At 41.7% G+C, this 144,179-nt stretch overlaps 1 protein-coding gene across 1 annotated transcript; it reads right to left on the minus strand.

The window, feature by feature from the left end:
* Window positions 1–23,526: 23,526 nt before the first annotated feature.
* Window positions 23,527–76,990, minus strand: NPSR1 (neuropeptide S receptor 1). The gene is made up of 9 exons (XM_065666892.1): window positions 76,844–76,990; window positions 66,538–66,670; window positions 39,080–39,183; window positions 38,688–38,781; window positions 34,156–34,357; window positions 26,411–26,487; window positions 25,888–25,977; window positions 23,817–23,997; window positions 23,527–23,716 (listed from the first exon to the last, which is right to left on the minus strand). Exons 1-9 carry the CDS (start codon window positions 76,988–76,990, stop codon window positions 23,623–23,625), a joined length of 1,122 nt encoding a protein of 373 aa, XP_065522964.1. The 3' UTR covers window positions 23,527–23,622.
* Between the last annotated feature and the right edge of the window lie 67,189 nt (window positions 76,991–144,179).

Below are 144,179 nucleotides of genomic sequence, written 5' to 3' on the forward strand. Positions count from 1 at the left end.
GGACTACTGAAGCCTAAACCCCACAATTTGTACAAGGCATATCATCTCCTAGAACTATTCTCTGACTGAAAAATATTGAAAGAATGAGAGAAATCACAGCAAGCACATTTGCTTTGAGGAAAACATTAATCACAGAATCACAGAATCACAGAATCCCAAGGGTTGGAAGGGACCTAAAAAGATCATCTAGTCCAACCCCCCTGCAAGAGCAGGGTAACCTACAGTACATCACACAGGAACTTGTCCAGGCGGGCCTTGAATATCTCCAGTGTAGGAGACTCCACAACCCCCCTGGGCAGCCTGTTCCAGTGCTCTGTCACTCTTACAGTAAAGAAGTTCTTCCTGATGTTAACGTGGAACTTCCTATGCTCCAGTTTACACCCATTGCCCCTTGTCCTATCACTGGATATCACTGAAAAAAGCCTAGCTCCATCATCCTGACACCTACCCTTCACATATTTGTAAACATTGATGAGGTCACCCCTCAGTCTCCTCTTTTGCAAGCTAAAGAGACCCAGCTCCCTCAGCCTCTCCTCATAAGGGAGATGTTCCACTCCCTTAATCATCTTTGTGGCTCTGTGCTGGACTCCTTCAAGCAATTCCCTGTCCTTCTTGAACAGAGGGGCCCAGAACTGGACGCAATATTCCAGATGCGGCCTCACCAAGGCTGAGTAGAGGGGGAGGAGAACCTCTCTTGACCTACTAACCACTCCCTTTCTAATGCACCCTAAGATGCCATTTGCCTTCTTGGCCACAAGAGCACATTGCTGGCTCATGGTCATCCTCCTATCCACCAGGACCCCCAGGTCCCTTTCCCCTTCACTACTTTCCAGCAGGTCACCCCCCAACCTGTACTGGTACATGGGGTTGTTCTTCCCCAGATGCAAGACTCTACACTTGCCCTTGTTAAATTTCATCCAGTTTCTCCCCGCCCAACTCTCCAGCCTGTCCAGGTCTCGCTGAATGGCAGCACAGTCCTCTGGTGTGTCAGCCACTCCTCCCAGTTTTGTGTCATCAGCAAACTTGCTGAGGGTGCACTCAGTTCCCTCATCCAGGTCATTGATGAAAATATTAAACAGCACCGGTCCCAGCACCGACCCCTGAGGAACTCCACTAGTCACAGACCTCCAGCTAGCAGGGGTTTGGGTTTTTCAGTCACGGGTTGCTGTATGGGACACCTGGTTTGCTGGTGACAGGCGGGATACACCAGTCCCAGAGAAAAAAAAGGGTTTTGGGGCAGGAGTTAGCAGGGCTTATTGACAGGGCTTTAAACTAGTTAGGAAGGGGGGAGGGGATTTAACTGGGCCTGTTGGGGACAAGCCCAAGAGGAACATGCTAGGGATTGAAGGATGGCGGGCTAAGGAGGACTATCAATCTCTTGTTTCACTTGTGGGAAAGGATAGCTCTTTAGACCCTGTCCCGCAGGGGAAAAAGAGTACTAGGACTGGCTCCCTGAAATGCCTGTACACCAATGCACGCAGCATGGGGAATAAACAGGAGGAGTTAGAAGTCTGTGTGCGGGCTAAAGGTTATGATCTAGTGGCAATTACAGAGACATGGTGGGACAGTTCACATGACTGGAATGTGGTCATGGATGGCTATGTCCTTTTTAGGAAAGATAGGTCAGCAAAGCGAGGTGGTGGAGTTGCTCTTTACGTGAGAGAGCAACTAGAATGTATTGAGTTCTGTCCGGGGTCGGATGAGGAGCAAGTGGAATGTCTGTGGGTACGAATCAAGGGGCTGACTGGCACGGGTGATACAGTTGTGGGGGTCTATTACAGACCTCCTGATCAGCACGAAGGAGTTGATGAGGCTTTCTACAGGCAACTGGAAGTAGCCTCGCGACTACATGCCTTAGTCGTCGTGGGGGACTTTAATTACCCCGATATTTGCTGGAAGACTCACACAGCCAGTCATTCACAGTCTAGGAGGTTCCTCGAGTGCATTGATGATAATTTCTTAATGCAAATGGTGGACGTACCAACTAGGGGAGCAGCGCTGCTAGATTTAGTACTCGCCAACAAGGAGGGTTTGGTCGAAGTGGTGACGGTCAATGGCAGCCTTGGCTGCAGTGACCATGAGATGGTGGAGTTTAGGATCCTGTGTGGGAGGAATAGAATACCTAGCAAAGCCACAGTTCTGGATTTCCGAAGGGCCAACTTTGGCCTCTTCAGTCAACTGCTAAGGGAAGTCTCATGGGAAAGTGTACTAGGCGGTAAAGGGGCTCAAGATAGTTGGTTAGCATTCAAGGACCGCTTCTTCCAAGCTCAGGATCGGAGCGTCCCAATGAGTAGGAAGTCAAGTAAGGGATCTAGGAGACCGGCGTGGTTAAACAAGGAGCTGCTGGGCAAACTCAAGTGGAAAAGGAGAATCTATGGATTATGGAAGGAGGGGCTGGCCGCTTGGGAGGAATATAGGACAGTTGTTAGAGGATGTAGGGAGGCAATTAGGACAGCTAAGGCCTCCTTGGAACTCAATCTTGCTAGTCGGGTTAAAGACAATAGAAAGGGCTTCTTCAAATACATAGCAAATAAAACTAAAACAAGAGGCAATATAGGCCCACTGCTGAACGAAGTGGGTACCCTGGAGACAGAGGATATAAAGAAGGCAGAGGTGCTGAATGCCTTCTTTGCCTCTGTCTTTACTCCTGCAGACTCTCCCCGAGGGCCCCGGATTTCTATAGCCCCAGAAGGAGTCAGGACAAAGGAGGAGTTTGCTTTGGTAGATGAGGATTGGGTTAGGGATCAGCTATGCAAACTGGACATCTGTAAATCGATGGGTCCGGATGGAATGCACCCACGGGTGCTGAGGGAGCTGGCGGAGGTCATTGCTAGGCCACTTTCCATCATCTTTGGTAAGTCGTGGGAAATGGGCGAGGTGCCTGAGGATTGGCGGATGGCAAAGGTCACACCAATCTATAAGAAGGGCAAGAAGGAGGACCCGGGTAATTATAGACCGGTCAGCCTTACCTCCATCCCTGGAAAGATGATGGAACAACTTATTCTTGACTCCATCACTAGGCATATCAAGGATGAGGGGGTCATTAAGAACAGCCAACATGGTTTTATGAGGGGGAAGTCATGTATGACCAACCTTATAGCCTTCTATGAGGAAGTGACTAGGTGGAGGGATGATGGTAGAGCGGTAGATGTAGTTTTTCTTGATTTCAGTAAGGCATTTGATACTGTCTCCCACAGCATCCTCATAGATAAGCTGAGGAAGTGTGGGCTTGACGATCAAGTAGTGAGGTGGATCGAGAACTGGTTGAAAGGAAGAAGGCAGAGAGTTGTGGTCAATAAATCATTATTTTTCATTGTGTGTATAATAAAAAACCAAATTAAAAATCAAATGAATGGCAAATATTTGAAAAGAAAAAAAGGCTATTTAACTCAGACAGAATGCAAAGTACAGGTATGGGAATGTTAAATACAATCTTCTTCTAAAGGCTTTCCCAGCTCAATGATTTTAAAATGGTGGAAGGATTTATTCCAGAGCTCTAATTCCACGTACGTGGCAGACCAGCATAATCTAAAGTGCCTCTGAACGAGTCATTCTCCCCCAGCCAGCTCATATGCTAGCATAACCTTCCATGCAGTCAGTGCGGTCCACCATTGGAATTGGTCCAGGTGAAACTCACGTAGCAAAATAAGTTGTTTTTTACATCAGCTGGGTACATAATCTCATTCATCAGACAACTACAGGAGCAACCAAGGAGAAAAGGAATCATGGAGGAAGATACAGGCAGTCAGCACCAGCTTTTCTCAGTGGCTGAGTCACCTTGGACTGCTTAAAAGTGTCCTTGATGCTGGACCTCCAGCACGGCCCCTCTCTGTCAGCCCCTACCAAAAAACTTGGGAGCTCCTGACTAAGTTCAGTTGAATTTGATGGGGATTCTGCCCCTCTGCTGAGCTCTGGGGAGGCCCCCCTGCAGTCCTGATCCAGCTCTGAGGCAACAACACAAGAAGGACGTGGAGCTGCTGGAGCAAGTCCAGGGGAGGCCATAGAGATGCTGCGAGGGCTGGAGCAGCTCTGCTCTGGAGCCAGGCTGAGAGAGCTGGGCTGGGTCAGCCTGGAGAAGGGAAGGCTCCTTAAGGGGGGACCTTAGAGCAGCTCCAGGGCATAAAGGGGCTACAGGGAACCTGGCGAGGGGCTTTGGACAAGGGCCTGTAGGGACAGGACAAGGGGAATGGCTTTAACCTGCCAGAGGGGAGATTGAGATGAGCTCTTCGGCAGAAGTTCTTCCCTGTGAGGGTGCTGAGGCGCTGGCACAGGGTGCCCAGAGAAGCTGTGGCTGCCCCATCCCTGGCAGTGCTCAAGGCCAGGTTGGAACACAGGGGCTTGGAGCAAGCTGCTCTAGTGGAAGGTGTCCCTGCCCATGGCAGGGGGTTGGAACTGGATGAGCTTTAAGGTCCCTTCAATCCAAACCATTCTGTTATTCTGTGATGTAGATCTCTCAAGGACAGTTATTTAGAGGCTTTGGTAAAACTGGTAGGCAGGAGGAGGAAAGCAGGAGAGATCAGCATTAACCCCCCCCCCCCCCATCCCCTCCCAAGTGCAAAACCAGCAGAACCCAGATGCTTGAGTACCTCTGCCCCAACTGTAAGGCTAACGTCTCTTGCCTGGGCAGATGTAGTGAGCATATAGGGAAAAGGGGGCTATTGTGGTAAACAGGAGGGGAAGCAATGGAGAAGAGGCTTCACTGTTCATAAGGCTACCAGTATTTTCCTTTGGCAAGTGCTTGGATTTCAGAGCTTTTTCCCCCAGCTCTGCACATAAGAGGAAGAAAGAGACCTTTCAGAAGGTATCATGATGCCTACAGTATATCCATAAGACACAATCATTGCGCCAGCCTAAGTCTGACATATGATCCCTGTCTGCCTCCTACAGAAGAAAATCCCTTCTCCTACCTTACATCCACAGGCTATGCTCAAGGAGAGGAAGCATCTCCCTGCTCCTTTCATGGCACCCACCATACCTCAGGGGCTCAGAGATGATTGCTGCAGCCTTTGCAAAGCACATCCATCCCCTGCTGAGCAGTGCTGAGTCAGCAAACGTGGGATGAGCATCAGCTGCAGGGGATGAATGTTTGAACAGTACTGATGCAAGTCATCATCTGGCCTGCAGCGACTGCAGTCACTGCCATTCTCCCTACAAGGAAATAGCAAATAGCCCAAGGGGCTGCAGGTAAGTCATGCAGTTTGTGGCTCTCCTCTGAGCTGGCTGAAGGTGATGGGCAAGAGGCATCAGGAGGGGACAGTGGGGTTTGCAGCCATGTGCCAAGCCACAGACACTAGTGCAGGACTGAAGACAAGTCATGGAGCTGAGGGATTTCTGTAGGTTTGGAGCTGTGCACAAGTCCAAGGAGATTGGGTTTGGGACAGCAAAGACATGAAGCATGGAGCTGTGTCTGCATTTGTGGCTCAGTTTGACATGGTGAGGACCACAGTCTGGGGGAGACACTGGTATGTGCTTCTATAAGGTAGCAGGTTATTTGATAAGGTGTGTTTGAGCTATTTACCCCCTCTATTTGCTGATAGTTTAGCTAAAGCAGCCAAACTAAGGGGTGAACAAGGCTCCTTCAGCCCTGATCCTCTTTGCTGACCCAAGTGGAATTCGCTGTAAAGGGTGTTGAGTACTTGCAGGTGCCCATGAAGCCATTAGGGGGTTTGACTTAAAAATATAGATCTAGACCAAATGGTGTGAAACTTGTTCTTTGTGCATCTAGGGCTGGAGGGATGGGCTTCCTCACAAGAGTGCCAGGGAGATAAATTCATTGATGCAAATGCGTGGTGCAATGATGTGTATGCAATAAAAATCAAAGGCAGCACATCTGAAAAGTGTGGAGTAAAGAAGGTGTATGGCCATACACTCAGCACTTAGGATAAGGTAAACTAAGGAAGAAGAATCAGTCAGGGTAGTCTGCTCTGTGTAGTGTATAAAACAAATATGCTCTGTGGTAGTAATTCTGTTCTATACCATGTTATGTCCATATGCAGGGAGAAAGAGTAAATTAACTGTCACACACAACCTTAATTTTGTGCCAAAATTAAACTAGTGTTTAATTGTGCCAAAATTTGTCTAGTTTCAGAGGGCTTGACTTTGACACATCTGTAGGTTTTCTAGTGTCTGGACATGCACACAACTGTGTCCATGTGCTGTATGGTCAGGGGGCATGTGTGTATCCAAAGAGTTGGTCACTGCTAGATGGCTCTTCCCCTCCACTGCTTTCTCCTCTGGTTAGCTGTGGTGTTTGTGCAGCCACACGGGGAGCTGGATATAGGAACTGGTCAAGATAATGCTTAGTGTGTTGCTGAAACTGAAGCCAACAACGTGCTTGTGTAACCTAAGCACAGGAGTGGATGTGAGCAGCCAGTGACTGAGAGCTGAAGGTGAGGGAAACGTACATGGTGGAAACCCCGAGCAAAGGGTAAGCAAAAGCCCTGCAATAAACTTGCTGCATGTTACAAAGCCACACTCTAAAGCCTGAAGTGTTGGACTTTGCTGTGACAAGTGAGGTCTGGTTTTGATGTTGGAGGTGAGCATCTCTGAGGCTAAGCAGTGTGAGGTTCTGAATGTGTCCTGGGTAGAGAACCAACCATGGCTGAATACCTTCCCCCTAGCAGCACTTGGGAGCTCTCGTGCTGCAGAAAGACAAATTACACATTAAAGCTATGAGTTTCTTTTCCCATCACATGAGAGATTATGAACATTTAATGACAACTGTTCAAGCTTCTATTCAGATCGTTTTGATTAAGAGGGGAAGAGGAAGAGCATGACAAACATGATAAATAAGGTACGTGATAAGTATAGGTTATCACCTGCGTAGTCACCAGCTTTGCATACGCATGCACAGGGGGAGGAAGTGTATGACAGGAGCTTGTATTGTAGGGTGAAGCTATAGCTGTGTCTGAGATACTCTGTCTAAGGTAAAGGTTTGGTTACTTTTACTCAGCCTCCCCACCACGCTCTCAGATATGAAGGGAAGAATACAATTGTGTGAGAAGAAAACCTTGGGCTGCAAAAATAGCTCAAAAGGGAGAGAACAACATTACTGCATCTCGTGTGTTGTCAACAGTTAGCACTGATAGGTCTAAAAAATCCAGGAAGAAAAGCAAAGGGGCCTGAAGAAGTTGCTGTAGTATTGCTCATCCAGGACACTTGGCATCTAGAAGTCATAGAATCCCAGACTGGTTTGGGTTCTAAGGGACCTTAAAGATCATCCAGTTCCAACCCCCTGCCATGGGCAAATCCTGAATTACAGTAGCCTGGCTGAGAGAGAGTGTAGATGCTAGCTGGGATCTGTTCACTGCCTGGCAGCACAGCCTAGTATCTGCTAAATGATCAGGAAAGAAGCTCAGTGCAACAAGGACTTTGGAAATACTGAATTGACCAAATGCACATCATCAGCTTCAATCAATGGGTAGTCAGGCATGGTCCAAAATGCTGGGGTTTGTCTTCAATGTTTGATATGCTGTTATCTCTATAAAGCATGCATGCTGGAGCTCTAGAAAATCATGCTTAACTTTTCTTGGCTTTTTATGTTCTCTGTAGTTAGTTTTCTCTGGTAACTACAGAAACTTAGCTTATTGCAACCTAAAGGTCCCTATGTCAAAATACTGCCCTCTGTGTGTTTTAGAACTAGATGAGATGTTAGTATACAACACAGAAAGGGCTTGACACTTTAAATGGAAATGAATAAATAATGGAATTTTACCATTCTGGATATAATCTTCTGTATTTTATTTTGGATTTAGGCTGATATTAAACCCCCTCTTTCCCAAGCCCTGGTGTACAGCTAGGGGCATGTGCTTGTTTCGGGGGCGAGCCTGTAACCTGCAGCAGTATGGATGATCCTTGGTGTGATGTTGCTGCCTGTGTACAAATGAGGATGGGGTGATTAAAGGATTGAGAGCATATTGAGCAGTCAGGGATTTAAAGATTGTAGCTGGCATAAAAGCAGAGGCACAAAGCTTATATCTCAATAGCTCAGATGACAAAAGTGAAGGAGCTGCAGCAGTGCTGGTCCTGAATGTTTAGGTGGATACACCTCTGAGCTGGGGTGGTTTTGGGATCCTGCCTGATCAGATGAAAAGCCACCTCACATGCATCTGCACAGCTGTATCTGCATCTGGAATATTGCACCAGCTGTGCTCCAAAGAGCAGGCAGGCACTCAGGCATGGCTGAGCTGTGCCATGGCATCCTGCGGTGTCCCCAGCCGTTTTCCATGGGGCTCTTGCTTGGGTTGCGAGGTGGCTGGGAAGCACAGCCCTAACTCCTATGTCTGGACAAGTATATTTCAAGCAAGGTAAAGAAACAGTCTCGGAGAACCAGAGCAAGCTCAATGTAGTATGAAGTCTTGAAGCGATGCAATTAAAGAGGGATTCAAAGTGTAGTCAAAGGTTATGCACTTTGATTTCAGTGCTACAGTAAAATAGAATTAAAAAGAGGCATATATATATAAAAAATATGTGTCTGGATGAATATAATGGCATTTTGAAAGGAACAAAGGATTTCTCTGAATAATATTTAAAATTTAGTGTTGCAAATTGCTTGAATGGATAAAAATGACATTTTTAGAAGGTCAGGAATTGCTTCAGAAAGGTATCTAATCTTTAAAGTTGAGTAAAAACATCTGCTTCTACAGCCACGATTCTGCTTATGTTGCCTGGGACTCACTTCCAGCTGAGGTCAGAGTGGTGAGTCTGGCCCTCTGGCTCTGTGGGTTAAGTGCATCAACCTGGATGAGGGCTCTTTCTGCAAGTGATTGTGTGAGCTATTCAGTGAGCTCTTTGAGCCTCTAGGAAAATCCATCACTGCCGCAAGGGAAGGTGAGGGGGAAAATCTGAGTATCCCATGTAGATCACAGTCTGTGGCAAAGCAAAACAACCCGCTGTGGCTGGCAGAGGTGGTTGGCACCCTTTTCCTTCATTGCTTACTGTATTGAGCTTCTTGGCAACATGCTTGGGGTGCCCCTGCTCTTGCTGTTAGGCTCATGGTCTCAGATTAGGGTTTCCCTTGCTTTCTGGAGGCTGTTCTGCCTGCGCATAGAATGTGCTGTAGCTGGCGGCTGGTGGGGCACAGGAACTGATGGGCTGGACTGGCATCACAAACACGCACCGTAATATGGTTTTGGTATCAGTGCTGTTACAGACAGCTCAGTTAACCGTGTGCCACCATGTTAAGCTAACTTCCCTGCATAGAGTCACAGAATGATTTGGGTTGGAAGGGAACTTAAGATCATCCCTCCTATGTCACGGGTAGGGACACCTTCCACTAGACCAGGTTGCTCAAGGCAAGGCCCAGTCCAACCTGGACTTGAAGAGCAGGCCTGCTCTTAAACCTTATCCTCCTGAAGCAGACGTCTCAGGGAATGCAGGAAGATGAAGTCTGAGAGGTGGTAGCAAAACCATTTGTAGAAAGGGTAACTGGTGGGATAAAGTTGTATTTTGAAGTACCCTCTGGATTAGAGTTCTACTGGTGGATCATCAGGTCAGCATCTGCAGGATATTGACCTGATGCACGGATGGGCAATGTTTGGCTCACTCTGAGAAATGCAGCCATCAAGAAACAATGCTGTCCTCTTAAAAATGTGCTCATGCTCCTTCTTTCTCTCCCTCCTTGCCTTGGCAGCTGAGAAGAGCAGGCGAGCAGGGGATAAACCACATCTCCATCGTTTGTACTGGGTTAAACAAGGGCCACGTGAGTTGTGAGTTGTCAAACTCAGAGTTTCCTACATGATGGGAAAAGGATGAGTGGTTGTGGCACAGACATCATTGTCTGGGGTCCAACCTTCCCATGGCAATTTCTCTGTCTTTATTAGCTGATCTTATTAGAGCATGGTAGTGGACCATATGTCACGTGGAGGCTGCATAGGTTGCAATGACACTTTACTGGGGTGTTTCTATTAGTTTTGAGGAATTCCAAGGCATGGTTACAGTGAGGTCTCAGCAATTGCAATGCTGCTTTAAATGCCTATAAAATAATTACAGTCACAGAGACAATATCAGCCTCCTTGTCTCCAAAGCTGTATCCTAGTAAAGCTGATTTATCACTATTGCGTTTTTGTTAATACCTTTGGTCTTAGGTTAGTTTTAAAAGGATTCTTCTGCCCTGTCACCAAAGGGGCTTCAATGTACACTTGTCCTTGGGTGGAGAGTCTCCGGGCATCACGGGTGGATGGCACAAGACATGGCAATATGAGTGGTTGGCACTAGACTGAGGAAATGAGTGAACAGGAAAGCTTTGCCTGAGCTCATCAGCAAATTAAATAGCCTTTGCAGGCTGATTGAAGCAGTGGTTGTCGCAGTGCCAGCAAACCCTTGCTCCTGAGCTGATTGGAAAATTGCAGTTTTCCTTCTGGTAACTTTGAATGCCTTCCCTCCCCTCCTCCTGCCTCCTCTATTGTTTCCCTCCAGTAGTTCAGAGCTCACTCCCGTGGCTGGTGTTTCCCAGTAAAACAAAATCACATTCAGAAAGAGAAGAAATTAAATGTGGATGGATGCTGATGTGTTGGGAAGTTGACTCCATTTCACTCTTCCTGTTCTGTATGGACTAAAGAAGAAGTTAGCTCAAGGTCACGGTATACCCTGGTAAGGCTGACTTTTCTTGTAACAGTGGTGACCTGCTGTTGTATGACTACTGAAAGGTATATAACAGCAAGCAGCTAATAGCTGGATTGTGATTTCACAAACCTCTGGACCGAGCTTCTCCATCCTCAGTGGGGGTTTGTCAGCAGTGAATTTGTTCTTCAGGATTCATGGTGGGAAGTTCTGGCTAAGTCAACACAGTACACCATCAGCTCTTCTAATGTCTAGTGCACAAGTGCAGTGACAAATGTATACAATGCAGAATGAGATGTCTCACTTTGGGGAAGTGTGTGGTGGCACGGGTGCCTGTCTGTCTCTTGCAGGTTAGCCAGAGACGGGAATTACCTGAAGCACCCATGTCTTGGTTAATTTTGTGTGTCTATAGTGTTCAGACCTCGGCAGGATACTCACTGTGTATGAGGGAGGCAGGAATTTGGGTACTCTGAAAAGTCTGCTCCTGGTACCTCCAGTTTTGTGTCAGGTGGAGGTGTCTCACTAGGCTTGCCAGGGTGAAGGCGATTTTTGCACTTGGATGTAGGCACCTTTGCAGTGATCCTGGTGCAGATTTGATCCATCAGGGCTGATGTGGTTGGCTTCCCACTGTCCTTTGCATCGGCTTCAGTAGCTGTGAAAAAATCCCCTGGCTTCAAACCCCACAGAGAGTTGCTACCCAAAGGACCTAACAAGCTGTTGGCCTAAAAAGCTATGTTACAGGATGCCCACCCCTTCTTTCTCAGCATCTTGGCCCTGTAAGTGCATGGAGATGTAGGTGGAATTGGCTGCCCTGTTGCTATCTTCTGTAGAAATAATGAAGCTGAAGAAACCAAAGAAACCTGAGGAAGTGGGGTTTATTCTAATGTAACCAGGAGTTCAGCTCATGCTTTCAGATGCCTTTGGTTTGTAGCGACTCTGGCCTGAAGAATTGAGTACATTGCAAACAGTTTGTTGTGATGGAGGATGAAAAAGAAACGAGATAAACTTTATCATTCAGCGTTTGGGTGACATTTGAGAAATGCTAAATTAACCTTCAAAATGTCTACAAATGTCTTGTTTAGGGAAAGAAAAAAAGAAGTCCAAGACATTCAGTCTGGTTAATGCAGACAACGAATGAGTGCATGTAAACAAATTCCCTTAAGAATTCATTGCCTCAGCTGCCAGTATTTCATCAGATAATGACTAATTTCCACATCTATCTTATTAAACAAAAAATATCATCTTCTGAGCCTTAAGGTGAAGAGAGAGCAATATCTTTAAACTAAACCTGGGTGCAGTTGAAGGAGAGGCTGTTAACCCCCCTGAACACTCATGGTATTACCTTCCTGTTCTAATTAGAAGAAATTAAAACAGTCTTAATTCTCTACTTGTGTTGATAGCACAACTTTGCCATCACTTTGTGGGATTCCAGTTTCAGGCCTTAAATTCTGGAATGAAAAATTAGCATAGGTTAACTGTTGTGAAGACCCTTTCCAGCCTGCCTTACCCTTGTAGCTCTTGTGTTTGCACTCCCATGTATGAGATGCTGATGCACGTCTTTGTCTTTTCGAAAGGAGGCTGTTTCTTGGGGATGGCTCGAGCACAGTTGGAGCCATGGGTGGAACAGCTCTTTCTTGCTGCCCTGGATGCTGGGATACAGCTTGCTGAGGTTCTCCCAAGGGGCAGCCTGCTCCACTGCTGCCAGTGGATGTGCTGGCACTTAGTCAAGGGTAGTTGTCAAGTTCTTCTGAAGCAGAACATCTCAATAGTCACAGCGGACCATGCTCCCCATGGGAATCTGCTGAATATACTGGCTTCAGGAAGGATTAATGCCCACTAATCCTCCATTCAGGAGAAAAAGATTCAAGAGCTTGCCAAGCACCAATAAGCCAGTTTAGTCCTTTCCTTCCTTCCCTCACCCCCTGCTGCTGCTGCTGCTTCTTTTTTTTTTTTTTTTTTCTAGATACATATTTTTTATTTTACTTTTTTTTTTTTAATAAATCCTTCTCAAAATTACAAAAGCAGATCCAAGCAATCACGGTGACTCAGCTGTAGAGCTATAAGCAGTCCACATTGTAGATTAAATTTGCAATTGGTAATATCATTGTGCTGTGCTGTGAAAATGAAAAATGACTCTCTTCCTACTTGCTACTTGCAAAGTACCAAGATTTGCATCAAACCAGAATGGCTGCTAGAATAGGGAAGGGGCGAACTGACACCCTCAGAAGGGTTAGAGACCACCTCCCCTGATGTCCTGTTTTACCAGTACAGTAATCTTGGCTGAGTTTATCAGCAGAGGAAAAAGGAGACAGACGCCAAAACAATACATGACGGGGCATTTATTCACAGCTGTATGTTGCAGGGAATGGAGTTTCTTTCTGATCCCACCTGTGATATTTTTCTACCTGCAAATAGTGCAATTGTGCTATTTCTAATCTGAAACCCATCCAGAACTAAATTAACAGCAGATGCTGGTCATTTCAGTCACGCATTGAAGAGTTCATAAAGATTTTAACTGATTGTTAGAGTGGAGAAATGAATTCCAAATATTGACATGCTAATTATAATATTGCATTTACAGTGATTGCTTACAAGTTGACTGCCCTTCTGGTTGAATCCAATGCTTTCTCTTCTTTGGTTATGGGACAAAATAGGAGTGTCCAGTCCATTCTATACCTCTGCTTTTTAATATCTTATTCTTGTCCTCTGGGCAACTGTTGCAGCAGTGCATAAATGATACCACAACATTATCCAGATGCTGGCCTTTTCCCAAGAAAACTAAGCAGTGTTTGTGTGTTCATTTTGAACACAAAGGAAGAATTTCCATTGAGAGCTGTAGGACCAGGAGATTCCCTTCATAGCCCTGCAAGTTTCTTCCTGCTACCCAGCAGTGGTCTTGTTCACCCCTTCTTTTAGCATGTTCTTTTTCCTCTGTGTCCTGCAGGGGTGAGGTTAGGAGCCTGCTTTACCCAGAGTGTATATCCCATTTGCTTGTTTCCCTGTGCCACTTCAGTGTGTCCTAGAAGATAACTAGGTGTTTTACTCTTTTTCTTGATTAGGTATCAAATCAGTGTTTTGAGTTTGTTTCTACCCAAAACCAAGCATGCAAAAACCAGGTTGGAAGTTGGGCAACCATTTTACCTTTGGTTTTTACATTACCCATGCTGCTGGAAGAGATAATGCGAAACCATACAGAATAACTTTGTTTTTCAAGGGTTTTAAACTGAAGGACTGTTGAATCGTGTTATAAACCAGGAACTCCTCAACCTTGATTAGAAGACATCAGAGATGAAGATCCTGTATTTTTCATGGCAATTCACTCCACCAGTTAAAAATCTTCACTGTTAAAACGTGATCCTAATGCCTGACTTGATTCGTAGGCTTTAGTTCTGTACCACTGATGTGTAATGCCTTGCTCCATTAAACTTAATTTTTTGGCCCTGTGCTTTTTCTCCCTATGAAAGTTCTTAGATGCTGTTACTGGTAATCTTGTTCTAAGCAAAAGAGATTTATCTTGACGTTTCTTACTACAGGAGGTTTCCTTCCATCTTTAGATTCGTTTAAGGCTCTTTTCTGGCAACCTATCCAAATTTTGTAAAAGCTTTTTGAACAAGAAGTGATTTCCACACTTGCCCTTCCCATTGTATGTGGAACAGCCCCTTGTTTCTTTTCCCTGAACACCTTTCATCCCCTGCACACACTGGGTGCTAGTGCTGTGTTGTCCATTCATTATTGTTCTCTCTAGTTCCTCTTTATTCTCAGGCTTCCTAGCCACAGCACCACTTTCTCTAGGAGAATGGCCATTTGTTTTCTCCTTGATGTATTGCTTGGTGTTTGACTGTACTAATGCACCTTTTCTTTAGGACTAATGTACTGAATGTCTTTGTCCTGCTTTTGTGAACACTCAACCCTCATCCCTGTTTATCTGCATAGTTTAGCAGAAGTTATTTCCTTTATATTTCCATATCAAGGGTAAGTGTACTGAGACAAATCAATATGATATTTCTCCACTCTCTTTTTGGTGTGCCTGCAGGCCTCATACTGCATAACCCTTGGCAGCAAAGTGACTGCAAAAGCCCTGGTGAAGGGGCCTTCAGTGGAAGGTGATTCCTCAAAGCCCTTTTTGTCTCCTGTCCTGGCAGGGGACAAATGCCTGTCCCCCACAGGCAGTTGTGGGGACTTACCCCACATTTCCTCACATCCATTGTCTACATAGGAAGTGGAGCTGGAGAATTAGATAGAGGATCCTTGCTATCAGTAGGATATTGTGTTCTATAAGGGATTTATGGTGCTACAATAGGGTGATGGGAGAAAACCTTAAATGTGGGGGTTTGGTACACTACGATGTCGTGCTGCTGTTCTGATGGTAGCTGTGTGCTGCAGTAAACAACCTTTCCTGAGAGTCACTCTCTACTAAAAATGCCTCATTATTCCACACACACACACACACACACACCATCCTTTTCAGCAATCCTTTAAAAGACTTAAAAGTGCCACTTCTGTCTCTGCTTGCAGGTATGCCACCTGAAATAGAGTGAACCATAAATCGCTTTAATAGATAGCAGCAGAAGCTTCACAAATCCTTACAATTCAAACTTCAGAGAAAGCTAATGTAGTAGTTCAGAAGAGGAGGACTGGGAAACTGCAGTCATGCATTTTGTGCTGGTGGCTGGAAAGATCATGAACTGAATTCAACTAATCACATAAAGATTGTCAGTCAATAGAAGCAATGGTTATATGTTTAAAGGCTTCATGACTCTACTGGTGAATGTCCTGTAGCTTGATAATCATTCGTCCTTGAGTTAATTATCTGAGTCATATCAGCTTTGCGAAGTAAGAGATGGAGTGGTGGGTGGTTTTAAACACCATAGAAATATTAAAATCAGATTGCTGTATCGTGAATCTTAAGAAAGAATGTCTTGGCAGAGGAAACACTTTTACTCTGAAGCTCACCTTTTGCTTGTGCCTCTTTCTTTGACAAACAGTGAAGCAACCAGGCATGCTGAGTCTTTTACCCAAAAGCCATTACTTTATTAAAAAGGCACACACCAAATTTGGTGTGACTGTGACCTAGACCTAAGGGTGGCACATATGCAGAAGTGGTGTCTAAAGATGTGTTATCATTTACCCCATAGTAACCAAGGTTTCCCCAGGGTGTAAAGAGAAGATGACAGTGACCCCCCCAAACTCTTCATGAAGACCCTGTACTTGTGAAATACTTCAGACCTGCTTGTTGTCCGTGGTAAACCCAGGACCACGACAAAGTCTATGACTTTGGGTCACACTCTGAGGGCAGGATAAAGGAATTTATTGAGTTTAAGACTTTTTGTCTATCAGGAATTTTGAAACACGTCTTATGGAACTTAATGGGTTATCCTTTGTCTGCTCACAGAGCCTTATTCATTGCTAAATTGAATAGAGCTTTGAGCAACCTGGTCTAGTGGAAGGAGTCCCTGCCCGTGGCAGGGGGTTGGAACTGGATGAGCCTTGAGGTCCCTTCCAAAACAAACCTTTCTGTGACTCTATGATTCTATGTTTCTGTGCTGCTTACTCCTGTTTGGTGTGGGAAGCAGAGAAATTCAGCAGAGTTCTGATCCCGAGTAGGGAGAGGCTTATGTTATCCCCCAGGCTGGCTTTAGTTCATATATGTGTGACTCTAAGCCTACTCAGTGATCCAAGAATTATATTACTGCTGAGCCCATCTCAATTTCAAGAACGTTTTTAAGGTTCATGCAATATTCTTGGAGAATTTTGTGCTCCATAGTGTCATCAGATACACACTTTCAAGACTGCTGATATTCTATGATTTTCTTGTCTGTATTGTAATTTGAATCAATTAAACTTCAGCTGGGTATCACTGCAGTCTTTCAAGGAATAGGAATGACGTGCTTCTAGGAAATGTGCATTATTTTTCTTTCCCCTCTGTCACCATCTACATGATTTCTCCCATCCTGTTTCTTAGGGTTTTCTTAGATAACTCTGTCAATGTGCACTATTTTCTCTTAGCATTTTGCTTGGCCAACCTGAAGAAGTCCCTGCAACCTGTTTTTCAAATGTCAGTTTGATTTGAGGTGGCAGTTAAATCAATTCAGTCCTGCCTGAAATAGTAAATGTAAACACGTTAAACAGGTCTTGTGTTCTCCTTGAACAGAGCCTGATCAACTCCTACTGAAGCCAGCAAGAAGAGTCTTCCCCTTTTGTAGGGCTGGGTTGATCTACTGGTAATATTTATTCATCATGCAACAGGCCTCCTCTGATGATGTGAACTGAAGTTCATGCTGCTTTATCTAAGAAAAGAAATTAAGTTAATTAGATGCTTCCAATATATAGCAGCTTAATTTCCTTTAGGCTCTTGCAAAGTCTCCAGATGGGTAGACTACTAATCCTTTGCAATTATTCTCATAATTATAAAATTATAATTATGCCTGTTTTCTGATGATTGATCATGGCTCAGAATGGCTCACACGTGTATTCCTTGATACATGGACGTAGGCCTGATCTAATAAAAACTTCTGTATCTTCAATGGAAGCTGCTAAAGACCTGCTGAGATACACGAATGGAGAATCTAGCTTAGAATACTAAACAGGTTTAAATGTGTAATGCTGGGTTCCCAACAGGCCCCTTCAAATGTCTTACTGAGTCCCTCTGTGGACCATATCAACGGCATGCCTCCATATGTTGTTAATTATGTATCTCAACCGTGTCTTTGGGGATTGAAAGGAGCATTTACCATAATCATACTGCGTGATATGTCACAAAGATTCTTGCTTACCAAGGAATCCTCTTCAGGAAAACTGAGTCAGAGCCACGTTACTCCTTTTGACTCAGGTTAAACTCATCTGCATGAAATGTCTTTCTTTTTCTTTTTTCTTCCTTTACTTTTCCTTTTTTGCTGTTGGGGGTGTTCTGATCTGAACAAGTGAATATCAGTTTAGTACCTGGATGTATAGCCCTGGCATTTTTGGATCTGGGAAGCTGTATAAAAAGACATAGCTTAAGTGCATTCCCACGCAATGGCTGTGCTGAGGTGCCCCCCTCTTTTGTTTGATCCAGAAGAAGTTCTTTGTGTGCAGATTCTTCAAAATCAAAACTTTCCCAAAACTAACAGTTTGTTGCAGGAGTTTGTTTGACAATAAATATTTCCAGATGACACTACACCCTGTCCCATGGAAATAAATATGTTAGCAGCCCAATTTTTAGTGGATGTTCAGGGAATTGCCATGTATTCCTGAAAAAGTGGTGGCGTTTGACATTTCTCTATGAATTATCCTACATCTGTGGCATTTATAAACACCACAGTTCTGAGTCTCCTTTAAATTATTATCTAAACCTTCCACCTACCCTACATCTAGACAAATTAATAATCCGTCTGTCTAGGTGTTTAAAACCTCTCTTGGAGTAATTCTTCTCTCCCAAATGAGGCCATTAAACCATGGGCTCCAAATGGGACTTGGTGATATTTTCCTACTTCATCACTTTAAACTCTTTTCTTACTCTATGGTAGCTTCATAAAGTAGCTTTTAGTATGATCAGGGGAGTCTGACTTCTCTTTAGCTTTCTGTGTAATGCATCTAAGGAACCCAAATCCTTTAAGTCAAGGACACTTTATTAATTTATAGCTACAGGAATTTTCCCCTTTGGCATTAATCTGTAGTGCCCGGGAGGTGCAGCTTTCCAGTCACGCAAAGCATAAATGTGTGTCTGATGACAGGCTCTCTGTCACCTCTGTAAAACCACGAGCCCATGTGAAGGTAGTCGTGTGGCTACTCATGAGTGGACCCATGTTGTCTGCAAGCTGCCAGCATGGCTGTAGGCTGCTACTCCAACATTAGGTTGTTGTGTGAGACCAGACAGCGTGAGCCACAGTGCCTTAGTCAGAGAGGAGAGAGGATTATACTTCAAACACTAATCCTTGTATAATTCCGCTATCATCAGTATTGCGCTCAACCTGAAAGCCTGAGCACAAGCAAAAGGGGCAGCTGCTGCCTTGTACTCTTCTGAAACCTGTGATGTGAGTTGGTAGGCATGCTCATGCCTCTAAGTTCATTCACTTTTCCAGCTCCATCAGCTTGATGTAAGAAGATACTATCTCTCCAAATAAATGTTCCCCTTCTCATTGCACCATTGCCAAAGTCATGGCCATCAGCATGATTCAAAATGAAAGGAGCCAGTTCTTGGTTCCCTTGAAAAACTTGCACAGAAAGTCTTGCCTTGCCTCACATTTAGGTCTCAATAAGCAGCCACAGCACAAGCTGAGAGGACTCTTGTAACCAGAAAGTTTGTTCCTGAACAATGCAGTAAGGTCTGGGCAGGCTGATTGTTGTGTCTGCTGCATTTATTCATGGTGAGAATATTCCAGGGAATAGGGTTTGTTGCAGATTTATTGTGTGTTTCAAGTAGTTCTGTCCCTCCTTTTCCTATTGACATCCTTGTATTAACAGGCAGCAGAAATGCCCTTTTTCAGCTTTCCATTTTACCAGCCCCAACAAGCCAAAATCTCAGGCTGCTTTTTACCATGACCTTCCTATCTTTTGCTTTGCGCAGAGTGGTCTCAACAGAGGGCAACAGCGACACTAGAGCAGCCTTAGCTCTTCTGACCAATGCATCACCATGTCCATGTTGGGATCATATCAGCCCCCTGACCCTCCTGTCCTCACTGTCGTCAGCAGGAAGGCATCATCTGGCCAATGAACATACTCAAGGCTTTCTTCTGTTCAGATATTTCCAGCCGATGAGCTCCCAGTGTATAGCAGGATTTCTCATACTTGCTGCAATTAATTATAAGCACCCAGCATGGTGCATTTCACCTCATTTCTGCTGTCTGGGTTCTCAAGATCATGCAATTCTTTCTATGTGATGCCTCAGACTCTTTTCATTTTTGCTGCATTTATTAAAGCTGCTTAATTTTAGCACATTTTCTTTTGGCTTGCTCGAGTGTAAATTAACAGGTAAGCTTCTAATTAGGTACCACTATAACCAACCCAGCCAGAAGAATTGGCGAAATCTATTTGTAAAGTCATGCCTGCACTTGTATGCCTAACCCTCTATGCCCATATTTTACACGTACTTAGAATAAGATGCCATCAAACATGACAAGAGATTATCCAATGAGCCATTCAGCTATAATGCTTACCTAAATTGAATGCGGTGTAAAACAAATTACAGTTTACTAAAGAGTATGAAACATACTTTACCTTACACTAAAAATTGCATTTACTCCCCAAATCAATCATGTTTCCCAAGGCTGATGAATTAAATCTCTGCTCCTGTAAGCACCAGGCTTTGGGTTGGAAGGCAAAGACAGAAAGCTTCTGCAGTGGTTTATTTTTATCTGTGGAATCATTCCTCTCTTGAAAGAAGGCACTTGTGCCCATAGCATATATGTACATTTTGATGTGCTTTCTGCAGTTTCTTCCTCTTGTATGTATTCTGTTTCCATCAAGTGTTTCTGAAGAGTACATGCAGCCATTGCGGGGGGGTAAGGTGAAGTGACAGGTAGAGTGATGCCTTCTGGGTTCTTGTCTGAAACAAATCAGCACAAGCATGAGGTAGAACTTTTTGTAGGGACACAGAACTAGAGGCAACTTGCTGGCAAGTGTATTCCTTGTAAAGAGAGTGCCAAGAGACTATTCCTAGTTATTGCAGGTCAGAGTTACCCCAAAGCATTCATATCTTGAGAAATTCTCTGCCAAAGTCACTTTGAAAATGTTCTTTTCAGTTGAGTCATCTGTTCCTGTGTTTCACATAGAGATCTGTGGTTTGAGAGAGGATTCTTTCCCATTTCCTGAATCTTGCAGTGTCAAGAAAATATGAAATTTGAATAGACATAAATCTTTCTGGTATTCAAATGCCAGGGCTTGATCTAGAAAAGCACTGGACTTACTTTTGTTTCTTCTGCTTACGTGTCCTTCTTAGAGACTGCTATCAGTAGGGGTCTGATACTTGCAATAGCCAGTACTCTTAAAACCTATTGTGTTAAGTCCACTTTTGTAATGACATTTATGTGCCTGATTCCAATTAAAACTATTCATATTTAAATGTCTAGGTAGCTTGTAGACTATGGGCCTTCATGAATGAAGTCTTAGAGGTGTGTGAAGTCGAATCATCTTGCATCATATCTAAAGGTCTATTTATTTTCCCATGAAAGATATCTTCCAAAAAACCTCCTCCAAACCTACAATCAACCAGGAAGTGTCTTCCTTTTGTTTTGACTGATATTAATATAAAAGAATGATAACTATTATATTAGTATGTTATTATTATTAAATTTATTATTGATATTATTAGATGATTTAGATGTCTACACCTCTAAATGCTTGGTCAGCAGCGTGCAGGAGGATGCAAAATGCTTTTGTTTTGCTATTCTTTCATGGTTGCAATGTGGATTAATTCCACTGCATTATTGGAGTATACCTGCCCAGAGATTTGAATGCTTAATTTTTGCTGTCTTGCATTAGTTTTTTCAAAACAAAAATAAAAAAGGAGGCAGAAATTTCAAAGGCAAAACCAAGATGAAAGAGAAAACAGTGCTAGCAACAGATGGAAATCTGGACTAGGAGAACTGAACTTCAAATTACATCAAAAAATGTCCAAGAGCAAGTTAAACAGCTTTCTCATTCAGGCTTCATTTGAAACTGTCACAGAAAGCACACATTTTCTATTCCCTTGAATTAGTGTGTAATTTTGAAAAGTATCCTAGTCCTATGCTGTTTGATGTGACTTCTCTGAAGGATGAGATTCTGATTCATGCTTCCTGGGATTCTATAAACAGACAAGACTTTATTATCGTAGAGGATTTTATGTCCCAATAGTCATGTATACAAATATTTCTGGCTGCTTTGGGAATGTCAGAAGTATCTCATGGATGCATCTCAAAGTGTTAAAGCTGATGAAAAACACAGTTCTTCATGGGCTGTCATGAAAGAAAAAGCTGGGTACCCTCTTCATGTTGCATTCGGAATATCTTTGTAGGTGTGGGCTTTTTTTGTACCAACTCTGTCACCTTTAAGCAACAGCCAACAGATGTAGAGCAAATTGCAGGTGCAGAAAAGGAATGAGAAACCTACTGGAGTTAGATGAAATCCCCTAAATCTCTCACATGGGAGATGGAAAAACTCAGCTTTTCTCTGTTTCTTTACAAGAAAAGTATTAGGGAGTATGAAAAGATAGTAAAATGCCATCTCCTGCACAGGAAGAAAGCAGGATAGAAGATGAGAAATCCTTTCTGTGTTTAAGTGTTTGGAAGGGATACAGGTGAAAGTGGTGTGAGGCCATTTATACTGAAAAATCCTCATATGAGGAAGGCCATCACAGTCACGTCCAGAGGAAAAAGGATATGAGCGACATGTAAATGGCACATAATAAGATAATGAATGACATGAGAAGACTGTTTCTTTGCAAATAAATGGATAATGACTTAATTTAAGGCTGGAGTCTTACACTTACTCATGCGTATGTTTAATTTAGATGACATAATTCATGTCATGACCCCAGTGAAGAATATGTAAATTTTAGTGGGATTGAGTCATGTTAAATTTGCAAATCAAAGTACTGCTCAGAAATGTTATCTCATTTCCAAGTAGTAGCGCTACAAATTTCATTAATTGTTCAAAACTGGTTTTCCATTGCATATGTGTCAGATGAAAAAGTTAACAACCAAAATCTATGTCACGATGAGACTTAAACTGAGCAGCCTGCTTTCGGGAAAGTTAAAACATACCCACACAGAGGTGTTGTCTAGGTCTTACATACAGTGTATCCAAGGTGGCTGCTGTAAAAGCTGGTGCAGATTCATGGTTTTAATTAAGTAGCCACCAAAATTTAGGCATAACAGAACTTCAGGTAATAAAAAGAGATACCTTATTTGTTTTCCGGAGAACATAAAGCACCATGGTTTTATGTATCTCCTACTCAGGAAAAGATATCTTTGTAATCTAGGTAATTATAAGTAATTTTTATTCACTTCTTGTTTTGCAGAGAAAAAACTCACTGCAAAGAATCATCATAATAAAAAACCCCATTTAATCTGACTCCACTTAAGTAATAAACGATATTTTTGGAAGCAAACATACTTGCCATACAGCTGGTTACAGTGTATTATCGTACAAGAGCTTTAAGCTGCCTTGCAGTATAATGAGCACTGAGGTCAATATCACCCACCCATCCACTGAAGCTGGGTGAGCACATTCCTCCTTACACTTGAGAACAGTGGGATGGGAGAATACCTCAAGGGCTGGGGGAAAGGGATGCCTAACTGCTTTGGTGCCATGCAGGGGAGCTCTGCCTGACTGCCCGACCACTACAATGAGTTCTCAAGACTGGGCCATAAACAGATAACTTTTCTTAAATGAAATTTGAGTTTTATGGTTTCACTCAGGTCTTTTTCTACCTCTGAGGTTGTATAAAGATGTGTGTAGTTCCCTCCGTAATTTAAGCAACATGGATGATTTCCACATGGCAAGAGTCAGGGAAGTGCTGTTGTGTGGATGGGAAGATTGACCTGTGCTGACAAAGTGCCCTATGTAGGAGCTCCCCTGTAAGGTCCCCTAAAGACCACTCTACATAGAATGATGGTGGTGTCTTCTTGTTGTTAAGTGCCAACGTTTCCATTTTAAGCAGGGTCCCTGCTCTGTAATTAGTTGTGAGTACTCTTTATATGAGCCAGATGGTAGTGTAGATGGTTTTTAGTGACTCCTGAAAAATAGAGAAGACTCTGAGTAGACACCATTTACGTAGGTTTTTTTTTTGGGTTTTTTTTTTTTTTTTTTTTGCAATTTGGAGTGTATATATATATATATGTATATATATTACAGCTTGCTTAAAAACAGAGGGCAAAGATGAACCCTCGCAACATTAGCATGCAAACCTCTCGCACTGAGTTTGGCACTGGCAGCATGCAATTGATGAAGCTGCATTGATGATCCCAAATATGTGTGCTGCTCAACAGCATCACAGTGCAAGCTCTTGTCACTCAATGTCCATCTCCGATGCAAAGGGCTCAAGGGGGAATTCTGCTTTCCTCGATATAGCTCCCAATGTGGCTTTGCGGAGCATCGTCTGTGCTAGATGTATTCTGGTTTGGACAGGACCTGCATCTCCTGCCCTCCATCGCTTCTTTCCCGGGAAGCTCCCCCCAGCCTTTGAGTTCTTCTTTCCCTAAAGAAAAGAAGGAATAGTTGGAATTGAACCAGGCAAAAATAGCTGTGTATGGACTGTGTTTATGGGGAAAGACAGAGTGACATTAAAGGAGCATTACTCAAAAGGGGGGCAGAGGCGGTTGCTGAAGAGGCAGTAGATGAGGGGGTTGATGGCACTGTTCAAGGCTGGCAGGTTCTGGATGATCACGGATGCGTAGAAGCGCTCTTTGGTCTCAGGGAGTATCTTGAAGTTGTCCAGGATATCAAAAAGAAAGTAAGGGCTCCAACAGAGAACAAATGCTGCAAGACAGACAGAGAGAGGAACAGCTTAATATTAGATAGTTCAGCTATTTAGAGGGGTAATCACACACTCATAGAGAGACTGCCATAACACACAAATATTTGTTCATGCAAAAAAAAAAAAAAACCAAAAAACATTTCTCCTTATTCAGGGTCTTATTTAAGAGAACAGTTATTAGATTGCACCTTTATTTGTCTTTATTTTTATTTTAATGCCCATAAAATATATTATGTGTGCTCCTCTAAGTGTTTAGAGTGCTCCCTCTAGACATATCAAGACACTTTTGAACACTACACAACACATAAAGGGTAAATAGGTAGCCAGTTAAAACATCATCAGTTATAGTGAAGTGCTCTTTTAATGGTCCCCTGAGTGAGCAGCCAATCTAAATGTACACACCACCAAAGTGCCTCTCTGTGACAGCACTGCTGTCACAGCCACCTATTAAAACAGAGCTTCTTAGACTTCCATGAGCAAGGAATGACACCCTTTCACACCACATTATGGCAAACCAACGTGTCATTTGGCAGTGGTAGAAAGAAAAAGGCCACAGATCTATCTTTATTTGCAGGCATAGGGAATCTGTCCCTCACAGAAAGTGCAGTCAACTAAGCTCGAAGTGCCTGGTTTGCAGATGTGCAGGTATCTGTGAAGTCAGACATGTCCAAATGGGACAGCAGAGATCCTGTGCTGGTTTTCTTGTCACATTGATCAGTATTTTTGCCTTGGCAGTTAGCTGAGCACTTAATGAATGTGCAAGGAAGAGGTAAGCCCTTCTCCCGCTCTCTAGAGTAAGCAAACTGGCAGAGTCCATGCACAGATATCAGCAGCGTTGCAATGCACAGTGTCAGTGCATGGATCATAGCACTGACTATGCAGAACTTGGAGTGGCTTTAAAGAAATCCATGAGTGTTAGGTGCCTAGATCTCTTTGCACATCAAGAGGTGGTGGGTGCCTAATATCACCAAAGTCCTTTGAAATACTGAGCATCCAGGTCAGCTCTTAACATCCAATGGCATTGCAGTTGTATTTGTTTCTGTCCAAAGCTTTCTCTTATTGCCATGCAGAAAAACCCAGACACAGAGAAGTTGTTCTTGGGCTTCTGAACAGCATGAGTCAGACCGGCCTCTCCCCTGTCTCACTGAACAGTGAGCTAAGCACCTTAGCAGTAACTATTACCACAATATCATCCAATCTGAATTTCGTGTGTCCTCAGAAAGAGGAGCGATCTCTTTTTCAGTGGTAGGGGATGGCTGTCAGCCCTCAGGAATAAATAGCTTCAGTTGCCTTCCTGCCTGTTTCTGGCAGCTAATCACAAGCCCTGTGTGACGCTGCCTTTATTTATCCAGATAGAATGTCAGCCTCCTAATTCCATCAGAATAATGTCATCTCCCTGGGAGACGGAGGACTCCTGCGCTGAGTCATCTGCTGCCCAGTCAGGAGAGGAGAGCTCATCCTTTCCACCTCAGCAGGCAATGCACCCCTCGCCTCTCCTTCCTGTCCCTTGCACCACCCCAGCACCTAACCATCCTACACAGTCTCTAAGCCTAAAAGACAATTCAGTTACCAAGTATTTTGGCAGCCTGAATGGGAATGACATGACCCCTTCCTTCTTTCTTTTTAGGCAATATCCCTCCTTTACTTTCTTTATACATGTGAAATATTATGCTTGTAACCTCATTAGAAGCTTATGTCAGATGCCTGAAACAGGATCTTATCAGCCAGAGGAGAGGGGAAAGGCAAGGTCAGAAGGCAAGAGGGGGCCAAGATAAAGGTCCTCTAAGCCATCTACTGCACATTATGTGCTGATGATGGAAGGAGATGAGGAAAACCAGCTTCCAAATGTCAACATCCTCCCTAGCTACCAGCTGTGGGGGCTTTTCACTTACCAAGGATAATTACGATGCTGTATTTGATTGCTTTCACCTTTGCCTTGGATATGAACCCACGACTGGTGCAGCCAGCAGAGGTTTTGCCACCTGTGAAAAGAGCAGCTCAGCTAGTAAAAGAGCTTTCTGTACCCAGGAATTTCTGATCTTGCCCAAAATCCAGACTTGCAAGGGCATGTGAAAACTCAGCAAAAGTGTAGGTGTAAGTGTATTCTAGGAAAAAATTACTGTGGAAATGGCCAAAGTTCTAGGAATAGGGATTCTAGTTCTAGAATAAGGATTTTTTACTTTTTAATTATTTTCTCACAGATGTTTTCTTTTGTTTCTCTAAAGGGGATTTAGTGTCAGAGGAAAGAAGGTAAATAATGCAGAAAAGAGTTATGGAGGAGCAATTGTAGAAACCCCATTTCCACTGCAGTGATGGGGACCCAATGCAATACTCCATGTACAGGCATTCCCAGATGTGGGGAGATTTGCCATATTTGAATCACAAGGCTGGAGACACGTGTGTGCTGAGACTCACCAGGGCAGGTCGATATAATGACAGCCTGAGCTTTGCTCTTCATCCAGATGGTTCGAATCACGATTGAGTATATGACACTACAGAAGAGAAACAGTCATTGGTATTATGAGCCACAGTAAATTTAACTGACTCCAGTCAGTCATGCTCTATGAATACAGTTATCTATGTGTAAGAATCTCATAGAGGTAATGGGACTGCATAGCAGATCCGAAGAGTTTTCAAGATGGAAATTGTTATTATTTTCCTGGCATTGTAGATATCAAATTTGAGGCTCAGAAGAATGCAGTGATTTGAGCAAGATCTCACAGGCAAGAAGTCACTGGGGATTTTGATCTAGCTGAAGCCAAATCTGCCTGGGTACCAGCCTTAGGACACTAGCTCTGGAAAAGGGAAAGCAAGAGGAAAGACCAGATTTTGGTGTGTGTACACTTCTCTTTTGCTGTTACTTTGTGAGTAGGAAGCTGACAAATAAAATGGATCTTGCCCTTGTCAAATTCCCCAGGGTACCATGAGAAATGCAGTTGAGTACCTTGGTGCTTACTTTTGGGCTCCAAGGTCCTGGGATGGAAATCAAGGACAGAAGTATCAGGTAGCTGGGAAGAGTTAGAGGATTCCAAACCAGGTCCTTCTCAATTTCCATATTTAGAAGGGAATATACACATACTCTTAATATGAAAGGTGAAAAGTTCCCTAGTCCACAATGACCTTGGATACTTAAGACCTTTCCCTAGGTGATAGCAAACATAGAATGTAATTTATTTAATATAGAAATGGTAAAAATAATTATTTCAAGCTGAGGAGCTGTTTGAACCTATGTCCTGGATGAGGAGGTTAGGATGAGGAGGTTACCTTTTCAGCATTTTACATCAAAAAAATAGGAGGCCTTTTCTTCTTCCAGCATATATAATGTGCAGCTAAAATCACTAAGCAACAGCATCCTTTTGACTGGTGTTTTCCTTTTTAGTTTGCTAAGGAAGACAAAAATAATTTCAGGATATTTCAATTAATGCACTCAAGTTGCCGTGCTTTCCTGATGTGAAAACCAAGCATCACAACAGAAATCGTCCTCGTGCGCTGTTTGCAATACACTGCAGCGTTTTGGGGGGCCTGGGGCAGCCTGACTATTAACTGCCATAAACCTTAGTGATGACTCTGTGAAAAAGTTGCAGCTGGAGAGATTACTTCATAGTGTTTTATTAGAGACAAAAATGTGTCTTACTGTCATGTGGTTTATTTTTGTTATCAGAAGAGACATTCTTATTAGAGCTTTCACACGGATATAGGAGTCTTTCTTACAGCACCCTCAACTAATAGACACACTTGCAAAGACAGTATTTGTATGCCTTGGAGGTTTCCCTTCTGCGTAAGTTTGAGCCATCTGGTTTCCAGTCTCAGTAGGTGAGAGCTGGAAATACAGCGTGCAGTGTGGGCTGTGCAGCAGATCAGTACTGTTCTTGCCCTGTGAGGGTTTTGTATGCATCTGCTGCGGCCTCCAGCTTGCCCTCCTTAATCCCTTCAAAGGTCCAGCATGGCTCCCGGCTGACTTGAACACTCTCCTTTTATCTCCTGTCTTTTCAAGAACCTGTTTATTTATCAGCTAGTGCACTTGAGAGTCCCTTTGCTCTTTGTACCGACAGTGGTGGAAAAGTCACATATTGTTTCTCTTTTGACTGCTCCAATGAAGTAGAATGCATTATAACAATAATTGTTGTCATCTCCAGAAATATCCAGCCAGTTTCTTAAAGTCCTGCTTCTATTTTCTCCCTTGCCTGCTGCCTCTAGCCTGACCTTTCCGTTTGCAGGCCTGCATGTGCCCAGTAGGACACAGAGTTGCCTAAGCATCAGGACAAAGGAGCTTAACTCGTAGTCAAAACAGTCAGACTCCCTTCTTCCAGCCAAGTGCCACGAGGACTGAGTTGTGAAGTCAGGCTCCTCACTTTCTTTCCCTGCAGCTCCAAGAATCCTCTCTTCTTGGCTGCAAAGTCTGATAGGAGCATCCCTTTCACCAGATGCAGTTATAGTGGCTGTCTTCTTCAGCTGGCATTTCACATATGAGCTTACATGCCATTTCATTTAAATCCTTCATTTTTAAAAGTCTGGGGAAAGTTTAATTCCTGATTTAATCCCGTAGCTTCTAAAGTGCTGCCAACATAGCAGATTTCTGGTGGTGTTTTTGCCTCTGTTCATCTTTCTATTCTCTATAGCTGGATCCCTCCTCCCTTATCAGGAGGGGACCAGAGGTGGCATAAAGCTGCTCGGGGTGGGTGTCAGGAAAGACGAGCCACTTGTCATCCTAGGAACACTTGCCAGGGACTGTTTTGCCAGCTGCAATTATGCCTTTATGCTTTGATCTCTCTGACTCCAGATCTTATTAGTGCCTAATCTTCTTTTTTCTTTAACCTAGCTATGCTGGCATGGAGCTAAGAAACTGGAGTTTCCATAAATACACCACCCAAAGCTTAAGATCATTCATAAAAGGCATCTGTGTGTGTCTTTCAAAGCCACAACAATAAAAAGAGAGCACTGAGCACTTATGGAACAGAAGTTGTGTTTTTCTCACAGGGGAAAAGCAGTTACGGTTTTTTACAGAATGCATTTATAGCTTCTTTCTTTCTATAAAAGGCGGCTGGAGGAGGACATGGTGGTTTGTGACATCTCAGAAGGTGGGAAGAAATTCCCACTTGATGGAAAATGAAGTGGCAGATGAGCAAGGAGTAGCGGGGACAGATGACAACTGGTATTCAGTTGGACAGGAGGGTGTTCGACAGTGGTCTGCACCATTCTGAGCATACCATTATGCTTGTTTCCTTCCTTTCAGTATCAAGCTGCTCGGCCTCCACTGCCAAGATGTAAAAGCACAGCATACACATCGCCACAAACCTCCTTTCCCAACACATGTAACATGCCTGTGTTCTGTATGCTCTTGTCTCCACTGAAAGCACAGGGAGATGTGATGTACAGTTCATTAGGTCCAGATGTTGTCAGGTTTCTTTGTGTCTGTAAGTGCATAGAGGATTTCTAGGGCTATATAAACACATGCTGTAATTACTTGAATGCATACTATGATATTGAAATACTGTATGAGTTGTTGTGGCCTCTTATCTGCAGGCAAGACATTAATGAAGGGAAAGAGCAAGCCTAAGTGTAGCAGTCAAACCTGGATGGAAAGATAATCCAAGCCCTTTTGAGAAGGAGCTGCTCAGGCTTTGAAGACCACAGGGTAGAAAGGGCATGCTGTTGATCTAAAAATGCAGGGATTTTTCTAGTCCTGATAAATGCAAATCTGGAGAGGTGGCAGAAAAACACAAGAATATGGTTCAGACTATGGATGAATCTCAGCAAATTAAATTCTTTGCATCTCTAAACAATTTAGCTTGGTAGCTTGATCCAAATTCTGAAGGACTAAGATGCATGTTCATTGTAGCATGTTATTAGTTAATGATGTTTTTTAATGTGGCTCCATTGGTAATTACAGCATTCTTTATGCATGTAAATAACTGACTTATGGTTAATAACTGACTTATGGTTAGTCATACAAATGCTAACATGAATAGTCCCACTCCATCTTCATTTGTAATTCATACATCGTTTTAGTTTTGGAAAATACAATGTCTCCTGGAAAAGCTATGTATTGATATTAACAATCACATGAGTTGCTGATCTGCCCATTCTTTAAAAATGGATTTTAATTTATTTTTAAATAAAGGATTGCATTATGATATTGTCCCACCCAGCCTTAGTATTTGCTAGTAAAATGAGCCTTTACCATGGCAAAAAGTGCATTTAAGCCCCCTGCTAATGGCTTGTATTTATCATCCAGTATTGCCAATTGTTCTTCGTACTTTATTTGTGCGAAGTGATGCGGCTGTGTTATTTTATGGTAGCTAATTTGCAGTACTATTTATTCAAAGACAAAGGCATATTTAACTTCATCTAAAGAAACCATTGTAAGTATGTGTAATGGCTAAGTGAATAGATGGGCAAATATTGGAACATATGTGCAAGATCTAAGTTTTTCTATTTAGAAATGGAAATTCCAGGCAAAAATGACCATGCTCACTTAATCAAGTTCAAAAAATTACCTTTGGCATTTTTGCTAATAGTATTTTTATTCTCTTTATTTGATTGAATTCAGACAAATACCTTCTATTAAATCTATTTTTTATTTCATTGCAATGTCCTGGGTTTAGTTCCATATTTTTCCTTTGAGCTGATTCTGGTTTTTCTCATCTAATTATTTTTCTGCTGCTCCAAAGCAAATGTTCTCTTTGGAGTTTTGATTTTAAACAGCAGATGGATATTCTGTGATTCAAGAGAACTTCTGCAATTCTTTTTTTTTTTTTATACATAAATTTGGAATTATATTAGATAAGTGCCTATGTGTTACATTTATCAGGTTAAAATATAAAAAATATGTTTGATAGTTGTGAATAACAGCTAAAAAGACTGAATTTCTGGATACTCAAGTGCCAGCATATAATTTTAGCTTGGCACACAGTAGTGATACAGAACAGAAACCCAGTAGCTCTCCTGTGTCCCTGTCACAGGACCTGAGGGGCCCAAGTGCATGTACTGGCAAGAGAGCAGTCTGTAATCATGATTTGGTCCGTATTTAACCTCTGTTCAGCAATGCTCTGGAGGTATTCAACTGTCACAGATACCATTTGAGCTTTGCTTGGCATATCTTAGCATAGGAGAAATGATTTTGGTTGTAACTGATGACACTTGTCCCAGAATAAAAGAGAAATAATTACTGCAGGTACCCAGTTAATTTTTCCGAATTTTCTGGGTTTTGATAAGTTGACAATATCAACTGCAGAAAAAGTGTTGGATTAGTCTAAATAAAAGGAAAGAACAGGACAAACTAAACATTGTGAAGAAGAACCTGATACGGGATCTGTGGCTCTCCCTGGGTGCCACTGAGTGGGGAGGAGGGGAGCTTTTACACAAAAAGGAACAAATATTCTCCCCTTTTCTCAGCTCTCAAAGATAACCACATGCTAGGGTTAAAAGTCCAATCACAGCTTTTCATTCTCTTTCCATTATTCAGGTCTTGTTTGTTTGTATTATAATCAGATAAATAACTCGCCACAAAACCACGGGCTGTTTGGTAACTGCTGATTCTCCAGTTGTGAAGGAGTGGTGGGAGCAGATATCCTGAGTATTTACATCTTTCAGGGCTGTTGCAGTTTTGTTTATTGATTTCCTTTTATATATACATTACCAGCCTTTTATATATACATTACCTGTCAAAAGTCTGATTTCTGCCGGCAAGAGCATAGGAGCATTTGTCTCAGTGTATGCTGAAACCAGCAATGTGTTTGGGCGGACAATGGGCACTGCTCTGCCCTGTGGCTCCAAGGCCAGTGTTACAAATTCTTGCCCTGCCATAAACTTCTCTGGTGAAAGTCACTTAAGATTAAAGCCATAAAAAAATTCAGGATGCTTTATTCATGTCTCAGCTGTCAGGGCAATCTCATGAGATGCTGGTTTCATGCCTTTCTCCTCATTTCTTCATTGCTTTCTTGCTTCTGGGGATTTACTATAAAGCAAGTCGCAGAGCTGATCAAGTCTGAATATCTTCCTTTGGCAGGGAGGGAGGGAAGCATAATGTCAGCAGCCCTAAAAAATGTGTTGTTATGTAGCTTGCCTTTTCTGACCAAACAAGTATATATGCCACGTAAAAAAAAGTGGCTGATCTGCAGTAGGAAGCACATGAATCTGTAAGTTTGAGTGCAAAAGAGCTGCTTCACACATATGTGGGACCTGATCTAGTTGAAGATGTCCTTGCTCATTGTAGAGGGGTTGGACTAGACAACTTTTGAAGATCCCTTCCAACCCCAAAATATTCTATGATTCTGTGATAACTGGACAGGCTATGTGTCTTTTTTCCTAAAACACTTAAAATGCTGCCTAGAATATCCTGATTGCTAGCCACTTCAGAAGACTCATGACAAAACTCCTGTCATAGAAGCAGCAAGCCTCAAAGTTTTCTGTTCTATTTCTTTTCACAGTTAAGTTACTTTTTGTCTCTTCCCTGTGTGTTCATTCTGTTTGCTGCTAGTGCTGGGCTGCAGATCCACCCACAGTTTTATTTACATGTTCCCAAGAATATTTCTTGCTTTATTTAAAACTAGGCTGGTTTTAAGAGATAGGAGATTATACAAAGAGAAGTGATCTTGTCTAGGAAGGAAGAGCAATTGGGCAACCTGGGACTAGTTTTTCCCTATTGCTATAGTGTCCTTTCTTTAAGGAGAATGTTTCATTATTTTGCTTGTTACATCTGTGCATTCTGACACACACGAAGAAATGGAAAGTTATGAAATTGATGTGTTATGAGCAAAGTATAAAGATTGTCCCTTCTCTCTAGGGAACAACACTGCTCAGTGTTGAATCTGGATCAGAAAGTCATAGAATCTCAGACTGCTTTGGGTTGGAAGAGATCTTAAAACTCATCCAGTTCCAACCCCCTGCCATGGGCATGGACTCCTTCCACTACAGCAGGTTGCTCCAAGCCCTGTCGAACCTGTCAGCTAGATGAGTTCAAGCACTACATGCTTCATTAGGAGCCGCAGAGCCTAATATCTGCGATTAAACAGTAAGAAACTTCAAAACACAACTCAACTGTATAGGAGCTAAAACTGCAACATGGCCTTTACTATTTAGCTTATGTAGCCTTGTCCTAGAAAAGATAAGCCCCCACCCACTCTTATTTGGTGTGCTAACTCAGATAAGAGACTCATGGCTCATCACCTGCTGGAAAAGCAGATGGAACAAGAAAGATATCCAAGGGATATGCAAACACAGCTCCATTCTCACAGCCTTAACAGCACGTCACCATATTATGTGGAAAAGGAGGAGTCTCAGCAAGTCTTCCCCACTAAGAAGAAATGAACACCAAGCACTCCTACTGTAACCTTGCAACTGAAAGAGAATAAAAGGGAAAGAAAGGAAAGGGCTCAGGGAACAAGTTACTGCCACTGGCAGCTGTTCAAGCCAGTTAAGAAGCCTTACTCCCCTTCCACATCTGTTTTTGACTGCTCCTTTTGTATTGGTAGCTCCTCATGGCTAGATAATTTTTGTTTAACAGCAGCTAATGGCAGTACCCCAGAAGGAGGCGATAAAATCCACTGATCACTAAGCACAGCCTGAGATATTGGCTGACCGCAGTTTAAAACTGATTCTGCTGCAGACCATCTTTGTGATTTGGGGCAAACCAGTCTCCAGTATTTGCAGCCCAGGTTTCCCATTCCAGAACAGGAAGGATTTTATTTGCCTATATTTTAGGAGCTGTTGGCAGCTTCAGACGCTTGGAGATTTCTTTCCCATCCTGGTGAAGAAACACTCTCCTAGTACTAGGAAGCTTGAGAGCACTTACAGTTAATTTTCATTTAATTAGCGTTGAGTGTGGTTTTCCTGTTCTTTTATTAAAATTACATTTTGTCATAATAACTAGACATTCATCCTGGGTTTTTAAAGATATGTTTCATGCCTGAAGCTCAGAGATAAGTGGACGCACTTTAGAGATTCAGTCCTTTCTTTCAGAGATGTTTCTGGCTAATAACACTGCATGGAGAACATGTAGAGCAAGCACAGTGACCTGTACATTATCTGATAAAAACCAAAGCGGCTATAAGGCAGGTGTGGAAATGAAATCGTAATGAATGAGTAGAAATTAAAGCATTAAGCTGATTGTACACTTGACAGCTTTCACCGCATGCTCGCTGACTGTGGTTCAGGCTTACCTGATAATGATCAGAGGAATGAAATACACCAGGAACGCCACCACTGTCATGTAGGGTATCCAGTAGGAGTCGTCGGGCCAGAGAGCCCAGCACTGCACTTCCCCATTGGAGAGCTGCCGTTTCCCAAAAATAATCAGAGTTGGTATGGAAAACAGGAAAGAGAGGCTCCAGGCCACTCCAATAAGAACTTTTGCCTGTCTTTCTGTGCAACAGAATCAAACAGATAGTGTTAATGTGGGCACGCCTGGCCCTGTGTAGCAGTACTGATAGAAAGGCAGGAAGCAGGAGGGAACTGGGTGGAGAAAGGGAATTTGGGGCTGATGCTGAAAAGACTGCAAAAGTGAATGGGGATTTCATCTCTTTCACATGATAAATAGCCATGTTGTTACAGCTTGTATTTTGCATGTATTCTTTAAAGATTCTCAGGGCCCATTGAATCTGAAAATGCTATGGGAAGACACTTGTCAGGGACAGCAAGTCAGAGACAAGAGATGTAAATGATTCCTCTGTGCCAGCAAGACATCATGAATGAATGCAAAGGACTGCGTGCCTGCCCTACTGCACACTCTTACCATGGCACAGCAAAGTGAAGGTCAGTAGGACAGAGAGATAGAAAACAAGGACCCCTTATGCTACAAATGACATAGTAAGGATTACTTATAGCATAAACTAGGTTGGAGCATACTGGATGTACTGATGGTGGAAATGTCCTCCTCAGAATGGAAATGAAACATTTTGATGCACCTTGAAGTAAGAACCTATCAGGAAAGATAAAATGCTTCAGTTCAGGATAGAAACAAAACTGTACAACCAGCTGCAACTTTACTGCCCCAAAGAAACATGGCTCTGGTGAGCGTGTGAATCTCCTGCAGTTCTCTGCATCATGGCAGGGACCAAACCCAGCTCCTGTCGATGGTCGTATGTCTAAGCCTTGTTAAGGGTGGACTGCTAACCGTGAGACAGGGCAGACGCTGGTGCTCAAGTGCTCAGTGCTGTTTCACCTGCCACAACAGACATCTACTAGGAGATCCTGCTGGTCCTCACAGTGAAGAACGGGAGATGAAGGATCCTAAAACACTTGGCAAGTTAGAGCTACTGCTTCCCCTTGATTTCTGGCCTTCTTTGATGCCACATGGGGAAAATTAATAGGAAACTAAATGATGCCTGGTGGCACCAAGGGGGTTTAGTACAAATCAGTAAGTTGGAGCTGACAGCCCCAAGGCTTTCATTTTCACAAATGTACATCTTCCAGCTCAAATCCAGATAGCTGTAGCCAAAAAATGTGGGGGAAAAGGGCTGATTTGTAGGGTACCAGTGATTTCAGCAGCAGTTATTCCTCCTGAGTCAGGTTGAGAGAGAAACAGATGGAGACAGCTTTTTTGATCTGGGAAGCTTTGGTGCTGAAATACTTTATTGTCCTACAAAATACCCGAAGTTGTGTGTGAAATAGAAAATCACTTTAAATTATGCATATCAAGGCAAGTGTCTTTCCTCCTTGAAGCTCAAAGAGCAATACGAAAGCATGTGGGCGAAACATTCAAAAAGCAATTTTATGCTTTATAAAACATCGGTTGCAAATATTCACTTATCTTGCTCATTTTTAAATGCTACCCACGTTCAACAAAATACAATCTTGCTAATCTAGGGCTTAAGGGAACTCTGATGACATCTACATAAGTGAGATGGTTAGATTAAGTCTATAAATATTGCATAGGCAGAGGAGAGCTGTAAAGTTTCCCAAAGCATAACAAAAACTTAGCAGAAGGAATATTAAGACTGTCACAAAATATTTCCTGACAGAAAGGACTTTTTGATTGTGAAGTAGCTACTTAAACTACATACATACAAGCCTCAGTGGGGCCCACTTGTGTATTTCTAAGGGGAAAAGATTATACTTGGATAATATGCTTTCTCTTTGCACTGTAGAATAATTCAGAGAGAAGTGGTCAATTTGAGTTGGGCAAGAGTGGTATCAGTGCTGAACCCAGGACAACAGGGCATCGATAGCACCTAGGTAAGCAGCTCTTTGTTTTATCAGGCTAATCTTAATTGCCTGCCTTGCAAGCAGAGGTGTTTTTTTTTTTATGTTGTTTTCTTGTAAATGCTCTAAGATGCTCGAAATGCCAGCAAATCATATAACTAGAGCTGTGTCGATTATAAATGGAATCAAATAAATGACGGCTCTGAAATACAATGTTCTATTCAACCAGTTTCAGTATTTTCCTTTAAAAACAACATTGCCCTTTAAATGGAAAGTTTTGCATCCAGAAGCTCATCGATCTGATGGGCTTCAGTGTCATCTGCAGCTCAAAGCCAGGCAAGTGACAGTTTACACCTATTTGGGTTTTGTCTTTTACTTGAGCACTTCTGTTGTTGCTTAGTTTGTGTACTGTTTGCATGTACCTTTCAACATGGTGCAATATTCATAACATCTTTTCTGCTGTAACTTCTCAGGTTTTTTCTTTTTTATCTTTATTTATTTGCTTTTCAGTGACCCCTTGGTTATTGAATTGGGTGCTTCATACAGCAGAAGCTTTAGGATTAGAATGTAGAATTCTTCCACATCTGCCCTTTCTGTGGTCATTTATGTGTTCACAAAGTAAATAGAAAATACTGAACTGTTGAAGTTTGTTTTCTTAGAAGCCAGGCAAAGTATAGCTCATTGAACCTGAAAAAACCCCAACAACCCTAATTGTATTGTTCAATGTTTTAAAAGCAAGAAGTTGTTTGGTGTGGTTCTGGTTTTGGTTTGTTTTTTCCCCAAAATGGTATTTCAAGGCTACATCAAAACAACATTTTTAAAATGGGGAAGGAGAAACAACTCTTTTGTTTCTTGGTTGAAGCATTTTGAGGGATGAGTTTTACAATTTGGAACAAAATTAGCTACAGGTTGACTCAGAACTGTTGTTAAGGTTTCTCTGTGTCGTCACCAACGACAAAGTTTTGTAGTTGTCTTTGTTCTCTGTACGCAGAACAACTAAGAGGGCATTTCAAAAGACCGTGACACCTCTGTTAGGAATAGCTGGGTGCAAAACCTATGTATGTTCCAGGAAGTTGCTATGGTAAATATACATCTCTAGATATTTCTAGATATTTCTTTTGGATTTACCAGCTGCTTCCTTTTTCCCTTTGAACATGGTCTTTGCTTGTCCCATCAGTGTGTAGCCAGCCATTGCCAGAGCCATGTGAGCTTTGTCAGTGTTATCTCTGCTCATGACCTGCTGCTCTGCTGCTCCTTGACTAGATGCAACATCTGCTCTTTCCAATCTTTCAGAAATTCTTTATGGTATAGGTATAGGAAATGGGGAAATCAAAGGAAGCATTTTTATGGGATAGGCATAGGAAATAGGAAAAAGAAAGGAAACGTCTATATAGTATAGGTATAGGGAATGAGACTGAATTACAAAAAGGTTTTTATAAAGATTTGAGGTGGTTAGTGGGGGTTTTATGTCCAACTTTGTAGGGCTTTGCACAGATTAACCACCAAATTCTTTACTAAGCCCAGGTGGTAGCTGCTTTTCCTGTACCATGCATGAAGAAGAGATGTCAGTGGGTTTGTTGCACAGCTCGCCCTCCCCAGCCGGGTGCAGCATCAGCGGGAGCTGCAGAATGCTTCATGCCCCACAAAGGCAGCTGAGAAAACCTCGATATCCATCTCCCCTTTCTGAAAAAGTCAGCCCATACCCTGGGGAATAGGAGGCTAAATTTCACAGAAGTATTGGGAGCTTTCAGGCCTTAACATCTGCCAAAGCTGCACCACTGCCTCAGCTGTGATGGATTCATAGGTTTTTAAGGCCAGAAAGGACCATTAATCTGATCCCCTGAATAGAGCAGGGTGGCAAAAGCCATTATTACGCCAAAACAAGAATGATATTTGCATCTGATTAAAGTGGTTCTTCCAGACCTCATGGTTCTCATAAGCATTGCCTTTCCTCCCCACCTGTTATTTCTGTTCATTTACTCAGTGCAACACACTTAATGTTTCACTTTGGCTTTGTGGGAAAGAAATCATGTTCTTTAAATTGTACTGCTAAGCTGCCAGCATATATTTGAGTGCTGTAAAAATAACAAATAGAAAACATTCCAAGAAACAATAGATATCCAGACTTATATGCTATAGCTTTTGAAGTTCTATCAAACTATTGCATGAATTCTCAGTACTACACTCTCAATCCAAGTTATTTTTAAATGTGAATAAACAGACAATATAGCTGTTGCAGCTCCTAGAGTGGGCCTAGTAAGAGGGATAGCCTTTGCCCACAATAACCTTCTAAAAATGCTGGGAGATAATGAAAACCTCTACACTTTTTAAAATGATATTTCGTTCTTTGCTAACACAATGCTTATAAAAACTGTGAAGGGCTTAATAAATCTTGAAACCACAGCTACTTTGCCATTTAGAAAACTGTACCTGAGTCCAAATGCTGCTATAGCAGGAATGAATAATTCATGGCAAAAAGGTTACAAATTGTGAAGCAAAAAAGCTACCCAATAATATCGATAGCAATAGCAAAGTGCAGAAATTCTCCTACCTCCTTGCAAGAACTTCATTGGGTAAACTATGGCATGATACCGGTCTATGCTTAGTGACACAAGGACATAAGTCGAGGCATATAGAAGGACCACCTGGGGCAGAAGGTATATGAGACAGCAGCTGAGACACATTTATTGCAGAAAACAATGTCACCAAGAACACTGAACCAGGGATATTTGAAAACTTTTAGTGAAAATAAAAGGAAAGATCAATAAAAAAGCCCTCAATGTATTTTCACCTTCATCTTGTCCACAAAGATTTAATATGCTTTAATTCAATTGTTCTGACTTTAAAAGAATACTTTCAGCATTTAGCACTTCTGATGCTGACAAAATGTCTACACAAAGCTGCACAAGCTTGGGCATACATGGGAGCATGAGGTTTCTATACCTGGAAGTAGCGAACAACTCTGCAAACGATATCAGGAGCCATGAAATCTCCAGTGTAGCGCCAAATGATGTCAGTCATTATGTTTATGAGTCCCGTGAATGAATCTGCAAAGAAAATGAACGGAAGGAGCATTAAAAGAAACAAACACATGACTGCAGAGGAGCCACAGAGACATGTGTGACCCTTAGGACGTACCAGCTCACCCAGTCTTGAGGGGAGTCACACCATGACTGGTTAGCCCAAGATGCTAGAGCACCTGCGAAAGCCTCAGAAAGCACTTAAGAGTTCTGTTCGTTTATTTTCTTCTCTTAATTTAACACCAGTCCATTCAGACAGGGCAAGATTCCTCTAAGCATCAGAGCCCACAGTGGGTTACACGTGAGCAGGTCATGCCAATGCTCTCTGGGCAGCGGTTCAGCTGGCCGGATGGATGTGCTGCACCCCTAAAGTGCCTTTTTCTCTCTGTTTCTTACAAAGGGATGTGAGGTGACCATCCGAGGTGGCCACATCAGCTCTAGACTGGATGCAGGTCCTGGTCTATACCCACATCTATACCAAAGACGCCTAAAATGAACAAAGATAAATTCCTCCTCAAATAACAGTTTGCTTTTTGGAAGTAGAGCTGCATAAAAAAAATCATCTACAGGTGTTAATCCCACGTACACCTAAATGTTTCAGGCTTGTCTATGAGGGATGTGGAGGGTACTGCCTGGTGGGCTTGATCCTGTTGCTTGCTAAAAGCCCCCAGGTTTTCCATGGGGTAAGAATAAAACACAGCCCTGGAGAAGCTGTAGGTTAGTGTCTAAGTGCATCAGCTTAATCCCAGCTGTGCCAAATATTGAATTATTTGATAACTTTGTATATTTGTCTTTTCTTTCACTGTAAAAAGAAATACGCCTCCTGTGAAAACCCGGGGGGGGGGGATATCCAAATGCTACTTCTTTGTTAGAATTTTATTCACAAACTTAATTACTTAACAGCTAACCCTGCCTTGTCAGCTTAAAGTTAACCTCCTTCTACATGTACTTTTGCATTCACCAAAATAAATACACCTCAGGGCATCTTTTTTTTTTTTTCTTTTCTTTTTTTTTTTTTTTTGTGGGAAAATCTAAGGAGATGTTCCAGCCTTTGTTCTGCTTCTTATGGAACAAGTGAGCACTTACAGCAATGCAAGATTCACAAAGGAATTGCAAAAGCTGCTGGTACACATGGGTGATATTTTGTCTTTAAAACCAAGATAATAAAGAAGTTCTCTCCCTGTAGGAAAGGATAAACATTTTAAGTGCTGTCCGTGGAAGAAAATGTGCATCAATCCAGTGTCCTGCCACTTCAAGTAACACAGCATGTTGCTGTTCTTGCGCAGATTACCACAAAGGGTGAGAGCAGTATGGGAAAAACATTTTGTGCCATTTGTCAGGACAAAACCAAGTCACATAGAAAAGGAGCATCAATCCATATTTAAAAACAAAGTAGAGTGCTGAGGTAAAATGTTTCACTTTGATATAAACATCTTACACATTCAGAAACTAGCCCTAAAGTTTAGTGTGATAAAGGCATTCTAACCCCCATTACCAGGAGGTTTTGGTTTGAAGTGTAAGCTTTTGGAAACATGATGTCTCAACGATTTCAAAACATATTTTTGTGAGCAGTAAATACTTTGAACCAGTATTTCCAAGCAATCAGGAGTGGGTTTGGCAAAATGAGTTTCTTCTAAGCCCTTGGAACTCCAGAAATTCCAGATATTTCTAGCTTTAAACTGAGATCTCAGCTTAATATTTCAGAAGCAGCAACCTGGTTTGATTCAGTGGAAAATGAGCATTACTTTTTCTGTATCAGTAATTTTTTATCTCCTCTTGTTCTTCAATCCTCTGTCTCCTTGTTTTCTTCAAGGCTTAGTTCAAAATGAAATCAGAGCAAAATATCACTGCTGTTGCACATAACTGCATTGCCTCCCTCTTTGTGATGGTGATCGTTCAATGAACTCTTAATTGTTCTTTCCTCTCCCGGTGTTTCCCAGCCCTGTTTTCTCTCTCTTCCCTCTCCCCCTTCCTCTAGAGGGAGGCTGGATCAGAGATGACCTCCACAAGGAAGTTTGTGGTTTAGAAACCTTATGTTAAATGTTCGTTATTTGTTAGAGGGATGGGATGATTGTTTCTCTGATGAGTATAGTGGCTTTAAGACTGTATTGAAAAGGCTATAGGTGGATAGAATTAAGATGGTCTTTGAAAAAAGCACAGAGTTTAAGTGTTTCAAAAAGTGAAATGCATCCTCCAGCAGTGGTTCAAACCCATTCCATTTCCTTACTCCTGAATTATTGATTTATATCCTCTCTCCCTTCAGTGATGAAATATTCATTGGTTCAAAGTAATACACATCAATAGAGCTTCACCTCAGGGTATCCTCCAGCTTTTGATGGTCTGAGCATCCGCCAAGCGTGTGGTAAATAGGGGTTCAGCTTCTGCAGCAGAGGAAGGTGTGGGGGCTGCTCTCCCTCCTGCCCATCTCAGTGCTTTCTGGAGGAAAAGGGGGGAGAAGGGAAGGCACATCCTCTGTCTCCTCATTTCCCTCTTTTCTCCACCATGTTGTTATCCCTTTCCAATGCATTAGTACAGTGCTTTGGAGGTGCACCCTGCAGGTGAGGTGAGAGATGGGCCAGTGTCCTGGTGGTGTCAGGAGTACTTGTTGGGTGTAAGCAATCTGGGCAGGCCCAAAAGCACATTTCCAGTGTATGCCCATGTTGCATCAGGCAACATTAATGTACATTGGGAATGTGGTTTTTAGCCTGTAAATGGCCCCCACTTCACTGACTCATGTGATGGAGAGAGAAGCCAGAGGGGAATTAGCCTTCACTTCAGCTGATGCTCAACCCAAAGGTGCTCTCCAGGGATGCCCCTCATGCACTCCACACCATAGAGCTGCCAGCCAGTGCTCAGGCTGAGGGACCATAGGGGTATTACTCAGCTAAAGCAGACACCCACCCCCTGATGCACAGTGTGGATATCAGGTCCATTTTTGTCATGCTACAGGTGTGTTCTCACTGCATGGCATTACCTACCAATATAGCTATAGCCTTAAGTACTTGAGGACATTTAAAGACAACTCAAAACTGTCTTTCCCTTGAGACTCCTTGATGCTTTTCAGGTGACTGCAGAGGCTTTTAAGCAAGGTTTAAACTTCACGGCTTCTTTGTGCTGACAGCCTCTGCTCTGCTCCCTCAGCGGTACCTTTTAAGAGCAATCTGTGCTGAGTCTCTGGATTGCTGTGAAGGACTCAGCATCCCCTCCTCCAAGCTTGTGCCCCTCAGCACCGCACACATCTGTGTGCCAAAGCCAGCTGTGTGTGCCTGCCAAATGAGCTGGATTCCTCAATACCCTTCAATTATAGAAACTTCTCCCACACAATGTCTTCATGCCCTCTGCAGGCTTCAGAAATCTCTCGTCTTTGTGATCCTACCAAGTATCAGACCAGCTTTTCTCATTCCTTTGCTCTCCTACTTGCCTGCTCCAGAGGGTGTTTCTTATCCCATCTCTTCAAAGGACCAGACTCTCTCAGTCTGACCCAACTGCACACCTTTAGAGAATTCATCATGCAGACACAGTTTACTTTACATAGGGCCACCAAATGAATAATGTGCCTCATGCAGGAGATCAGGCAGCAAAAATTAAGCAAACCTGCAAATTGTAACAATTTGTGCTCCTGCTCCCTGCCCTATACACTCTAGCCGGTTGCTTCTGTGCGTCATTTTCTGTTCACTCTCTAGTCAGCTAACTGGTTATTCCTATGCTAAGCACAGATGCAAGCTCCAGCGATTAGTTCCACAAGTACCTGGTGCAAACATTCACTAGTGATTTAGACAATGAACGTGATGCTCATTATTCTGTTCTCTTACTGCTTGGGCTTGACTTCACGTTCCTCACACCTTCACAACACTGCTTTAGCCTACAACTGCCCTTTCACACAAAGCCCCAGTGTGCCAGTGCTATAAATCTGATACATAGGTCATGAATTACCAGCAGAGCTTTAGTCACTGGTAGATGAATCTTCCTTACCCATGTATCATCTCAGACACAAATACAGCCATGATCAAGTCTTGAAATCCTTATTTGTCATGTAATTTAAATTGCTGTAATAGAGGTTAGTGTTCAGAAGTCAACCAATTTCAATGACGTGATATCAACAGTTGACATGTTCCCTGGTTGCTTTTGACAAGCTTACACCTCGATGAGTATCACTGGATTACGCCACTGATGTCCTAAGAGGTAAGTATCAGGTACAGGAAACCAGCATAGCTGATGCATTGCTCTAAACCTCAGTGTCCTCATTGCTACTGGTAACCTCACTGTTCCTTCCTAAGCTCCCAGCATGCACATTAGTGCTCTTTCAGTGATGAATGTTCCGTTGATGAATGGGCCAACTAGCACCAAGCTTGGTCCTGAAAACAGTGCTAATCAACCTTCACTCCTCACTGTGTGTCATTGCCACTGCTTTCTTAATACTCTTTCTTACCAAGAAGTGATGTGTGTGCTGTGGTTCTGTGTCAGCATTGCTAGGCAACTGTGTGGTTATAAGCTCATTTAATTCCTCACAAAAATAGGCAGGAAATCAATTAATGACATATATTCTCTTTTCATAGAAAAAAACCAGCAGCAAGTGACAGTTTGTGACTTTTAACATGAGCCAAATGCGCATTCACAAAATGATGCAGACAAAACAACTCTTTGTTGAAGAGGTGGCACTAGTGTGATGGGGATGGCAGCAGTTTGCGCTTGAGGTGGAGTTTCTAGAAACTAATTTAAAAGGAAAATTCCACGAGATTTCAATAATAATGAAAAGTAGAGAGAGGCTGGTAGACTGAAACATGCTCAATATAGTGCTACAGCATCTGTGCCTGGAAAATGTGGCAGGTACTGAATCAACCTGTGAAAATCCTGAGCCCTAAAGACCAATTTTACCCAAGACTCCATTGTGCTCAGCAAAATCCCTTTATTTTATTATGGGCATGACTGAGTGCCTGCATTGCCTCTGAGCTTCTGAACACAGGAACCGCTTGGTTCAGAAGGTGGTTACAGCAACTTGGGTGGTGGATGCTGCCTCATATGACCAAGAAAAACTGCCCTTGGAGGGGTGAAAAATCAAAACCTGTCCTTGGAGGGGTCAAATCTGAACGCAGGCTTGCTGTTACTGGGAGTGAAACAAATCTTCATGGCAAAAAAAAAAAAGCCCTCCACAGAGACAAAAGTCTATTATAGAAAATGAATGGAGGTAATTAAAGATCTGGCGTGGGAATAGAGACAGGTTACAACTGTCTCAGTTAATCTGTTCACAGGAATTTACTGTCTTGATGGCTTTGCCAAAGGGGTGTACCTTGTGCAGACTTCAGGATATTTCTTTCGTTACAACTAAGGAGGTTAAGATAAAAATCTGTGCTAGCAAGTCAGCAAGAAAGTACCTCTATTGTTTGATTATTAGTTCTGACATCGCTCTTCCCTTAGAGACACTTACCCTGAAGATGCTGGATGTCCTCCCTGTCAGAAGTGGAAAGCAGATCGCTGGTAAGCAGTGGTGGGTTAAAAAGCTCCACACGTCATCTCTGCTGCAGTTTGATCATTTATTTCCCCTGACGAGAACAGTCTTATTAAGCTGGATGAGGTGATTCATGACTTCTTGGTGAAGCTGAAATTTCATCCTTCTTTTCATGTTGCTTATAGAGTGATTCTATTTTAATGAGGGATGTTTTGTTCTGCTTTGTTGATGGCACCAAGCTGCACAAGGCACAGCAGCAACAGCAATGTGTTGTAAGACAGGGAGTGTGAGCTCCTAGTCAGGGCTGAGCATTTCATATGGTTCATTTTTGGACTTCACCATGTGCATTTCCTTCACTACCAATCCCCAAAGGGCACATCCTCAGAAGTAGCAGTTTACTAACACCTGCTGCAATGGAGTGATAGACCCTTTAAACCAAAAATGGCATCACTGCCTTATTACAGCAATAAGGTCTGTGATTTTGGAAGTGATGAGGCAACCGCTGCTGCTCTGTATCACATCAGCAAATAAGAGCCAGTGCCATGAACTTGCCTTGCAAGTTAGTAAAAACCTCCAGCTGATTTTATTACAGACCTGAGAATGCAAGCAATTAAGATTAAATTGGGGCTGCTGAAGTAGCAGGTTGGCTCAAGGACAGGCACAGGGGACAGAGAGCAGGGAAAGCTGCCTTGCCTCCCGCAGACACCCCTGCAGCTCCTTTCATTACATCCTTACTCCCATTCTTCCCTTAGTCTGCGCTTTCCACTGCAAACACCACACACGGCTTCGCAAGTATTCGCTGCACTAGAAGTAATTTTGTGACCCCGTTAGCTAGAAAATGTACCCAGCCTTCTGCTATCGTTCAGCAGCTGATAGCGACATAGGTTACGTTCCTGCTGTGAGCACCTGTAGGACAAGATAATTGCAAGATGTCTAGAAGATGCCTTTTAAAATGATTACATTCAGCCCACAGGAGCCTTGTGCAGTGCCTCTCCATGCAGTGAGAGGCAGCATGCGGGGTACTCATGCGTGCTGAGGTCCTAGGACAGGAACCACCCTCACACTTCCACCCTCTGATAGCCTACTCATCCTCTTCACAATCCCTCGAGTTGCATTTGTAGTTACTTGCAGCCCCTTGCTCCAGCATTGCAGAGCATCTGGGCACAATATTGGATATGGGGCCAATAGAGGGGATGGCTGGTACCCCCAGGGGCTGCCATGATCCTGTCCACCCTGAATTTTACTCATTTAGAAGTGCTGATGTGGAACAGATGTGATTGTGTCTGGATGATGAAAGGATCCCAGCTCTCTGTCAGAGAATCCCTGGCAAAGCAGGGGGAAGATGTGCAAGCAAAACCTGGGGGCGCACTAAGCTCCTGTGGGGCATCATGCAGTGCACCTACAAGCATCTTATTGTGCAGCAGTGGCTGTGCTGGAGCACACAGGAGATAGCGAGTTTGCCGTATGTAGTAGTGATGTGCACTGTGCTGCTACCATGTGTTTTCTTCTTCAGGCCTGGCAGCCTGGAGCAGAACACAAAATGCAATGGGTGAAACAAAACCCACCTGAAAACTGTCAAGAGGAAACCTGTTCAGCTTCTCAGCTAAAGCTGTGCTGGTTTTCTTCAGTGGCAGAAGTGATGCTTTTTTTCACTTTCTGGCTCACAGGAAGTGACAGGAGTTTTTGTTGCACCAGCTGGGCGTTTTATTTATTTATTGCCTTTCTTACATTCCTTCTCTGAGGTTCCCCCCATTCTGAGATGAGGCAGGCCCTTTTAAGCTAGACATTCTGAAAGGTGGCTGTAGTGAGGCTCCAGCCTCACTGCAGAGCTCATCCGGGTGAAAAGGTGACTGGCTAGGAACAGCATGTACTACACGGTGTTAACCTCTTAAGAAGCAGCACTTACAACAGATTCCCTAGCAGGTCCCCAGGAATTAAAATTCAACCTGCCTTGCCACTGTGAAGGGCATTAAGGTTTTGTTTAGTTTGGCTTGATTAATGACTCTCTTCCTACCATTCTTTTTCACCCTGTCCTTGCTGTGGGATACAGCTGGGAGGGCACAGGGGCCTAGACTGAACCAGCAGTGCTGCAACAGGAAGCACAGCACCCACTAAAACAGGGCATACAGCTGGAACATCAGCAGCACATGAAATGCAATGAAGGATGAGCAAGGAGGAGGACTTGGCTTGTAATACCAGGTCATCCACATCAATGGGGGTTTCAGTCCTTCAGAAAAACTGGCTCCTCCCACAAAGGTGCGGACAAAGAGTTTCAGCAACTGTTTGCACAACAGGTAAATGCAGACCTGCAAAAACCATAGCTAAGGTTCCTGTTTCATTGAGTCCTGTGGCTGAAGGTTTTGAATGAAGCTTCTCTAGGTATGTGGACTTACGACTTTCTCATGCCTGAATCTGCAAATCAAAGTTAACCATGAAGAAGGGTTCGATCACTATTATTTAACTGTTGGAAAAGTATATTTCAAATGTTACTCATTAATTTATCTCTCCTTTGGGAACAATTAGAAGGAAATAAAAATAATGTGTGTCTGGGGGAAACCTGCACGGGGAGGCTGGCCTCAGTGTAATGCAGAAGATAAGCTCCTATGGATAAGCTTGTCTTAACTATGCACTGGAAAATGAGGACATGCCTCCACAAAGGACATTAAAATCACACTCTTTGTAATCCATTGACTCTTCATTTATTTCCACTGGTGCTTGTACTTCTAGTGTTTTCCAGAAGACATACACTTTCTAAGATACCAAGTACCAAAAAAGTCCTTAATTCTGTCCTTCCCCAATATCTGGTACATAGTTTCTTTTGTTAGTTCCTCTTGATTCCCCTTATTGATTCTTTTTTGGCAACTTTTTACTTCAAGTATTTTAAGGTCTGCCTGTTCATATTCGGTCGCAACAGGAGCTGCGTGATTATTCTCATCTAAAAATATGGGGACTATCCTGGGAGTATTTTCTGTTGGTGTTGCTCAGGCAATCTGGTCATTTTAGTCACCAAATATCTGCACTTCCAACAATCTTCTCTTAGTAGGCTCAGATATTGTTGATATAGATACTTTAGTCTAAACAGGAATGGTAAGCCTTCTTTCCTCCCCTGTGGAAAATGTGAATCAAATTACCATGATGCTCTAGCAGGAATATTGCATACTGCAAGCCTAAGATTGGGCAAAAATTGAGCTGCAATTCCAGAACAGTAGAATGATGTTCTTTCCTTTTTTTGTACCTGCTTTGTCTCCTCTGGTGTTTGCTGATAGCATGGATAAAAGCATACTGGTAAGATTCGTTGGAGAATTGTGTTGTAAAATCATTATCATGCGGAAACGGTTGCACATGCAATTGTATACTGAGCTACTTTCCATTAAATATACTGAAATGTCAGAATGTGCTCAAGGTTTCATTACACATGGTCTGGATCCCAGTCCTGTAATTGGGCTGAATTTGGCCAAAATGGGCTCCTAAGCATTTGGTCTTATTAGAACAACTAAGTCTCTGTAGTGCCATACGTGATATCTTTGACCTAAATTCCATAAATCCTGCTAAACCTTTGTAAGTGTTTGGTAACCAGCTAGGGAATGGAGTTAAAGGAAGTGTCTCTCCACAGAAAACCTGTAAAACACACCAATAGGAGTCATATAGATTGACAGGTGAGGAAGCACTGCGTGAAAATGCTGGGTGTTTTGTCCTACAGCCTTTTGAAAAGATGGGAAAAAGGGTTATATTGTTGTTTGTTGGCACAAAGACAATCTAGAACAGAATAATAAATAAATATCATTGCTTTAATATGCAAGAAAGGAATAGAATAATATCTCTACCTTCTTAATGTTAGTTTTTCAGTGTTTTTTAAAGCCTGCAAAGGCTATTTCTAGTGTAATTTCCATTCAACTGCAATTAGAAATGCTGCAGTGCAGGTGATAGACTAAAAGGTGTTAATGATGTATTTGTATATTTAATGTCAAAAGTTTAAACTCATGTTTTTTAAAGGGAGTTTTAAAGGGAGTTAAAATCTTAAGTTTAAAGATCCTAAATGATGATTCCAAGTAAAGCATAGCCATTATGGCCATACTGCTGGCAGTATGGTGCTCATACAATCTTGTCTCTCAATATCACTGCCAGCATATGAAGGAGCCATGTAGAAAACTCCCCACTCCGACCTTTGTTTATCAACAGAAGCCAAACTCTCACATAGCATAATTGCAAAATAAGAATATCTTCTGCCAGACAATTCTGCTTGCAGTTCAACAGGAAATCAAACAGGAATCCATATAATTTAGAGGCAATATATTTTCTAAGCACTTCAGAAAGAAATCCAGTTCCGCCCTTAATGCCGAATTGTTGGACCCGAAGGATTATACAGCTTGGCTGCTGAGCACCTCTTATTAAAACCAAAACCAAACATAGCGCAACTGTCATTAGGATTTGAATGTCTGAAACAAGCTGAAGGTAAGAAAACCATAATCAGTCCTTCAGGACCACAGAACAATTCCGTAGCTGTCAAAACAAGAATTAAGCCTTCCTATAAACGAGCATAAATTGACACAGCAAAAGCTGACTGCTGCTGATATAAAAAAACGCGTAGTTCAGTCCTTTGGCTGCTGAGTGTATCTACAAAGCATATTCAGGGCTACAACTGGGACACAGGAAAGGTTATCAAAATATCAGCCATCCTAATGTCTGCTTTTGCTCTGGGGCCCCAAAGAAAACCCCGAGTTCACCTCTTGCCCTTCACGTTTCCCTGTGCCACAATGTGTGTGCTAGGAATATAAAATCAGCAGTTCTTGCATTCTGTCTTATCCAAAAAATGGATCACTTTGAGAAAAGTAATTTATGCAAAGATACATTAAACAGGACTAATGTTTTTCCAGCTAGACTTAAGGATGCTGCTGCTCTGTTTTCGCAAAGAACATCGTTACTAATATAAATACAAGGTGTGTTGGGTGAGCCACAGCACCGTGTCTGTGGGGCATGGCAGAGCATGCCCACGGTGCATCAGATGTTTGCTAGTGTGGCCAAGCCAGATCTCTCTGACATCACTGGATGTGCAGATTCCTTCCCCGGGGTCCCAATAAGTTCAGCCTCAGACTGACATGAGGGCATATAAAGCCTCTGAGACCTGGACAGATCTTTGCTAAAATGGAGTCAAAGTTTCCCACTAGAGTCAAGAGTCTTTGGATGATGTGTGATATTTTGGCATGATAAAATCATACAGGAAACCAGCTATTTTTCTAAGTGCCTGGCTTCTTTTTCTGACCACAAAGGTCTGGGGATCTTTAAGATGAGTATCAGAAATGTGGATTTTCCCTGCAGGTAATTCAGTGAGATTGATGAGTGTAAAGAGCAAAAACAACAACTCTCATTCGAAAGCTAAAATCGATTTATTTGTGTCTTTTCTGCACCCTCTCAGTCAGTACCCTAGCAAAGTTCCTCTGAAACTGGAACCTCTTCCAAAATAGTGAATGAATGTGAATTTTCATCTTTATTTACAATTCACACACTAATTTCACACTCTGTGAGAAAAGCCTCACTGAGATCAAAGTGTCTTTCTCTGCTTCTGGAGCAATGAATGGGCGACCAAGAAAGGATGTGAATCTATTTAGCAACCTCTTAGGAGAAACAGATAACATAAGCCACAGACTGTATAAATCCAGCAATCTGATGAATTTATAATATCACTATCTTTTCAAGAACATTTTCTGCAAAGCATAAAAAATGCATCGTGGAATCATTGTTTGCTGAAAACAATGCTAACCTGTCAAAGCACTTATTTGAAAATGTATTTGATATACTAATGAGTGGGTGTTTAAGGATTTGGAAATAGAGTTATTATTATGCATAATGCTATCTTGCAGGAGTAGCTAGCCCATTTATTTGTGACTTTTAAGGATGATCAAATCAGTCCTGAATGAGAGCAAAATCCTTTGTGATATTATCTGCACACTGAGGTCCAATGAAAGAACTCAAAAACATTCCCTTTCCAGACCCTTTTAAATTTACGTTGATATTATAAACCATGTAAGAGAAGCACAGAGTTATTTAAAAGTATACCTGTAAGGGGCATGGTTTTGGAAGCACTGCTTTGTTTTTCTGGTGAATCTTGTTGAATCAATTTTGTTTCCAGTCTATTTGTATTAGCTGCATAGAGCGTTCACAGAAATGCGATTGTGTATTGTAATTTCACTTTGATCACAGTCATTTTCTTTCCTGTGCTTCCCAAGCAGTCTTCTAGAAAGCAAAACAGTAATGGTATGCAGCAGTGGATATTGAACTGCTTGCAAACCACTCAGGCAGCTCATAAAAACATTATTAAAAGGCAAATGCCCTTTATGCTCATAACTTTTAAACTGCGCAAGCTGAAGTGCTTTAGTACTTCTAATGCATTATAATATGCTGAGATGTGCTGTTGCAGGAGTCAGTTGCAGACTGACAGCTTGTCTCTGCTGTCAGTCACTGGTTCCATTTGTCTCTGATTCTGCCTCCAGTGCAAGAAGACGAGTGTCTGAACATGGGAAGCTCGATGAGTGACAGGTAGCACATATATTCTTCCTGGAGTTGTCTCTCATCTCCTGTAGAAGGATCCTTTGCAGAGGATGCTGAAGTATCTCCCTGTACCAGTGAGTCTCTTCCCGAACCGCAGAGGCTCTGGAGATGCCCAGTCCTGCAACAGGGCTCTGGCTCACCCATCAATGTGAGTCTATTCCAAAACTTTGGGTTCTGGGAGAGCTGTGAAGGCCACAGAGGGAAAGAGAGCTTTCTGTGTTCACATGCTGTGAGTGCTTTGCTCAGTGAAACAATTATGGAACTATTTTAAAGACATCCTTGATGTTCACAGAGGAAGGGGCATATTGCTTTATTTCCTGGATCCATTGAGCTGCTGTCTTCCTCTCTCCTGAGGTCATCCCTTTCTCAGCAACATCCATACATGTAATGTTCAAACATGTGAGTTTACTCCTTTACCTAAAGCATTGGGAGTCCATCTGAGGATGTGCTTTCCCTCAAAACAAGACCCTATGCAGGGGGCCTGCAGCTTTCCCCAGGTAGAGGAGAGCAATGGTACTTGCTGTAGTGGCTAGCAGCTGAATGAGTATTGACAGCCCTCATAGCGTGCTGAGGACACTTTCCATCATGGCAGCTGCCCTGGGTTCAATGTGTTCTTTTCCTTGCTGTAGATTTTTATGGCTGCAAAGTTTGCTGTAATTCTCTTCATCTTTTGTCTTGCCTGTTTCTGCTCTAAATCACAACGTTATACTGTCTAAGGAGTACAGGTTTTGTAGCCTAAGAAGTCTTTCTGTAAACTGCAATTATAAAAGATGGACTACCTAAGACCTTCACACAGACAACAGGCACTAATCTAGTGAGCATCAAACTGTCAGCATATTATAGATTTTTTCAGCTGTCCTCAAAATGTTTACCCCAAATAACAATTTAATGGCATATGATTTTCCCCAAAAGGGAAATTATTTTTCCACTTTGCTGTATTAATGGAATATATATTGCCTTTCATAATGGTTAAATTATGTTGCCTTCTTTTCCTCCTCTCCACCTCCCCCTTCCCCATCCTCCACTCCCAGCTCTAAATGATGATATTTGATAATTTGATAGCTTTGGTCTAGATAGGAGAGCGAGTGTTCCTCCCAGAAAAAGCACTTGGAAGTTATTTTCAGTGGTGGAGTTTATGATTCTACTGTACCCAAAAGAAAACAGTACACAATGAGCTCAAGTCTAATTTTAAGCAAACTAGCTGCTCCATGCTACATGCCTTTGGAGATGTTACGTGCTTACAGTAACATAGTTTCAGAGAGCAATATGTTTTTTTAATGCCATTGCCGATAGAAAATATGAGGCAGCATACGCTCACATTCCCCCGCCCCAGACTGAAAACACTTTAAAGCTGATTTCCATCAGCTGTCCATCAGATGGCCAACATTGAACCCCTGTTTCACGCACTCTACAACCAGGTCCCTGTTATCCAAGATGCTGCATGTCCACACAACTCAAAGCTACACTTTGAACAAGTTTCTGCTGTAGAGGAGACAATAACTGCTTTTGAGAAACACCTGAGGAGTGCAAATGGTGCTGTAATGTGAACAAACGCAGTTGGTTTACTTACTGCAAGGAAGGCAAATTGAGCATTTGGGAGGTACTTGATGAAAACCGTGTTTGTGGTGTTCCAGTTAACTTGCCAAGCTGTTAAGTGCCAGCATATTCATGCAGGGAGACAGTCATTACAGCCACGTTGCAAAGGTACATGACTCACTATTGATTTGTTTGTGTAAGAAACTTCACTGTTTGAGAGAGGTAAGGTTCTGCAACATAATATTATGAGACGACCCTTCAGAGAAACTAGGTTGACGTGCAGCTGATGAGGTTGACACTTATTAATATTAGATTAGATACCTTTGCAAAGCACAGATTTCAGGTGGGTTGATTTATCACTCTGTTGTCTTTCGTGCATTAAAATTTCATGAGAGTTTCTGACTTAGAGCAATGAGATTTGCAGCTAATAACTCTTTGTCACAAAGAAACCTATTTGATGTTTCAGAGGGAGTTTGAGCATCACAATGCTGTAAAAACTCATCATGAGAAGATAGGAAATGCATGCGTTTTATGAATGGATCAGTGCCGTAGTACAGTTTTTGTGGATTCCATGCAGCCAGTACTGTGAGGCTTACTCCAAATGGGCTGTGCCATCTAACAAGCTCAGTATACAAAATGTGTCAGGCTTGTTGCGTGCCTGCAAGTGCTTCTGTCAGAGAAATCCAGGAACCCAACTTTAAATTGCTTCTGTAAATGAAAGATGGAAGAGGTGACATGGTATCCTCCTTCTAGAGAGATGAACGGAACACTGAAAAGAGTCTCATTTTTCCAGGGTTATGTACAAAGCTGGCTTCAGAAATGGTGGCACCGGGTTCCATGCTAGGGCTGACAGAAGCCACTTTTCAGTCCTTTTAAAGGGGATCTGCTCTGACTTCCATGAGCACAAGTCCATGGCTTTGCAGTCTTTTGAGTAAAGATTTTAAGAGTGAACATCTCCTTGATTTTAAGATGTTCTTGCATATTTTGATAAAACAAAGAAGGCTGAGCCACAAATGACATTTTGTGTATTTCAGTTGGCTTATCAAATATCACTGGAGAGACAATTTCCCAAGAAGCAGCATGAAATTACTAATTGAATGAATGAGTGAATGAATGAAATTACCTTAAATGTTTTTTCTGGACTTTACAGTAACATAGCAGTAACTTCAGCAACCCTATAACACATTAGGAAACTAGTGTTTATACAGTTCCTGCCTCTGAAACCCATTTTCGAAGACAGCTCTCCATCCCTCCCACAGTTCCTGTTTTTTTCCATGCCTGTATGAGCTGGGAATGAAATGGGTAGAAATCAGCTTTTCCATTCAAGACTAGAAAACATCCATTCATAGAAACAACATTGTCTTACAATGCAGAGGTGTGTTACTCACCCCCACAGGTGATGTTATACTAAACCACAGCAGATAAAAAGCCACATTCAGTGGATGGAATCTGATATTTGTTGTTAACATTATTTATTAAGTTCATAAATGATTTCATAAAAGTGCTTACACACACACACAAAAAGTAGTTTGGGGTTGGTTTTTTCTTCATCATGTTTCTTCAGGTTTCTACAGCTTCAAAACAAAGTGTTTCCTCCTGCTGAAAACCCCTTATTCCTCACTTCTAGTCTGCAGGCTTCCGTCATGTTCAGATAATATTTTGTCTATCAATTATTCTCTTTCTCTAGTTTATAATGAAAGTACAAACATCTTGCAAGAATTGCTTCTGTTCATTATAAGTAACCTCTTAGTCTAAGAAATCAGTGTCATCAACCAGCCACCACTGCTTTTCAGTGCTGTTATCCCTGTTCCTTGAGAAGAAGCAGAACGTCTGACTTGGAAGTGAAATGTCTGGAGGTTTGTCCAGATTTAATTTCCAGCCTATTTTGACTGTTCATGTTCTTGGGAAGCAAGTCTTCACCCTTCTCTCACTCTTCCTACTGTCTGCCTAACTTCACAGCAATGGAGGAATAAATGATTTATGTGCAAGTTTCTTTTGGATTTCAAAGTTTGGACTATGGAGTTTAGTTACCTCAGTTTAACATTGACAAAGCTTGACTCTGTGTACATGTATATTAAGTGTGTGCAAAACCAGAATGAGCCTCTAAAATGCATCCATATCCCCGTTGCATCCCTCATTAATTTCAGGTTGTTTTTCCTGCTAATGCAGTGGGGCATGGCAGTCATCTGCCCTGCAAAGGCTCTCCTTTGAGGTTAATCATGCAGCTGTAGTGCTACTGCTCAAGTTTGGAATCACATTTGTCCCTTCAGCTACACTTTTTTACTCCAGACCCCACATGAATAAATTGTCTTCTGGGCACAACCCAGAGAAGTCTGGACAAATTCGAGATGGGTGTTTAGAAGCAGTGTTGAGCACAAAAGAAAGAATCATGCATTTTCCATCAGCTAACATGTTGATCTGCCTTGCTGCACTTAACAAGAAACAGTAAACTGAGATCTTCTCTGTGTTTGCAGATGGGTTTGAGTCAGAGACTTCTGAGGCCTGATAGAAACAGTGGAAGATTAAGTTCTTAGTTGTCAAAAACTAATGGTTATTCTGACATTTCTGGTGACATATGAACACTGGTGGGATTTATATAGTAAAATTTGGGGATCTAAATTAGGAATTGAATCCTTCTGCACAAGAAACTTAAAAGCAGCTGAGAGTATTTTTCTCTATTGGCTATAAATGGAGCACAGGGAGATTGATTTCATATTTTACATACCTACAGTGAGGCTCCTAAAATAGATGTTATGAATAATCCGCTAAAATGAATGCCAGTGTGCAAGAATGCAATCACAAAACTTAATCCAGTTATCTCTATGACAGTTATGTCCCGATCTGCTTCCCAGGACTGATGTTGCACCATATGCTTCCTTCAGACATACTTCTGTACACATGTCAAGAAGCTAACAGAGCATTTTCCCTTCACCCTCCCTGCAAATAATGATGCTGTATAAAGCAAAAGGTGTGATGCCCTAAATAACAGTGACATCCTCAGGTGAAGAAGGTCCCTTTTGCTCAAAGACCTGCAAACGTAGGTTGTCACCAAAGCACTCAACCACTTAGCTGTAAGAAAAAAGAGTTGTCTGAATCTATTTCCCTAAGTCCCATTTCACTAGGCTAACTAGAAAAATGACTAAGATTAGAATTTCATTGTTCTTTTCACTGTTTCTTTCAAAACCCACTTGGTCACTCTAGCATACAAGCCCAGACTACCTTGCATTTTGGTCTTACAGCACACAAAAGTGCTGCAGTTGGGCAGGCAAACTTTTATAATCTCCACACAGCCCTACTGGTATCAGCAGAGCTGTGATGGAGCAGTAATTTAGCTGCACAGTGCAGGTCCCTGTGCAGGGGAAGAGAAATACTTTGAAGGTGAAAGGGGGGAAAAGAGCTATCAGCAAGAACTGGCTGAAAGCGAATGCTTTCATTTTAGTCACACAGATGTCTAGTCAGGGAAAGCATTTGTATGCAAAGATCTGAAATAATGACAGCTCCTTTTAAAATAATAGAAGAGTAAACGTGGATCTCCTATGTGGAAAGCTGTAGGTGGATAACTGGAATCACATTTAGGCTGTGTGTGTCTGATGAAATGAGAGGATGGTGCCTTTAGATACAGATAGGGCATCTATGGTCCATTCATCATAGTTTAATCCTTTCAGAAATTACTTATTACCCAGGGAAAGCAAACAGTGACTGATTCCATCTTACTTCAAAAAAGTATGATTTACGGTGAATTTTGGTAGATAGGATAGTCACAAGATGTTCTGCTAATGTTATTATTTCTCTTGTGGGTGACCAGGAGCCCAAGCCTTAGGGATGGCAATAAAGGGCACTCCTGGGTGACTTAGGAACAGAAATCTGGTGCCTGCTTGTAATTTTAAACACACATATACACTGCAAAGGAATAATCATTTTACACTATATTGAATATATAGAGGTGCACTGTAGCTAGTTTTTCTCTGCTTTAGAAGCAGGAGTTTTTGTGGTCTAAAGTCTGTTAAGTCCCTGAATGTTATATCAGGAAAGACTCAAATTCTTTGTATAGGAAACCATCCCTCTACTTGAAAACATACTATGGCTTCACAAAAAGAAAGTTAAAAAGGATTTCTCTGTCTTGAGAGTGTTATAGTGACTGAGATGCAGATGAAACGAGTGCATCTCTTCTTTGCTGATAAATTTTCAGGGTCCCAGGTGGTTCTGTGTAACATGGAAAAAACCACATTACCATATCCTACACTGAAATTGATACCGGAGCTACTGGCAAGACGGGAGAGTGTTTCTGCTGTTTTGCAATTGCAAAAGGGATACAGTTTATATCACTAGGCACTCTGAAAATCCCACTCTGAGCACCTATGAACGATGAACACACAGCGTTCTCTTCCAGAACAATCAAGTACAGTATGTAGATGCTATTCATGGAGGAAAGAAGAGGGATTTTTGTCAGGAGTTCTCCTTCCCAGTGTGGATTTCAGCTCTATACTCAGAGCTGTGCTGCAGAGTGATTTTTGCTACCTGTAAGGGGTCTGAAGAGCACTGCTCAGAGACAACAGGCTCAGAAATGCTGGTTTAAGGATGTCTGTGTAGTGGGTTGTGATTGCGTTAATTACAACCCATGAATCATAGACATCTTGTTCCTGCATTTGTAAGATTAAAGTAGGCTATATAAATAACAGTCATTACAGGGTTTTTAAGTGGATGACCATTCTTGCTTCCAGTAGCAAATTTGGAGAGCTCATTATCTTTATATTTCCACTAATGGGAGGGACATTGCATTCTACTGTTATAGATAGATACAACATTTAAGCTTATTTTGGTTTTGTGCCAGTGCTACTGTTCCCTACTGCAGTGAGCTACAATGGATAGTCACAGCAAACATTAGTATGGTGCCCAGTCCTGGACTTCCCAGTGAGCCCTTTAGAAGGAACCTAAAAATATGTGAGCATTAGTCAAAACGTAAAGTACACAAGCTTGGGTCCAAACTGGTTAAAAACACCTTGAATTTAGTTTGGAATTGGAAACTAAAGCAGAAGTAGTTGTCAGAAAACCTGTAGCTCATTTCTCTACTTTTGGTGTATTCCACCTCCACAAGAGCTCCCTGGCTGAGCAGTAACCAGCCTGCATTATGGAGTAGCATATGTTAGACTAAAACGCTCTGGCTACTTCATTAGGATGAGCTCCACTGTGTCTTAACACACTTCCTTGACTCCAGTCAATCCAACTGCCTTAGGCCACAAAATTATTGCCAGTCCTTGAAGGCCACCTTTTTTTCTTAGAGCCCCAGTGTTGTGGGACCATAACTTTACCCTTTCAAGGAGAGTTCATTTTGCATCAAAACCAGTTTCTTTTACATTAAACCTCACAAGGAAATTGTGTAACTCAACTGAATGTTTGTGCCAGTCCCAGATTCACTGTTCCTACACTACTAGACTGGATTGGAGCAATGTATTTTTAAGATGCCAAGTTATTTATGTGAGACCTTTAGCTTCATGATTTCACCTCTAAACCACGAACTGTACTTTGTTTTCCATGACCATCTTCCTTTGTCTGTGTGACCAAACACCGTGAAATAGAGGTCCTGATACCCCAGAAGAGACTACGCCTCCTTTACACAAAGCTTTTTTCTGTCACTCAGTTTTCATGCTAATGCTCACTCTTGGTTTCTTTGTCTAGATCCTGAGGTTATTTCACTATTTACCGCATCTACCTCAGGCTTGGTTTTGGAGAAAATGCATTTTAAAAGGGATGCATGTATATTTTATGAGGGGGAAGTCATGTATGACCAACCTTATAGCCTTCTATGAGGAAGTGACTAGGTGGAGGGATGATGGTAGAGCGGTAGATGTAGTTTTTCTTGATTTCAGTAAGGCATTTGATACTGTCTCCCACAGCATCCTCATAGATAAGCTGAGGAAGTGTGGGCTTGACGATCAAGTAGTGAGGTGGATCGAGAACTGGTTGAAAGGAAGAAGGCAGAGAGTTGTGGTCAATGGCGCAGAATCTAGCTGGAGGTCTGTGACTAGTGGAGTTCCTCAGGGGTCGGTGCTGGGACCGGTGCTGTTTAATATTTTCATCAATGACCTGGATGAGGGAACTGAGTGCACCCTCAGCAAGTTTGCTGATGACACAAAACTGGGAGGAGTGGCTGACACACCAGAGGACTGTGCTGCCATTCAGCGAGACCTGGACAGGCTGGAGAGTTGGGCGGGGAGAAACTTGATGAAATTTAACAAGGGCAAGTGTAGAGTCTTGCATCTGGGGAAGAACAACCCCATGTACCAGTACAGGTTGGGGGTTGACCTGCTGGAAAGTAGTGAACGAGAAAGGGACCTGGGGGTCCTGGTGGATAGGAGGATGACCATGAGCCAGCAATGTGCTCTTGTGGCCAAGAAGGCAAATGGCATCTTAGGGTGCATTAGAAAGGGAGTGGTTAGTAGGTCAAGAGAGGTTCTCCTCCCCCTCTACTCAGCCTTGGTGAGGCCGCATCTGGAATATTGCGTCCAGTTCTGGGCCCCTCTGTTCAAGAAGGACAGGGAATTGCTTGAAGGAGTCCAGCGCAGAGCCACAAAGATGATTAAGGGAGTGGAACATCTCCCTTATGAGGAGAGGCTGAGGGAGCTGGGTCTCTTTAGCTTGCAAAAGAGGAGACTGAGGGGTGAACTCATCAATGTTTACAAATATGTAAAGGGTAGGTGTCAGGATGATGGAGCTAGGCTTTTTTCAGTGATATCCAGTGATAGGACAAGGGGCAATGGGTGTAAACTGGAACATAGGAAGTTCCACGTTAACATCAGGAAGAACTTCTTTACTGTAAGAGTGACAGAGCACTGGAACAGGTTGCCCAGGGGGGTTGTGGAGTCTCCTACACTGGAGATATTCAAGGCCCGCCTGGACAAGTTCCTGTGTGATGTACTGTAGGTTACCCTGCTCTTGCAGGGGGGTTGGACTAGATGATCTTTTTAGGTCCCTTCCAACCCTTGGGATTCTGTGATTCTGTGATTGGATATTTTCTGTTTTCCTCAGGAAAGACTGAGTCTTGTGTTGACTAACCGTATATGCAGACAAGAATGATTATACAGAGACGTACAGAAATATTCCTGAAATACAGAAACCTGACCTGAGAGTATAGTAAAGCATGATTCATAATATCAGACTGGAATTGCATAGCGTCAGTGTCCAAGTTACTCATTAAGATCTAGGGTAGTATGAATCATCTTCAAATCTGAGCTAAAGTTCAAAGAAGAATTTGAGTTTCTGCTAAGGAGGTATTGAATCGCCAGACATGGCAATGGGTATCCAGTCTGGTTTGCCATGTGATACCACAGAGCATTGCAGGCAGCAATCACATATATCTCATCCTGCATCATGTCTCTGTTTTGGGGGGATACACTAATACATACCTAACTCAAAATAAGCCCCATATTGTTTTCCAGCTACTGAATTAGTCTTTTTTGGCAGGACATGTATGGAAAATGATTGTTTCTTCTTCAGGTAACTAATAAAGCCATGCAATGGATTTTCTTATTGACTCCCAGTCCAGACAACTCAACACAGTTTCATAGGATGCACTGAATAAGTAATGTTAATGTTGTCATGTTTACTCCTGGAGACTATTTTTGCTCTTGGTAAACTGATTCTCATTTGTTCTGTGAATGCAAAACGAACAGTTGTATTAAATGCTTAGGTTTCTCTAGCCTGCAGAGGAAAGGTGGAAATAATCTATTTATTTCCCTAGTTCTCAAGCTGTGTACGCACTCAGGTGGTTTGCAGAGTTGCTGGAATTCCAGCTGGTGTTTGGGAATCAGGCTTCTTCCAAAACTGGGGGTTTTAGATGCCACTGGGGACTCACACAAATGTCAGTGTCAGTGACGCCCTTCCTAATTTTGACATCCTTTTCAGTAGTGATGGGAACATGTAGTGTAGAATGAGGATGCATTAGCGGAGACTTTTCTCTTACCATACATTATTTCATTAATTACACTCTCAAGCGGTTCTATGACATAATGAATGTAGATATCCTTCTCTCAGTTTTATCAATGAACTCTGCAGTACAATTGTAACTTCCTCTAAGTCTTCCTTTCTGCAGGTGGGATACTGATGCTTCTCACCTCTCCTCAGACTTTTCCCATGCATGAGCAGAAAATAAAGGTGTGGAAATGGGAGAAAGCCACAGATTTCTGTGAATTGTTGAAATAAACTCTATCTCAATTCAGCATTCTGCATTAGGTTTCTGTGTCTTGGGTGGGCAATTATGTAAATCAGATGACAGGTTCCAGCCAAGACCCAGCTGTCAAGGCATGAGTTTTCCAGTATAAGTGGGAAATCTATGGGCTCTTTGGCTGCCAGCAGTCCACCTCCATTAAGGTGACTTGCTGAGTTAGCTGCTAATTGGCCCTATGCAATTAACTTCCAATGCTCATAATCACTGTGATGTCTAAGGTACTTGTAAAACTGATGAATTCATATGTATGATTTCTCCAATATGCAGGAATATTACAAGTTCCATTTTCCAGATGAAAAGCTGTAACAGATACGATTATCAGTTAATTTTGATAATGGTGTTATTATATTAAGCTTTTGTACATATCAGGGAGTAACTAGTCATCTTCATTCCTTCAAGTCACAGAGGCAAGGAAGAAAAACACTGAAGGACAGGCACAGTCCATTAAAACAGTCAGCGCCATAACGGTTTTGATGTAAGGGAAAAAACAAGAGGAGGAGAAGAAGGACAACTTCCAATGTGTTTGTGTTTAGCTGTTGTAGTAGTAAAGTTTGATGCACCTGTTTAGTACCATTCAATTAGTAGGTTAGTTGGCAGACTCCACCTTCAGTCATATTAACCAAAGCCATCCTGGAAGTCAATGGCTGAGCACAGCTGGTTTTAGCCCTACAACCATGTTCTCTCTGGGCAGAAGCAGCACAGAAAATAAACATTCTTTGCTTTAGCAGGGCCCAATTCCACCTATTTTCTCACACAACCCTCTTGTGGCAAGCATATTGGCTTTTTACTAAACACTAAGCAAAATGAGTGTAAAATTGCTTAAAGCCCAAAGCTTCCTATCATCCAGCTGTCTGTAGCAACTGAAGAATATGGTAGTGATATAAAAAGGCACTTTTAAAAATACCTCCTTTTCTTTTTAATGTCATTCTCAAATCATCCCTTAAGGTTTGGTATTTATATCACCATATAGTCTGTAGCTAAATACTTTTATAAGTCATCTTTTGTTTTTTTCTATTTATATGTAAGCTACCATCTTTTTTTGTTCTCTCTTCTTTACAGCCACAGCAATACCTAAGTGAACATACATTTCTAAGTCTGCCAGCCTGGCTTAAAATTCAGCAAGGAAAGGGGTAACGGGTTAAAACTTAAACAGGGGAAGTTTAAATTGGATATAAGGAGGAAATTCTTTCCTGTTAGGGTGGTGAGACACTGGAATTGGTTGCCCAGGGAGGTTGTGAGTGCTCCATCCCTGGCGGTGTTCAAGGCCAGGTCAGATGAAGCCTTGTGTGGGATGGTTTAGTGTGAGGTGTCCCTGTCCATGGCAGGGAGGTTGGAACTAGATGATCTTGAGGTCCTTTCCAACCCTAACTATTCTATGATTCTATGATTTCTATCCCTAACAATGGACAAAATCTAACAGTGTTCTTAAGGTACTGATTTCTGTGTTGAAATAGGGAAAAGTCACAGAGCTAATGGTCATGACATTTCCAGCTCCAACTTTCCAGGTGTTACTGTTGTTGAAAAAAACCTCAATAAACTGTGCATGTTTGGTCATTAAAAGGAACTTAAATACATTCCTCTGTCAGCATCAGTTGAAGTTGGATGAAGAATTATGAGAAGTAAAATACTTTTTAGCAGAGACTTTTAATGTATTTCTTGATTGGTTTTTGAATTGGTCAAATAATAACAGTTTGAATAGGCTGGTTAACCAATGAATTACATTCCTTGTCAAATGCTACTCAAATAGTATTTGAGTATAGCTCATGTCTTCTGCTTTTACTCTAGAAAAGTAGAGTTAAGAAGGCATTTGGTAGATCATCTGGGTAAAGTGATCTAAATGGATATAAATATGTGGGAAAACCATCTTTTCTGAAAACAACTGTATTTTGCTTGAAGCTTTCCAGTGTAATACTGCACCTGAGAACTCACCCATCTGTCAGACCCCACTCTTTGATCTCCAAAAGGCAAAGATCTTAAAGACACTAAGACTCTCAAGTTATGTGAAATGACATCAAGTAGGGGAAGATGTGAGAGGTTTCCTGCCAGGAGAGATAGCTACACCCCGAGCATAACTTGTGCTAAACTCAAAAGAAACCTATTTGGGAAAAAATGTTTAGAAATACCCTCCTCCCAGGGTAATCTTCAGAGCTTCCAGTTTCTGAGAAACTAAATTGCCTTGGAGATCGAAATCTGTAGGAAACTGAATTTTAGTTTCAGTCTTCACAGATGATAAGCTTGTTTTTAAGAAAAACATTTTTACAATAAAGAAATATGCCCAAAAGCAAACTGAGTGCAAGGCAAATATGGCAATATTCCTCTTCGTTAAATTAGCTGATGCTGAGTGATTAGTAATATTGTTCAACTCAGCTGTTAACTCTTAGCTGATTTCCTAGCGCTTAATTCTCAGATAATTTCAGAGATTTATGCATGAGCTGAGAGTCAGACATAAATGTGGTACTGACACAGGCATTGTATAGGCATATATTTAACATGAAATAATATTCTGAATCCAGGCTTCAGCAACATCTTTAAGCATACTGAAGTTGAAGGGGGTTACTTGCATTCCTACAGATCCCTGCAGCCTAGAGCACCAAGCTGAATTATGGTGTAGTGAGGGATCAGTACGATTCTTATCTCTGCATTTGCCGAGTGGGTTGAACCACTCCATTCTGGCAGTGTTGAAAGGAGCCTCAATCAGTTAGCTACGTCTCTACTGCATCTGGCTTGGCAACCAGTCAAGGAGAACAACAGTGCTCATTTCCTATTCATGTATTATGCACAATTTGCTTTGAATACCTTGTTTATTCTAACGTGAAGGCTGTATTTTCATTTCATTTTGATACTACATTAGTGGGAAGACATGAGAATTGGGGACACTACTCAGATATCAAGCTGCAGATCAATAGACAAAAACTTTTTTAATGGCTTTGAAATGCCTGCATTGATAAAGCTATATCCATTATTCTTCTCTATGCTACTGGGGCAGAAATAATAAATACTTTAAGAATCTCAAAATAGATAGAAGTAGTAATATTGACTAAGCAGAAACTGTTTGCCAGGAGATTAGGCTTTAGTTGGGAGGATTTAAATATGCCTGGCATGTCAAACAATGTGACAAGCCAGTGTTTTCATAATATTCTACATCTACCTCATAACTTGTTGTGAAAAGATGATGACTGTTGCCAGCTTGCTTTGTTCTTATTAATATTTTTTGAAGATAAGAAAGTGAAATGGCTCCATTTCAGGAATGAAGTCATTTCTTTGTGCCAAAATACTGACAGGAGCTCTTGGTGCAGGAAGATAAATCAAAGTTCTGACTACTGCATCGCGAAAGAAGTCAACATTGCTTGAGAGAAGCTTTGCTGTTCAAGCTGGTGTTACCTCTTTTAACATTGCAGATGTGAATGTCAAGTGAATTTTTTATGTGTATTTCAATAACATGAAATGGAAAAGACTGTTGATCTTAGGCACTTTGAAGCTCTGATTTTAAAAGTCAGGAATAATTTTAGGGACGGGAAGGTCAGAAGAATCAGTGAGTGGAACATGGACCTTGTTCAATATTGTAATGTCAGCTGCATACATAATTTGCTGTCCACTTCTAATGGGGTATTTGCCTTGTTGTCTTTGCCACTGATTATTCTAGCTTCATCAAAACTGCACTTGCAATGCCTTCCCCTCCTTTCACATAGATGGTATTTGAAACTCTAATGAATAACTCTCTATCCACTTCCATTCTAATCCAAAAAGCAGTCTTTCCTATGGGTCCAAAATGGCAAAACTCCCAACCAGGGCTTGTCCAGCACAGCAATAGGAATAGCCTCATCCCAGCACGCCTCATGTGGACCAGCCTTCTCCTAAGCTATCCTGTTATGAACACTTGAGTCTGCTCTTGTTTTATTTCCTTGACCATCCATGTCCTCATGCTGATTCTTTCTCTGCTACAGCAAATACATTTGTTTTCCTACTAGGACAAGACCCTTTGTTGTTTAGTTGAACTCTTCCTATTAGGACCTGCCTTCTATTACCGTGATGGTGTATGCATTACTCGTGTCCCTGCTCTGGCAGCAAGCCCAGCCCTTGTGTCCTCTGTGCCAGAGGGACATACGGGGTCATTTTCTACCATTCTCTCTTCCAAAGCCCTTCTTATGACAGCTGCCTGCAGTATTCTGCTTGCTGATGATGATAGGTAGAAAGTGGACAGTGTCCATCCGTGGCTCCAGTTGTTCTTCTGCTCTTTGCCTGTACCACTGCTTTTTTGTCAACCTTTTATCATCCTCTGTATCCCAGTCTGGGACTGGGAGCTCTTTGAGCAGGGACTGGCTATTTTCAAACTCCTGTGAACACTGTAATGCTTGATCTGTGATTGGTGCTTCCAAACTGTGCTGTGAGGCTGTATCAACACACCTTACATGATGGACAATACCGCTGGTACACGAAACGAGTGACATGATAGTCACAATCGAGATAAGAAGCGAATTACAAGTGACTCACAGACAAATAGGAAAACCAGCTGCCAGCACTTCGGAAGAAGAGTCTCTGCAAACCTTCACCTCCTCACCTTGCAACAATTCTTACACTGCATGTAGTTATGAGAAGGTCCCTTTGCATCACTTTGCACAACTTGTACTGTTTCAACTGACAGTGTTTCAAACAGGGCAAGCTCCTGAGCAGACATGGTTGAGACCATGAACAGGAGTTCATTTACTTGCAAGGAATGCATGTTGACAACTGGGGTGTGTAGTCCTTTGTTTTCCAGTTTAAACAGATAGATACAAAACAGACATCAAAGGAGGATGGGAATTCACATATTAAATAGTGGAAAAGTGCTGTAATTCCTACCATAGCTCACAGAAAAAAAAAAAAATCAACAGAAAGCATATGAATATATCTTTCATACACAAAATGACAACTCAGCTCTCCTGTAAGCCGGGATTAGTAGCAGGACACCATCACAGAAACAGCACATATTTTCCCTTGGGAAACTTAAATCCCCAAAGATTTAGCCCATTCAAGGCCACAGAGACACAATGTGCTGCTTATGCTCTTTTTTCCTTTCCTAGTTGCTGAGATTGAGTTCTACAAACCAGGTTTCTGTACATTTATACGTTTCATTTAAAAACTGCAAAGTTTTTTAAACCAGCATTCTTTCCTCTTTCAGAAAAAAAAGCTAAATTCATTCCTTTCCACCTTTACATTTTGTTGTATTTCCCAAACTTGGTTAAACCAGACAAGATGAAGTAATTTTCACTTGCCAATGCAAGAGCGTAATTGATGGAGCAATAAATACCCTTATGAAGTACTTTAGAAAGGGGTTTAGTAGAAAAACACAAGAGATTAGCCTTAAACTAGTTTAATTTAAACAGTTCCATGACAACAGCTGGGAAAATGTGGATGAATGTTCAGACTGGAAGATTCAGTGAAATCAATAAGTTGTAGCTGCTGCATCTGATGCAGACCCTACAACAACTAGCAACATCTTTTCAGATGGGAGGCAGACTGAGCCCTGAGGTAAGCAGCCATCCGTCTTATGGCAAACTGCAGCTGGACATTAGGTGGCAACTGAACTCTTCACCACTCAACTTACGTTTTCTTATTTGTCATTTTAATAGTGACCCCTTCCATACACTACCTGTGATTGCCAACTGTGTAACAAAGAAGGTCATGCGAGATTTCCGCTTCCTCCTCCAGGTAGAGAAGAGCACAATGGCATTCCCAGCAATAGTGACAATAAAGAGAATCCAAAGAGTCACCAGTTGCTCTGTCTGCATTGAAGAGAAGGGAAAGAAAAGTGTATTGGTAGGTGACTTGGGTTGAGCCAGTCAGTTATCCTAGGACAAATGAGATGAGAATGGAAAAGAGGAGTGAAATGTGAATTTTGCCAATAGATTTCAATTATTCAGTTTAAAAGATATCCTTGTTCTGTCAGCAAATAACATGCTTCACTGCTGGTGATATTCATTCCACTTTGATTGCAGTGGCTATATATTACTTCTATCTTCACAAACCCACTAGCAGTATCTGTGCTCGGCACATAACACTAAGTGAGAGGCAGCCCTGTTTTCTCATGGTGCTCCAGCAAGCCGTGAAATAACCAGCTTCCTCACTCTGCAAGGAATATTGATAGATGGGCTCCTTTGGAGAAATGAAGCAAATAAATACTTCTTTCCTTCTCAGCTCCAGTGAGTCCGGGTCATTCAAGAGCCCTATGAAATTCAAACATTCACTCCATGATCTGGATATGCACCAAGATTCAAAAGCAAGCGTGACCCACTGTAAGGAAAATTGTATGGAGAGCGATACGTGATGACAAAACGTCCCCTAGTGGTACTGCCTACAAAGAAAAGAAAGGCTTTAGAAAAGCTATTTGTGCTCTCAAAGCATCAGGATCCTTAGGCTGCAAGAACAAGGGTATATGTATCTGCATTTACTTGTGTTGTGAACACACGCCAAATCTTCTCCCTACTTTTGGCCTAACAAACCCCTCGCTAGATGCAGCATAATCACTTTCCAGTGGCCACTCTGCAGGTTTCCCCCTCCATGCTAGTGTGAAGTTTACATTTCCTCCATAGCAACCAGCCAGCTCTGAGCCTGGTGAGCGTAGGGTCAGCCTGGAGAAAATATTCTTCATTTCTGTAAAATTCTCACCTATAAAACCCTGTCCCTCGTAAAGCTGTATGTAGCATCATGGAATGTGATTCTACTGCTCTTTTGTGAAGACAAGTAAAGAAGAGTGTATTTTTCAGGGTAACAGGTTTGAAGGATGTAAAGCAGAAAAACTCAGGAGGAAATAAAAATCTTAATGTATCCAGCAGCAATAATATATTCATTATTACTAGAGTTGAAGAGAGAAAAAATACTTATCTGTCTCAGCAGAACTGATAGTTACTAAAGTTAAAACTCTATTTTCATAAGGGACCCTTCTCCCAGAGCCAGCTGCTCCTGATCAGACCCCTGCATGAAAGAAATACAGCAGAGCCTTCAGCCCTCCGTTCTACCTTCTTGTGACTTTCCAATGCTTCAGATGTATTGGTTGCCTGGACTCACACCCTAGAAACCAGGATGAGTTTTGGATTATGTCAATGCAGTTGTTTGGGATCTTCCATTTCCTGACACCAAACCCATAATGTGGGAGCTAGTGAAAAATAGAGAAGATGGGCAAGGGCTGCAGTTAAAGAGGGATCCCCACTGCTGGCCTTACAGAAACGATCCCAGGGCATGATTATGAGGCTGTTGGTGAAACCCATGCCTACCTGACTGGGCTGATGATGGAGCAGAAAAGGGGAGAGCACTCATCAAAAGCATTTGGCAGCCACTAGCCCATGACTTTCTCATGGCTGAGCATAAAACAGGGCCCCTTCAGCTTTCAAAGAGAAAATTGCTCAGCTGTGGGTGCAGGAAGGGAAGGTGAAATGGAGGGAAAGGAGGAGGAGCAAGGAACTTCTTGCTCTACCATGGGCTTTAGTGCCTTCTCAGCTCTTAGCAGCATCCTGACCAGCAGCCATGGTCCCTTCTCTGATGGGTTCCTTCTCTGATGTAGGAACCAGCCTCAGCTTTGTTCCGGGTAGTAGCCACACTACCCTGTGGGTTATGTGGGCATGCAGGGAAGGCAAAACCTGATGTATGAGCAATTCGAGGCTGCGCTCTGTGCCTAAACCCAGAGATTAGTTTAAGCATGCAATGAAGGCTGTGTTTAGATCGTTTCACTTTTCCCAGCATGACAACTTTTGCCAGCATAATCTGCTGTTTGGGTCATGTCACCTAACTGCAAAGCTCTAAAGAAAGAGAACTGCTCTAAGTTGTCATCCCGTAGTCTAGATAATAGCAGTGTCTCAGAGATGAGTCACCATTCGTCTCACCTACCTTAGAATGGCCTGTCTCCACTGATTATAGAACGACCTAGAATAAGACAACTTGTGTGGGCTGGATACTTGGCCTTTAGACAAAAAAAAAAAAAAACAAACCCAGAAACCTCCACCTTTTTCAAGTGTCTGCAAATCTCTTGAATTTCTTGAAAGCAATTTCCCTATCAAATATGTGCCCAAGACATGTGGAGCTATTTTTATGGGGATGTTTTGCTTTGTACAGGAGTTGGAAAGAAGTGTCTCTTAAGAAGGCAATTTAAAAACGTATGATTTCACATCACTTTTGTCCTTGAAATCAGTGGCCTTTCCTCAGGGTTCAGTTTGTCTTTTCCATTTCAGAAAAAATCTTTAACACATGAAGACAACTGAGGGGCAGAACTTGTTCTCATTGTCTCTGGTGTAAAACCAGGAGAGTATTTTCTTGAGAAACTCTGTATTTCTGTATTATACTGATATGGGTACAAACAGAACAAGGATCTGACACTCAAAACTTCTTATGATTCCCACAGAAGAAATAGCTTTGGAGCAACAGAGACTGCGTTAGAGGGGTGTTTCCCTAACACAGAAGCATAGCATATACAACCAGTTTAAATCCCCTCCTGTCAAGTTAAAAAGCAGTGCTGTACAGTTAAGCAATTTTAGGCTAAGCCTCTATGGAAATATACAATTAAATCAGATTACAAAGGTAACTGAAAAGATGCAAAAGCTGAATATAGGAGAGGTAAGTTTTAAAGGCCATAGATAAAAGAACAAAGCTAAAGTTTTTATTAATCTATTTGTGGTCGTTGCCGTTTAGAGAGAAAAGAAAAAGAGCTCATTCTTGGGGTTTAAGGAGTTGTAATAACAGGCCACTTAAATCACTGCAGCCTCTCTCAGTCTGTGTTAGCTTGCAGAATGAAAACTTCTGCAGCTATTAAAGGGATACCCACTGTGATAAAGGCCTTCACAGAGGCTACGATTAGAATTCAAAATTATCTTGATGAATTGGAAACATGCACTGAAAAAAACCCCAAGGTACTGTTCAACAAAGGACACGTGCAGGACTCTACAGAGCAGTGGGTGTAATCATATAGAGTTGGACTAGTCTTCCAAACATGCCCCCTGCATGCAGCATGTATAATGCCCCACAAGTGGAACATGATTTAATAATGTCACCCTACCATGCGAGTGACAACCACCCTCATGAGATAGATTGACAGCTATCTCGTATGCCTCTGCTCTAATCCTTCCACTGTACTCAGCCGCTCTACTACACCCACTCCTGGGCTCAGTGCTTCAAGAGACACAGAGCAATGAGTTGACAGCAGTCTAGAGGATATATCCAGGAGACTGAATTAACTGACTGAATTAAGCTGCTTAATCTAACAAAAAGCAGACTGCAGGAAAATATGAACTTGACGACACAAAAAAACTGGTGTAAAAAAAAGAATAGTCTTTTCTTCACATCCACTACAAACTGACCAAATATCAGTGAACCAAAACCGCAGCACAGAATTCTGGTTGATCATCTTGAGTTATACCATATATATATATATACATATATATACATAGATTGATTGAGTCAGTGAAAACTCCATCTGTGAAAGTCTTAAAAATAATTACTAGATTAGACAGATAGCTGACTGATCCTTGAACTTCACTTCAGCTGCATGTTCTATAGTTTTTTTTTATTCAGCATCTCAAGGTTGCTTGACATAGAGGTGTTTCATTTCATGTCTTGTTTGTCCATTAAACAAAAATCCTTTTAGTAACAATCCTCAGCAAGGTGTTTTACAAAAAACCCATTGTTGAGTAACATTGAACAGACATCTGAGGCATTTTGGATAAAAAGCAAACCAATAACATCTCCCAAACCAAAGCATAGAAGCTTTGGGCAAGGGCTACTTTTACAATGGGCATTGCTAGCTACATTACATGAGAATGCCATGAGACTAGTCTCATACACCGGTTCTTTTAGAATAGAAAAATTAAGGATGCTGGTGACTTAATTAAGGTTACAGAACAAATCAAAGTCAAAAGGATTGCTTTGGCTTGACTACAACCATGGCATGCACTGCAATTCCACAAGGCTGCTGCTTTTGGAGCATAGAAGTGCTTGAATTCTCGAGCACATACTCATGTTTTGCTAATTTGCTTTAAGGTTAAAACTAACTTTAGTCAATGAAGCAAGACTCTCTGTGGGTGAAATATAAGCCAGAAAACATGTCTGATGAATGTGTACATTTTCCTTTGCTTGTAGAAGAAAGAGGCCTGTTATTTTGTATATCAAAATTTCTGAATCCAAGCTAAGTCTAACAAGAGGCTTTATATTTGTGACAATGATCATCCCCGAGAGCAGGTTTAATCAAGACCATAGTTAAATCTTTCAGAGCCATTAGGAGGTATTCTGGGGTCACGATGCCATCCCTCCTTCCCTTTCTCCCCATACAGCTCCCTTGGTCACTCATTTCTCACATTATGTATCCCCTCTGTTGGGGGCATCAGCTGCAGCTGTGGAATGGGATTATAACAGATAGCCCACCCCATTAGAGGTGTTTTTGCTCAGGTTTTGAGCTGCAGAAGCCTTTGCCTGATATCAGAGCAGCTGCTAATAGGAATTGTGCCTGATTCAAAGTGCATAAATACTAGTTCAGCCCCAGGTTTGTCTCTGGGACTGCTGCTTTCCCATTTCAATGGCACCAGTCATGTCAGATTGATAGTTTTCATACCTCCTGCACAGAGGCTGCCTTACTGAGGTGCTTTCTCACACTGGCTGTGTTATCCTCCCAGCACGTGACTACAGGTCATTCTGGGATGCATTGCCACACGAGGCCTTCACATCATGTCAGAGGTGATGGCGACAGTCACTTCCCCATGGGTCCTTATGGTTGGAAGAAAAGCACAGCTGGAAGAGACTCCAGCTGACATTTTCTATTCTGCTGAACTTGAGAAGCAGTTTTGCATGAGCTTGTGTATATAATGCTATTGCACCTGTAGTTGTGGTGGATACATTTTTCATGGTGTACCTATCTACTTTTTACTTGAACATTTTCAACTCGAAGAGATAATACTAGGTCACTCAATGGTCCATGCATAATTATATGGATAGCCCTTTCAAAACTGCCAAATGCTGGTTTAATCACGAAAAGAGGCAAAATGGTTAAGTACAGCTAATCTGTACAATTAAAACATCTCAAAAAAATGGAGACATTTGTCCTTGCTAGGCATAATTATGTAGGAGAGGCAGACAGCCACAAACCCTGAGGCTGTGTGGACCATGTGTGGACCACGGAGTTTGAGGGCTGATAGTATAAAACCACCCAAATCAGTTAGCTCAGAGCTGTCGGGCTGTCACACAGCCAGATCACTTCTGTGTTGCATTTAAACTACCAGATGAAGCCAGCCTAGCCAACGCTGCAGCAGCAGTGTCACGCAGAGATCAGCTATTACATTCTCAGCACAGCATCTTAGGAATAGCAACAGTCATTACATTGCAGAGGCTGTGTTCAGGAGCTCCTGACACCTTATTTGTGTAGATGTAATTCTCCTCCTCTCCCCCCCACCCCTCACTGAAAGACTGCAAAGTTACTTACGAATTACTTGATATGCCTATTTTTCTAAAAGATATGATTGCATTTGCAGAGATTACTCCAGAAATTTGACAGCGTCCATTATTATTTTTCTACTGTGTATTCAATGATGGGATGCTTTGTGAGGTTTGCTTGAAAATCAGAATAAGCAATAGCATAGGTAAATGCTTTCCAGGAGGTAAAGAGGCTCCTGCATTTGGATGAACATCAGATTCTGACTTAAACAGGCTCTGAGGGCACCTGGAGCCAAATCCTTGATACCTGGCAGTCTTTTTCACAAAACAAGCCTATGCAACCCTTGTCTCCATAAGCTGGTCTCCTCAGCCCTTTGCTGGAGATGGTAAGCCCCAACCTTTGTCAAGAGCATCAGGCTCCATGGATAAGCAGCACATGCGCTTTGATTTGTGCTTACTCTGGCATAGCTATGCAGTTCTGTTTAGTATCTGAGCTATGTGGGCTAAAACACCCAGGTCTAAGCAGAGCTACCAGTGTGGTACTGGCAAACTGTCCTTCCTGAAACATGGGAATTTAGATTATACGTATAAGACCAGTTGTGGTGGATTCAATTGGTTTGCTCTTTCTGAGGAGCAGATGCTCCTTTCCTTCTAAGGAAGTGTTCCTTCAAAGAGCTCTAGCACTTCAGCATCGCTACTGTGGTGATGCTGCTTGGCACAGGGACCAGGGTTTCTGCTGCCAGAGGAAGGGGGATGTCAACATGTAGACAAGTGTCTGGGGTTCCCACCTGGCAAGGGAGAGATGGGGTTCCCAAACAACTTTGAGTGTAAACTACAAAACCTTTGCGTCCTGCTGCACAGGTGAGGGCTCAGCTCCACACATCAGAAAACACAATGAGAAAATGTCCTAGATGATGGAAGTCAGCTGTCTCTCCTGGGAGGCAGGAGATGATGGTGAGAACAGTACCACCAAGAAAGAAACAGTGGCTGTGACTTTTCTCCTTTGAGCACTCCAGCCTTTACTCTATTGCATAAAAATAGGACACCCCATTTCTCAGCACACCCCTTAAAAAAGGTATGACCTCTACTCAATCCCCTGTGAGGGGAGCACATGCTCCTACCATTGGGGAAGCTTTGGGTCTGTTGGGGGCCTGGCAAGTGGAGATGCCTCCTCCAGCCATGATGAAGCCTCCCAGCCCTGTGGAAAACCAGCACAAACCTATTCTGAGATTTTAACTTCTCTCCAGGCGGGTTTCTGGTCTGCACCTTGTCAGGTTTGTAGAGTTAAGAAGGTCCTAAAGCAGAGGAAGGCCATATGTGTTCAGATGATTTCTGTTCTTTTCAGGTTACTGTTTTTGGCAGATGGAAGTTGACACTTTTCTTAAAGCCCTTTTACACATAGATCAAATTCTTATGGAAGAGGTTGCAAAGGGATGCAATGAACTCTCCTTTGGCCTGGGAGGTTGCAGCTGTAGTTAATACCCCTTTGAACATCTGTTCTGAATTTGGTGCTGACCCAGCCAACAGGACTTCTTGTGGTTTAAGACTGTGACCTACCTGGATGACTCATGTAAAGGCACCTGGGAAGAAATACGGTCTAGGTTTCAGGGACCATTTGCCATAACACAGCTGCAAGACATGAATGTATATGACGTGTATAATGAAGATGGGGATGAGCCAGCACCTTTGCCATGCACCAGCTCCTCTTCCATACTCAGGGATGTGTGGGTGCACCCAGTCCTGCCCCAAAGGCTGCAACTCTGTATGCCAAGAGCCAACCTAGCTAGCTCACATGGCTGTGTCCCCAAAGCAGACTTACGGGTGAAGACTTGGTGAGCAGCTGGCCAAGGAGCTCTGACAATGACTATCAGAAGGGAATTGTGCAATCCTCCAAGTGGATGAAATGCTCCATTTCACAGCCAAAATTAATAAAGAGAAGAAATCGAACTGAACGGACAAAATGCGTTCTAATCTGAAGCAGTGAGAATTCAGTGGTTAAGCTATGAACAGGAATAGACAGAAACTCAAATGCTTCTGAGAGAGGCAGCAGAGAAGCACTCACAGTGTGGGAAAGATCATCCAGTTCCAACCCCCTGTCATGGGCAGGGACACCTTCCACTAGAGCAGGTTGCTCCAAACCCTGTCCAACCTGGCCTTGAACGCTGCCAGGGATGGAGGACCCACAGCTTCTCTGGGCAACCTGTGCCAGTGCCTCACCACCCTCAAAGGGAAGAGATTCTTCCCTATATGTATCCTGTCTTATTTCTTCCTTATGTGTTTTTCTGAAGCATGGGAGGAGAAGAAACAGCGCATGCTCCCATAGTTCAAGCAGTTTGAGAGACACCCTACGTAGCTGTCATTGGGCAAAATTGTTGGAGTCATTAACACAGGAACTGCTCCAGATACAGGGAGAGCATCACTCCCTTGTTGCCACTTAGCGGCTTGAATCATGTTTTCTTACGGCAGCTTTGGTAAGACAGGTTACAAGCAGAAATAGCTTGTATGTCCTGCCTGCTCCCTGACAAGCCGGCACTGGGGTCAACCTTTGCTGTGGCCACTCACCCAGCCTGCCTTTACTGTCAGCCACAGGCTACAGTGTGTTTGAAAACCCCAATAAAAGACCAAAACCCCCATTTGTAGCTACATTTTGAGACTGAGCTCTGGTTTTTAACCCATTCAGCCTATTCTGAGTTGAAACTTTTATTACTTTAGCTGGTTAACCAGATCCTTGTAAAGAAGAAGGAGACGCTGCTTGGCTCACTGGAGGTTGCAAGGATACAGACACAATGTGGGCAGCGCTGGTGGAGGATAGCCAACTGAGTCAGCAGGTATGAGCAGCACCTTCTACACGTGAAGCTTTTACAGAGCACTGAGATTGCTGGCAGGGAGCCCTGTCTTCCCTGCACCATCACCATCAGAGCAGGTGCTTTATCCCTGTTTTCCTGCAGCAGCACCAGCTGTCACTTGTCTCCAGATCCAAAATATTGCCATGCCTATTAACAGCTAGTAATTGATGTGAAATCAGTGAACCTCCTCGCAAAGTTCATGCTATGTGTGCCAGAGATAGATAGACTTCCAACAGAGGAGTCCAAGCCTAATGAGAAGCTCTCAGCTAACAGAATCAAGTTTCCTTCAGCAATGGATGAGCATGCATGATTATCCATGGTTTCCTAATTATTGTAATTTACTCAATCTCCCTTATTAAGGAGCATTTTTCTGCCTGGGGACTTTCTAATCAGAATTAATTGTCACTTTTACCATTATAAAATACTGCTCCCATGACATTGTTCAGTTTCACAGCATTAACTTTGGAAAGAACAAAGGAGATAAAGAGAAAGTTGTTAAAAATATTTTGCTCGTCACTTCTGATTTTTATCAATCAAGAGCATTTGAGGAGTCTAACATGGAGAGGAAAAAAAGAGGGGAAAAAAGGAATTTTCATCCTTGAAGCCCTGCATAAGAAAATACTGTCTTATCAAGGAAAATAATATATCAGTGATATGTTAAAAGAGGCCCTCATTAATTAATTGTAGAGCTACTGCTGAAGTTTTTCCTCAACAGGTATGGAAACCTGTTGTAATTCCACTGTTTCCACTGCATTGTGTCAGAGCATGAACAATCTCACAGAAATCAGAACTGCCTCTGAATGTGCACCCTTTTACCTAACATATTGTCAAATGAGCTAAGTGTCTGTGTCTTTCCAGTTGAAAGTGATGTCTTTGGGCCTGAGCTCCAGAACGAATGGCAGGGTACTCCTTGTCAGACTTTGTAGTAACTTGAACTTAACTTGTACAATGTGCAACAGCAATAAAGTGACACATGGCACAGCACAAATAATTTAATTAATTAATAATTTTCTAATTCATTGCTTAGTAGAATTGACAACAGGCACAGAAATCTGACGGAAAGATGAATTTCAGCACCTCTTTTCCCTACATTCCCATATTGCAGGGGGTGATTGTTTTTGGAGATGAGTGAATACACTTCCCATGTTATTCAACAGCATTCACTACTAAATGATTCATCTAGTGCATTCTTAACAGCAGCGTTACAGAGACTCTATCCCCTGCTCAAGTTAAAAACAAACAAACCAATTAATTAGAGCTTGTCCTTTGTGATTAAAAAGCCCCCAAACCAACACAAACCCCTCTCACCTGTGTAGTGGTTGTTGCAGCTGGAAAATGGAAAAGAAATCCCTTATGTCAAGATGATGGTCATAAGAAATGACATAAAGGATGTGTCAAACTAAGACAAGCTTTTGATTAAAGATGCCCGTATAATTACAACACCTCTACAGAAAAACAGCACCGTCCCCTCCTGGAAGGGGCTACAACTGACTGAGACCTGAAACTCTGAACTCTGATTCCTACAACTGTTTTGTTTTTCAGTAAATGCCTCACACATGCCGCCTGCTGTCTTTGCAGGGGGGAAAAACCACCAATATCTAGGCAAGAAAGTTCAATAACCCTAGCTGCCTCCCCATAGGGGTGCTGAAAAAGCACTAGAGCTGCAAGCATGTGAGAAAAGTAATGCACACTTTAAAAGGATACCTTAAAAGAATAGTAAAAGGATCCCCATTCCTCTTCTGCCACCACTTCAGTGAAAGTCACCGTTTCAGTGCAGGTGACAAGGGTGAGATCCAGCCAGCCGGTGCTTCCCTGGGAGCTGCTGCTGGCTTCTGTGGAGCCGACCTCCATCACTGGGTTTTGTTCGACGTGTCTAGGTGCTTGTCTCCCTAAGAGTTAATGCAGCTGGGCTTCTCTAGTAAAAGCACAGCAACGAAACCAGCTTCTCACTGCTTCACCACTGGCTGCCAGAGGTGTCGGGCTTCAGTGAGGCTGAGCGATAGGAGATTTAAAAAAACAGAAAAGCCAAGCTGGCATTGTCCCTTTGAGCTTTCCTTTGGTGCAACTCTGACGACAGCCGTCCACATGCTCCTACATGCTGCAGGAGCAGCAGCCAGTAAGAAAGTGAGCACACGTGGATCCAGCCATGTGTGTTATGGACTCTGGATTGCTTTGCATCCCAAGCTGTCAGCTCTGGAGTCAGGCACACCTGGGAGAGCATGGACATCCTCCCTGCTTTAAGTTCAGGAGCCTGGCTATTCCACTAGCAACTTTGGTTATTTACCCTGGCTCAGCCAACTTTGATGTCGATTACCTGCAGAATTATGATATATCCATATACAAGCACCTGTGTTAGCAAAACCCTATTAGGTTTTTAGACTTAAGATATCACAGTTTCTATCAGTGTCTATCTATCTGACTTATAAAGGTGTCTTTACCAACAAAAAATATCATAAATAGGCCTTCACACATACCTTTGCAAAGAGAGGAACCTGGGGAACTACAGACCAGTCAGTCTCACCTCAGTGCCTGTGAAGATCATGGAGCAGATCCTTCTGGAAACTATGCTAACACACATGGAAAATAAGAAGGTGCTTGGTGACAGCCAGTATGGTTTTGCTAAAGGCAAATAGTGCCTGACGAATTTGGTGGCCTTCTATGACAGGGTAACAGCACTGGTGGATAAGGGAAGAGTGATCGATGTCATCTACTTGGGCTTGTGCTAAGCATTTCACAGATATCCTGCATGACATCCTTGTCTCTAAGCTGGAAAGGCACGGATCTGATGGGCAAGCAAATTGTTTTAATACCTCTGAAATTAATGGCAAAATAAAAGACTTTAATGATTGAATCTAAAGAGCCTGTAAAAGGCAAGATCAAATCCTAGCAATTCCTCTAGGAAGGAAGAGAAGATCAGTCAGCAACCCTCTAGGAAGGAGTAGCTCATTGGTTCCTACAGCTGACTGTTATTTTCATCAGCCGGGATGTTACAAAGTCTCCAAGAACTTTCAGTGGTGAAGAGATTGAGACAGTTTTACAGAGAGAGAAATTGAGTCTTCTCTCTGCTTTACTATAAAATGCTTCTCAAATTATTATTCTAAGACTATTTTTTTCCTAACATGTAACATGAGAAAATGTGTAATATTTGTCATATGTAAAATGTGTAAAATATGTGTAATAAAATTTGATGATGCTTTCTTAACCGTTTGGGATGTCTTTTTTTTCAGCTCACACTTTAGCATTGCACCAGAGCACAAGCATGCTTCAGAAGTAGGAAAGATTAAGCCATTTTGAGAATACTCTTTAAGCAAAAAGAGTGGGTTATTTGGAAGAGGAATAGAGAGGACTTATTTTAGATGCCATTTCATTTGCCATTCCCTTTATGTTGGTCTCAGTACATTTTATTTTCTTAAATAAAGCCTTATCAGAAAACCTGAGACTGTAATGGCTACAGTGAAAGCTGGCATGCAACAAAACTGATATCCTCCATGTGCAGACACATGGGGGGAGACCTGCAACACATACCTTGTATCGCCCCACAGTGGCATGATTTTCTTGACTGACAAGAAGAGGAAACCATGTACAACTGTAGAAACCAGAAGACTGATAGGATGAGACAGATGAAGGCAGGTACTCCCGGGAAAAAGGAGCAATGAGTTGAAGTTTTTGAAGAGCAAGTGCAAATAGTGATTTTAACTATTTAAACATGAAATTCCTCATGCAGAGACTCTGTTCTTTCCTGCACAGCAGCTGTGAAACACAATAGATGGAGATGGGTCATTTTGAACAGGACAGAGTGGACGCTTTGTGGCAGGCAGAGGTGCAACCACAGCCGCGTTGCTCTCCAAAACCCAGCAGCAGGAGTAGGAGGGACTGTGCAGGAATACATAGCCCCTCCTATGCTGTGCACTTCCTTATTTTATCTTCCCTGATAAAAGACAACTATTTGTTGTGCGTGATGATGATGATAATTTGAAAAAAGTCAGCAAATCTAAATGCTTTGATGTGTCTAATTGTTTAAAAGATTAGGCACAAATGGACAGATGTGCTCAAGTCTGTATTACTTTTAACAGAGAATTTATAGCAGATTTCTCTTTGTTATTGGGGTAAAATTGGAAAAACAAAATGGATTTTTGCTGTTTGGAGTTTCCTGCACCCTGGAGTAGTTGGGCGTAATCATATTCAGTGAAAAGAAGAAATAATGCTATCGGACTGCAGGAAGAAAGAGAATGAGATATTCCTTACTTCTAAAAGAACAGCAAGTTAATTGTTTTTCTGTTAAAATCCATGCTTATCCGAATTTATAAATGCTGGCTTAGGAAAAGGGAAGTCTGCTCTTCCCAATGCATAGCCCTTCTCCCCAGGAGCTGAACATCTGGGGCAGAGCAGTGGAGCTCAGCTGCCGACTCTGGCAACTCAGGACCACTGGAGAGCTGTGTTCCTGCATCCCCACTGAGCAAGGATGGAGCAGAAATTACACACTAGTGACACAGTTCCTGTCGTCTCACGTAAGCTCATCTTCCTTCACTTACAAGCTGCTTAGCACACGTGTTGTTTTCCTTCAGTGCTGTGCCTCTGGAGGGGCATGGATCTGTTCAGCATGGGTAGGAAATACACAAACAGGGTGAAGTGCTGCCCTCAGAGCTGGAACCAACCAAGGCTGCAAGCAGCCCCAGAGCCTGGGCTGGAGCTGGGAAGAGGCACCTGGGTTTCTGGACTCTTAGAGACCACAGCTGTGTGCAATGCAGGGTGCTCCATACATGCCTTAGCTAGGATGTAACTATTCCCCCAACACATTTGCACTCACATGTAGACATACTTCTTCGCCCCTCCAGGAGGAGACAACATCAGATTTCTCAGTCTCCAAAGACTTGAAATAGCAATGCTCTTTTGTGAGATAAATATACAGTTACTAGATTCCCACTCTCCACCTTTCCGAATGAAGAGGTTGTACCTTAGGATTTGAAGAGTCAGGGAACACAGCAAGATTTCAGAAGCTGGTTTCAGCCTCATTCCCAAGCTCTTTACTTCAGGATCTGTATCCCAAAGCAGGATGGGGAAGTGCCACCTGGGAGCCTGGCACGGCATGCTGACACTGCCAGTCTCAGCTGGTCTTTACGAATGTGTGAATCTGCAAAGACTCTCAACTTGTGACTGTCTCAGCTGCACCACATGGGGTCATCTCATGCCACAGCCCGTTCCATTCGCTGGTTCCTCAAATTCCTGAGTTTGGCGTTAGAGGCTGGCAGCTGGAGCTCAGAAATGTGTGTTTGATTTTCACCCCGAATTGGAACAAACTCAATTTTGAAACATTGAAAGCATCACTGAATGGGATGACTGCTCTCTGCTGGGCTCCAGCCTTGATCTCTGACCCATCGGTGGCTATCCAGCTTTGAAACAGATCCCCAAACTGCCAGCAAATGACTTCTCCATCTTAATTTAAGTTTTGGATCAGATCTTTCTCAAAAATCTAGACTTCACCCATACTAAAGCATCAGAATCATAGAAAAGACAGAACATTTTTATCATAGGAATGAGAAAATACGAACACATTGTTTCTCTTCCATAGGTAAGTTAAAAAGAAGGACTTTTTTCAATCTTTGCTGCTGTTTACAGTCAATTCAAATTGGTCCATTTTAGAAAAAGGATACACAGCAATTTATCTGTTTTTTGCTAAGAAACTCTTGCAGAAGAATAAGCAATCCTTAAGGAATTCTTCTTGAAAAGAAGCAAGCAGATGAAGAAAACACGTAGAGGGATGCTATTAAATATGAACATTGTCTTAGTGGTACTGTCAGAAACCCTCAAAAATTCAAATCCCTTTGCTCTGTTCCCCTCAATAGAACCATCAAGAAAACCATATACTTCAAGGGCCTGATTCTCCATTCATTCAGTCTGTTGCAGAGCAGGATTGCTTCCTGTTCAGTGACTGGAATCGAAATTAGCTTTAGGGAAAAAAGAGCCAAGCCCCATGAAATGAAACAGATGCCTGATAAACATGCATTCCTATAAAACACTGAGGCAGTCAACATAGTCACTTGGAGTATTCCTGCTTTAAAGGACCTGAGCAGGTGGCCAACATGTATGGCATCCATCAGGTCCTGGCAAGTAGTTACGCGTAGGGATGCCTGTAGATGGGCAGAATAAATTCACAGCTCGCATCGGCACCAGAAAGATTTTCCCTTCAAAACTTTCCACTTCCAAATGCCAAGGCACCGTCTGCCCTTCTCAAAGAGCTGCAGCTGGAAAGGGAGAAGAGCTCAGAAATTAAAGCTGTGCTGCCAAATGGGAAAGGTGGCTTCAGGTGAGCCCTGTCAGGCTCCCACCACATCCATCGGGCACACAGCCAGCCCACCTGGTTGCATTGCCCAGCAGACCATATGCTCATTAACAGGGCAACCACAGAGAACAAAACACCAGCCATATGGATGTCCTGTCCTCCTCCCTCTGCTTAAGGTCTCAGTTAACTACAGTGAACACTAATGCACATTGTGGGGGACTGTGCAGACAGAGGTATTAGCTCCCATTTTGTTTACAACTTGCATCAGCAACTTGTTCATTTATATAGACTTCTGAGCTACAAACCAGAGCCTCAGCAGCACCACAGTTCTGTTTCACACAGTACAGGAAAGTCACTGGAGGAAAACTGGGTTCAATGTTTCCACAAGCCACCTTCTTGCAGTGTTTTAAACACCCAGCACTGACAGATAGAATCATAGAATCATAGAACAGTCAGGGTTGGAAAGGACCTCAAGATCATCTAGTTCCAACCCCCCTGCCATGGGCAGGGACACCTCACACTAAACTATTCTACACAAGGCTTTATCCAACCTGGCCTTGAACACTGCCATGGATGGAGCATTCACAACCTCCCTGGGCAACCCATTCCAGTGCTTCACCACCCTCACAGTAAGGAACTTAATCCTTATATCCAATCTAAACTTCCCCTGTGTAAGTTTTAACCCGTTACTCCTTGTCCTGTCACTACAGTCCCTGACGAAGAGTCCCTCCCCAGCATCCCTGTAGGCCCCCTTCAGATACTGGAAGGCTGATATGAGGTCCCCACGCAGTCTTCTCTTCTCCAGGCTGAACAGCCCCAACTTCCTCAGCCTGTCTGCATACGGGAGGTGCTCCAGTCCCCTGATCATCCTCGTGGCCCTCCTCTGGACTTGTTCCAGCAGTTCCATGTCCTTTTTATGTTGAGGACACCAGAACTGCACACAATACTCCAGGTGAGGTCTCACAAGAGCAGAGTAGAGGGGCAGGATCACCTCCTTTGACCTGCTGGTCACGCTCCTTTTGATGCAGCCCAGGATACGGTTGGCTTTCTGGGCTGCGAGCGCACACTGAAGCTGGCTCATGTTCATTTTCTCATCGACCAGCACCCCCAAGTCCTTCTCTGCAGGGCTGCTCTGAATCTCTTCTTTGCCCAACCTGTAGCTGTGCCTGGGATTGCTCCGACCCAGGTGTAGGACCTTGCACTTGCCTTTAACTTATATAAATAGGAATTCTTTTCAATGCAGTTTTCATATTGTTGCTTAAAGGCATTTTTCTTCCCTTTGCACATGTTTGATTAAACCAAAACCAATTTAACAGGCAGCTGGGATAGAGGATCATTGTAGGTCCCTTCCAAACGTAACTGTCCTGTCTTTTCCTGTCCTGTCCTAACCAACTGTTAGTCCATCTTAGACTACAGTGTGTGGATATCACATCATGTTTGCTTTGGGAGAGATATACTCTTCTCCCCCCATGCCTTACCCCACTGTCTGCTAACTCTGCTGGCTGCAGACAAACTGTCATTTGCATTATTTCCATTCAAGCCTTCAGTGATTTAGGAGTTTCTCCCCTGTTAGAGTGCAGAGGATGCCTGGAACTGATAAACTTCTCTTCCTCTGCAGGGCATGAAGAATAACTCAATGGCTAAGACACAGGCTTGGAGTTCAGGGAAGATGCTGAATTCCATGTTCCTCTGCACATTCCCTTTCTGGCCCTGGCCACATCATCTCCCTTCCCATAAGGAAGAGCTTTGTAAAGTGAAGATGTGAAACAAACTCACAGCCTTCTGGCTGCAATCCCTCATCCGCATAGACTCTGTTGTCTGTGTATTTATCCCCCACTCCAGGCACACAGAGCACTTGGAGTAAGCTAAGCATTCAACTATGATTTTTGACAAACCCTCTATAAACAGGGACCTAATCCTGTGTTGAAGGAAGGGTACGACCTTGCAGCACTATGGCCCATGAGTGACAAATCTGAACTGATGAAATCAGCAGTGAGCAAAAATTGTGCTGAGCCTCCTTTGCAAAGCAGGGGAAGGTAAACCCACACAATAATTGAGCTGTTCACAGTGAACTGCACTTCTGCTGTGAGTTGGGCAGAAAAGTCTAAAAAATACAAATCTAGGTAAAGTTTAAAATTAAAGTTAAAAACATGGCAAATTAGAATGTCTTAAGACTATATTGCCAGCACTAGTCTTCGATGAAATGGTACTACAGACATTACAGAAAGAGAAGAGGGTGATCCAGAAAAAATTAGTCAAATCCATCAACACTAAAAGCTTGGGGAAAAAACATCACAAACCAAAATGTAAGTGAAAAATAAAAGGAGGAATTCTGTGCCCACAAGGAAGCTGGAGAATGAAAGGAAGTGTGGGAAGGGAGAATTTAAAATGCCTGCATCCCAGTTCTCCTTTTCTATGGAGGAACTTGCATCTGAAGTGATGAATACACTCTGTCTTTCGGCGACGAGCAGTGGAGTGGAAGTACGGATTTACAACGGAGGTGGAAAGCTGTTAGATGAATTGCAGGACTTTTTATTGCCAATTACAATTTCATGGCAGGGTTATTATTTATTAAATATAGAAGCAGTCAGTTGAATTCTAACTGCTCTCTGGCTTAATTCCACTTATAAAAAGGCTGAAGAAATTATATAGGACTGGAGGAAAAATCCTTTGCAGTAGCAGGCATGTTTCTGACTGCCTGCACACAGACACAAATACAGAGAAATAAAGAAAGCCACTGTGCAGAAGAAGGACAAGTTACATCCAATTTCCTTTCAATAAAGTCTAAGGTAGAGTAAAATAAATGTACTCCACTGCTACCACTAACAGGCACCTGAAGAAAGTTTGAACAGTGTAACTTCCTCAATTATTTAAGTTCAGTTTTTAGGATCTCCAGGGAAAGATACACTTCACACACTGCTCTCCCCTCCAAAAGCTGTGCGCAGACACAAAGGGGGAAAAAATAACCAAACCATACCCAAAACTGTTAGCAGGCAAAATGTGTCCCAAGTCAGAACTGGTATAGGGGATCAGAAGATAATACTGGCCACGATATGCAATTGTGTCCCAGGTCGTTTCCCTAAAGGACAATGATGTATGTTGTCAGGAGGTAAGAGGGATGAGTTATTCAAATCCCAGCAGCTTTGTGCCAGCATTTACTTTGCATTCACTGGATTGAAGAGCAGGGAAAAGGGAGAGGGAGCAGAGAGAAGGGAAGAAATGCAGAAGAAACTGTCTCAGCTTCATCAGGGAGTTCGTGTGGATAGTCTTTATTCTTTTGTTTATGCTGATATATGTTGCTGCATACTGCCATGAGCAGAGTGCTTAATACCATACGTTGGCCAGAATAGCAATCCAGAGCTGGTATACTGTACACAATAACTTTTATTTTTAGTGTTAGACAGATAATACAGAAAAATAGTCTCCTGCAAACAAGCTCTTCCTAGCCTAGATTATAGATGTAAATTACTCAGCCTGGTGTAATCCTAAACTTCATTTCCAAAATGCCATCATCTTTTGCTTTCAGGCACACTTCTTTGGATGTTGTTTGGGATTCTTTAGACTACCAAAGGCAGTTCATTAATGTTCCTGATTACATTATTAACTCCGTTTTTATTAAAAATAGGGAAATGCACTGTTATAATTTCAATTTCTGCAAAAATAGAACCAATCCAGTGAAGAAAGAGGAGTGTAACAGGGCTGCTGCACATGCTGACTTGGAAACAGAAAGGACAGTTCAAAGAAATGATGCTAAGTAAAACCACAATCTTTAGCAACTGACATAAAGTTTTGGATACCCGTGATGCAAGTGTTCCCCAGTGACTGAACATGCAGCAAATTGTAACTGGGCCAATCAACTCAGACCAGTATTTTTATATCCTCAAATTTTCATAGACATTTGTGTCTCTTAGACCTTCATCATTTTAATAAGATGTGCACAATGATTTGGGTATCTATCTTATGCTAATGACTCTTTGTTCTCCACTGCAAATGTGAGTATTATGATACAAATGCTCAGAGAAATGTGAGTATTTTGCTGCTTTCAGAATGGGTACAATTACCCAGTTGCTCACATTACACCCTGGCAGCCTTTGCTATCTAGCCAAGGATGACTGCTCTATTTGCAGTAAGTTATGGACAAACAATGCCAGATCTTTGTGGAAATAAATGAGCTCAACTCTGTTCAGCTCACAGGTTGTGCCCAAGCATGTAAACTGATGATCTGGCTTGCTGATTCCATTCAGCTATTGATTTCTTCACATTACTGATGATATGCTTATATGTATAAACAGAGATGATCTACTGTCTATACAGACAAAACAGTATCTCAGTCAGTTTAGCAAGAAATTCCCAGTCCTTTTCCAAACATACCTCTGAAACAGGCTATATTGGTCTTGTAATCAAGCTATACAGGATAAAATAATAAGCACCATCTAGGAAACAGGAGTACAAAAAGTTTCCAGTGGTGCAGGCAGATTGTGTAAAATAGCTAATACAATATCGAATTTAAGTCCTTAGAAGCAAACCCAAAATCAGTGTGAGAGGTATTTGTTGCTCCTGTTGCTCAGAGCTAAATTTTCAGAACTTTTAAAAAGACCAAAATTGTTGAAGAGTTCCTTAGTTTTGCTCTTTGAAACAGAGAATTTAAAGGAAAAAATGGTTGCTATTGCATCCCCGTGTGTATCAAACCAGGGAGAGGTTAAATGAAGAAAAAGCAACACATCTCCACACTTGAAGCATTCATCGCTTTTGTAGAACAATCTGCTTTAGGAGAAAATAATGTTTTCTGTGGTTATGAGCATGCAAAATGATTCCTGACTTTATAAGAACTGCTGCTTGGGGATTAGATGAGGCTTTAATATCTTTCTCAGAGCAAGGATTAATTAAAGTCTCTCTTCTTTGGGAAGGTGACGAGCAAAACAATTTCATGTGTATGTAAAGCTTTTGATTTATTTCTCTGCAGAAATAAAATATGTATGATGATTTCTCATTTCACAGCTTTTTCTTTTAAAAGAAGAGTAATTTAAGATTGTTTTCATAGGAGTTGCTGAAGGTAATTTAACAAGCTTTTGAAATGTCAAAAGGGAGTCTCCTTTAGGAAACTTTGAAAATCTATTGTTAGGAGCTAAGAAAACACTGCTAAGACATCACTAAGAATCTGTCCTTGGCTCATTTTTTCTCATGCCTAAAAGGTTTTACTACTCTTTTCATGAGAGGCCTCGATCATTGTCAAAAAACTGAAAGGCGCACGCACACACACACAGTGATTTTGTTTAATTGGGGGTTTTTGTTTATCTGCAGACCTGGTGTTTAAAGAACTCAGATTAAAATCCAACCAATCTGGCACTGCCTCAGGGTCTGAAAGTCTGGAAATGGCTTCCTCCACTTTATGACAGGAACGACACAAACTAGAGCATCTCATGGGAAACCTGCTGGTGCCTGGCCCCCTCTATTCCCTCTCCACAAAGCAGCAATCCATGACAATTGTGAAACAACAAAAAAGTAAAGAAAAAGAATTAAAAATCACCCATTATTTGTTTCATGATGAAGATGCCAGCAGACATGTCTGAATTCCCTCCAGCATTAATATGAAAGTCTAAATGAAATAGATACTTTACTGAAAAAATAGCATTTAAAAAAACAATAAAATATCCATTTAAACCATGAAGATGAAAAAATTCCAGTCCACATTTTTCTCAAGAGTATTTGACCCCAAACTGATTAATTTTACTCATAGCAAACAAGCAGTGTTGTAAAAGTTATTTTACAAGAATGTTTTTATTATACTTGTAAATATTATTCTTTCTTATTACTCTTGTAACACCTTCCCTTTATGAGGAGTTCAACACCAGCAATCCTTACACTGTACCTTTTTTTTTTTTAATGAAATATCGAGCAAATTTTATACATAAATTTATATTATACATGCACACAGAAATGTATAAATATATGTATGGGTGTGCATATATATATATATAGAATGAGCAGATATTTAAATGGTTCAGAGCCTGCACATATTTTTGACACCCAATAAATGTATATCAAAAGGTAGACAGGCTGCCCCGGGCAGTGCTGCAGTCACCGTCCCTGGAAGTGTTCACACACCGTGCAGATGAGGCCCTCAGTGCCATGGGTTAGTGGTGGCCCTGACAGTGCTGGGGTAAAGGTTGGACTTGATGGTCCTAAAGGTCTTTTCCAACCTGGCTGATTCTATACTATGGGAATTCAGTGTTAGTTTATGAAAAAAAAATTAAAAGCCTGTGCATATCCCATACCAGAAGGGTAAGAAGTGATGAATGGCAAACTGAGGGTAAGGTCTAAATAAGCAATCAAGAACAAAGGCTCTAATGAAGAACTTTACAGACTTTCCTGCACAGCATCTCCCTGTAGAAGCCCAGAACCTCAACTGGATTTTCCTGTCTTGCATTTGGCTCATTCCTTCAATCTCCAAATGCAAAACATCTAAGGCAAAGGCTTGTCAACTTCTGCTACCCTTTTTGATGATCACCTCTGTCCCTTGCTCAGGTGGATGAGATGTCAGTCCTGCAGCACAGCACTGGTAAGAAAGAAGAAAAGCAAACAGTATACCTACTGAATTACCAGATACTCAGATAGTCAGCATGCCAGGGACTGATATGTCTTGGATGGAGTGTAGAACAATATTGGATGATCTGACAACATGGAGCTCAATACTGGATGATCTGACAACATGGAGCTCAATACTGGATGATCTGGTGTACTGATTTAAACACTGCTCTACTCTGAGGAGTATTTGCCTGAACTTTATAATGCAGTTTTGGCCCTTAATATCTTCTCCAAGGAGTTCAAGAAAAGATCAATGGCCTGCAATTTTACAGTCACTGCCATCATCCTGTAAGATAAATATGGATTAACTGTCCTGGATTAAATATTTAATGTAATAAAATGCTTTTTTTTTAAAGGTATGGGAGTGTGATTTGGTCATACATTTTAATTACACTTAAAAAAGTCATGTCAGCATCTGATTTGTTCTGTTCAAATCCCAACATGCTCTAAAGATAAATCTCTTCTGTTTGAGGAAGGTTAAGACAGTCAAGGGAGCAGATCAAGTAACTAGGAATAGGTGAATTTAAAATCACTGTTCCAGGCTGTCAAATAGATTAGAGTCCAAAGTCTGAGCAGTAAATTATGCATACCTATATGTACAATTTCTCATTCCATTTTTGTAATTGGAAAAAAAAAAAATGTATGTATTATTAATTCATCCCAGACTCTCTAGATACTCAGTCTTAGGTCATTAGTTACATCACCTTTTATACCTGTTCTCCCAAGCTACTTTTTGGAACTCCATTAAAAAATGGTGAGCAGAGGAGGTGTGAGCTCAGGACAGAGGCAGACTATTTTTCCTTCCCTCTATTCCTGTATCAGAAGAGCTGGATGAGGGGAGAGGGGAGCATCCTTCCACCTTCCTTACCTGGGCTCAGCTCCTTTACTCACAATGTAAAAAGAGCTCACCTCCAGTCCTGTCAGGGTGTTCCCTGACAGGTTTAAGTTTTCCAGATTAGGGAGCATAGTCATGTAGGGTTAGCGATGTAGTTCAAGCTGCAGGTACGTTAAGGCTTTGGACCACCTGCATCTTAAACATAGCGCCTGGGCTTTTAAATGCTTTTTTACAGCATAGACCATTAAACCATGTTGGAATGTCCTTCCTGAATGCTGTAAAGTGGATAAACAATGTGTTCAGCTATTATCTGTGGTTTATGCACCTTTACTGCTGCCTTTCAAATGGAAGAGTTAACCTGACAATTTAACACCTACAATTAAAATTAAAGTGGTGAGCAACTGCTAATTCCACAGTATGGAGCATCCTGAAGGCCACCTAAGGTAATACATGCAAGAGCAGACAAGTTGTGAAGTGACCACAGTGCCCGAGTGGCCATGTTCTGATGATGGACCTACCTCCATAATGACACTTCATTAATGACTGCTGCTGACAGGGTTTCAGCTGTAACAGGACAGACTCTCTGAGGACAGGGAACTTGCTTGTGGGTCCGAGCAAACCAAATCCGCTCCTGGAGATGAATTGCTAAGCTTGCACTGAGGTATCCCATGTATACATGCAGTGGGGAAAAGGCAGCACTGTGTGACTTGAAAATGAGCCAATGAAGCATTGCACCTCTTTCGTACCTTTTCTTCTGGAGACCAAACCCAAAGTGATTTATTCCTGAGCTCACTGTGAAAGCTCAGTTTGATCCCCAGCCTGAAGAGACAACACTAAATTCCATTTGCACACAATCATTGTCCCATAACTAGATTAAAAAATCAAGAGCACAACTGGTCTGTGGAGTGCCTTTTTCATAAGGTACATAGATGCTGCCAAAACCAGTGACTTTCTCAGAAGCATACTGCCACGGCCGGGGATAAGAAACCTTGAATACGTCAGCTTGAAAGCTTCTGATCAGATTCTAGTGTTTTGCAGTACTGTGACACTTTTTCCTGCAAATAACTTTTTAAGATCAGTTTAATGCTATGAATTGTCTGAAAATAAAGCACACAGTACAGGGCATAGACTTAAGAAGGCAAGAATCAGTTGCTGCCTATGTATGAGTCATCACGGCTGTCTCCAAACTCATGTGGAAGTTTGAGGACAAAGCCAGCATTTAAATCCCAGCTAAACTTTTGTGCATTACCTTGCAGAGCTAATAGAGGCTTGACAGAGGAGGGTCTTGAGGAAGAGCTAGTTCTTCATGACTCTTACAGCAGGAACCTGTGAAAAAGAGAACTGAAAACTAACTATGCTGATGTTTAAAAATCAGCAACAGCACTCGTCTAGCCACATGCCATCATCCCCATCAGGAGCCCCACGTGCTGCTCATTGAAACAAACAGAAAATTCCCTATGGGTGCAGGCGGCAGTAGGATGGGTTTCTCAAGGTGATTGTAGGTGTCTGTCACACCAGTCCTGTCCATGTGGTTCCAGCAAAAAGCTGGAAGAAGGCCACAAATGGCAAATTGCATAAAACTCACTGCAGTATTAGTCACACTACTGCACAGTTATCCATTATCATTGAATTTTCTGCTGTCTCATACCCTTGAGCATATTCTGGGGGTTGCAGTAGATGATCTTTGAAGGTCTTTTCCAACTCAAACTGTTCTAAGATTCTATATCTACACCTTCAAGTATTCCCAGCTGCTGCAGTGACGCATTTCATTATTCTGCCTTGTAAAGGAGAAAGTTAAAAAGCAGGAATTCTGCTTCATGGAAACTTTCTTCCTTTCACTCCCGCAATCCCTATTCTTCCACTTTCCAAACGTTTGTACAAATTGACAAACCAAAGGTCTCCTCTGAGCAGCTGTCTGCTGAGAGCCAAAAAATCGTGAGCTTTTGGTTTCCTAAACTCAGAGACACTGCAAGCTCTAGTGTAGTTCTGCAGGATTCAGAAAAAGCACACTAAGCTTGATGTGTGTGAGAGCCAGTCCTCCAAATAAGTTACTGCTTTTTGGTAAAAGAGAATCCTGCCTCCTACTTTAGCAGCAGCCGGTTTTTCAAGCAGGTTCTGCCTCTCAGTCAGTAATGATCCTTTTTACTGTCTATAACGTATCAGTGCCATAAAAGGCAGTGTCTCCTAAATCAGGGGTTTACTGGTATCATCTGTTCATCTATAGATCCTACTCAGTGCAGTGATACACCAACTTTGTCGGCACAATTATGAATCCGCAAGAGGACTTAGGCTTTGCACTGTTCTCCATCACCCTATATGCCACCCAGCTAGTACAACAGATAGCACCGATTTAGGCAGGTAGGCTCCATATGTAATGTGGCGGAAGAGTTACGTGCTTAGAGCAAAGATCTTAAAAGTTGACAAGCAGAAAGAGGAAATACTTGAGCCAGCTAAGAGGAAACACAGTGTTGCTTAAACCCAGACATATTTACAAATTCAGTATTTTCAGCTGCAAGAAACTTAACATTGACAGCCCCTCCTTTATCTGTAAATAGGCATCGCAGCATTCACACATAGCAAGATGAGTTCTTCTTCCAAAGAAGCTATTTAATAAATGGGAGAAAAGCAGGACAAGCCCATTGTTTCTTCAGTACAAGGTCCAAACTTCAAAAGTCTGAAGCATCTGCAGCAGTTTTCAAATAGCTATTGCAGGTATTCTTATTCAGTAACACCTCTTCCCTTTTTTAAAAGAGGAAAAAATCATCTAGTGAATAGAAGATACGTGATATATAATGTGAACATTATTAAGTACCCTATTTAAGCATTAATCTTTAACCTTCACAAAAGTAGTGACAACATACAGTGATATTTGCTGGAGGCAACTGTTCTTTCTTACTCGCACAACAGCTTTATTTATAGCAGCGGCGCACATCTGAACAATAAAGGAGAATGAAAGGTAGCATTGAAAGATGCACTGTAACAAGCAATAAATCAGGCAGCACTGTATTGTTGAATGCTAAAGAAGAGGAAGCCACCTGAAAATAACATCGTGATTTAGCAAAAACCTTTTAAAATGTGCTTAATACTAAGTACATATTTGTTTCTTACTGACGTAGTGAAATTGAAGCTTTTACTCAGAATTAAGTATATTCTTAACTGCTCTGCTGTGTTATGATCTAAAGGAAGATGACATTTATGATGATTTTCATCCAAGTCTACAGGAGAAACAATGTTTTCAGGGAAATTCATAAGGCTATCAAACACATAGGTGCATCTCAGTCGATAACAGCAAATATCACTGACAGAATAAACTCTATTAGCATTCATTTCAGACTGCATTAGTGGCATTCCTGTAAGCATTCATTTTTCACCATCCACTAAAGTGCTCTTGCTCATGAAAAACTGCTTTAGGAGGTTTAAATACATCTAGGAGCTGTTACAGGTAAACCTTTCTTCTTTACCCATCATTTGAATGCAGTACTACGGCAACAATTCAAGAAACTCAGGAATGAAATATGAAATTTATATCTTTAGTCTCTATCATTGCAGGCTGTCTATGATTTTCATATATGTGGGTTCCTTTAATGTGTGTATATATGTGTATGTGTGCATGCATATACATTATCTTCAGTAACAATTTAAATATTTATCTGAAGAAATCTACAGATTTAGCATATTCATAAAAAAAATGCTGTTCATAGAACCATTAGGATTTGGTCTTTCTCATATTTAGCACAATTATTGTATTAAGATAGTAACTTTTGCACTGATTTAAAACAAAAATATTTGTACTGTTGCAATACAAATGATCAAAAAGTTAGGGTATGTGGCCTATGCATAGATATGAAAGAACTGTTTAACCAGGAGAGGAAATGAGTGGAGAAAGACATTAACCAGTCTTCAAATCCATCAACATGGGATGGGACAAGACACGATGGACATAAATTGCAGCAAGGATTTTAAGGCGGACATTAGGAACAAAAAGCCCTCTCTAATAGTAAGGCAAGGGAAATCTCTGAGACAGATTGCCTGGGGATGTAATGGAAGCCCATCTCATGGGCTTTTCTAGTATGGTTAATGAAACATCCATCAGAAAGAGTTTAGGAATAAATTTGTCTTGCCACAAGGGTAGGAGACAGATCTTTTGACATGCTCATATTTTTTTCTAATTCTAGGGTAACAGCTAAAGTAATGGAGGAAAGTTACAGGGGAAAGGATAATGAGGAGAAATTGTTCTAGCTTCTCTATGTCAGTCTGAAGAGTCAGATGTTACAGAATCACAGAATCACAGAATCCCAAGGGTTGGAAGGGACCTAAAAAGATCATCTAGTCCAACCCCCCTGCAAGAGCAGGGTAACCTACAGTACATCACACAGGAACTTGTCCAGGCGGGCCTTGAATATCTCCAGTGTAGGAGACTCCACAACCCCCCTGGGCAACCTGTTCCAGTGCTCTGTCACTCTTACAGTAAAGAAGTTCTTCCTGATGTTAACGTGGAACTTCCTATGCTCCAGTTTACACCCATTGCCCCTTGTCCTATCACTGGATATCACTGAAAAAAGCCTAGCTCCATCATCCTGACACCTACCCTTTACATATTTGTAAACATTGATGAGGTCACCCCTCAGTCTCCTCTTCTCCAAGCTAAAGAGACCCAGCTCCCTCAGCCTCTCCTCATAAGGGAGATGTTCCACTCCCTTAATCATCTTTGTGGCTCTGCGCTGGACTCCTTCAAGCAATTCCCTGTCCTTCTTGAACAGAGGGGCCCAGAACTGGACACAATATTCCAGATGCGGCCTCACCAAGGCTGAGTAGAGGGGGAGGAGAACCTCTCTTGACCTACTAACCACTCCCTTTCTAATGCACCCTAAGATGCCATTTGCCTTCTTGGCCACAAGAGCACATTGCTGGCTCATGGTCATCCTCCTATCTACCAGGACCCCCAGGTCCCTTTCCCCTTCACTACTTTCCAGCAGGTCAACCCCCAACCTGTACTGGTACATGGGGTTGTTCTTCCCCAGATGCAAGACTCTACACTTGCCCTTGTTAAATTTCATCAAGTTTCTCCCCGCCCAACTCTCCAGCCTGTCCAGGTCTCGCTGAATGGCAGCACAGTCCTCTGGTGTGTCAGCCACTCCTCCCAGTTTTGTGTCATCAGCAAACTTGCTGAGGGTGCACTCAGTTCCCTCATCCAGGTCATTGATGAAAATATTAAACAGCACCGGTCCCAGCACCGACCCCTGAGGAACTCCACTAGTCACAGACCTCCAGCTAGATTCTGCGCCATTGACCACAACTCTCTGCCTTCTTCCTTTCAACCAGTTCTCGATCCACCTCACTACTTGATCGTCAAGCCCACACTTCCTTAGCTTATCTATGAGGATGCTGTGGGAGACAGTATCAAATGCCTTACTGAAATCAAGAAAAACTACATCTACCGCTCTACCATCATCCCTCCACCTAGTCACTTCCTCATAGAAGGCTATAAGGTTGGTCATACATGACTTCCCCCTCATAAAACCATGTTGGCTGTTCTTAATGACCCCCTCATCCTTGATATGCCTAGTGATGGAGTCAAGAATAAGTTGTTCCATCACCTTTCCAGGGATGGAGGTAAGGCTGACCGGTCTATAATTACCCGGGTCCTCCTTCTTGCCCTTCTTATAGATTGGTGTGACCTTTGCCATCCGCCAATCCTCAGGCACCTCGCCCGTTTCCCACGACTTACCAAAGATGATGGAAAGTGGCCTAGCAATGACCTCCGCCAGCTCCCTCAGCACCCGTGGGTGCATTCCATCCGGACCCATCGATTTACATTGTTCTTGTACTGTTCTGGCTAACTTCCTCTACAATGCACACATTGTTATCACCTCAGCAGTAGGAATCAGCTGCCTAGATGTCCTACAGTCTAAAAAACACCCCACGGGGCTGGCACAGGCTGAGATATTTCCCACAGATAACTTTAAACATCTACAGCCACTAGGTAATTTCCATTTACTAAGATAAATGCAAATGCACCTGCTCTCTCTTACTGGAAGCTTGTTTTTTTGCTCAAGAGGGACTATAGATTTCATTCCCATTCTCATCCACATATATGCTTTGGCTTAGCAAAACTACCTGCTATTATTGGTCATTGGTGCTGTAAGGTAATGTAACTCACTGTGGGAAGACGTCTTTGATACAAACTGAGACCATCCTCATTCATTAAATTAGTTTTAGTCTGAGTTTACAATAACGTGACAGTCTTAGACTCATACTCTTTAAATGCTGAGAATCCAAGCAGCTACAGAGATCAGCATCAAAATGTGAGTCATAAAATGGAGTTTCAAACTCGATCATGTAATGAATCTGAGCAGATAACCTCTTTTGCACAGAAATAAAGAAGGACTTTATGAATCAAATGAGAAATAGCCTGAAGAAGGAAACTGTTTTCTAGTCTTTGATGTAAATCGTTAGTCTTTCTCAGTGTGAAGACCCCATAAAGCTTTTCCAGTGAAGATGTGCATTGTCTTCAGTGAATTTAAGCCTCTGATGATAGCTTTGCTTTTCTTAGTACTCCCACTGATCCCTTAGAAGCTGAAAAGCGCAAGCATATGTGAATTCCCTGAATCCAGTGAAGTTTAAAAGGGAATAAAAAGGATGTTCTTCACAAGCCTGTCTGAAAACGTTTGTAATTACCTACCTGTTCTTGTTGCAATTAAGGAAAGTGCATCCTGCTTTGTGTAAATAATCAAAAATGAGCAACCTCTTCCCCTCAAAGGCATGACACCACAGGATGTAAGAACACGGGTATTTCAGAGGAGAAATAGGTTCAAGTAAGGTTTCTGTTGGCAACTTTTCAAATGTCTTTATACTAAACTAGTTTCAGGAGGTTTTTAGACTACCATTATGATATCAGTTGAAGCCATAGACAATGAATGATATGAACAAGGGATAATGACCAGCTATTGCAGTTTTAGCACGTTTTTCTCTGCACAAATAGCTGAAGACCGATAGATACTGGCCAGTTTGGCACAGCTGCTCTATGGTAGGTACTTCTCCAGCTAACTCAATCCAGCTGCAACTACAGCTGGACCAATTTGAAAATTATTGCAGCAAAGTTTGCTTCATTCAGCATGAGAATCTGTAGGATTTTGGTCACTGATGCTTACAACCTCGTCTGCAACTCTGGAAATAATCCAGTGCAACATTTGAAAGGGTTTTGCAATGAACAGAAGAGTCTACAGTTCAAGTATCAGACATTATCTCTCCACCAGTTGGTGCTTTGATCAGTCCATTACACTGATGCTACGAAAGTCATGTAAAACACAGCCAGGACCACATGGTAACTACTTTTACATGCTCTGAACAGCTGCACAAAACAACAGACTGCAAAGAGAAGGCAATGAGATTTACTGTATCCTCCTCTGGGGCTTTTAATCACCCATTTATTATTTATGCCAAGCTGTAAAAGTGGTCTGTGCTTGGCAGTCCTAACAGGACTGAAATTATCTAGGTGAAGTGACACTGCTCTCAACAGTTGACCTTCCTGCAAGAGAGACATACCTGATGAATCCTAATTTTAATTTAATAAGTAGTGGTTTGTTTTCCGGTAGCAAAATGTTATAGTAATTCTCTCCGGCTGTTCCTCAGGATATGTTTTATATGTGGTGCCATTTCATTTAAAAGTCACTACCTATGTACATATTTGACTTCTTTTCCACCCAGAAGCAGCACAGAAATGTTAGAGATCATCATGCAAATATTTCATTTTTAGAGGGAATGTTGTTGATAGCAAAAATAGAATGGGGTACTAATACTTATTGACTTTTTCTGTTTTGCACTGAAGGGAATATGTTTTCCTAGCCCCTCTTCCCTCTTTAGGGATTCACTTCAAATTTATTCAACTTAGAGCCTTTCCATTCATATATCGGGTCAGGATATAGATGGAACAAATCTCCAGGTTCATATCCAATCCATAAATTCTACTCTTAAATCCTCTATATTTCAATCTGTGTTTCATGCTGCAGCAAATCACCTTCATACCAATTTCCTAACTCTTTTTCAAAAAAAAAAAAAAACCCACTCTATTTTAATCCATGGCACCATTTATGTCTTTTCTATTTAAATAAACTTCCTCATCCTTCTGGGTCTTTCATGGGTAGGATTTGGGGACTATTTTTGGTCTTCATTACCTACATTTCATGGGAGATCAAGAATAAAACCATGAAGTATCTTCAAACAACCAAAAAATGTAAAAGGCCTCTGAAATAGATGGCAAAACTTCCACCAAATTCAGCTGGGTGACAATTTCATCCTTCAAAGAACAGCAGTTTTGAAGTGCTGGTTCATACCCACGAACATTACCAGACTTTAGACATACATTTCCTTCTTCGCGTCTCTATGTACTTAAAACAGTAACAGGAACTGGTCAGAGAAATATTCATTTCTCATGCTACAAACAAGCAAACTAAAAATTAAAATCCACCATTAAAATATTTGGAAACACAATTTAATACTAGTTACAGTAATGACTGTGCATGTCCCAGCTTCCCTGTCCTTCCTCCACTTGGTACAGTTACTGCACAGTAGTAACATAATGCCTTCTCTGGTGATACCGGGAATCCTTTCTGTCTGTATTTGAGTGGCTGTAAAAGTCCTCCTTATTGACTGACCTGTTCCCTCACATACTCTGCTCTGGAGCTCCTTAAAGACCCTTATATATTGCTGCATTGGCATCCATTATCCATAGTGTAGGCACATCCCACACCAAAGCATCTTTTCATGGACATCAGAAAATCCCAGCTTCTAAACTCTTGCCATGTCATACTGTCAACCGTATACAGTTGCCAAAGACAGTTTACAAAAGCAGTACAAGCAGGTAGGTACAGGTCTTTGACTAGGGAGAGACAACTCTGGTAGTATTTTGGTTTCCCCAGAACAAACTTAAGTTGTATAAGCTGCATAAGCTGCAGAGCTCTTCATCAAAAACTTTCATTTGCAATGAAACCCAGCACCAATGCAGTTACATCACCAGTATATTTTATAGTTGTCTGTTGGTGAGCGTTTACCTTATAATAAGAAACCACCCAATTACAAAGTATCACATACCAGCAATTCAAAAAACAAAAGAAGTTTGAGTGTTCTTATAGCATTTCTGAAAATTGTTTTTATTTTGCAATAGATTTTTGCACATTCCTGACAATTCTCCCCTGCCTGTATTTGTAGCCAGTGTATAACTTCTCACAATTACCTTTCTCAAAGAACAAGATGTACTGGCTGTTATTCAGCTTCCATTTTTGTATGTTGTTCTCCTTTCCTTTCTGAAGTTAAAGTAAGAATGAGCACAATGAAAACAGTGTCGACAGAAAAAATGCACTGTATTTTTAAAGTAGAACTGCATTTCTGCCATTAATTTAAAAACCACCTCGTCATAACTTTAAAATTTAATCTAAATCTAACATCATGAATCACCATCTTTTCAGTTGTCTTCCTGAGCAGTTCCTTTTAATGAGTTTCTTCAGAAGCTTAGAACTGTAAAACCATTTTAAGGTATAGCAATACCCTCCTGCAGCAAAGAAACAAAAAATACCCACATGGACTCTGGCTGACCACATTACAGTTTCAGTATTTTTTCAAACAAAGACTTGTTCCACCAGCTATGTTGGGTTAAGAACATATTCAAGAAGCACTTCTTACTTGCAGGTTTTTATTGTTACATTACTTCTGGAGGCATTTTATTTTCCCGTTCTTTTCTCTTTCTCACTGTATTCCTGATCCACTTAGAAGGGGGAACCCATGTTTGGTTTTTGGTTTGGCTTGTTTTTTTACTAACATTTCACAGCAATTGTCCTGTTCCTATTATTTTATCGAGTGTCATCATAGAATTAAGCACCCAGAAGTTAATTGCAAATATTTACTCTTTGTTAAATTACTTTTTGTTATAAAGTTGATTTTCTAAGTTAACTTGACATACCCAACTTGCCTTGGGGTAAACCAAGCAAAACCAAGGGTTCAGTCCCTCAGACTGAATCACTAGAGTTCTGATTTATCAAGTGCTATGCTCAGTCTTGCTTCTAATGAAAGGCAATGTTTTGTAGCGAATGAGTAATAGGAATGACATTCAGAAAACTTCAACTGAGTGGTCTTGGCATTGTGACTTTGGCTTTGGCTTGGTGTAAGTGTAGAGCTTTAGACCTTAACCGCTTAAAAGTTATCTCCTCATGAAATGTTTAAGGTGTCTGCAGAGCATTCCCAAGTTGCACTGCATTGTCATGCAAATATAGCTTAGTTCATTATAACTGAAATAATGTTTTATTAAACTGTTACACAGCTTTCTCATTTTGTAAACCAAATACAGAATAAACGTTTTGTCATTATTCTCTCCTTTTCCATTTCCTCCAAATTCACTGATATAAGCTAATCAGTTAGCAGTGGTTTATTTATATGTTAATGCAATGGCACAAGGGAGAGAAATGTTAAGACTTTGCATTCCTTGCTACGTTTCAACTGCAGTTCCCTTTCAGCTCACAACTCTACTAAATAGTTTTCAAATGTTTTCAAATGATTGTTTGAGAAGCAAGGTACCCCTTCTCTTCCTCTCACAGAAGCTATATAGGGTATTTATTTCTCCTGTCCACCCTCAGCTGCTGAAACTCTCACCACTCAAAGTTCCTGAAGTTTATCTCCTCTCTTGTTCGAGGAGACATGCTTTTAATACATCCCTAAAAGCCACACTGAACTGAAGTGTCAGATGTAACTCATTTGTCCTTTCAGGCAGCACATTCCCACCAATGGCAGAGAGACAGAAGGATGCATCGTTCCACCAGCTTTCCCAGGGCTGTTTCTAAATACTCCTCAGAGAATATTGTGACAGGACTTGCAGCGCATGGGGGACCCGCCATGCTGGAGCATTTCATTCCCAAAGGACTGGACCCTGTGGAAAGCACCCATTCTGGAGGAGTTCATGGAGAAGGACCCACACTGGAGCAGTTCATGAAGGACTGTCTCCTGTAGTAAGACCCCATCCTGGAGAAGGAAAAATGTGTGAGGAGGCAGGAGCAGCAGAAAGAAGGGCAATCAATTGACCACAACCCCCATTCCCCATCCCCAAGTGTCACCGGGGCAGTGGGGTGCGAAGTGGAAGACTCAAGAATGAAGTTGACCTTGGGAAGAATGGGATGGGGAGTTGGAGGAGGTGGCTGTGGTTTGTCTCTCCTTATCTTCATCTGTTATTAATTGGCAATAAATTAAATTGCTGTTCACCAAGTCAAGTCTGTTTTACCCATGACAGTGACTGGTAAGTGATCTCCTTGTCCTTATGTCAATCCATGAGCTTTTTCATTGTATTTTCTTCTCCTGTTCTGCTGAGGATAGGGAATAAATGAGCGTATTAGCGGATGACTGGGAGCCAGCCTAGGTCAACCCACCATAGGTAGAGACTCTCTTTATACGTATACAAGTGTCTCTAAACATGAAGAGAAACTTTTGAGTCCTCACCTGCCATGTAAAGGACAAATTCCAAGAATGCAGCAAAAGCACATCAAATACAGCTCTATCCTGGCAGAGTTTGTGTAACACAGTGCTTTGTGCCCTGCAGAGAGGCATAACGAACCAAGATGTGCTAAGCATCTGATGGCTTTGAAAGACAAGCAAGGGTACTCCCCATGTTATGACAAGTATTTTTGGAAAAGAAATATAGTTTAAATAACCTTTAATTCTGTGAGAAGCAGCAGCACTTAAATTTTACAAGGAATTTGGTAGAGGCCACAGATCTGACTTCTGCCTCACATATTGGATTGCATGATTGAAGTGATACAGGCTGGATCAGCCAGGAGGTGTGCTGCACTTTTGCTTAATGTGTGTTACCATTGCCAAGCACCATAAATTCAGGGCAATAGTCAAATACTGCCATAAGTCAACAGCAACCCTCCAGCTAGCCATCAATCTTGAAACAAGTTGCTGAGATACAAATAGAACCTTTTCGTCATTTTTGTGCAATGGAATACCGCTTCATTTCTGCTATTTTCCTCTATTTCTTTCTCCTCCCACCCTATCATGGGCAAAAGAGTGTGACAAAAATGCTTGCTGATCTGTCACTATTTCTTTAACACTAAGTGGTCTGTCATCATTTCTTTAACACTAAGTTAACAGCTACTACTCAGTCCAGTGTTCCAACATGTTGCTTCCTAATCAGCTGGAAGAACCAGGAGATAGGACTTCCAAGAGTGTCCTTTTCTCTCCTTCCACTGTCTACCAAACAAGCTGTGCTTACATGATCCAGGGCTGTGAAGTTTTGTGTCGCTTGTCTCAGGTGTTCAGAGGGAAAATGTCTCCATGCCCCTCAATGTACAATGAAGTTGGAGGGAAGAGCACAGGATGTCCTCCTGGACTGCAGAGCTCTGCAGTTTTCCAACCTAAGGGCCATTAGCAAGCCCAGATTTAAAAGACTGAAAACGGAAAACCAAACCCTGTGTGAAAGCACAACAAGGGTTTTGAATATGACCGAGCAAAGAACTTACATGCACGGAACCTCAGAAGACTTGAAGTTCCATTGACTTCAATGAAAATGCAAAGACATGTTCATGCACCCTGACAAGGCAAGGCCTTTGTGAAAGTTATGTAAGGCTTATTAAGTGCTCTGAGGGCTGTGTATGGTGGCTCTACCTAAGTGCAAACTGAAGGAGAGATCTTACTTCTACTGAACTTGGTGATGCATACAGTTTCCACAGGAAAGCGATACCTGTCAGGATGTCTTGAGGCAGGATATTCAGAGGCCGAGCTTATAAAATATGGCTTAGCCTCTCAGAAAGGAGAAAAGAGTTAAATCATAATTTATTTAGGCTCAACTCAGACTTCATTCATATTTAATGGGTTCAAGTTCAATCCCTATTCCACTCACCAAGAGAGAAAGATGGAACTTAAAATGGAAATAAAAGAAGCCTTTTGACTATGTTCAAATTTCACAAGTTAAAGACTTTTGCAACTAAAAATGTGTTTGAGAAATTCATAGATGAATAAAGTAGCCTTATGCAACACATATTTTTTATTTACTTAGTCGTTTGAGACCTCAGAAACACTGACAACACTAGATGCCAGCAACATGCTCTTACATAGCTGGACATGAAAGAAGAATTTTTGCTAGTTGATAGACCCGAGTCATGCTATTTCAGTGAAGGCCCCAGAAAGTTAGTGTGATTTCTTGTTTATTGAGTCTTGGTCAGGCTGCAATGCATTGGTCAAACACTTCTTCAAAGCATTCCTCCATCCATATCTCTGTAGATTTCATGAAATCTTAAAATTAGAGGAAAGAAATGCCAGTTCTTCATCTGTACTTTCAAGGTCAAGTATATTTAACGTTAATTCTGGATGTCGTTAGTTTTGTTCTCTGAGCAATGTATCTCTCTCTTCATTTATATGTGTGTTAGACAAAATTTTATGCTACCATTGCCCATATTTGAGAGTAAGACTACTATGTGACCACTATGCACATCTAATGAAATGCATATATTCATACAGTGTTTGCTCTTAATAATTTTTCAATAACATTTATAAAGCTTCAGGAAAAGAAACAACTGAATGGTTATAACTGACCTTTTAATAAAATACCACGAAGTTCCCCATAGCACTATTCACGTTGGAGAATCTTCGTTGTTATCTTAGCAGGATTTAGCACTATCACAATTCCTTTAGTGGTATTCCATGCTCATTTTTGCTCCAGGATACGTACCTCAGAGCATTTTATGTGGCAGCCAGGTATTTTATAAGGTGGCAGAAATCCACAGGCCCAGAGAGTCTTTTAAACATGCTTTAATTTGAAAGTCATTTGGTAGGACAAACTAAGAGGGCTTTTAGCCTTCTTTTCTTAAAAAATAACCCCAAACGCCCTATGCAACCAAATGTCTATCTTTCAAATTCCCCTCAACTTTTGAGTCCACTGGCAACTTGCATGTGTCAAAGTGCTGGCTGTGTTCGAGACATTAACATCCTCAAACTTTATGAACATCAACTGAAGAAAACACAGGCGTCACTTCAGAGGACCCACAAAGGAGGATACTTCTTTTCTCCTGGAAAGATTTTCCATCTTCCTGGGCAACAGCAGGCCACCCAATATATACATACATGCACGTAGACACAGAAGCCACCAAAATGCACCATCAAACGCACTATCATGTAAAACCATCAAAATGCATGAACAATCACAGCACATGGTTGTTTCTGCCCAGCCAAAGGTGCACAAAGACAGAAAGGAACACAGAAGACTACTGTAGCTGGTAGTGTATACACACTGTATACAACAGTGTGGTATTTCACAGTTATTTTTTTAAGGAGACACACATAACATGCCTTAAGAATGACATGAGAGATTGAACTAATTCGAACTTCGAAAAATTAAGTGAGAACAGCTCCTTATTTTAAGTGCGTCATTTTTAGTGCCAAGAGAACATTCCGTCCGGGAGCAACGCATTTATTCTTTTTGGTCGTGAGGCAAAATGCTCAATTAGTGAAATTTGCCTTCCCTTAATTTTTGTTGATGGTAATGACTGTTGTCACTATAGTTACTCATCTCAAGTCTTATTAATTTCAGCATTTAGTTAAAGTATCAAGTCCTAATAGTATAGGGTCAATTTTTTTGCAAGATACTGATTGATGAACACTCAAAGTGACCAAATCTAGGAGAGGACAGAGGAGGTCATTTGCTCCACTTTTTGGAGCAGAGACTATGAGATGCAACTAAGTGACTGTGAAATACAAAGCTTGTGCTTCAGTAGCCTTCTTGGATAAGGATTTAGCCAAGAAGTTGTTGAAAGAAGGAGTTGCTTAGGATTTGAAAGAAAGACTAATGCAGCAGATTTCTCAGGTTGATGTATTTGAGTGTCTCCCCACCAGCAGACTGCTGCTCTGGTTCCCTCACTTAACCACTGAATTGGTTTCTTTAGCACTGTCGTATCTCAAAGAACATTCCCAGGGAATGTTTTCTTTCCATTCGCTTCCTTACTGTAGCTCAACTGTTGCTGTAACACACATAGCAAGTATCATTTAATAAATTAAGTAGAGGTGGGAGAGATGTGTGCTTGCATTTGTCACAGAACTGAATTAGGGATAGGAATGTGTACTTTTTCAAGATAACAGAAAGAGCTCTGAGGTGCTGCACAGTGGTCTTGATCTGTGCATGGTCCTTCTACTTCAAATCCAGTGCTGTACACAAGATTCCTTCTTCCCTTTCATGGCCAGGGAAGTGGATTGAGTGAAAAATCAGCTCTCCAAGTGACAAAGGGTGGCCACGTGTTTTTCTGCACCACCCACCATTCCATTTATCGCTCCTAGCCTAGATTTATAAAGTACTCTCTACTAGATATTTTTAAAAAAGCAAAACCAAAACCAACAAAATCCCCACTAAAAACCACTTTCAAGTATAAAACAGTTTTGAGGGGTTTTTAAATGTGTCTGAAGGGTTCTTTCTGGTTTGGATTCAGAAGATCTGCCATGCTTTCCCACTGATTTTCTGCTTTAACCCTTTGCTGGAATATAAGCTCAGGAGCATCTGATAACAACTTCTAATGCCATGACTCAGTCAGCCCTGGATAAAGGGTTGGTCTTTAATTTCAGCAGAATTATCAAGGTTATCTCAGGTTAGCAACAGCCTCCTCCCCAGGCACATGGGAACCCTGCAGGCGGCTTGCTCAGTGCTCTCCAAACTCGCCTCTTACTAAGCCATGAGGCATCCTACCTGCTATGCTGTAACTATATATCCAGGTTTGCTGCCTAAACAGCCCTCATTTTCACCTTCCTCAAAGGACAGCCTAGACTCACTCCAACATCCTGCTCAGAGGGGTGTCTATAGCATAGCAGTTCCCCAAAGGGACCTGGAGTCCTACAAGCACACAGAATAGAAAGGAGGGAGCACTCCACGTCTGACCTGCTGAGGACTGGCTGTTCTCTCATCTGTCTGTCTTCTCCAGCATCCTTAAGGGAATACAGTCCCACAGAGGACTTCGGCCCCCTGGCTCAGGGAATAATCCCAGGCACAAGACCACTGCAGTACAATACTAATATTATCAAAGTCCAAAGTCCAACAACTGCGTTGGCCCTCCTGGGACAATGCCACCACATTCAAACTTGTACCAGTTGATGTCCTGCGCTATACTCATCTGAAACCAATACTGCACAAAAGCTTTGCATCCTTTTGTTTGCTTTTTGCAAGCCATGATGCCCATTTAAATTTCCACATGACCACTTTACTGAGCAATTTTAATCACAGGAGTGCTTTCATTAGCATGTTTACTGAGTTGGTTTGTGTTGTGCTTAAATCATTGAAATCTTACCTGTGAGCAATGTAACACACTAAACTGTATTTCCTAGAGTGTCAGAGGTAAAGTCTGTTATCCTGCCTAAAATAGTAATTTTGGAACTTTTTCCATGGTACTGTTCATGGAAAGACCTCTGCAATACAGATTAATATTGTACAACCTTCTCTGCTGACATGTGTTCTGAGTTTCTCTTCCCTGAAGATACAAAGAGTGCAACACACTGCAGAGATCTTGGAGGGGAAAGGAAAGCCATCTTTCACAGTAATCTACCCTTATTAAACTAAACGTGTGTTAAGTTCTTCTTTTTAATGTATAAGTCTTTTCTACAGCATCTCTTAATGCGCTGAAGTCCTTGGAGCCACAGAAGCTGCACAACAGGGACTATTCGACAAGTGCTTACCCACTAGCCACAATTAGTAGACTAACTGTCTCTCACTGACAAGGAATCCTACATTCTCAGTTCCCTTTAACCAAAGTCTTCCCTCAAGACCATCTTCAACTGTAAGACCTTGTCTGGACATCATCTAGCATGTTTGGTAGCTCAACAGCATCTAGGATGTTCCAGCTGTAGCTACCCAGACAGAAACCAGATCATAGCTCCTGTCTGCATATGTGTAATCAAACCTTCAAACACTGCATCCTGTACTTTCCCATCAGTTAAAATGCTCCGTTTTGTTAAGCACACAGTCAAGCCTCAGCCATTACCAGCAGCATGTGTTCAACTTAAACCATGTGCCTTTGATTGCTACACTTGGCCGTTTCCAGCCTTCATATCCCCAGCACACAATACTGCAGGCAGCTTGCATAGAACTCTTGGTTTTCTGACAGGATACAAACTCTCAGTCATTAGTCTGTTATCTGTCTGTTCACCCTTTACGCTCCCAACAGTCATACTCCATTGCCTCATCTGTGTTGCTACAATAATTAACCTTCCTGTTCACAGGCACATGTAGCGTTGCTACAGCATATACATGTCTCAAGCAAGATCCCAGGCAAATGAAAAAGGGTGCAATATACCCAAACCTAATGCACAGCCAAGAGCATAGTTATTATTTGACCTCTGTTTGGGATAATGCACTTCTATCAGTGAAGAGTAGAACACTGCCTTTGCTTTGATGGTATTTGACATTTACAATGTGATCCTAACGAAGAAGCCAAACTTACCTGCTTTTTTATAAAAAAAACCAGCTTTTGCACAAGTTGAACTTTCCCTTTGTTTTCCTAGCATGTTCCAATAGCTCTGTATCAGAACACAGAAATTGAAGGGATATCCCACATTGGATCTTGTTCCCTCCTCTTGCAGGTCCAACGTCATATTATTCCTTTCACAAATATTACCCAGCTCTTAGACATGTTTCATTTTCCCCCTACTACTGTGAGAAAGCCAGTCTGGAACCTCATGCTTCTGATGGCTGGGAACCCAATTTGCATTTAAAGTTTATTCATGGCTTTTTAATATCCATTTGTTCATGTGCCACTCTTGTCACTTCACTTGGACTTTTCCTTTTGACTGGGAAGTTGGTGCTCTTACGCATTTACAGCCATCATGTTCCAAGAAGTTTTTATTTCAGTTGGCCAACCAAACCATGCTCTTTTAATGTCCTCCACATGGACATCAGGCTGCCTGGTCCCCTCATCAGCCGTCCTGGACTGTCCCAGTCTTTGTCTTTCAGGAGGGAAGGCTTGGAAGTTTACACAATTGTCCTGATAAGGTCTTAGAGCGTCTTGTCCCATCACCCAGGCTCCTTCTCTTTATTGAAAAGCTATCTCTGAAACTAGATGTATTATCTCACTTGCTTTTTTCCTCAGCTAACTTCACCTTTTTCAAGTCACCATAGGGTTCAGAACCATCTAAATTTTCCACATGAGATCTTGGCTTTACAGATGTCATTAACAAAACCCTGCTGAACTTCCAGTAGGGAAACGATTTAATGTTCTGAATCCTGAACAGGGCTTCACCTTCCTCCAACCACCCAGACCACAACATACAAAGAGCACAACTTCTGTAATCATGCACAAAACTCCAGCAAGCTCAGCACAAAAACATTCATTCACTTCCTGCATCCCATTCACCTCCCTCAGCTCTTACACATTTGAAAGACTGTTCTTCACATCCATTCACCTTCAGCTAGCGAAAAACTCCCCACAGTATAAAACAGATGAAAGCTTCGGTCTAAAAAGGCTGGTGTTTGAGCTTGTGCTTCTGCTCCACAGGAAAACACAATTAAAGCTGATCCATTTGCTTTTGGATCACAGTTCCATAAGACCCTCTTGGCAATTGCATTGCAGAATGAGCGCCACAGAAAACATACGCCAGAGTTTTCTTCCTCTATCAAATTTCATTAAATGCAGATTCTCTTCCCCATGTGTCTTAAGAAATTCCTTCAGTTTTTACATGCCCTTAATGGTGCTTGAATAAAAACAGTAATTTGGCTTTCAAGCAACCAGTCTGTGTGGGCTGCTCGACTGCAGAATGTGTCCTTTGTAAAAACCCCAACACATACAATGAATTTTATCACTGGTTAAATCAACTACTTGAGCCATAACTGGACATTTAGCTTGGGAAAAATAATACCTTTGCCAGCACTGTGATAAGAAACACATGAGCCCTCTTTAGAGCTTTCAGATTTGTAGAGCAGCTTCCTAAACTACTTACTAGCCATCCGGAACAGACTGAGGAAGACTACAGGTGAGTGTATGTTAGCCTTTAGTTCAGATCAAGAGTACTCCTTTGAAGTGAACTTCTCAATTACCCTCACTTATCATGCTTTTGTTCATGTGGCTGAGCACTTGTGGAGAGCACAAACTGGAAGTCTTTCACATGAGACTTTCTGTAAGAAGCTTTCCATGACCACCTCTATGGCACACCAGTTGCTGACAGATGTGGTTTCCACAGGACTGGACCAGACCAATTGACCCTGAAATGTGCACATCTTGGATATGAGGTCTTCAGCGCCAGCTGTTTTGTTCTACAGATCCACTCCTACTGGTCCACTGTACTTACTGATACAAGCAGAGAGTCCAGGTCAACCTAGATGTCATGCTTCTCAGGCACCTTCTACTGCTTAATTTCATTACTGTGAACTTTCAGGAAGTCATGGCTGGAATTCAGCTATGCCTCAAGGCTTTTGGATATTCCTTCAAATGCATCTATGCCTCTTAAGGCAGCAAAATGGAACAAAAAAGAATATGGTATGTGAATGTGTGCACAATACTGGCCGGAAATATGGTGTTTCTGCTGGAGGAAACACAATGCAAACTCTTCTGCAGTTCAAGTTATTCATCTTCCATGCCTAGCTGGAAACCAGTGAAGAAAAGGAATAAACACAAAGCAATAAACCAGAAATAACTAACATCCCTCAACTAAAATGTGACTCTTTGGCTAGATTGAATCATAATACACAGTGAAGTTAGAGATGCATAAGCCTGCTCATGTTCTGGCCCAGGCTGAAAAATACATGAACTGCTAAGGATCAGACTGAAGTCTTTCAATGCTGAGAAGACTGTGTTGATTTAAATCAGTTAATTCACTTACGGACAATTCTGAGAATCCTTTTGGGTTGTGCTGTGTCACTTTTTGGACTATGAGGCTCAGTGAAATGAATGTATATTTGGTGGGTATAAAAGCACAGCAGAGACACTTCTATCAGAGATTGATGAGCAGTAGTTTCTCGGGTGAAACCGTACAGCAGCTTAGCAAAGTACAGCAATAAGCAACAGCTAGGAGCAAGCAATACAGCCTGATAATCCTTGGAAGAAAGACTCAGAAAGGCAAGGCATCATTATAAGGCACTTTTAATACCACCAATGTGCCAAATCCAAAACAGAAGTAAGGGCTTATTCATTTAAGCAATGAAATACAAGTATAACCACATATAAGCAGCTCACCACTATTATTTCATCCTGTCTTGTCACACACATACACACAGAGGCTATGGCTGCATGCATCTATCCCCTAAAATGATCTCCAAGGAGAGATTACCATGTGCTATCATCCTGAAATGCATTAATTTGATCAAGGCAAGTTATTAATAGTGGCCAATTTCTTCAGCAAATTTCAACCTCATTTGCTGCCAACATGTTATCCACAAATCCTAAACTATTGATGGGTCTTGCTAACATTAGAGATGCTGCCAGGGTCTTGAGGGTGTGAACATCCTTTTGTGCCTCTGCCCTTCAAGGCCACAAACCCCACTGCTCCTGCGGGCTGATGTCCACAGGATGATGTCCCAGCACAGCCTCAGCCATCTCCGTGGAGGTGCCTAATGCTCCAGGCTGGAGCCCCACATAATGCCCCAGTGAGCAGCTTCCCTGGCAGCACATTGGAACCACTGCTGCATCAGGTACTCGTCACTCACAGTCAGGGACTGACTCCAGATGGTTCATGTGGATGATTTCTGCTCTCCCACAGGGTCCCCCATGAATTCCACTGCTATAAATGCATTTGCTAGCACATCTTTGCAAGATGACTTGCACAGCAGGGCCACGCGTCCCCTTGTGCAGCTTGTGATAAACTTCCTTAAAATAGCTGCGCTAAAAATAAATGCATGGATTTATTTATAAAACATTGAAAATGAAAATAAAACCAGAAGTTAAACTCAAGGCACTGGATCCAAGCAAATATCATCAAGCTGAAAACAAGCAACCGAAAGACTGAAAAAATAAAGAGCTCTCTTTCACATCTATGAAATCACTGTGTAAGGACAAGCGAGAGAGGAAAGCTTTACACAAAATTTGGATGTCAGTCTGAGAAACCTATAGGAAACTGGATTCTTCTGGTTGCCCTGTTCAGCCTGAGCTACTTGGGGACAGTCTAATTCTCTAAGAAGTGCTGCCAAACACAGAGAATTAGGTCCTTTTAAAAGGTCATCTTAAATGCAACCCACGTCATTCAGAAAGCACTTGCCATTTCTGAAAATCCTGGGGTTTATCTGTGAACTTAACAGCAGTAACACACAGGAGACACAAGGAAAGTTTCCCTCTGGATGGCAGAACCATTAATTTAGTGATTTTTCTTTTAATGGAGGCCTAATCTTTTTTCAGCTCACAACATAAGAGTGGCCTACACATTGGGTCATCAAGTAACACTGCTGAAACGGTGAGTCAGTAACAGTTGTTCATTTGTATTTACTTTGAATAAAAGGAAGGATGTTTGCCAGAATGCTGCACATGAGCTTTGCCACAAAGCAAAGCTTTCTACAAAGTCTGCAGTAGGATGCACTCCAAGAAAGGATATAGCTCGGGATCAAATGATCACATCCAGTAAGTGGTGAAATAGGGAATAAAAAGACTTAGGGAATCAAAGCCCAGCTAGCCTGTATTTAATCCCCTCTCGCAATATTTAGCCAGTCCTCTTCGCAATTCTGCTGTCATCATTAGTGTATGTAGAAGTTATAGGTAGGTCTTCATGAGAAGACATTTCTAAACTGCAGAGTATCAAAGCTGTGGTGGTTGGGTGAAAGAAATAAGAGCACATTTCCCATGCCAAGTCTGCAACCACAGTTCAAATGTAGCCCAGTAGCCATGGACAGCTAGGATCTGTTGGAGAAACCACTTTCAATGTGTCACTTGGCTTTCTCCTGCACCCCCCCAACCCCCCACTCTCGCCTGCTTTTCTTTGGGAGTTTCTAGCTGTATTTACTTTGAATAAAAGGAAGGATGTTTGCCAGAATGCTGCACATGAGCTTTGCCACAAAGCAAAGCTTTCTACAAAGTCTGCAGTAGGATGCACTCCAAGAAAGGATATAGCTCGGGATCAAATGATCACATCCAGTAAGTGGTGAAATAGGGAATAAAAAGACTTAGGGAATCAAAGCCCAGCTAGCCTGTATTTAATCCCCTCTCACAATATTTAGCCAGTCCTCTTCGCAATTCTGCTGTCATCATTAGTGTATGTAGAAGTTATAGGTAGGTCTTCATGAGAAGACATTTCTAAACTGCAGAGTATCAAAGCTGTGGTGGTTGGGTGAAAGAAATAAGAGCACATTTCCCATGCCAAGTCTGCAACCACAGTTCAAATGTAGCCCAGTAGCCATGGACAGCTAGGATCTGTTGGAGAAACCACTTTCAACGTGTCACTTGGCTTTCTCCTGCACCCCCCCAACCCCCCACTCTCTCCTGCTTTTCTTTGGGAGTTTCTAGCTGTATTATCCCCAAACATTATATCCATCAGCCTGTTCTGAAGGCAAGAAAATAAGCTGTCCTTTGAACTGCCAGTATCTGGCAGGATTATAGTAGCTACAAAGGAATCTTTTATCAGAAAGACAAGAAACAATTCATGAAAGAGTTGTCTGCAGATTAATAATGTCTGCACTAAAAAATATACAAGAAAGAACTAGCTGAAACCAGAACTGTATCCTGGGAAAAGTGTGACAGTTTCTGCTTTAACAACCCCATGCAGCTCCCGTGAAGCCATTCCCAACTGGATAAGGAGCAGGCAGGGTGCCTGGAGAAACATTTATTTTCCCACAGGACAGGAGAGGGCCAGGACAGTAGGTGCTGTGCAGGTCTCTCTGCACTCCTGTGGGCTGGTTAGAGATTGGACATCAGTGCCCTGTTCCTCTTGCCTTCCCTTCAGCAGTGAGTACCGGTGCTCCAGAGCTGTCAGAGGTGAGCACCAACCAGCAATGCCTTCCTATGGGCATCCTGAAAGATCTGGGTGTCAGCAAGGCATGCAAACCAGTGCTCAGGGAGGAGTAAGCACATCAAACATGCAAGAAAAATACTGTCCCTATGGCAGTGAATGCATTCACATTCACATCAAATTTTACAAAAAGTTCAGGTTTACAGAGGGTGAAAGCACTCCCTCAAGGCAGAATAGCAGACTCCCTACCTAAGCTTTGAATCAAGTAGTGGAAAAAACCTGTTTCTCAAGAATTACCAATCAGACTCTATCTGTGTTGGATCCCTTATTCTTTAAGCCCACTTTGAGGAGAGTTCTTAGAAACATAAATCTCAGTCTTTGTCACAAGCCCCTGCAATAAACATGACAACAAAGTGAGAGTATCTCAACTTCTTATGCAAAGTGTCATTAACAATGAAATAAAATCTGCTGAGATTCAGTGTGCCAAACACAACATACTTTGTCCAAGGACAGAGCTGTATAAGAGTCTAAAAATTAACTGTGATGTTACCTTGGACAATAATTGTAAGCAAGATGCTTTGTAGAGAGCCATACAGTCATCCAGCTTATGTTCTCTGTATGCAAGGATGAATTACATTTGCAGAAGTTACATGAACAGGAATATACATGGAGGCATACAACTTCCTTGTTCGTACTCTCCATTATCATTCATTTGTCTCTCATAACCAAGTCCATAAACTTGATAAACTGGAAGAAAGAAGGACTGATTTAGCATAATATAAGATTGCAGTCAACCAACAAAGTACTGGACTTGGGATTCATTTTCGCTGGAAGTGGCAGTCATTCCACAATGAAGCTGGATTACACAAAATATAAAATGTTATTGCTTCAGGCTTGTCTTCACTGTTGTATTAACACCAGGAACAATTCCGCCATTACTGCTAAAGGAACTTCCACTCCTGCCCACAAAGTATCTTAAACGCCCATTTAGACTCTGCTGATTCACTTGCTGGGCTAGAGGCACAGGCCATGGCTTGTATTAGACTAATTAATCAGCTGCTAATACAAGTTTTCTGTCTTTCAAATATTCCTTCAAAATGTAGCCCTTCTTTCTCAAGTCAGAGCACCTCAAGTACAGTAAGTGCAGAATCAGGTCTTATGCACCACAGTCATGAGCCCTATTCTTCATCTCTCCCCATGCAGGGACTACAGCCAAAGCTCACTTTGAATGAGATGAACCACAATTGAAAAGGCTACCCATTCCTCCTCCAAGCTCTGGTAAATGTACCTGACTAGAAGGCATATAACCAGTTTGTATGCTGTTCTTCCTGTTAAAAGATAGCATTTTTAAGCTAATGAGCAAGATTTAAAGACTGATCTCCAGGCTTACAGCACCAATGAAAGAAAAATGAATATATGTAAATGCAAGGTTTAAATCTGTCATATTAACTTGAGCTTTTAAATATTAATCTACCTATCTCAGTGTAGGTTTTACTAGTACAATAGTCTTCTTTATCCCCAGATTGGTATCTATGAGTCAGTAGGTAACCAAGGGATACCATCCAAAAGAATCTGTTTCAAGGAGGTGAATGCATTGTTGGTTCATAATCTTGATTACCAGTGACGTTCTTCTGTGAGACTGCATTCATACTGGGGAAGAACAGCCAGTTTTCTCTCCTCTGGATAGTTTTGTCTGTCTAAAGGTAGGATAAACACTCTGTAGAAGACGGATACAGGTGAATGCAAAGATAGTACAAGGGCGAAAGAAAGATTCATGCAGGTACATCTACTTATACCATCCCCTTGCACAGACAGACAGGGGCAGAAGGCTAAGACTACATCTGCAGTAGCAAGTAATGTGAACCATGGGGGTGGACCCATAGAGTGAAACAGTTGGTGCTGAGGGCTTCATTTCCAGATTGCACTGTGCTTGTTTTTATTTTCAGACTACTTCTACTCCAGCCTCCTGTCTGGATGCCTATTTGTGGATGAAGTGCTGCACTCCAGCATGTATTCCACCTTCATTTCCTTTTAAAACATCACAGCTCATAAGCAAAGAGACCATTCCACGGTACAAAACCTGCACTGTGATCCAAATGAAAACATTAATCTTAGTGTACCCTCTGTATTTAATTGATGCTACTGAAATGCAGTTCTAGTCCATGATACACAGTGTGACAGGGGAGAAAGGGTAAAGGAGAGAGAGGACAGAAAAGAGGAATTAATTTGGAAGTCGGGCCAACTTGAAAATCTTCCTGCCAAGAACTGAAGAACCAATCAAACAGATCATAATGGTACTATATATCCTTCCTTCTGCTGCACTGTTCAACACTTTTTACTTGTCATTTATTCCACTGACTCTTGGTTGTGTTTTATGTAGAAAAATCACACCTGATTTCAAGCATTTGAAAACTGTTGGGGCACAACTGGGAGGGAATAAGATTACTTACAGTAATCACACTGTTGGAAAGGGACATCCAATTCTTCACCAGAAAAAAAGAGCTTTTAAAGTAAAATGACATTGGAACAAGAGCAAAAGAACTCAAAATGGCAGTGAGCAAACAGAGTCTGGAAAAACTTTCCAGATCTATGATCGCTGGGGAATTAGAAAAGTGGAACTAGTTTCTAGGAGAACCCAGGAGGCAGATTTCCACGTGAAATTAAATCATTTTCTAGAGGAAACTGCTAGGTGTTGCTGACTTCAGTGCTGGACTACCACCAGAAAGTCCCTCTCAGTTCCATAAGGACAGCATCAAACCCCAGAGTCAATAAAAGCCATGAGGGACCATTCACCCCTGTGCAAAAGGAAGCAAACTTTCTGCTCTCACAAGAGAAGGGATAAGCTTGCATCCTGTCTGGGTGAGTGCTAAGGACACTCAAAGCAGCAGCATTAGACATAAGTCTCCACATCTCAAAAGCCATTGCCTGCTCCTTTCTTTGGCCTATAGACGATCATGGGTTCAACTCCAGTTTTGGATATACATTTCTTGCTACAGTTTATTGCTCCAGCTTGCCAAGAAGCAGAGATTACCAGTACAAACTATCCTGTGAACATGCAAATGCCTTTTCTTATAAACTGTAAACTACACATACCTGTTAAATTTTAGACCAGCCTCCCAGTAATGTGAATACATAACAGATCAGTGACCTGCACTATCTCACGGTATGTTCAAGCAATACCGCCTGAAGAGTAACACATCCCCAGTGCCCTGCTTGTTTTCAAATGCCCAGGTTCTCAGGTTTTAACTATATGAAAAGCTGCTAACGACTGCATGTTGCATATATAAATAAAACAACCTTATATTAGTCATGTCCTTTGGAGATGGGAAGAGATCTTCCCTGGTGATGCACTGGACTGTTGTTATGGAAATGTTTTGCACTTCTTCTGAAGTCTAATCACATGAAAACAAAAAACAAGCTGAAAAAGTAGAAAAATTATTTTTCTGCATCGTAGTATTTCAAAAGGCTATATTGACAGTCCCTGTGAGATAACAGACAAAAAGAGCAAACCAGGAATAGGCAATTGCTAGGTTTGGTCTGTACTAAATGTCAAAAGGAATCAAAACACAAAAGGCATCAGCTAAACCATCACGAGATTCAACTCTTGCTATCTTCCTTTCAAAACTGCTCCTCTTCATTATCTTGGTTGAATTCAGTTATTGCATACACACACCCTGGCACACAGAGCCCTGATTTCTGAGCTTTGGTCAAGACAAAAATATATTACTATTACCAACAGTTTGTTTTATACAAAACCGAACTGTTTTACTTATCATGGGGGTGTCCTGCACTGGTTTTCAAGTGCACACTGGGACAGGCTTTGAAGAATGTAATTTTGAAACAGTATTGCAATGTTTTGATTTAACAAGATCCACAGTTGTTCCACTTTCAGTTTTCTTTTTGCTTATGGCTATACACCAGTCAGCTCATTCACTGACCTCTGCACAAATACTTTCAGCCACCCTGATAGTATGCTTATTGTAAAATTAAGATTCTCACCAAACTCCATACAGACATATGCAGTACTAATACGCTAGCACCACAGACCTTGCCACCTCTTTGAGAGCACATCCTGCACTTCAGGCAACCTAGCAACCAAGTAATTAGCTACAGTGACACAATATTACAGCCCCTCTCCCCTCTATTTTAGGGAAGAATGAGACTTTCCAGGTCAAAACATGGGACATGGCTTCAGAGTCACATCAGACAAAAGTAAGTGATCAAAGACATCATTGCCATCATGGTTGTGATCTCATTAATTACCATTATCAATCTGTTCTTTCTAACCCTTTGTGCTATTATTCAGCTGCATGCTGATGTTTGTCTCAGTTTCAGATTTCAGCATCTCCTTCTGCCCAACTAAACCCAAACTAATGCACATCACTTCCCATGTATGCTCACGTTTTAATCTTCAATCAGTACAGTTTGTTTTTAACTACCTTCCCTCTGCACTTCCATAACTACTTATCATTTATCATTTGAAAAAAACACTTGTGCTTTTAAGAAGCCATAGCTTTTACTGGCATCATTATCAGCACAGCTTTTTGTCTAGCATTAAACTTCATATTTACTGTCTTGGAAATGCCATATGCAAGGGAGCTCCCCAGGGAGAGACAGTGATGCGTGCATATCTCTGTGCATATGAGAGCCAAAAATGAACCATGAATGTGGATGAGCAAAGGCAAACTTGTCACAGTCCCTGGTTATGAGGACACCCAGAGTTTTCTACCCTCCTTGGTTGAAAAGGTGCCTATTCCCATTGACTGCTCTTGCTCCCAACCCATACACAGTTGGGCTCATATATTTGTGGCACAGAACTCACTGCACAAAAGTGACTCTTGGCTAGTAGCTTCTCTCAGTGGGATATCTCAAAACACCTTCCAAGGGAGGCAATGTTGGAACAGCAAAGAAGAGCAGGGTACATGACCTGTTGTAGCCCAGATGCTTGGGCAGGAGCCTGATGCCAAGCTTGGTGTCCCATGTGCTTCGCAACATTACCTTCAGGACACTGAAAGGAGACTTCAAACCTGAGGTCCACTTCTCTTCTGACAACAGCATGAAGGCACAGGCTTTCCCTGCAGCTGTCTCAGAACAAACTCTGGTGTTTCACGCTGTGATAAGCACATCCTTTCCTCCTCCCTCACACTCCTGCAGTTGCATAATTGCAGCCCATATCTATAAGGTATAATTATTCTTCTGATTGAATAGAAAATACTGTTTTTTCTGGATTGGCTACTCAGTGTTGAAGACCATAAGCCCACTAAAAGGTCAAAGCCATCAATACAATCTACAGATCATTTTAATGTTAAATCAGTCTTGTAATGCTTAAACAATGAAGTCTCATTTTCAATAGTAATATCATAGCAGTTTTGTAAAAGCCCTTCAGTACTTTACCTTCACACATGTTCCTATCAGGTGTCTTTGAAATAAGGAAACACGTAAGTCTCATTAAAAAATAATTGGAGCTGAGCATATAGCTACTTCGGAAAAATCTTCCAAGTACCTGTACCTTTAAGCACCTAAATACCTTTAAAACCTGACCTGAAGGAAACGCAAGTCATTCATATTTCCTGCCAAGCACCAGTTTTATTTTTCAGTTACATTGATGTTATATGATGTTATATGATCCCATCAGTTCTTTCATTGACCAAATGCCAGAAGCAGCAAGGTCTATATGAGTGCTCTGAAAATGGGATGGAGCAGCACCAAAACCCCCAAACTAATGAATGTGGCTAATAAATGTTTGCCCCAGCCCTGTGCCCTCAGGATATGAAGCAATCAGCAAAGATTATGCCTCATACTGCCCGCTGCAGCCCTGCAATATTCTGGGGTATCATCTGAACCCCAGCCCACTGTCCAGAGTTGTATAACCTTCGGCTGTCTGAAGTGGGGGAGACTGCCTGGATTCCACCAACAGTCTTATAGAAAATTGTGCCCATGTATCTAATTATCAGTATTGACACATACCTTCAGTTTTTTGGGTCAAATTACAGACAGATGACTTGAGAAATGTAGTTTACTTCTAATTTGCCTATGTTCAATTGCACCAGCAGATAGCCTTAACAAAAGGAAGAGGAAAATTTTTTGTTGGTGGACAGAATTGCATTTATTTCTTATGAACAACAAACACCTTGGTGCAAGAAGGTTTCAGTGGGGTTGCTTGTAACACCTAAGTGTTCGTAACTCACCTTGTCCCCAGGGTTATACTAATTTCTGGAGGCCCATCGGTCTACGTTGATCCAGAAGCATGTAAATAGTGCACAATGCCCATATAACCTCATTTAAAAAGACTCTGGTTCCAAACCTATTAAGAGAAAGAATCATCAATGGGTTGTTTGATGCTAGTAGGCTAATCACATTGTTTAGAAAGGAAAGAGAAGTTTCAGTCTTTCTTAAAAGGGACCCAATAGCTCAGCTTGTAGGTGTTCGCTGCCCATGGCAGCTACTGCTGTACGGCCTCTGCACAGCACCTCCAGCTCTGCCATAATGACCTATAGGCACTGTAATTTTTTCTAAGGAATTTTTCATGGAAAAACATTAGCTTACCTTCCTGAGCTATTGCCAAAAAGCTGTCCCCCTCCTCCCCACACCTGATATCAAGAGAACACTACCATGATTCATAAGCAACGGGTTCAGCACCAAACACTTCCATGTGGCTCAAAATCTTGGCAAAAGCAGGAGCAGCTTATACAAATGACCGCAATATTCTTACCTCACAACAGTTACTAACAATAGACTGCTGTGGTGGTTAGATGCACATATCCAGGTCAAAGCCTTCTCACTGCAGGGCTGTTGAGGATAGCCTGGCTGCTAAAGGATCAGATCATGAAGTCCTGCCTAGAAGCATTAAATGTCTCCAATATTTGCACAGCTCTACTACCTAACAAAGAGCTTTGAGGCTGGACTCTCAACAAACTCGTTCATCTCAGCCTTTACAAGCAGATTTGCTAACAAGCAGGCTCAGATTTGCTCTCTGAACTTCCCAATCATTTTGATCTTGCAGCGAGACAAATTTAAAACTAACCAGTTTTCTTACCTTTGCTGCAAATATCCTTTCCCCGTTAAGTAATGAATTTTGCAGCCTCAGCTTCCTGTAATCAGTAAAGCATATGCCACAGTGTAAGCTGTAAGGCAAAATAAAGCATGAATTCACCATATTCAGAAAAACAAATACATAAAATGAGCATGTTTCCTTTCAGAGACTTAGCAGCTCACTTGAGTACCTCTGCATTTACCTTGGCTTTTAAAAACAATTTATCTAAGACATTCCAGTGCACATAGCTCACAGCCTTTAGTGAGTCCTATTTCACACCTTATAGAGGTATGTATAAGCTATCTCCCATTTTCAAGTGTGAGACCAACATATAGACAGATGAAGTATTCTTCTGCAGCATATCAGGGAATTGAGAGTGGTAGATATGCAACTACTCATTATACTCCTGCACCTCTGCGTATACATATCTCCTGTTGATCTACGCTTAAAAACTCTTTATGTCTTCTTTTACCCCACTGGTGTCAAGACTTTCCCTTTTCCACTGCTAACACTCCTGTTTTACTGGTGCTGGGTACATCTGCAGCTCTCCTGCCATAAGTAAACCATTCCTGAAGCACCTTCACCTATAGCAGTTTAACTTGAGATTTGTGGCTTTGAGACTGAAAGAAGGGTTTGTGTGCCCAGAAGTCCTTTTTCTACTTTTTTTCCTCTTACCTGTTTGTACAAATATTCCTTAGGACCTTCATGACTTTCTTAGGACCGTCGTGACCGCAATGTAACCTCTAATCACTATAGTGACTTTACTGGGAGAAAAAATCTGAGCTGAAACCTGAAGACGAGATCCAAAAAGTGAACTGCAGAAAGAAAACTAAGTCTGGAGCTGAACTTGGCACTTGCCCCTTCATCTCTGAGGTGGCCTGGACCCAAACCTCCACCATGAAAGCACATGGAGAAAGCTGCCAGAGATGAGGGTTGACTAAGCACTCTTTCCATGTCAGTTCTGTGTTTTGAGCCCATTCTTGTTTTCCTGTCTCATAGCCCTGACTCATGATGTGGAAATACGTTGATTTGACTTAGCTACTCATTTTTACGTCCTCACAGCCAAGGCCTTGGTGTGTCAGAATGAAATTATCTCCAGAGTTCTGTAAAGCAACCTATCACATTTGCTGTTTTCATCTATTATGTATTGAAGTGAATGAGTGCCAAAACTAGTGGCAATAATTGAATACTAACACCTCCATTTAGATAAGGAGAGGGCAAGGCTAAGAGCACTGAGGTGCAGGGATTTTTGCACTGCTACTGAGTTTATACAAGCTTTTATTTTGCTGCTGATGATAGTGATGCAAGTTCAAGAGAAACGTCAACTGAAAATCAGAAACAATCCTTTGTTCTACCACTCCTTGCCGTAATGCTTTTTTTCCCACTAATGTGGTAAATGAAGCAGTCTCACTGGTTTCTCTTTGGGTTTCACCTATGACAGGTGGCCTAACAAGGCTTGAGGATTGAAGGAACTGAACATTTCCACTTCCAGGAGATGCTGGCTCCTAAGCCAAACAAACATTTATCCTGCTTAAGTCTAACTTGATAAGAAATGAAACCTTTGGACTAAGAAAATGAGTAATATAGCTCACTTTCAGTAAAGAGAGAGTTTTATAGATGAATTTTCCCTCTCTTTTAGGATGTATCGGATCACCCTTGAAATTGCCTTTCTTTGCCTAGCCAAGGGAAACAGTCTAGATGACAACTCAAACTCTCAAACTGGACATCTAGCTTTTAAATGCTAAGCTGAAGATCAGTCTGTTGCTTGGATTCACAGCAATTCATTCCTTCCAGGACGTCTAAAGAAAGGAATAGCTACGGGGCACATCCCTCAGTTGCAGTGCTGGAAAAAACAGCAGTGAAACTACCTGAGGAAGGAAGGTCACTTGACAGCTTGGTTACTTTCTTGTTTCCCATTCATTCCATGACAATATGGATAAAGGGAGAGAAAAGTACAATTGCCTGCTAAGTCAGAGAAAGGGCAGATATTTCACTGTTGTCAAAAGGAAAGTGTGAAATAAAGACAGTGCTGAAACAGAGGAATCTGATGACATACAACAGTCAAGAAGGGTTCCTAAAAATTACACATTTAAAAAATCTTAAAATTAAATCTAAACATGAAATCTGTGCACATTTCTGTTTACCCTTTCTTTTGCCCACAATGATGCCGCTGTTCCACTGCATGAGAAAACAGGCTGTAAAACTCCTCTCCCCAAAAGCAGGTTTAAAATGAGAAAAATGTGGGCTGGTGTCTAGCTGAAATCTCTGCTTAGGGGCCCACTTCTCTAGTCTGAAGTGGCCATGGAGATCTAAACCCTAAGCCCAGATACTATAGGTGCCCACAAAGGCTGTCAGCAGCCCGTAACTACTCTGACAGCACAACTCCTTCCCCTCTGTGCTCACAGCAAGAACGACTGCCACCAGGGAGGAGCTCTGCCAAAAGTACACTGCGTTGACTGGCTCACTTATCTCCTGCTGTGATTTTAATCTCACATTTTTGCAAATTTAGCAAAATCTTCTTGATTTAGGCAGGAACCAGATGAACCCCATTCAAGAAAACAGTATCTGAGTGTTAAACATCTGCCTTTCCCAAGTTATATTGATAAAATAGAATAGAGCATACAGGCTATTTATTCAAGTAAAGAGTGTTTCTTTGGTTATAGATGTTGCAGCTGCCTCGAGACTACCCAGAAATTAACTGTTCAGAATTTGGATGACATTAATTAGCCCTCCAGAAAGGAAATGTGTAATCTACCACCGTGACCATGAATGGGAGACTTCAAGAAACAGCAATTTACATAGGGCTGCAGCTGCAAACATAAAAGCATGAGCGTATGTACAACACATGCATTTTCCTACAACAAACAAACATTTGGGGTTTATATTTTAAGCCTTTGAATCTCATGAAGACACAAGAAGCAGAGGCAACAAAACACCTTTGCTCGAATTGTTGCAGCTACTTACATTGATTTCAGGAATCTGTTCTGAAGCTACTTAATAACACATTGCACACTTAAAAATCACAGCTGAAGATGGGTCACCTTCTTCTCCTGATGTACCTGGTGTCACTCCGTGGCTCCATATATAGTGAAATTATCTTTCTGCCATATAAACAAGGCAGGGTTGGGGACCATAACCATACTTGGGAGCCAGACCCGTTGTGATTTGGATGAGATAAAATCAGCAGTACTGTTAAGATCTCATTATTTTTTTTAAGACTTATCATGATTTACTTGTTTATTTTTTTGTACATAACCTTCGCAGGGTTCAGGAAAGTGGGAACATTTGGAAATGGTAAAAGCTAGGAAAGGAGTGAAGTTGTTAGTCCCTGGTTCAGGTGATGTTTTTAGGTCCTGGTCTGATTTTCAGACTTTAAATTTTGTCATACTTCAAAAAACTGTCATTTTACTCTATCTGTAATTATGATTTTCATGGAGTGACGTGAATCCAGCTGTTATAACATTAAAAACAACATCAAGAAATACTACACACAATACCGTGAGACCAGAGATAGAAAGAAAGAAACCCAAGTCACTTTGCCATAGGCTACAACCCAACCCATGGTTGAGTTCCTGGTGCAGCACTGTACACAGCACTGTTACTGTATCCAAAGATGTCTTTATCTCAATCCTGGCCAAGCGGAGAAGTTTCCTGGTAGGAATGTGTCAGATGGAATTTCTTCTTCAAAAGAGGTATTTCTGCTGAATTTTAGCAACTTTTTCATGACTGATCCCCCAGGGAAATCTATTTAAGTAAGTTTGTGTGTCAAACTCTGAATTATTATCTAGTCCAGGAAGGACATTAAGAATGCATTATAACAAACTGTCACAAAATTCTTCTTCCTTAACCCAGAAACTCTTGGCACTTAAATCTTAAATCTTGTTTTACAAAACTGTTTCAGAACTTCTATGTCTGACTTAGACCATTCAGCACACAAAACCCCACCACCAGCAATTCAAATAAATTTGATGTAAAACTTACTAAAATGTGACACCTCTATCTTATTCATATAGAAGCCAAGCCAATGAAGGTATTTAAATCAGCATGAATACAAGTCAGTTTAGGACTGATCCTTCCCATTATAGTATTACTGCACCTATGCAATCTGTTGGACTTCAGCAGAGTTGAATTACTCTATGACTGATAGCAAATTCCTTTCCAGAAACTCATAATACAGACTGGTGCCTTCCTTGCTATTCTCTACAGGTCTGGGCCATTCCTTATGAGAGATTGCTACCCTGAATTGCTTTACTGCAATGATTTAAGGTCCAACGCAATAACAATGAGCACAGGCAGATACTCAAATCACGTAAAATCCACCTGCAAGCTGAGTGCTTGGCTCCTGTTAGTTCGTTTGCTTCCTCAAATATTCAGGGCTGTATTTCCTTCTTTTCAGAGTTCAAGGCAGAAGATCACTTAGTAGTTCACATCACCTGCCTGATACAAGCTCGTGGTCCCAGACTGCTCTGACTTGCACCAGAGGCAAGCACCACTTGCCATCCCTAGCAGCAGGAAGCTTGTTGAAGGTGCTGAGTGCCACTTCTGCATCGCTGCCCATCATGTGCAACATGTGCATGCTGGTGTGTCTCCATCACACCCCCTGGGTGATCCTCCAGTGATCATTGCTCATGTAAATGCTGAAGTTTCTTGTACCATGTCCTCAGCCAAAGGTGATTCAAGAGAGGCCTGCAATGTACCTCCCTGCGGGGTAGCGAGGGCTGTTTGCATTTTTGTGCCATCTGGAAAAGGCTTCTGGAGGCTGAGCACGACCTCAGACATTACTGATGGTTTGTAAGAACTCTAAGCTGCGAAGTGCAAAAAGCAAACACACACGTGCATCCAAAACCAGTCTTCAAAAAGACGGAGAACATTTAATGATCAACAGAGGAAACTTTTAAGATTAAACTGCATTTCTTTAAAGAATTACCAAAAGAAGGAAATAACAGATAATAAGTAGTGAAATGTTTCCAACTGTCTGGTTGGTCTCCAGCATCCTCTCTTTGAATGACAATGTACAACCTGATATATGCCAGCACTTCCAAACACCTGGAGACAGAGTCTTTGGGCAAATCTGGAAATACTAACAAACACTGTTTACCTCCTGCTTTTCCCCCACCTTAGCTCGTTCTCCTCAGTTCGCCAGTTACCAAAACCTCATCTGGGATTGGATGCATTTTGCATGCACAGAAAGTTTAACTGGGGCTGGAAGCATGTTTGCTTAATTGAGTCTGCCTGACAGATGTGATGCAGTGAGATAATGAATACACAGTTGAGAGATGTCTATGTTATGTACATACATATATTAGGAACCAGAGACACAGATTTCCTGCTATGGAAACCAGAGAGAGAGCTGCTTGTTGGAGTTGAGCTCAGAGTTGTTCCAGATCTGCTTTGTTTAATGACATAGTCTGAACCTAGGGAAAATACAGGAAAAGTTCCAGACCACCTGAATTAAGGCCATTAGATACGCCTGCTGGAAAGGTCGTTTGCTACACACTTGGGCCACACAGACCTCCTGTCTGCCTTGCAGGGGCTTCGGTGTTCCCTGTATCCCTCCATGCAAGGGCTCAGCATGCAGCATAGCCAGAGCAGGGGCTCTCTGCTGCCACAAGAAAACAATGCTGCATCCCCATTCATTGAGCTCTGGCTCATCATCTCCTGTGCCTGCCCATACAGTCCCAGCCTCAGCCCTGCCACTCCTCAGGCCCTTCCAGGAGCAAATCCAGCTCTTTACAATGGTATGGCACATGGAATAGACCAGTCTGGCTGCAAATAGAAGCGATCATTTTATCACTCTTCTGTGTCAGTGAGCACTGAAGGGGTGTTCTGCAGCTAACACTAGACACAACAGAATAGTCCAAAGAGTGACTGACAGGGGCTAGTCTTTCCCATATGCTTTATGAAGTGGATCTGACTTGATGCCACCCATGCCTCAGTACTCCTGAGTGCTCACAGCATCCATCAGCCTCACAAAGATCTGAAGGTGCTCAGCACCTTGCGGAGCTGCACAGCCCATGTTTGAGGAGACGCTGGAGAAATGGGTAGCATGTTTCCTTTCATCCCACATTGGATGTTTGCCATGTGCCTTGCAGAAGCCACATAGAAAGCACAGGAGATTCTGGGGCCATGGGGCTGGAAGTTCCCCAGCAGTGAAGGTTGTGAGGTGTATGTAACACAGCCATGGAACAGCAAAACTGAGACTTCAGAGGCTCCTTGTGAGTTTCACAACCAGCTCTATCACATGCAGGGAGGTAGCTGTGTGTTCCACAGCTAACAAAAACCAGGCACATAATTCTGTAAGGATACATAAAGCCCCCTAAACCAAGCAAATAAAGAGCAAAAGTAAGAACACAATATCATTTTTCTTTTCTTTTTTTTTTTTTTTTGAGGGGGGAAACTGCAACAGAAAGGTGTTAGACCTGTACCAGGCCTTCTTGTGTTGAAAACTAAATCCATATCACAGCCTTCTGCACAATGCAGTCCTTCCTTGCACCTCTCTGTTTTGGAAGCTGTGAATCCCGAGGAAAACCAACACCAACCAAAGGTGCGAGCTGTCAGTGGGTGAGCAAGAGGTACAGCAGGAGTCCATGGATTTTACTGCTTTCCCCATGTGGACTGCAAGTGGCAGTTGCTATTATACGGTCCCGTAAGAAGTAGGTGAGAAAAGCAGCCTGTTCTTGATATCCTTTCTTCCACCCGGTGTCTATGCCTTTTTGTCCTTTTGCTGCTGTGAGTAAGAGGGAGACATTGCTTTGTGGGTTTATGGTCTCAGAAGATCCCTCCCTCTGGAACATTCCTGTAGGATATCATGTTGTCTGAAGGACCCACAGTAACTAAGAACGGAGAAGCATACACTTACTTCATGGTACCATTGTAGGAACGCAAGAGTTAACATCAGGACAAGGTACTGAGATACCTGTTATCTGTATCCACACTTACACAAATAGGCATATTTCTTTTACAGAATTGGTTTAAACTCTAATGCTTGTAAATTAAATCTGAATCTCAGTCATAATCTGAATCATGGATTATCAGTTATTCGATTGTTAATACCATCAGCTGCCAACTTTTTTCGATGGTGTTCTAGCTGAAACCAATACAAAAAGCTGACACAAAAGGTTGACCAAAGTTTGATCATGATTAATCAAAAATGTTCTGTGTCAAGTTCAAGTTTGTCAAAGGTATGCAAGGCACAGATCTGATGCATGTTTCTGTCCAGAATGTTGTACTGCGCCATTAAGAAAATGTAAATGATATACCTACATTAAATGAAATAGAAGCCCTGGCAAACTGGCACACTCAGTACGAATCTAATAAATGCTGAATTACACAAGCCCAGACCTACTTACGGAATGCCTGCATAGCATCGCTTTGTGTGGTTTAATGATAGCATCACAGAGCAATTTCATGAAGGTCAATTCATTTCCCCATTCATCCCCAAAAATCTCCATTTGGCATGTCAGGCACTTTAACGCTGTAAATACAACTAAGGCAATAACAACAGCAAAATGCACAGACCCTGACTGCAACAGTTAATCAACATTTGCATGCATAAATGTCATCTAAAATGTTTTTGGATGAGTTCTGAGATTTCTAGAATGGAAAGATATAAACTTGCACTTCATATAATTGTTTTTAGAGCTTGGTAGCTTCAGGAACTAACATTCTGGAAAACTGCATGTTATTAACAGTTTCACAAGTTAAAATTTGATGATAAAACAATTCTATGTGTTAAAATGTAGATACCATAATAAAACATGCATGGGCCTTCCCTGTTGCATTTCTGGAAGTAACTTCAAATCGTGTTGCCATATTTGAAATAGCTAATAAGTTTTGTTTATAATTGGCCAAGGATCACCAAAATTCTTTCTATGAGCAAAGGATTTGCACTGAAACAGTTCTAATTAAATGTTTGGCACATGTGTGGACTGTTAGAATGCTGAGTAATATATATATATATATAATCTCTGCATAATGAAAACATTATAATTATGCATTTGCAGGTGATAAGCAGACCTGCTTTGGTGTGAAGCATAGATAGATGACACTTTCTCTAGCAGAACCTTCCCATTCTGACAAGAACATGAGTCTAAAAAGGGGTTAGCCTAACTCATCTCCCCTTGCATTTGACAGGCAACAGGCAACCAAGACACCACCACAGAGAAGAAGAAAATGAACTTTGCAGTAGCCAGACTTGCAAGCAGTGAGATGCCATCCAAAAACTGCCTGTCATAGCTAGCAGCAAATAATGAGTGGGCTTGGAGACACTCATTTCCAAAAGTGCACATCCCCATCTGGTTTTGCATATGCAGCACTGTAACAACAGGTACTTTCCAGCTGCATTTCTTGGCAACTATTCAACTTGTCAACTGGAGGCTGTGTACAGGGTGCTAGAAGATAAATTGAAAATGTCATTATGCTGTCAAGGGTCAAATTTTGGTTGTCAGTTGTGAAAAATCCACCCAACATAATTGGGTTTTCTATTTAAAAATCTATATATCGGGGGAAAAAAGCCCAAACTCAAACCCCCCAAATAAACCAAAAGAAAACAAAAGAAACCCCACTGCGGTAGCTGTGAATGGAAGAGAAGGAAGCATACTTCAACAGCCACAGCATCCTTCCTCCTCTCCCACTGCCTGCCTCTCCAACAAGCACAGACTTTCTACAGCTTAGGGTTTCTTATATTTTAGATGAAATATCCAATTACAGAAATCACAGATCTATGAAAGCAATAATTATCTTTACAGTTTTGCTACTCAGAGTATATGTTTATATGTGCTGATCACCCACTTCACAGATAATAAGATAAAACACTCAAGTATCTGATTGAAGGATACTACTTCTATATGAGCCAGATGCTGCTGGGCTTGCTGCTCCCACAGCCCGGGAGATGCTTTGAGGCAGCTGCTTATTTCATCTACGCTGAATGGCCTCATGTATCTGTGGGGACACAGTGAAATGAACTTGGTAATCATCTTTGGCATGGTACCCTTTCAGTACCCTGTGTTAGACCTTCGGCATGTAACACCACAGGTATGATGGAAATCTCATTTCTATATCCCAGAACCAACAAAGTAAAGAACATACTCAATTTTGTTGATACCATGAGAGCTCAGCTGAGATTAGGGTTGAGGAAAAGTCAGAAAAAGGGATCTTATACAAAGTTATCAGAATAAGGAGAACAGCAGGTAAAAATAATCTTGTTGTAAAAATGCTGCAGCTCTGATAAGCAATGTTTTCTCACTTAAAAATATGCATTCAATGCATAGGTCCTTTTTGCGTGGATAATGTTATTGGTTTTTTTCTCTCTTTCAGATAACTTTTAGGTTGCACAAAACCGAAAAGACAAGGAAACTATGTGGACACACTTTCACATCACACATCGCTCCAAAGAACATCATATTAGTCTACTCAAGCCGACTAGAAGTTATCACCACCTTAACTTCCAATTAATAATCATCCACATATTTTCAATGTAAAGGCACCCAACAGTCCTCACAAATGCCAGAAAAGATAAAACACACAAAATAAAATTTCCTTAAAGAGTAAGGAAATTGCAGGAAGAATAAAGAAGTTACTCAAAAGTCAGAAGAAAATCCACATAGCATTTCTTCTAAGTACCCTGTGTTAAGCTGATTTCTAGATGTGAAAAGGTGTTACATTACAGACAGTTGGGGTACTGATAGTTTAACAAAACACACAATCTTTTAAAACAGATAGAGAACAGAGAAGTGCTTAAACTGACCAGTATTTCAGAACATTTAGGTTTTCAACAAATCTCTTTTAACTGGTGAATAAAAAACAGAAAGAAACAAACAAACAAGAAAAACCCCCAAATAACACCCCCTTTCTCTCCCCAAATCCCTCAAAAACACTACAGTGATCCACAAGGGTAGAAGAAGGACACCTGATTTACCTTTCTTGTCTGCGGAAGCACTGAATGAAACCTGGCATGGAATTCAAGAAGAAAAATAGTGAAAAAGGCTAAGGGCAAAAGTAGCCAAAGTCTTCACTTTTCTTCAGAATTCATGAAATCACAGCGCAATCTCCATTAACAAAAAACCACAAATATTCAACATCTGTTCATGCAGAGAAATGTTAATGCTTAACCCTGTGAAACCAGCTGTCTGAATAGGACACCATATCCTTGCAACTCACTGGTAGCAAAACTGTTCCCCGATAAGGTATATTTTTTTACCCAAGTACTGCAATATTTTGGAAGCCACATTTCCACAAACTGCTTGAGGGGAGGAAGCAATTCCCTCCAGATTGCAGTGCAGGTGTAATGCTACAGCAAAGAAATGAGCAAATGAACATGGACTGGTTCGTGGTTAGAAACAGCATTTCTTGAAGTATTTCTTGTCAGTAAAAAACAAAGAAACTTAATGAATTATAATGCCATAAAAATTTACACAATGGTTTGCTCATATTGCTTAATATTTGATATTAGTAGTAGTAGCAGTAGTAGTATTATCCAAGATATAAATGAACATACATTTGGCTCCACCATCTTGTAGGAAGAGATGTTTGTCTCTTTCCAGAAGGTCTAAAAAATCCAGAGAAGCCTGAGGTGTTGCATGTGGAAAACTGACAAAGTCAGCCGTTTTCAAAGATTATTAGATCTAATGTGCATAGGAACATCCTCTGGCAAATGAGGCCAATTAACACAGAGCAGTGTACATTCATTACGTTGATCTCTCCTACCCCCCAAAGTAAGGTAGCCCCATCTAAACTGCCTACTAAGAGAGGCCCCCAACACAAGCGAGCTTCTGGCCCTTGCTTAGGAATTGTCTGGGAGAGCTCTACTTACCACCAGTAGCAGTCAAGGATCTTCCTATGAATTTAACAGTACACAGCACCTGTAGTACCCAGGACTATTCCCCGGCACTAGCTGCTGGTAACCATCCTCCTTCCTATGGAATCAGTGTCTGATTATGAAATAAACCTGCAGCTTCTGGGTTAGATGGCATTTATCTTAGAAGAGTTGACCAGCAGATTTAGAAGTATTAATATAGACTCTACCACAGTTCTACCACCTCACTAGAGGGCTTTTTTGACTTATGCTTCCATCCCCAAAAATCATGTTCATGATGCCTTTGAACACAGGGTAAAAAAGTCTTCTGTGGGTATTTTATCAAGGTTTTATAAAAAGGACTTCACCTGATTTTTTCAATAAGATTTGATGATACAGATCAAGTTTCAGTCCCCCCCCTCAGAGCAAGTTTTCTAGATCTGCTTTATTTATAAGGAATCAGCTAAGCTGTCAGAAAATTTGTACCTTGTTCTGGAGAGGAGTTCTCCCATTGTTTGATGGCAAAGTTGAGCTAACTGTTCAGGTAGTGAAGGGGGCTATCCAGCCTTTCAATACCTTTAGAAGTTGCTGTCACAATTCCATTCACTCCTTCCTAATATAAACGTCATGTTAGTGGCTACAAAGCCTTTAGATAGTAGATGTCCATCACACTGAGAACTCTCTTTCTGTGTCCAGCAGCTCTCATTCTCTCTGATCCCCATCCAGTTGTCTACATAGGGAACAAAGAGCTGGGTTCCCATACAGCAGGACACAGCACCTCTTCCATATGATATCTAACAGAGAACAGGAGATGTAGTACTGCAATCCTTTTCTTTTTTTTTCCTCCTCCTTTAATAGTGACTTCTTTTTTTCAAGTCACTGTTAGGGGAAGATGACAATGATGGATGACTTCAGTGAACACAGACAAGATTTTTCTGTTTCCAATCAGTACATGGCAATACCCCAATTTAACTGTAGGTAGCCCATTACGTCTCTGGTAAGCCATTTAGCCTTCCAGACAGACTCCAGAATTCCCCTCCACTTAACATCCCAAAGCAACCAAATTAAAAATCTTCATTTTCTATTCCTTTTATTATGAGCTCATTAACATCCTTGTAGGACCAAACTATCTCTGCTCCCCTTATGAGGCAACAATATACTATGCACCCTCCGCATCTGGCATAAGATGATCTAGCCCTGAGTACCACCAGCAAGCTCCTCCTAGGTAACTAAATTTGGTTTTGCAATCAAGTTGTCTTATACTAAAATCATGAGTTGAGGCAGTGCTTTTGTCCTGAGTGCAGCAGTAGCAGTTGTTTTTCCCCTTCTTAGTAGCTGGTACAGTGCTGTGTTTTTGACTTTCAGCCTGGAAACAATGGTGGTAACACCAATGTTTTTAGTTACTGCTTAGCAATGTTTAGTCTGACCACAGACTTTCTGAGCCTCATGCTCTACCAGGGAGGAGGGGAAGCCAGAAGGAAGCAGAGGCAGAACACCGGACCCGAACTAGCCAAAGAGGTATTTCATACCACAGCATGTCATGCCCACTAAAGAAACTGGGGCCAGTTACCTGAAAGGGTTGGATCACTGCTCTGTCAGGCTGGGTATTGGTTGGCGGGTGGTGAGCGGTTGTATTCTCTTCCCTTGTTATTTCCCTTATCATTGTTATTATTGGTGGTAGCAGCAGTGATTTGTGTTATATCTTAGTTACTGGATTGTTTTTATCCCAGCCCATGCGAGTTACATTCTTTTGATTCTCCTCCCCATCCCTCCGGGAGCAGGGGGGAGGAAGGGGAGGGAGTGAGCGAGTGAGGTGCGTGGCTGACTGGGCTTAAACCACGACAGTTGTGTAGCACAATCCAATTGTACTTTCTTAGGCTCTCAGAGCTAATTTTACTGCAAGTCCTCATGAGTGGTGAGCTTGAGCCAGACATGCTTTGGACAAAACGCTTTCCAAGAGTGTAGTGCAGAAAGCCAGACAGTCTGCTTACACTTCTGTTTGCATACAAGTTTATCTCGGTAGCTCATACAAACCCTTGAGCAAGAGCTACTGTATTAGTTATCCTCTAATTAACACTTGCGCATGTCAAAAGTGACCACTGAAACCATGTCAGCTGTATATGCACAAACCTTGTGTTAGGCAAAAGGTAAATGCTCTTGCTTTTGAAGTTGCATGGAGACATTGAGTTGTGGAGCATGTGGCCTGCAGCATCCTGTATTAAAATCCTGGTTGCACACGTAAAGAAATCAGTGACCTTTTTCTTTTCAGCATGGTTATTTATGCTGCCTTTCAGGTGCTTTGCTGGCCTATCCCTCCCCCCAAAAGAAAACAAACAAACAAACAGCTGGACTTGGTCAGATATGGTCAGTTTATAGGCCACTTCCTTTATTCTGGTAAATGTTCTACAAAGCAGGAGGGACTGAGCCAGTAAACACAGAGGAAAGCCGCATGTCTCCCTTGTGTTACGTATTATTACTCATTGCAGGAGGATCAGCCAGTGAAGAAGGACTGTAGTACACATAATCCTCATCTCATTAGTGTTAAATCTACATGAGCAAAGAAATATAATATTGCAATTAGAAATGACATCATAATTACCTCCTGAGATTGGGAATTTGAAAATATTAATGCATGATCATTAAAGCCTTTCTGGTGGAAAATCCATTCTTGTGCATAAGCATTTTCTTTGCATTAGAGCTGGGAGATTAGACAGTATTTTTTCTCTCCTTGCACAAGAATACCCTTCCTAGGGTTGCTCAGGACGTTAGTCACCTGTGAAAGTTGCAGTACTGTGTAAGACTTAGATGCTCAGCACTGACAACCCTGCCATCACCCGCTTCCTCCACCAGAAAGAAAAGAAATGGCTTAAAAAGCAGTGTGAATGTATGCTTGGAAACTGTGCTCCTTCAGCGTACTTATTCATATCCTTCAGGGTTATCATCTTAAAGACAGACAAGAAATGTTATTCAGAAGCTACATAAATCAGGAGCCTTAGGCCTGATATCTCTTCTTTCAGTTTGAAAGACAATGGTAATTTGACAGATCTGTAGACATTTTTAGTAATCCTCTGGGAAAATTCATTTTCGTCACTTTGTTACCATTATTTAAAGCACTGCTGGAGACAAAAGGAGATAGAGATCTAACGTGTAGCTAAGATATATTTGCCACCCCTCTCATCACTACACACAGATTGGTTTATGTCTTTCATTACTGTCAATGGAATATGTTACTATGCCTTAATAAATGGTCTATTCTTAATTTAAGACAGCTGATAAATGTCAACTAGTTTTTGGCAGAATTTTACTGTTTTATTCTAAACCCTCAAAACTCCAGTCTTGTGGCATAGCAGAGAGCTATCAGTGGCTTTAAAAGGTTTATTTTAAGCACATTAGCTTGTATGAGGTGAGAGGCAGGCTTCTGAGGTTCCTCTAGAAAGAAACTGCAGCATCAGGGAGGACATATTTTTATGATAAAGACAAACATTATGCATATTTCCAAGTGGAGATGCCACAGTGCATTCATGCCACAGAGATCCTCTGTCCTGGGATCTGTCAGGAATGCTTTGGAAAGTCTTTACAAAGACCAAACCAATGGAGAGAAGCATAATGGAGGTCTGAAGAGAGATCTGGGGAAGAAAAGAGAGCAGTCACTTGTGTGCCTATGAGGCTGAATGAAGAAGATTTTGCAAGCTGCTGTACTATTTAAACATTCACTAACACACTAACTCAGACTGATGTTCTCTTCCTTAATACTATTTCACTTCACAAAAGTTTTTCATCCCCTACCAGCTTCAAATCCATTTTTATTCAAAAGCCTTCAAAACTTCAAGGAGACCATGACTAACAAATTATTGTTAGAAAAGCAAGCCTCTTAAAGTAACCCAAATCCTTTAAAACATTCCACCAGAAGGAGTAGAAAACAGCACTCAAACCTGCTGGGAAAGAAGCAACAAGAGCAGGAATTTTTAGTTTAAGCACAAAGCATCAGTGCTAAACATTTGATAAGTCTCATGGTTTTGTTCTGAAAATAGAGGAGAGGGAAGGTTTTCGTGCATGACTAGTCCCACAGCAAATAAATTCATGCTTAAAAATATAGCTTATGCACAGATGGCTGCAGAACAATTACTACTTATTAGTGTTTCTCATTCTGTATCGAAATTTTGACATACTGGGAACTCCCTCTTGTCCCACTCCAAAGATTTCTTGGAGAGATTGTACTACATCATTAGTTCAATAATCATGATGTATTTGTATTGTAGTTAACCTTCTTTTATTTCTGCAAATACATAATCCTCTTTCTTTCTTTTTAACCAGTTTCTTTACTGTAACAAAGTTGCAGTCTTCTTGTACTGATAAGAAACTAGGGAGCCAGATGCCATCTGGCAGTACAACAGCCTGCTTGCTGTCCACATACATTAACCAGACTAAAAAAAACCAACCCAAAACTGAGAATAGCCAGGCTAACTATCTGCAATTTAAACAGTAGGTATTTCAAGATGCCACACACTAACAGCAGCCTGTGCTTTAGGTGTATGTACCATTCATTCAGCTTGACAAGGTATGCTCAGCCTGTAATAAAGGCACACCAGATACACTCCAACAAGGATTCCACTTGTGAAAATGAATACAGCAATCTAACAAAACACAGAGCTGACACCCAGATTACAGTCCCTTCAGCTCAGACTGATCAGGGAACAATCACTGACATAAGCAGGTTTGAACATACATACTCATTTTCTCTTGTTCCCTTCTAGGGCTAGGTAAAAAGCAACACTTTAAATGCTATCCTGCCATTTAATTCTAGAACGCTTCACTTTTTTTTGTGTCAAAATTTATATTCAGTTGCAAAAACATATGCTCAGTTATGGGATCCTTTCTAAAATGCAGTTTTTACTTATCAGGACTATTCTCGGCACAAAACCAATTGATGTCAGTGATTTTTTTGCCATGTCTTCAAATTATAACTCTGATGAAGTGCTGGTTTTCCTACCTGTCATGTTCTGTCCTTTAATGATTGCAAGTCATTGACATAGGAATGATGCTGTGTACTTTTAAAAGGCATCTGGAAAACAGCATCCATTTGTACTTTTTCTGAAAGCTACACTGGTAGAATTTACTCTCCAAGACAACATTATCAAATAGTGTTTTGGTTTTATAAAATTGAGGCATTTTAGATTGTATTTGAAAATAAAATATCTACTTGGCTCCTTATACCTCCATCACAATGCTGTCTTCCTTCTGTCATTTCTCATGGAAGTTGAGCGTTAAACTTACACTTGAGTACTCGATGACACAGCTCTTCTCTGACCCACGTATTGCCTTTTCACTTCGACAACTGGACCTTTACCTATAAGCAACTCAGACACACTCCTGCCAGGGTGTATATTAATGTATAAGATTATGACATGCAACTCATACATTTGATAGCACACAAATGACACTACATTGGGTGAGGAGGCAAACCTGCCAGAGGAAAGAGACACCTCATAGACACCTTGATAGCCTAAAAGAACAAGCAAACAACACCCGCATGAGGCTTAGCAAAGATAAAAGCCAAATCCTGCACCTGGGATACAGCAATCCCACACAGCAGTAGAACAGATGTCTGTCTCTCTGTGCAGCTTAGAGGGTCCTGATGGTTGGCAACCTAAATGCCTTCCAGCAGTGCAGCCTTGCAGCAATAAAGAGAAACCTTGCCATGGGCTGCATCAGCAAAAGGACAGCCAAGTCATCAAGGGCTGTGATTGTTCCAGTCCATTAGCATTGTGGGGTATACACCCAATACTGCATCTAGGTTTGATCTCCCCAGTTCAAGGAAGACAATAAACAACCAGACAGGGTTCACTGAAGGGCCACCAACATGATGATAGGGCTGGAGAACTTGGCAGATGAAGAAAGATTGAAGGATCTGAGTTTGTCCAGCCTAAAGAAGCCTCAGGGATCTAATCACACTTTCCCAATACCTGAAATGCAATTACAGAGGAGAGGCAGGAACTCCCTTTGCAAGGACGCACGGTGACAGAAAAGAAGCAATGGGTGCAAAGGGCTTTAGGAAAAAATCCATATGGATAAGGAAAACATTTGTACCATAAGAAAAAAGTCAACATTGAAAAAGGTTGACCCATGGGATCTCCCTTGCTGGAAATACCACAATTTTGACAGGGACCTGGATAAGTCAAGCTAAGGCCCTGCTTTCAATGAAAGGTTGGACCACACAATCTCCAGAAGCCTCTGCCAACCTGGACTTTAATATGGTTCTGCCATGCTCTGCAGATTTGCTGACTGGTCCAAATTCAACTCTGACAGAAGTCATCTCAAAGGATTAAAAGTCTGACAAGAAACAAGTGTCAAAAGCAAGAAGATGCTGCTCCCATCTTGATCCAGGAAAGCAAAGCTCGGTGGTATGAAGAAATACTTACTGTTGCTATCTACAGTGCCATATTCAGCACCAGTAACTTGTAGTGTAGGGTCAGAAATAGCACAGTAACTATGTACAAGTTGCTTTATATCTCAGAATAAAATAGTACCAAAAATGTTAGGACAAACACTTTCTCACTTTCCCCCTTTCACTACCTGGGGTAATCTGCGTAATATCTACTTCGTTTTTTGTGACTGCTACCTTGAATTTTAGTGGTTTGGGATTGTCCTAAAGCCAGTGTGGGGTACAGAGCTTGGGGCCCCATCTCCAGATGTGACAGAATGGCCACCCTGTCTGCCTAGCTGAGCATTGCATGAGTAACACCACATTACCTTCGCTCTGCCTGCACACTGCCAGAGACAGAAATCCTGAGAGAGAAGGCGAAGGGAAATCAAACAGGTAAAAGAGATAGTTCCATACTGGTAAATCACCACTTACAAAGTTCCTCCAGTCTGCTAGCTGTAGAAGAGTGGCCAAAACAAGTATAGAAGTCTGTCTTGTGCAATCATTTATTGCTATTACTCAGGCTCAGCTTAATACTAATTGAGTTGTATTTCAGAGAGTTAGGATTATAACAAGAGAGAAAAAGAAAGAAAACACTCAAAAATGGCATTCTAGATATGGGTCTTTAAGAGTCACACTTCACACAAGTACCAAAAGATGGAGGGAGGGGAAAGAAGTAAAGGAGTGAAATAAAAAGATATGTATTATGAGGTTTCAGCCAAGTGAAAAAAGAAGTATTGGGATAGCTGCTCATATGCCTTCCCACCAGCCCTGTCCAGATGACTACTTGTACTAAGTGATTCCTATTCAGTGCCCGAATATCCGCAGATCCTGTTTGGATGCATCGGTTCTTCCCTTAGCTGTATTGAGAGTGTAGGTTCCCCACACTGGACTATCAGTTTGACCACAGGGCTGGATGCACACATAACCATCACAAACACTCAGGTACTGCAACATCCAAGTCCCTTCATCCATCTAGGTGCTCTTGGGAAGCTGCCTAGCATTTTCATCAGAAGCATAGTAATATTCAGCTGTTTACTAAAAAAGACAATCTATTCAAAAGACAAGAAGTATTTCACCTGAGATGTATCTTCTTTCTTCCAACTACAGATTATTTTAACCCTTTAGAGAAAAACCAAATATCTGTCAATGTAATTTTTAATGCTGAGTTCGGCTTAAAACCCCTGCTTCTGGGGATCAGAAAGACGATGCATTTACATACAAATCTCAGCCATCAAGAAAAAAACCCTTACATTCCATCCCCAAGTCATTCCTGAGGGCAACTGAAGCCCATTTTGTCATTGCGAATCCTCTTTCAACAATGAAGTTGTGTAAGTTGGAAAGGAAACATCAGCCTTTCTTTAAAACTGTTTTCTCCAGAGCGTTTCCAGGGCACTGAGAAACCCTCTGGTTCCTTATTTAGTACATAGTGGGGCTTTCAGGAGAGGCAGGGACCCAAGTCTCTCAGTGCCCCAGATTTACGAGTGCTACTAACGCAGTGTGTTACACATCTTCCACGTTACAGCATTAGCACTGCTCCCTCTAGTGGGTGTCCTAAATAAAGAAAATATTTCCAGCTGACTTCCGAAGTATTTTAAGGATAAAATTAGCCTGAAACAAGGCATGTGAGCATTCGCAGCCATCAGAAAACAGGGTGTTACTGGGTAACTCAGGACTTCTTGTTTCCTTAGAAGCTGCAGGAGGCCAGTAGCAACCAGTACTAGACTTTTCCTGGACCAAGTATTAGCAAGCCAGATAGAGAAAAACACTGTTCCACAGGAAGCCCAGCTTGCAGAGTTCCTTTGGATGTGCATCCTGCATCCCTGCACAGCCCTTCACAAAGCCATCAGTGCTCCTCTCCCTCATGTGCACACACACACTCCTCCCTTTCTTGGTCTAAACACTGGTGGCTGGGCTGAAGGAAGCATCTGCTTGCCTTTTGATTTATTTTACAGGCACAACATAAAAGACAAAGAGAAGGATGAAAAATATGAGAAGTGCTAGAATCTGAACAGATTTGGGAGTTTTTAGGAAAATAATGTCACCTTTTCCCACCCCTCAGAGGAGTATCTATTTTTTGACCAGATTTACTGTCCAGGAATGAAATTCTGGCTGGTTGAACCGACTGAAGTCAAAAGAACACTCTCACCAAAATACTTGCTTTCTTGTTAAGAGCAAACGATAAGTGATGCAAAATTAGAACCACTAATTGGAAGCATGACATTCATTTGTGTAATCATTTAATACACTCCCCAAGTCAAAATGTAGCTTCTTTTTCTTCTTCTAATAGGAAAAGAGAAAAGTGCACCCTGAACAGAGACCTTCTGCATGTAAATAACTACCAAACTAAGAAATGGCACCAGTTATTTATGAATGCATTGCATTGTTCCCATGCTTTGTAAAGCTATGGCTCAGACCAAAGTTCTGTTGAAAACATCTTTCCAGATGATTGAATAGTTTGAAATGTCATCTCTAGACATCAGTTTAAGAGGGTTTAATACATGCATTCAGAAGAGGAAAAATTATAGGCTCTTTTTAAAAAATAGCTGTATCAAGAACATACTCATCATCATCTACATTTCAGGGCTAGCACGGTATTATCCCATCATAGAAAAGCCATTTAAAACTAAAGTAGTGTCTTCAAGAAGTTTACATGTTTGTGCAAAGGTAGTAATAGCTTTAGATCCCTTTAAAATGTGGGGAAAAGAGTCCCTGTAAATTCACTGGTCAGGAAACAATCTTGCATTTTCTCTTGTTTATCTCTTTTCTGTTTCCTTGAACCCATCTTCTCACCTTTAAGGACTCTGTTTTTAACTCGGTTGTTGGCACAGCCAAAGACCCATTGTAGTATACAAGACCCTCTGAGAGCACTGGTACTGGAACCTCCCTTACATTTCCTAGGTGACAAAACTCCAATGATATTATCTTCATTCCAGGTGAGCTGCTAATGCAGCTGCCTCAGCCACAGTTTCAAATATAACTTCAATCTTCCTCTTCCAGTGATCCCTAAGCAAATCAACCAGCACAGTTGATTATTTATCTGACCATGTAAAATGGGAGGACATCAACATTAAAATGTAAAAACAAAGCTTTGCTTTAGAAAGCTGATGAGCCTACACGGGAAATAGACAGGCATACAAGAGGAAGAGGAGAGCTACCAATAACTGTAGCAGAAAACTGCTGTTTGTTTCTAATCTATGTAAACTGTAGGCAAAATGGCAAAACAGGAGATTAAAACCCTTAAGAGAGAACCTAAGTAAACAGAAGGGGCGGGGAGGGGAACATGGGAATGAATGATTTTGAATGTGAATGATTTCTAAAATCAAATCGAGAGTCTTTCACTCTTTAATTATCCTAATTATCTCAGCATTTATCCTTCATTAGTCATCAGACCATTACCGTAATACCTAGATCTTTCATTACTTTTCAAGAACTAAAATTTGATGCCGAAAGATGTGAAAACTATTACACTTTTGTATTACCACTTCTCAGATTTTGTGATAGAGGTACCTGAGCCAGGAATTAGAAAACCAGTGGGTTTGAAAACTGGACTTTTTCAGGGCCTGCTGTACCTCTCACCTGGAAGAAGAAGGCACTGCTGTGCCCATGTCTGAAACAGGGGAAGATTGGTCTGGTTGCTGTCGTGGAGTTCGAGTAACTGGAACACCAGAAGAGGGATATATTTAGACTTCCAGTCAAAGTGACTACAAAAGCTCCAGTCACCTAATAATGTGATAGACCATTGAGAAGCTTTTGCTAAGCTGCATTTGTCCAAGCTATGAAAAGGTATTTGCCATTTAGCCTGCACAGTCGAGATGCTGCGTTAGTGAAAATGTTGTAAACCACACGTCAGCATGCTAAAAAGCCTGAATGTCAAGAATTCAGTAAAAATAGAACTGTTTCATGAGCAAAGTGGTGACATTTATAGCATATCTCACTAATTGCAGGCCAGGGGCTCTTTCATGAAGCTAAGTGTGGGAAATGCTAAGATGAAATTGAGGCCTTCAGTTGCAGAAAACAAACCAAACAATCAGACAGATGTATGAAAAATGATGCAGCTTTAAATATAGCTTTTTACCTTTGCAAATGAGCATTTTTCTGACCTTTAAAGGAATCTATGCAGTCAAGACAGATTCAAGACTGAAAAAACACACAACAAACAGACAAAACAGAGGCTGGGCACAGACTCCATCATGCCTTTGAATTATTATTCTTCATGATCCAGGATTTCCCAGTGAGGTACATACTGAATATATGCTTTAAAAAAGATGACCTGGAAGGATTTCCTAACAAACAGAACAAAAAACACTGCTGGTTATCAAGAACTGTGGGACAACATGTAGGTATCCAGGTCTCTGAAGCCCACAAGATCCCAGTCACTCAGAATTAACTCTGCACCAATATGTGAAGACACAATTAATATCCTATTCAGACTGTAACTGAGCAAAACTCTCAATGAAATCAGTAAGAAATTACCCTAACTAAAAGGGCTGAGTAGTAAATTCAGGGTTGAGAACCTGATTCACTAAAGGAAAGAATAAAAATAACATGATCTGCCACTTAACGCTGAATAGGTGGAAAATCCATATGTATATATATATGCATACACGCACATATATATACACTCACTTATACTTTTACTAGTGGATGGAGACACTCCAGTGTAACCAGCATATGCATATATTGCGAAGGAAATATCCAGTTTAATAACAGGCAAAATTAAACCCTTTAAACAGGTATTTCTAACTGCTTTGTGCATTTTGCAGTAAAAGCTCTGGGTTAAAAAAAAGTTTCATGTTTAGGGATTTATTTTCTTTTAAACAAAAGATAATTCCCTTTATCAAAATGGAGCATTTAACTTTGAAGAGATCTGCTTTTGGAAAGCGTATGCTATTACAATGCTTTGCATATATTAATGCAAATCACAGATGCTAGAGAGAATTAAAAAACCCATTCCCAGAGAGATTAATCCAAAATGAAAATTTATTCTGCACTAAATTAAATAGGCTAAACTGGGTCTTTCTTTGTTCATCACGAATAAAACAAACTCTAATTCCGGACTGTGAATTTTTGGGGTTCTTGTAACAGCAATGAGTGGTTTAATATTTAGGTGCTGTAGTAACTCCAGGGAATGCTTATTATGTTTTCCTGTGTCCTATACACATACACACCAACTTTACCTATTCCAACAGTTTTATACCAGATAGGAACAATTTGTAAGGAATGTTGTATTTACAGTGGTGAGCAAGTCAGCCAAGACTTGAAAGACCAAGCTAACTAACTACAGCACAATTTAGTTTGTTACCAGTTACAGGGCTTTTTTCAGTTATTACTCATGAGCTTAGTTGCCACTTAAGGCTATAGTTTCTGTGATACCACTTTTCTCCATCAGTGGGGAGGGTCATCATGCTGCTAAACTAGAGAAAACCTAAGCTAGCTTCTTACAAGACTTTGCCACAAGCATCATTACAGCTGGTGGTAAGAAATCATTACTACAACATGGTTTAGAGCTGCCACCCGTAACAAAAGTCCCTTGATACTATATTTATGCACACACATACGGCAAAATAAATAAATACATAAAAATAAACACATATATGGTAACCATTTCATTCTGGAATCCTTTTTTTCCTTTTTCTTTTTCTTCTACGTCAGCCTGTTCATAGCAGCTCAACCTGCTGGAGGCTTTTGAGTGAAAATAACATCAGTCACATTGAAATGCTGTAACATCCCGCCGTCTCTATGGGAGCAAAATATGTCCATCTGTGTAACACAAGCTTTTCTTTTGCCCCTTAAGCAGAAGAACATTCAGCAACTCACATTGTGATCTATATTCACAGTGACCCTGAGCTGAAAGAAAATGAAGATATGCTGTAGCTGACAGACTTACAACTGCTGGTCAAAGAAATCCAAAACTAAACTTGCAAGCATACCGTCTGCCTAGTAACACACTCAGTCTTCCACCCCTGTGAGGTGTCTGCTCAAGCTCCAAAATTCAAACCTGCAGAGAGAGCTGGAAATACAGACCATGAGGTCTCTGAATACCTGGGGAAATAAAACCTTATTGACCAATAGAGAAGACACAGTTTTAGTCACCATAATCAGAATTCTTTAAATATTAATTCCAGCTGAACATCTGGGTAAAGGAGATTTCAGGAATTTCTTGCCATGGCATTCAAATAAAATGATTGAGCTTGACAGGACTGAGGAATCCTAAGCAAGCCAGGAGAAACCACTCGTACTTTCAGACCAGCAGTTTTCAGTACCAGCCCAGTAATTATTTTGCATGCCCTGATGGAGATGGTAGCAAAGCAGATCACGCTAATCAAGAGAGAACATGAGGAATTTTAGCTCTGAGGACAGATGGGAGGAAAAAAGAAAAGCATTAGCACAGCAGGAAGAAGAAGCAGCAGTTCTGTATGAAGAGAGAGTGGCAACACAAACTGCTTTGTATGGAGATGGATGTGCTCAGTCCACAACAGGCATCTCCACTGACAACCCCTATCTTAAGAGGACAGCTGAGGAGAGTGTTTCTGACTTACCGTGATGCATGTAGCATCCTTTCATGTGCTGGAAGAAATCCCTGAAGTGAAATGCTCACTGAACTGAGAGCTGCTGCTACTTGAGACATGACCATCTATGCCCAAGAGCCCTCAAAGAAAGGAAACTTTCACATTTGATGTATAGCTGAGGATACAAACTTCAGAACAGATTCCCTCAGCTTATTCCCTTCAAAGCAAACCCTTTTATGTATTCAGCCCTTGTAAAAGAAGACATTCATAAAATAAAACCCAACCCAAAATAACAAACCACAAGAGTGAGGCCTTAATCTGTTAGTAGATATTACAATTTTCCTCCCTTGACAGTTCCCACTTGTTGAGAGCTAATTGGTTTACGAATAATTTAAATTGCCTTTTAGTATTCAGAGCAAAATCTCTCATAGTTTACAGCTAATAAAGGCAGTTTCCATAAATACCATCTTTAGAGTTGGCATTCTGTTGGGTTTTCTATCTGATGAGTAGAGGAATCCTTAAAACCAAATCTTCCATCTTTGTCCTTCCAAACAGAGTCACAGCCAGTAAACCCAAACTGAGTCACAACAATGGGAGCTGACAAGAGACCATGCAAAAGAAGGTGATGGGTTAGGGCGTCTGAAAGAAAACCCTGTGCTTGGATGGGTTGCAGGAGACACGTGGAACATCAGAGCTCTGAAACCGCTGATCTTCGAATGGCTCCTGATCATAATGTATCCCTTGCAGGGAGAAAACCATTATTTTGACAGGTCAGGTGCATTTATGAGATGCAGACAGGGCTCTAGATGCTCTCCTGGTCATTAATGAAACAAGCTGACCTTAAGGTCCTTTGCAACCCTAACCGTTCTATGATTCTATGATTGTGAGCTGAAGGACAATGTCTGCTGATACAGGCTGGTAAGGTTTCTAGTATTTCCCTGGAGCTATGCTAGAAATAGATTATGTGAACTTATGCTATGAAGCATCTAGTGTCTGGCTGGAGTAACCTGGAGTAACTGGAGTGACTGTTCTCTGTACTGTGGCCTTGTTTCCACACGAAGACAACAGACAGTAGTTTTTCTAAACACAGTTCAGTGTGGATAAAGTCTTCCAAGAAGTCTTTGAGCATCACAAGCTTTTCTTACCCATCTTCAGTCTCACTCTCACACTGCCTTTGCTTGCTGTTCCCTCATTTTTTGATTCCCATCACACACAATCACAATGAAACCAGTGCCCAGTCCCTGTCCTTGCTGCCAGTTTGCAAGGATCCATGGCAGAGTTCCCGATCAGATTTTAATCATGCCTTGGGACAATGATTTCTGTTGATCTAACTGACATTAAACAGTGGCATGTAATTGCCTTTCTGTTTTCTCTGAATAAGAAGTACGTGACATACCTGTTAGCTTCAGTGAGAGCCGAGCTTGAATGCAGATTGAATGGCAACCAGCCACAGCCTTGCAGGACACCTCAAGTGCCAGTTCAGTGTTCAGAGCAGTAGTTGTAAGAGCTCATTTCTATATTATGGCTTCAAGCCAGCTGGAGCTTATACTTCACTGATGTAAGTCACTTCCTCTCAGTTTGATTGGTGCGGATCACAGTGGTAGAGTTAAAACCAAAGATAAGGAACATCAGTTTTTAAAAGTGTTTAAATGGTATAGCACAATACCTTCTGCTCCTGAGGACACCCTTACTATGCCCAACTCCAAGTTA

Source organism: Lathamus discolor, chromosome 2 (genome assembly GCF_037157495.1).
Source record: "Lathamus discolor isolate bLatDis1 chromosome 2, bLatDis1.hap1, whole genome shotgun sequence".
In the NCBI taxonomy this organism is placed as follows: Eukaryota; Metazoa; Chordata; class Aves; order Psittaciformes; family Psittacidae; genus Lathamus; species Lathamus discolor.

What these genes read in the sequence shown, in the direction of transcription:
- NPSR1 (XM_065666892.1), bottom strand. Translation starts at nt 76,990, where the DNA reads ATGGAGGTCGGCTCCACAGAAGCCAGCAGCAGCTCCCAGGGAAGCACC. An exon ending in GAGTTGTTCGCTACTTCCAG is followed by an intron (nt 38,782 to 39,079) that starts GTATAGAAACCT and finishes CTTCTGCCCCAG; the next exon opens with GTGGTCCTTCTATATGCCTC. An exon ending in ATTCCTCTGATCATTATCAG is followed by an intron (nt 26,488 to 34,155) that starts GTAAGCCTGAAC and finishes TCTCTTCTGTAG; the next exon opens with TGTCATATACTCAATCGTGA.